The sequence below is a fragment of the Cavia porcellus genome, unplaced genomic scaffold (genome assembly GCF_034190915.1).
Source record: "Cavia porcellus strain 051 isolate PalLab524CR breed Dunkin Hartley unplaced genomic scaffold, mCavPor4.1 scaffold_30, whole genome shotgun sequence".
Classification (NCBI taxonomy): domain Eukaryota; kingdom Metazoa; phylum Chordata; class Mammalia; order Rodentia; family Caviidae; genus Cavia; species Cavia porcellus.
The window spans coordinates 48436589-48580767 of record NW_026947513.1 but is presented as its reverse complement, the minus strand read 5'-3'; the positions used below and the strand labels follow the sequence as shown (position 1 = coordinate 48580767).

General features: G+C 36.9%; 1 protein-coding gene across 2 annotated transcripts; it reads left to right on the top strand.

The window, feature by feature from the left end:
- Positions 1-45999: 45999 nt before the first annotated feature.
- Positions 46000-111599, top strand: Rassf6 (Ras association domain family member 6). 2 transcript variants are annotated; one of them, XM_063240321.1, is made up of 11 exons: positions 46000-46435; positions 57393-57485; positions 90024-90102; positions 92048-92190; positions 100088-100182; positions 102246-102430; positions 107206-107307; positions 107604-107655; positions 108814-108932; positions 109044-109141; positions 109226-111599. In XM_063240321.1, exons 2-11 carry the CDS (start codon positions 57424-57426, stop codon positions 109299-109301), a joined length of 1011 nt encoding a protein of 336 aa, XP_063096391.1. In that variant the 5' UTR covers positions 46000-46435; positions 57393-57423; the 3' UTR covers positions 109302-111599. The 2 variants fall into 2 exon arrangements, with proteins under 2 accessions (XP_063096391.1, XP_063096390.1); XM_063240320.1 differs by lacking the exon at positions 46000-46435 and adding an exon at positions 51347-51476.
- Positions 111600-144179: the final 32580 nt, after the last annotated feature.

Below are 144179 nucleotides of genomic sequence, written 5' to 3'. Positions count from 1 at the left end.
TCCCTGTATAGGCCTTTCACTTCTTTCATAAGAGTAATTCCTAAATATTTCATTTTTTGCTTGTTAGTATGAAGCGTGTGTCTTCTCTTATTTCTCTTTCTGTGATTTTGTTGTTAGTGTATAAGAATGCTATTGATTTCTGAGTATTGATTTTGTATCCAGCTATATTACTGAATTTATTTATTGTATCTAAGAGTCTTTCAATGGAATTTTGGGGGTCTTCTATGTAGAGTATCATGTCATCTACAAACAATGACAATTTAACTTCTTCTTTTCCTATCTTTACCTCTTTTATTTTTCTCTCTTGTCTAATTGCTCTGGCTAGTACTTCCAGTACTATATTAAATAGGAGAGGTGATAAAGGACATCCTTGTCTTGTGCCTGATTTTAAAGTAAAGGCTTTCAAGTTTTGGCCATTTAGTATGATACTGGCTGTTGGTTTGTAATAGACGGCCTTTATTATATTGAGGTAAAGACCATCTATTCCACTTTTCTGTAAAGTTCTTATCATGAATGAATGTTGGACCTTATCGAAGGCTTTTTCTGCATCTATGGAAATGATCATGTGATTCTTACTTTTGGCTTTATTGATATGGTGGATTACATTTATTGATTTACGTATGTTGAACCATCCCTGCATGCCTGGGATGAATCCCACTTGGTCACGGTGTATAATCTTCTTGATGATTTGCTGGATCCTATTTGCCAATATTTTATTGAGGATTTTTGCATCTGTGCTCATTAGGGAGATTGGTCTGTAGTTCTCTTTTTCAGTTTGGTCTTTCTCAGGTTTTGGTACTAGAGTAATATTTGCTTCCAGGAATGACTTAGGAAGGATTGCTTCCCTTTTAATTTCATTGAAGGGTTTGAGGAATGTTGGTATTAAGTCTTCTTTGTATTTCTTGTAGAATTCTGCAGTGAATCCGTCTGGGCCTGGGCTCTTCTTTGCAGGTAAGGAATTAATTACATGTTCAATTTCATTGATAGAGACTGGGTTATTTAGCAGTTTTACATCCTCTTGATCTAGCTTTGGTACTTCATCTGTTTCTAAGAATCTGTCTCTTTCTTCTGTGTTGTCAAACCTTTGAAGTAGAGTTTTCGAAATAGGTGTTGATGATCTTCTGTATTTCTATTGAGTCTGTAGTGACTTCACCTTTTTTGTTTCTTATTACATGGATTTGAGCTCTTTCTTGCCTTCGTTTAATAAGGTTGTCTAGGGTCTTATCAATTTTATTTATTCTTCCAAAGAACCAACTTTTTGATTCGTTGATTCTTTGGATTGTTTTCTTAGTCTCTATTGCATTGATTTCTGCTCTGATTTTTATAATTTCCTCTCTTCTTTTGGTTTGGGCTTGACTTGCTCTTCTTTTTCTAGCTGTTTGGTGTGTAGCATCATGTTGTTTATTTGTATTCATTCTGTTTTCCTGATGTGGGAACTCAGTGCAATAAATTTTCCTCTGAGGACGGCTTTCATTGCATCCCATAGATTCCGGTAAGTTGTATCTGTATTTTCATTTGTTTGTAGGTATTGCTTAATTTCTTTTTTAATTTCCTCTGTTACCCACTGATTATTGAAGAGTGTGTTATTCAGTTTTCATGTGTTTGTGGGATTTTTGCAGTATCTTTTATCGTTAATTACTAATTTCATAGTGCTATGGTCCAATAGCATGCAAGGGATAATTTCAACTCTTTTGCATTTATTTAAAAATGTTCTGTGAGTTAATATATGGTCTATTTTAGAGAATGACCCATGTACTGCTGAGAAGAATGTGTATTCTGTTGTTGTTGGGTGGAATGCTCTGTATATGTCTATTAAGTCCATTTGTTCACAGGTGCAATTTAGTTCTTTTATTTCTTTGTTGATTTTCTGTTTGGTTGATCTGTCCATTGGTGTCAAGGGTGTGTTAAGATCTCCTGTCAGAATTGTGTTACTGCTGATTTGGTTTTTCATTTCTGTTAGTACTTGTTTTATGTAACTGGGTGCTCTGGAGTTTGGTGCATATATATTTAAGATAGTTATTTCTTCCTCTTGCAGTTTTCCCCTAACCAGTATGTAGTGACCTTCTCTATCCTTTCTGATCATTATTGGCTTGAAGTTGACTTTGTCTGCAAACAGAATAGCTACTCCCGCTCTTTGGGGGGGTTCCTGTTGCATGAAGTATTGTTTTCCATCCTTTGACTTTCAGTCTGTGAGTATCCTTTTGAGTTAGGTGGATTTCTTGTAGACAGCATATGGTTGGATTTTGTTTCTTGATCCATTCTGCCAGTCTGTTTCTTTTTATTGGTCTATTGAGACCATTTACATTAATAGTTAGAACTGTTATATGTTGGTTTATCATTGACATATTATCTTTCTGCTGTTGCATGTTTATCTTTCTGCTCTGTTTAATTGTCTGCTTTGTTTAGTGGTTTTTCCCTAAATGTATCTAGGCTGTCTTTCAGTATTCTTTGCAGGATTGACTTGGTGATCATGGAGTTTTTCATCTGATCTTTGTCATGGAAGTATCTTATTTCTCCGTCAAATTTGAAGGACAGTTTTGCAAGGTACATCAGCCTAGGTTGGAAATCATTTTCCTTTAGGATCTGAAATACATCACTCCATGCTCTTCTTGACTTTATTGTTTGTGCTGAGAAGTCTGCTGTAATTCTGATAGGTTTTCCTTTATAGCTAATCTGTCTTTTCTCTCTGACAGCGTTTAATATTCTATTCTTTTGTTCAATTTCTGGGATGGTCATTATTATATGTCTGGGTGTTGATTTATTTTGGTTGTGATTATTTGGAGTTATATATGCTACATTGATCTTGATATCAGTTTCCAATCTCGTGTTTGGGAAATTTTCAGCTATTACTTCTCTAAATATCCTCTTGACATCCTTTATGTTGTCCCCATCTTTTTCATTTATTCCTATCAACCTTATGTTGTTTCTCTTTGCATCATCCTGTAGGTGTTGAATTGTTATTTCCTGATTTCTTGTTATTTGTAAAAGATCTTTTCTTTTCTATTCACTGGCTGTAATCTTGTCTTTGAGGTCTGAGATTCTATCTTCACATTCATTGAGGCAGTTTTTACACCTTTCAATGGAGTTTTTTATTTCCTGTATATCTCTTTGCATCTGTTTTATGTATTCTGTTTGTTTCTTATATTGTTCATCCAGGGATTCTATCCTTTTGTTTAGTTCCTCCAATTTTTTAACTGCATCTTCTTTAGCTATGTTTTGCATCTGCTTCATTATCTCTTATCAATTCTTCTTTCATCTGAGAGATTGTTTCTAGTTTTAATTCCTTTAAGGCTTCCCATACTTGTTTCTTTATTTCAGTTACCATTATTTCAGGTATTTCAGTTATGTGGCATGTGTTTTCTTCTCTGCACATGGCTCCTTGGCTTTCTTGGGATGGGGCTGGATGTTTGAGATTGCATTTTGGTCTTTCATTTTGTCATCTTCCTGTATTTTGGAGCTTCAAGTGTTGTTCCAGGTTTGGGAGAGAGGTCCGCCAGCCTGGGATGGGGTTCCCTGTGATGGCCCCACTCACTGGACCTGGCAGGGAACCACAGCCTGGTCCTCAGGCCAGGAAGAGTGTCTCCTCAGGCTGGGCAGGATTCCCAGCCACCACTGCTACAGTCACTGATCTGGCCTGGTCCCCAGTCTGGTGGGGAACTGGCCTGGTCCCCAGGTCAGGGAGAATGTTCCCGCAGGCTGGGCAGAACTCCCAGCCGCTGCTGCTACAGTCTCTGATCTGGCCTGGTCCCTGGTCCAGTGGGGAGATATGGTATTTTTGTACACTGCAAGCTATTCAGCTATAAAGAATGATAATTCCAAAGTTTTGGTAAGTAAATGGATGCAAATGAGTGAAATGCACATGGGTGAAACAGTTTGAACTCACATGAATGAACATTGTGTTATCTTGCTAGTATAAAAACTGAAGGTGTTAGTGGAATCCAAAATCCAATATTGTGAAAGTGAAAGGGAAGCAAATGTCTAAAAATGGAGGGTAGTAGCCATTGTTAATTTCCTATTTTCTTGTTTTGAAATCCTGTACCATTTTTATTGTTTTGTGTGGTTTGGTTTTATTCTGTTTTGCCTTGTTAGATTCTATTTTGCCTGACAATATGGGAAGCTATTTTGAAGATAACAAGAGAGCACTATGGTGGCAATCATTTATTTCTTATTATCTTGTTTTGAAGTCCTGTATTATTCTCAGTGTTTTGTTTTGATTGTCTTTATTCTATTTCATTTTGTTTGGCTCTATTCTCTTCAAAATAAAAAAAGAGATGTACTGTATACATGCCCCAATACTCCAAGCTGCATGTAACCATTATGTACTGCAAGCATGTACTGATAACTGTTTTTTTTTTTTTTAAGTCTACAATTCGTTCAATTCTACTCCTTTAGCTGGAAGAGTTTTTTCTATCATAGCTTCCTTGTTGAGACTTTTGCTTACAGGAACATATTCAGAAATTGGGACCTCATTCTGCAGGATAGAAAAATGAAAGTTAGAGGAATGGAATGTGGCATTTCAAGATTCATCTAGGGGGGAAGATGTAGAATACTATGTTTCTTTAAATCCTTCTCTCCTTTTCAATTGTGCCTTTTGATTATGCCTTTTTTCTTTTCCCCAGGCTTCTGTGGAATCCAAGAACAGATAAAGTGTAAAATAAAAAACAAATTAAAAAACCGTTTCCCACTATACAGGTCTATAAGGAGTTGCAAGGACTAAGATGTCTTTTTCTGTCTTACAGGATGAGAGCACATAAAACATTGAGCATAAGGGAGAACTAACATTATGCACTTCAAGGAACTGTCTTTACCTCTTCGACAATGACATAATGAAAATATGTAGTGACCATGTAATATATAGTGTAGTCACCACAGTTAGGAAACATCATGTACTGTTGTTAATACATAATATAATTCTGTGCACTACTGTCCCATTTACACCCTGGAAAACTGAGGTTTCAGCATTTTCCTATCTCTCTTCATTCAAGCTTCACATAATTTGAGTCTTTCAATTTCCCCTATTCCTCCCTACCTCAAATCTTTTGCACATGATCTTTCTTCTGACTATAGAACTTCTTCCTTTATTTTCATTAATTTATAATTCAATTGGTGAGTTCCAGCATACCAGCGTAGGCCCAGGGACAGTTTAAGATCATTGCTCCCAGTGGTTAAGTGCTCACCCAGCTTCCAGCCACACTAGACTAGGCTCAGCAGATCTCCTGGGGCTAACTGGGCCCTGCACAGTGAGCTCTTCTCCATCCAGGGAGCTGAGGCCACACGAGGTGAGTTTCAGCACACCAGCATGAGCTCAGGGAGAGTTTAAGATCATTGCTTCAGTGATAAAGTGCCTGCCTAGCTTCCAGCCACACTGGACTAGGCTAGGCAGGTTTTGTGGGCCTAACTGAGCCACACCCAGCAACCTTGTTCCAATCCTGGGAGTTGAGGCTGCACAAGTCGAGTTCAAGCACACAGGTTTGGGACTGGTAAGAGTTTAAGACCATCACTCCCAGTGGTTAACTGCCTGCTCTGTTTCTAGCCACATTAGACTAAGCTCAGCAGGTCTTGTGGGGCTAAGTGGACCACCGCCAATGATCTCCATTCAGTCAGGGAGCTGAGGAACATGAAGAGAGTTCCAGTGTATCAGTGCTAGCCCGGGGAGAGATTTGGACCATCATCCACAGTGGTTAGAAGCTCACTAACATTCCTAGAACACCAGAGGTGGCATGGAAGGTCCTGTGGGTCAGACTGAACCACGCATTTAGTCCCAGGAGCCGACAGTAAACAAGGCCATTTCCAACATGCAGAGGGGAAGCTTTGGAACATCTCTGGAAACACAGAAATATAGGAAAATGACAACACAAAAAACCAAACTGCAATCTCAAACCTCCAGCACATTCCAAGAAAGTCGAGGAGCCAGGTACATAGAAGAAAATATAAGCCATAAACCTAAAATAGTAGCAACTGTATTAAGGAAGCAACTCTGGGAAGCTGTAAAGGAATGCAAATGAGAAATAATCTTCCAGGTAAAAGAAAAAATGATAAAAGTAATGAAAGAAATGCTGAACACATCTAAAGAAGACACAAGTAAAAAAATTAGAGGAACAATGCAAAGAGATAGAATCCCTGGGTGAACAACATAAGAAACAAACAGAATACATGAAGTAGATTCAAAGAGATATAAAGGAAATCAAAAATTCCATTGAAAGTTGTCAAAACTGCCTCAATGAAAGTGAAGATAGAATTTCAGACCTCCAAGACAAGATTGTAGTTAGTGAACAGGAAAGGAAATATCTTTTAAAAATGACAAGGAGTCAGGAAATAACAATTCAACAACTGCAAGATGATATAAAGAAAAACAAGATAAGATTGATAGGGATAAATGAAAAAGAATGGGGGAACACAAAGGATATCAAGAGGATATTTACACAAGTAATAGCTGAAAATTTCACAAACATGAGAATGGAAACTGACATTAGGATTAGTGAAGCATATAGAACTCCAAATAGCCATAACCAAAATAAAACTACATCCAGACTTAGGGCTCCAGGAGGGTCAAAACCCTTTAATTAAGCTCAAGACTTTGAGGGTAAAGATGAAGGATTCTCTGGGTCAGTGCACTTATATTAGGACCAAGAACCAAGGGTAGAGAAACTGAGGAAAGAGCAGGAAATGAGCAGGACCTTGGGAGTCACTTCAAAGATGTCTCCAAGTAATGAATCAAGCCAATTAGTAGAATTGTCTTATCAAGAAGACATGGTAGAAGTAAAACTGTAGGAGTAATCTTTGCAGCTGCAGTCTCTACCTTGTTAATTGGGGTTGGAGCCAAGTGTCTGCAGCTGTGGCCTTATCTTGCCCTTTGAGGTATCTCTGGTCTCACAGACCACTACAGGCCTCAGCCAGGACCAGTGATTCATAGAGCTTCACTTACTATGAATCAGCTCCCATCGCCAGGCAAGGGGCCTAAGCCTAGGACAGACTCACAGATAAACATAGAAAGACAGTTATTAAAATTTAAATCCCACTCAGAGCCACTTCATAGTGGTCTGCAACAAAGGCCCACTTGAAGATTGTTGCCAACAGCATAAAAGGAGAACTAGAGGGGAAGATGATATGCTTTTGATTGTCTTGGATAAACTTGTCATGCTGGTTTTCCTGATATGAACCCAAATGTTCCCATTATCAGAGAAGCTGAGATCTGCACTGTCACTGCAGAGGGCTTTGGTTGTCTTTGAGGGAGCGCTGATCCTTGCCTTGAGCATTGCTTCCTTTCTCCAATGCAGATTCCCTAGGACTCCTGGCACAGAGAAGCAGACTTTGTGGCTTCCACCACTGATCTTTGGACCTTCCCAGTGCAGATCCTAATACAGACATGCATGAAACATGATTGTGGGCTCTAGGCCTCCAGTTGGACTCATGGAGGACATTGCCATGGGCTCTAGATCTTCACCTGGACTTGGGCAGCACATTATGATGATATCCAGGCCCTTACCTGGTTTAGTGGGTCCCTATTGCATGGACAGGTCTCACACTCCTCTACATTTGACTCTTTGGGTGAACATTATAAAATAATCCTATAAATTATGGGTCCTGTATTAAATCTGTTCCTTGTAAACTCTGACTACAACACATGATGCTTTAATTTGTCAAAATTGTCAAAGCTTGGGCTAAAATCAGTTCTTTCTAGTTCTAAAATTCATTCTCTTTATGGTGTGCCATGGTGCTTCCAACATATTCATGGTATTTTAGGACAAACTTAACTTTAAATCAAAAAGCTGTAAAGCAATGACAGGAGAATGGAGCCTGGCAGATGACAGTACCACCATAACTACAAAACACAGGCAGTAAGCTGAGTGACACTGCAGAGTCTTTCAATTTTTGAACTTCTGGAATATTTAGCCCCATTTGTCTGCCTTCTGTTATAGCTATCTTCCCATGTGTATCTGTAAAATTTTGTTACTGGCTTTCATCACTATTCCTATTTATTTCTCCTCCCACACTTAATTTTTATGCTCTCCACCACTTCACAGTTAGAAAAAGAGAATTGTATGTGCCTTTGGAAAGGAATGGAAGAGCAAAAACTGCAAACTATTTTTTTCTAAACTAGTTTTCTTTTCATTGTTCATAGTCTACTTTCATTTCTCTTTCTCACACCTCAGTTAACTCTTAGCTTCAGTTCTGAAAGCATGCATCATGGATCAATGAGTTTCATACATTTACCTTTGTCTACTTTCTCTCAGACCTCAGTAAATAGTAACAGTTGCTATTTACTGAGCACCTCTTATGTGAAAGGCACATAGTGCTTCATTTATATCTCCTTGTGTTTCTCTCATTATCTTCATTTTACAGGCGAGGAAACTAGGCTTACAAGACGTTAAGTAACTATAATTGCATGTGTCATATGGGCCATAACCAGAATTTACGTCATGTCTAAAATCATCTTTTTGGTGTTCTTTCTACCATACCATAAAAATAGCTAGAATATCTAAACTTAATATAAAAGCCCCATATTAATGTATTTGGAAATATAATAAAATCTTCACACATTAATGCCAAAAACTATATTTTCTAAAATAAAAAAGCACTTGAGTCTACTGTTTTAGTCTACAAATCTCCTTAATAACTAGTTTAATAAAAATCATCAGAATATTTATGTTTCAGCAATATAATTTGTTATTATAGAGAGAACAGGTCTCATGTATAAATATCCTCTTTTCAAAAAAGGGATAAAGGAAATTCTGTTGAGAAAGATAGATTTTGCTGAACAAATGGACCAGCTGTATAGTCACATACAAAAACAAACTATACATATCTCCCATTATGGATAATGATTACTTTACAATTGAATACAATTCTAGATATAATTTCTAAAACTATAAAACTTCTAGAAGAAAATATTTTTTCTTTGGATTAGGCAAAAATTTCTTAGATACAAAATAGTAAGAAAAACCATTATGTATATGTTATGGATTAAAAACTAGTGGTCAAATTAACACCAGCAAATTAAATCAGCATGGTGCTGATTGCAGATATTCCATATGAGGAAAGTTGCCAGCATAAATAGAGACGTGAAGAAGGAGAAGCTGAGGTGTTGTGGGTTTTTCTAAGTATTGCTGTTTTGAGCCATTGGTTCTCCTGGGGGAGCTCCTCATGACTAGCTTCCCCAGTGTGAGTTTTACCATTGTCATTGGAGGTTGGGACCTTGTTGGTGAGACTGGCTGCGGTTCCCTTTGCGGGAGCTCTGGTCCTTACATCAAGCATCGCTGCCTGGCTCTTGGAGGGAGAGACATGTGCCACTTAATCTCCAGGACAAACTCATCATGTTGGCATTCTGGCATGTACTCAACTGTTCTTACCATTGGAGGAGCTTGGGACCTCCGTTTTCAGGGCAGCCCTGGTTCTTATTTTAAGTGTGACTTCTTGGCTCCTACCAGCACAGCTCCTTCACCCTGCTGGTATACACTTTCTAGCTTCTACCACTGACCTTTGGACCTTCCCAGCACAGATCCATAAAGCAGACTGGTATGAGTCCTTCTCGTGGGCTCTGGACCTCCAGTTGGACTCATAGGAGGTGTTGTCATGGGCTCTAGGTTTTCATCTGGACTCATGTGAAGCATTGCTGTGGGATCCAGGCCCTTGGCTGAATATTCTGGGTTTATAGTGTTGTGAACAGATTTCCTGCACTTTCTTGTGTTAAACTCTGGGTGAAACTCTGGGGGACCATCATTAAACAATATTACATATTCTATGTTCTGATTCTAATTATTCTCCTCACAACCCTTGACTGCAACACCTTTTAAATACAAAATCCTAAAAGAAATGAGACAGTCTGTGGTATCTGGCAGGAAGAGAGTCTGAGATCAGCTTCCCCTCCCTCCATCGACAGGATTCAGAGCCTGAGACTGGCAGGAATGCCAGTGAGGAGTAGGATCCCAGGAAGAATTCACATCATGAATAAGAAGGACTAGTATCATGAAGCAATAGTAACAATACAAGTAAGCAGGTGGTAAATTAGATGAACCAGCTTTGTTCTTGGGGACAAAGACATGCCATGTGGAATATAAATTGGTGGCTAAAACTGTTCCCTTCTTTTTTCTTTTCTTCTCTTTCCTCTCTCCTTTCTCCCCTCTTCTCTTTTTTCTCTCACCACCCCCATTAAATGGTTGAAGAGGTCACCAGCTTCAGACAATTAATCCTATCCCCCAACCCAGTGTTACAGTTGATACACTGTGTCAACTTGAGAGGTTTCTGACTCAGCAGGGAACCAAGATTTGCATATATTCTCATCCTGTGCAAGAGGAGGGGACAAAGATTTTATGAGTGCTACACGAACCTGGGAGAGGGGGGCTGGCCTGTATACAACGTAAGGAAGGAAAGAGGCTTGCTTTTTTTTTTTAATTTAAGAGGAAAAAGAAAAAACACAAAACAAAACAAAGCAGTGTAAGGTTACACATAATACAGAACTCCAAAAAAAAAAAAACATAACAGTAAGAAATCACCTGTTAATAGATTACATATTATCATCTTGGAAATAGTTGCTCAAATCACAGTATCAAAGAATACAAAGTAGACATTCAAACAGAGAGACTGCAAACAGCTGTGTTCAATGATCCAAAAACATTAATATAGTCAGCTATTTAACAGCCCTATACACACTTGCTGTTATATCCGTTAGAGCTCTTTTTTTTCCCTTCCTCTCTTTTTTACAACAAAATTTACACATTTTGGATTTTATTACTCCTTGGTTCTTATTACTTTTGGGGGGGGAGAATAAAGTGAAATATGGCAAAACAAAGCTGTCAGTCAAAACCAAGGATAGACATAGCACATGATGTAGAACAGAGTACAAGGTTATCAACAATGGTTATCAACGTTGTCTCTTGTTTCCTTAAAAAGATTTGTCTATCTCATTAGATATTATAAAGTTGGACAAAACAGTAGAGAACAAGACCAATAAAACTTAGGCATTGTAAACATTACAGGACTTCCAAAGGAGACAATAGTCAAACCAGAATGGGCATCTTTGTGAATCTTATTGCCTTCGAAGTAGTTGCCTATACCCTCAGACTTGATACTATCGCACAGAATGGAACAGAGTCTAATCAGTCAAAACAAGATCGTGGGAGTATTACAGGACTTCAAAACAAGTTAATAGGAAATCGAAAAGAGTTACTATTATATATCCTAATTTTTAAAATTTTTCCCTTAATTAAAATAAACATAAGAAATAACTAAATAATTTTTTTAAAGAATAGTAGTTACCATAGTGTCTGTCTTTTTCCTTGAAATATTTGGATAAAACTTCATATACTATAGCTTCAAATATTTCCATATCAAGAAGCCCAGAATAAAGCCTTTCTAAATAATAAGTGAAAATTTTATAAGGCTTCAAGGCCACATAATGGGGAATCATGATTACCACATATTTTTATATATTTGAATCATTACTTACATTAGGGAAACTATTCGGTATTCATACATGCGAGATTGATTTATTTCACTAATGAGTATGGTCTCAAGCTGCGCCCATTTATTGATAATTATCTCAATGTGATCCTTCTTTATAGCTGAATAATACTCCATTGTATAGAAATACCACAACTTTTTTATCCATTCCTCAGTTGATGGACACTTGGGTTGTTTCCAAGATCTGGCGATTACAAATTGTGCTGCTATAAACATAGGTGCACATATATCACTGTGGTATGATGCTTTCAGTTCTTCTGGGAATATGCCTAGAAGTGGGATAGCTGGAACAAATGGGATTTCCAATCCCAACTTTTTGAGAAACCTCCAGACAGACCTCCACAAAGGCTGTACCAGTCTACACTCCCACCAACAGTGCAGGAGAGTTCCTTTTTCCCCACAGCCTCTCCAGCATTTGTTGTTGTTGGTTTTCTTGATCCTGGCCATTCTTTCAGGAGTGAGATGGTATCTCAGTGTGGTTTTAATTTGCATTTCTCTAATGACCAATGATGATGAGCATTTTTTCATGTATTTATTTGCCATTTGCATTTCTTCATCTGAGAATTGTGTATTCATCTCAGATGCCCATTTTTGGATTGGATCTTTGAATTTTGGAGGTCTGAGTTTTTTTAATTCTTTATATGTTTTAGACAAGAGTCCCTTGTCTGAGAGAGAGTTCACTAAAATCTTTTCCCAGTTTGTGGGTTTTCTTTTCACTATGCTGGAGATTTCTTTTGACGTGCAGAAACTTTTTAATAAGAAGTGGTCCCAGTTATTGATTCTGGGAAGTATTTCCCGTGCGGTTTGAGTCCTGTTCATGAATTCTCTACCTACTCCTATGTCTCCAAGGTTTCTACCCAATTTGTCTTCCAATAGATTTAGTGTTTCTGTTTTAATATTCAGATCTTTGACCCATTTAGATTTTAATTTAGTACATGGTGATAGATATGGGTCTAGCTTTAGTTTTCGGCAAATGGAGAGCCAGTTTTTCCAGCACCATTTATTAAAGAGACTGTCGTTCTTCCAGTGAACCTGCTTGGCTCCTTTATCAAAGATAAGGTGGTTGAGTGTGTTTGTATTTGTGGTTGTATCTTCTAATCTATTCCATTGATCTTCGCCTCTGTTTTGATTCCAATACCATGTTGATTTTACTACTGTTGCTTTGTAGTATAATTTCAAGTCAGGGATTGTGATGCCTCCTGCTTTGCCTTTGCTGCTTAGAATTGCCTTTGCGATTCTAGATCTCTTCTGGTTCCAGATGAAATTTAGGAGTGATTTCTCTAGATCTATAAGGTATGTTGATGGTATTTCTATTGGGATTGCATTGAATCTGTATACGAGTTTTGGGAGAATGGCCATCTTCACAATGTTTGTTCTTCCTATCCATGAGCAAGGGATGTCTTTCCATTTTCTGAGATCATCTTCAATTTCCTTTTTCAGTGTATTATAGTTTTCACTGTATAAGTCTTTCACTTCTTTCATAAGAGTAATTCCTACATATTTCATTTTTTTGCTTGCTAATGTGAATAGTCCAGTTTCTCTTATTTCCCTCTCTGTGATTTTGTTGTTCATGTATAGGAATGCTATTGATTTCTGAGTATTGATTTTGTATCCAGCCACATTACTGAATTTATTTATTGTATCTAAGAGTCTTTCAATGGAGTTTAGGGGGTCTTCTATGTAGACTACCATGTCATCTGCAAACAATGATAATTTAACTTCTTCTTTTCCTATCTTTACCCCTTTTATTTCTCTTTCTTGCCTAATTGCTCTGGCTAGTACTTCCAGTACTATATTAAATAGGAGTGGTGATAAAGGACATCCTTGTCTTGTGCCTGATTTTAAAGTAAAGGCTTTCAATTTTTGGCCATTTAGTATGATGCTGGCTGTTGCTTTGTCATAAATGGCCTTTATTATATTGAGGAAAGGACCATCTATTCCAATTTTCTGTAGAGTTTTTATCATGAATAAATGTTGGACTTTATCAAAGGCTTTTTCTGCATCTATAGAAATGATCATGTGATTCTTATTTTTGGCTTTATTGATATGGTGGATTATATTTATTGATTTGCGTATGTTGTAGCCATTCTGTTTGCAGACAACGTGAACTTTAAACCAACAATGACCACAAAGGACAAAGAAGGTCACTACATACTCGTAAGGGGAAAACTCCAAGAGGAAGAGATAACTATCTTAAATATATACGCACCAAACTCCAGAGCACCCAGTTATATAAAACAATTATTAACAGAAATGAAAACTCAAATTATCAGTAACACAATTGTAACAGGAGACCTTAATACACCACTGACACCAAGGGACAGATCAACCAGACAGAAAATGAGCAAAGAAATAACAGAACTGAATCACACCTGTGAACAAATGGGTTTGATAGACATATACAGAATGTTCCACCTAACAACATCAGAATACACATTCTTCTCAGCAGTACATGGATCATTTTCTAAAATAGACCATATATTAGCTCACAGAACATATTTAAACAAGTGCAAAAGAGCTGAAATCATCCCTTGCATGTTATCGGATCATAGCGCTCTGAAATTAGAAATTAATGATAAAAGATACAGCAAAAATCCCACAAACACATGGAAACTGAATAACACACTCTTGAGTAATCAGTGGGTCACAGAAGAAATTAAAGAAGAAATCAAACAATACCTAAAAGAAAATGAAAATACAGATATAACTTACCGGAATCTGTGGGATGCAATGAAAGCCGTCCTCAGAGGAAAATTTATTGCACTGAGTTCCCACATCAGGAAAACAGAACGAATACAAATAAATAACTTGATGCTACACCTCAAACAGCTAGAAAAAGAAGAGCAAGTCAAGCCCAAAGCCAAAAGAAGAGAGGAAATTATAAAAATCAGAGCAGAAATCAATGCAATAGAGACTAAGAAAACAATCAAAAGAATCAACAAATCAAAGAGTTGGTTCTTTGAAAGAATAAATAAAATCGATAAGCCCCTAGCCAACCTTATTTTAAAAAGGGAAGAAAAAGCTCAAATTCATGCAATAAGAAATGAAAAAGGAGAAATCACTACAGACCCAATAGAAATACAGAAGATCATCAACACCTATTTCGAAAACCTCTACTCTCAAAAGTTTGATAACACAGAAGAAATAGACAGATTCTTAGAAGCATATGAAGTGCCAAAGCTAGATCAAGAGGATGTAAAACTGTTGAATAACCCAATCTCTGTTACTGAAATTGAAAATGTAATTAAGTCCTTACCCACCAAGAAGAGCCCAGGCCCAGATGGATTCACTGCAGAATTCTACAAGAAATACAAAGAAGACCTAATGCCAACACTCCTCAAACTATTCAATGAAATTCAAAGGGAAGCAATCCTTCCTAAGTCATTCCTGGAAGCAAATATTACTCTAGTACCAAAACCTGAGAAAGACCCAACTAAAAAAGAGAACTATAGACCGATCTCCCTAATGAACACAGATGCAAAAATCCTCAATAAAACATTGGCAAATAGGATCCAGCAAATCATCAAGAAGATTATACACCATGACCAAGTGGGATTCATCCCAGGAATGCAAGGACGGTTCAACATATGAAAGAAGAGGCTTGCTTTTCCCCCACCCTTTTCCTCTGATTGCTGCCCTGAAGTATTGCCCTGGTGCAATGCCACCCTGCCTTGCAGCCAGCTCATTATGGACTGAAACATCCAAAAACTGTAAGCTAAGTATACCTTTCCTTCCTTCATTTTGGGTGTTGGGTATTTTATCCTAGCAATGAGAGAAAAATAAACATAACCAAGACATCCAGAGACAAAGATCAGACTCAGACCCAGGGTAGACAGACAAATTTCACTGTGTTTACTTTTCTCCATCTGATGAGTTTTCCACTTAGTAATTGACTGGGTGAGGGGGCTTTTTTTCTTTTCTCTTTTTCTCTCTGTTCTGTTTTGTCCTCTTTGTTTTTCTTTCTGTATGCTTGTTGTTGGGGTTTTTTTCCCTAGAGTGTGTGGTTACTTTTCTTTATTGTTTTTTTTTCTTTTTTCCTCGTTGCTTTTATTCTCTTTTTCTTTTCTTCCTTTCTCTCTCATTCATCATTTAGATATCTAAATTTTCTTTTTGTTTTATTCTATTCATCATCTTCTTCTCTTTCAACAACTGTCTCACTTGACTTTATGATACTTCTGTGTGAGTAAACAGTTCTCTCTTTGGTTCATTTCAAAACTCCTAGGCTTTATCTTCCAATCCTTCCCTCTTGCGTCCAACAATTACCCAAAACATGCGTGATCATTCTATTCCCTCCAACCTTGCTCCTATATACCTTCATTCATATGTTCATTCTACTTCTGTTCCTCTTAAATCCCCACACAACCTGAAAAATCACTCTACTAAGTGAGAAAACATTGCATACAAGTTCCTGGTATAAATTGGGATATATTATATAACTGTAGAACTTGCTCTTATGGTCAAAGATATCAGGTTGAGGGTTACCACAGTTTGTCAGTAGCCATGCTGTAATTGAGTCTATTGTTATTGCTAACTGCAGTGCATTAACAAAGATGTTATACCTGTAATAATCAGTTTTTATTCCCTGTATGACAATACTATGATTGCAAGGGATCATAAACATCAACATAGTTCAGGGCCAAAGGAATAGGCCTTGAGTCAATAGCAACTTCACATTCTTACTCACATTCTTAATATATTGGGAAGGTGAGTTCTTTGGGTATATGACCATAAAGACCAGCAAACCCCTACATCTAGAAGGAGCAGATATCCTGAGGAACAGACATCCACTAGGAAAGCCTCAACACCAGAAATAAAGATATCTAACATAAGAAATCTACAAGCATCAATATAGAAAATAAAATAAATAGAAAGTAGGAAATGATGAGAAGAAATAAATACAGTCCCAAATACTCAGCCCACCCAGGACAAGTATAGAGTACAAAAAGTTTTTAAAAGGCAGAGGAAATCATAAGCTAGCCATTGGAAAGCTCTAAAATGATAGCAGCAGAAGTGAAAAAAAAGTCAAAATGGCCATACAAAATAATCTATAAGTTGCAAAAAGAAATGACTATCACAATAAAAGACACTAAAAACAGAAACAGAAAAACAAATAGAGGAGCTCAGGGAAATGATGGAAACTATGAATGCCCAACATAAGGAAGAAATAGAATCAAGGAAACAGATCCAAACAAATCCAGGAGGTGAAAAACTCCATTGAAATGGTATGCAACAGATTGAATGAAGGTGAGGTAGAATATCAGATATAGAAAACAGGAATATAACTGGCAACCAGGAAAAGAAAGATATCCTTAAAATAGCAAGTGGTCATGAAAAATCAATTCAACAGCTATAGGATGAAGCAATGAAGAACCACAGAAGGTTGATTGGAATCAGTGGGAATGCCAGAGACAACACAAAAACCATTTAAAAAAAAAAAAAAAAAAAAAAACCTCTTCACAGAAATAATGGCAGAAAACTTCCCAAACATGGATGAAGGATTTAACATGTAAATAAATACAGTATATAGAACTCCAGATACCCATGACCAAAATAAATCTACATGAAGGCATATAATAATCAAGAATCCAGAAATTCAGCACAAGAACAAAATTTTAAAAGCAACTAGAGAAAAGAAACTCATCACCTACAAAGGAAAGCCCATCAGAATCACAGCAGACATCTCAAAACAAACCCTGAAATCAAAAAGAACCTGGAGTAAAGTATTTCAAAACCCAAAGGAAAACAGTCTTCAACCCAGATTGATGTACCCCACAGAACTATTTTTCAAAATTGGAGAAATAAGATAATTCCATGACAAAGAACAACTGAAGAAATTTATGACCACAAAATCAGCTCTACAGAATGCTCTAAAGGATGTATTAAAGATAATGAAAACCACAAACACATGGATGCCAATAGAAGCTGCCAGGCAGGGCAAGCAATCAAATAGAACAGAAAGACAGGGGAAAAACAGTAGGAAAATAATTTGAAAAATATAAGGCAATACATCAGTTATAACCATAAATATAAATGGCCTAAACTCACCAATCAAAAGAAACAGATTGACAGAATGGATCAAGAAGCAAGATCTAACAATATGCTGTATTCTAGAAACATATTTAATGCAAAAAGAAATTTATAGACTAAAAGTCAAAGGATAAAAAATAATTCTCCATGTCACAGTAATCCAGAAAAAATCAGGAGTGGCTATTCTCTTTGCAGACAATGTAAACTTTAAACCAAAACTGATCAAAAGAGACAAAGAAGGTCACTACATACACTGAGGGAAAACTTCAAGAAGAGATAACATCATGAATATGTATGCACCAAACACTGATGCACACAAATACATAAAACAATGTTAAAAGACATGAAAAAAACAGTAACACAATTTCAGTGGAAGACCTTAATACCCCACTCACTTAAATAGGAGATCAAATACAAAAAATCCAACAAAGAAATATCAGAATTAAGCCAAGCCTGTGAACAAATGGACTTCATAGATGTCTACAGTATCAAATCCCAAAACACAAAAATACACTTTATTCTCTGCTGCACATGGGATGTTCTCCAAAATAAACCACATTTTAGCCCATAAAATATTTTTAAGTAACTGTAGAGGAATTGAAATCATTCCATGCACACTGTCAGACCCTAGAGCATGAAAGTGGAAATCAATGACAAAAGAAATCACAAAAACCACATAACTAGTGGAAATTAAGCAGCACCCTTTGAATACCCAATGGGTCATAAACAAAATTAAATGGTAGATACAATTAAAAAATAATGCCAATAAAGCATACCTAAACTTATGGGGTACAATGAAAGCAATACTAAGAGGGAAATTTATAGCCTTTCACATCTGAAAAACAGAACAAGCTCAAATAAACAACCTAATGTTGAAATTCAAAGTTCTAGAAAATGAAGCAAAAAATCAAACCAAAAGCTCATATTAAGGAGGAAATTTGTAAAGGTAAGAGAAAAAATTAATACAATTAAGGCTAAGAAAATAATATGAAGAATTAATGAATCAAAAGTTTGGTTACTTGAATGAAATAATGAAACTGATAAATCATTAGTAAACTTCATCAAAGAGATAAAAGAAAAAATACAAAATAAAGCAATTAGAAATGAAAAGAAGGAAATCACAACACTATACAGAAACCCAGAAGATTATAATACCTATTATGACTACCTATATTCTAACAAGCAGGAAAACACAGAAGAAATAGCCAGATCCCTAGATACAGTTGAGCTACCAAAGCTAAATCAAGAAGATATAAAAATTCTGAGAATTTGATATCAGGCAATGAAATTGAAATTGTAATTAAAGATTTATCAACAAAGAAAACCCAAGCCCTGACAGAAATTTAGAGAAAGCTAATGCCACTAATGCTGAAACTCTTTAAGAAAATTGAAAGGGAAGCAATATTTTCAAAATCATTTCTGGGAGCAAGTATTACCCTGAGTCAAAAACCAGAGAACCTACCCAAAAAATAAAACCATAAACCAGTCTTCCTAAGGAATGTAGATGCAAAAGTCCTCAATAAGACACTGGAAAACAGAATGTAGTAAATCATCAAGATTATACAGCATGACAAAGTAGGATTCATACCCGGGATGCAGGGATTATTCAACATATGCAAATCAATAAATGTAATACATCATATTAAAAGAAACTGAGAGAAATCTCATGATCATCTTAATGAATGCAGAAAATGCATTTGACAAAGTCAAGTACCCATTCACGATAAAACCCTACATAAAATTGGAATAAACAGTCTTTAGTTCAGTCTTATAAAAGCCATAAATGATAAACCAGTGGCTAATGTTATATCAAATGGTTAAAAACTGAAAGCTTTCACTCTAAAATCAGGAACAAGACAAGGTTGTCCAATATCACCACTCCTATTCAATGTAGTTCTGGAAACAGTATCCAGAGAAATGACAAGAAAAAAGAGATAAAAGGAATAAAGTTAGGAAGGGAAAAAGTTAAATTATTATTATTTGCAGATGACATGATACTCTACGTAGAAGACCCCAAAATATCCACCAAGAAAGACTTACAGATTTAATTACTAAATTCAGTAGTGGAGCTAGATACAAATTCAGCACTCCAAAAATCAATAGCATTCCTTTACATGAGCAACAAACTCACAGAGAAAGAAATTAGAGAAAGCACACCCTTCACAAAAAAATTCAAAAAAACCCGAAATACTTAGGAATCAAGGTAACAAAGGAAGTAAAAGATCTGAACAAGAAAAATTACAACACTCTGAAAATGAGATTGAATAGGATATCAAAAAATGGAAAGATATCACTTGCTCATGAATAGAACCAACATACTGAAAGTGACCATACTCCCAAAATTGTCATACAGATTTAATGCAACCCTTATCAAAATACAATTAGCATATTTCACAGATCTAGAGAAAACATTCCTAAAATTCATTTGGAAACAGAAGAGACCTAGAATAGCAAAAGAAATTCTGGACAACAAAGGCAAGTCAAAGGGCATAACAATCCCAGGTGTGAAATTATAATACAAAACTATTGTGATAAAAATCAACACAGAATTGACAAAAGCACAGACCTGAGGATTAGTGGAACACAATAGACGATGCAGGTGCAACTCAACACACACTCACTCAACCACCTTATTTTTGGCAAAGTGACCAAACATGTTCCCTGATATAAGACAACCTCTTTAATAAGGGGTGCTGGAAAAACTAGCTTTCCACATGCCAAAGAGTCTATCATCAGGCACTAAACTAAAGTCAAAATGGATCAAAAGTCTAAATATTAAAACAGAAACACTAAATTTACTTCAAGAGAAAATAGACAGAAATCTTGAAGACATAGGTGTGGACAGAGACTTCATGAAGAAAATCCATATTACATGGGAAATACAAAGAATCACCAAGAGAGATCTACCTTATTAAAAATCTTATACAGAGCAAAAAAAAAATCACCATCAGAGTGAAAAGACAACCTACAGAGTGGAAAAAATTATAGCCAATAGTCCCTCAGAAAAAAAGGACTTCCATGTAGAACATACAAAGAATTGAGAAAAAGCAAACTCCCCAAATTCAAAGACCCAATCCAAAAATGAGCATCTCAGATGAAGAACTACAAATGGTAAAAACAACTAGATGAAAAAATGTTCAGCTTCATTAGTCATTCAATTGACTAACACTGAGAGTTCATCTCTCTCCACAAAAGAATGGCTATCATCATGAAATCAGCCAATAACAAATGCTGCTGGGGCTGTGGGGAAAAAGGAACCCCTTCTCCACTGTTGGTGGGAGTGTAGAATGTTGCAACCACTGTGGAAATCAGTGTCAAGATTCCTCAAAAATCTAGAATTAGAGGTCCTATGCAATCCAGCTATTCCCTTTCTGGGTATCTTCCCAGAAGAACTAAGAACATCATGCCACAGTGATATATGTGCACCCAAATTCATAGTAGCACAGTTTGTAAACACTAAATCTTGAAAACAACCCAAATGTTCAACAGAGGAATGGGTAAAACATGTATGCTTTTTTACATATTGGAGTATACTCAGCCATAAAAAGGATAAACTTTAGATTTTATAGGTAAATGGATGCAACTCATGCCATACTCATAAGTGAAATAAATCAGACTCACATGTGTAAACCTCATATTGCCTTACTAGTGTAAGAAACTGAATAAGCAAAAAAGATCCAAAATGGAAAATAGGTATTGTAATGCAGAATAAACAGTTCAAAAGAAATTACAAACTGCAATGTAGTAAAGCGGAAAGTAAGAGAAAAAGAAAATATATACATCTATCATAGACACATGTATATACAACTATTATATATAGATATATGATAGTTTCTCTTAGTTCGTTGAAAAGGTTTATGTTATATTATAGTATGAATAGCTAGTATGAAGATATTGATATATAATGTAATGTATTGATTATTTGTACTTTCCTACTAGCCTGTTCTGAAACTGTTTTGTTGATATTTTTATTTTTTCTCTTTAAAATAAAAAAAGAAAATTTGTACTTTGCCAAAATTAATTTCTTTCACTTACCAAAAGATTCTTTTGCAAAAATGAAAATTGAAGTCTCAAGTCTTATGGTTGTGTCTAAATGTTCCCCCAAAGCCTCAGTGGCCACAGAGATTTTGGGAAGGTGGCTGAATCTAGACTGTGTGATTGATTCACAATGCAACGCTGGGATTCAGGGTGAGGTACTGCTGGATCACTCCACTGGTTGGACTGGCACCACCCTAATGCCGGCAGGCTGGATACAAGATAAGGGACAAAAAGAGGCTTATCTTTCTGTCTTGCCACTTTTGCCACCATGAATGCCACCCTGCCTTGGAGTCAGTTATGGACTGAAACCTCTGCAGACCATGAGCTAAGTAAACCTTTTCCCCTCCAACTTTGGGTGTCAGGTATTTTGTCTCCATAATGAGAAAAGTAACTAACCCAACAAGTGAGAAAATATTCAAAATCATCAGAACTCCTACTTGATACAATGCTTGTCTCCAGAATATATAAGAAGTCTCAAGTGTAGGGCTGGTGATATACCTCAGTGGCAGAGTACCTGCCTGTCAAGAGTGAGGTCGTGAGTTTGATCCTCGGTACCAAAAGAAAAAAAAAATCTTGAGCATGTACAATGGTGGGTGTCCTCTAGCAGTTGGGAGGTTGCAAGGCCCGTCTAGCAATGTAAAAAAATCTTGTTTCAAAAACAAACAAAAAGAGTTCTCAGGACTTACTAATATAAAAAATGAATAGCACAACATTTAAAGTGTATTTCAATAGATGCATCACAAAGTAAAGATACATATGATAGCAAATAATCACATAAGACATATTCAACTTCAAACAAAAATCACAGATAGCACTATATATCTGGAAGAATGATAAACATTAAGAAAATTTTCCATACCAAGTGTTAGTGAAGTTGTGAAGCAAGTAGGATTCTAAGATACTGGCTGGAGAGCATTGGGGAAGGGTAGGATTACAAAGCAATATGAGGGTACCTCTGCATATGATGAATGCATTCATTATCTCTATTGAAATAATGATTTTATAAAATCTTATTAAATCATAATGTTATGTACATGAAGTTTACTGTATGTCAATTATACTCAATAAAACTCAGTACTAAATCTTTTTAAATTTTTATTTAAAGAAAAAAATCAAAACAAAATAGTAAAAGGGTGCAAGTAATACAAAATTTCAAAAACAAATAAACAGTAAGAAATCACTAGTTAATACATTACATATTGTCATCTTAGAAATAGTTGTTCAAGTTACAAAATTAAAGCACACAAAGTGGACATTCAAACAGTAAAACTGCAAACAGCTGTGTTCAATAATCCAACAAAAATTTGGTGATATGGTTATCTATCTTACACACAGAAACACACTTGCAGTTGTGTCCTTTAGACCACTTTCTTTTCCCCTCTTTTTTACAATAACATTTGCACATTTTGGGTTTTATTACTCCCACAGTTTTTAGTACTTTTTTTGGAAGAGAATAAAACCAAATGTGACAAAACAAAGCAGTCAGTCAAAACAAAGGATGGAGGTAATCAACAATGGTTACCATATGCCTCTTGCTACCTTAAAAAGATTTGCCTATATCATCAGGTATAATAAAATTGAACAAAACAGTACAGAACAAAACCAATAAAACCTAAACTTTCGAGACATTATAGGACTTCAAAAGAAGATAATAGTCAAACCAGAATGGTCATCATAGTGAATCTTATTGCCTTCAAAGTGGTTGCCTATACCCCCAAACTTGATACTATCAAACAGAACAGAATAGAGTAAAATCAGTCAAAACAAGATGGTGAGAGCAATACAGGGCTTCAAATTGAGTTAATAAGAAATCAAAAAAGTTACTATAATATATCCTGCTAACTTTTTTATTTTACTCTTAATTAAAAAATAATTATAAAAAATAAATTTTTAAAAAGGAGATAGAGATAAAAGAGGACATAACAACATAACAATACAGGTCAGAACAAAACAATTTAAGCAGCATACTGTTTCAACAAAAGATAATCCAACTTAATAGTAGTTAACATAGTGTTTTTTTCCTTAAAATATTTGGGTATAACTTCATATATACTATAGCATCAAACATATCAAGAGAGTGTAAAATCATTAAAGAGGATGAAAGTATTACAGGATATTTAGAACCAGCTGACAGAAAATGAAAAAGGGTCTCTTTGCCTATAAAAAATTTTGTTTATACTATCACATATAATAAAATCCAATAATATAAAACATGATAAAAGCAATGGAGAAAGAACAATAGTTTGATGGGACTTCAAAACAAGATGATATTAAATCAGCACTAGCTATTATGATGCCATGTTTTCTTCAAAATAGGTGTTCATATCATCAAAGAAAATAATGTCAAACAGCCCAGAATAAAAAAAAATTCCAATAAATGAGTGAAAACTTTATAAGGCTTCAAAACCATATAATGAGGAACGATGATTGCCACATACTTTTATGTATTTGTATCATTTCTTACACTAGGGAAACTATTCGATATTCATGCATGTGAATTTGATTTATTTCACGTATGAGTATGGTCTCAAGCTGTGCCCATTTATTTATAAATATCTCAATGTGATCATTCGTTATAGCGATTGATACTCCATTGTATAAAAATGCCACAATTTTTTATCCATTCCTCAGTTGATGGACACTTAGGTTGTTCACAAGATCTGGCTATTATAAATTTTGCTACTTATGACATGGGTGCACATATATCACTGTGGTATGATGCTTTCAGTTCTTCTGGGAATATGCCTAGAAGTGGAATAGCTGGAACAAATGGGACTTCTAATCCCAGCTTTTTCAGAAATCTCCAGACTGACCTCCACAAAGGTTGTAGAAGTATACACTCCCACTAACAGTGCAGGATAGTTCCTTTTCCCCCACAGCCTCTCCAGCATTCATTATTCATGGTTTTCTTGATCCTGGTCATTCTTTCAGTAGTGAGATGGAATCTCAGTGCAGTTTTAATTTGCATTTCTCTAATGAGTAATGATGATGAACTTTTTTTTCATGTATTTATTTGCCATTTGTATTTCTTCATCTGAGAAGTGTGTATTCATCTCAGATACCCATTTTTGGGTTGGATCTTTGAATTTTGGGGGTCTGATTTCTTTTAATTCTTTATATGTTTAAGACAGAAGTCCTTTGTCTGAGGGACAGTTCACTAAGATTTTTTCCCAGTTTTTTGGTTTTCTTTTCACTATGCTGGAGATTTATTTCGACATGCAGAAACATTTTAATAAGAGGTGATCCCAGTTATTGATTCTGGGAAGTATTTCCCGTGTGGTTTGATTCCTGTTCATGAATTCTTCAAGGTTTTTACCCAATTTATCTTCCAATAGATTTAGTGTTTCCATTTTAATATTCAGATCTTTGATCGATTTATATTTTAATTCAGTACATGGTGACAGGCATGGGTCTAGTTTTATTTTTTGGCAGATGGAGAGCCAGGTTTTCCAACACCATTAATAAAGAGACTGTCGTTCTTCCAGTGGACATGTTTGGCCCTTTATCAAAGATAAGATTGTTGAGTGTGTTTGTAGTTGTGGTTGTATCTTGTAATCTATTCCATTGATCCTCAGCTCTAGTTTTATTCCAGTACCGTGTTGATTTTACTATGGGTGCTTTGTAGTATAATTTCCACTCAGGGATTGTGATGCCTCCTGCCTTGCCTTTGGTGCTTAGAACCATTTTGCTGTTCTATGTCTCTTCTTGCTCCACATGAATTTTAGGAGTGATTTCTCTAGATCTATAAGGTATGTTGATGGTATTTTTTATTGAGATTGCATTGAAGCTGTATAACAGTTTTGGGAGAATGGCCATTTTTACAATATTTAATCTTCCTATACATGAGCAAGGGATGTCTTTCCATTCTCTGAGATTGTCTTCAGTTTCTTTTTTCAGTGTATTATAATTTTCCCTGTATAGGTCTTTCACTTCTTTTGTGAGAGTAATTCCTAAATATTTCTTTTTTAGTTGCTAGTTTGAAGGGTGTGGCTTCTCTTATTTCTCTGTCAGTGATTTTGTTGTTAGTGTATAGGAATGCTATTGATTTTTGATTATTGATTTTGTATCCATCTACATTACTGAATTTATTTATTATATCTAAGAGTCTTTCAATTGAATTTTGGGTACCTTCTGTTTAGAGTATCATGTCATCCACAAACAATGATAATTTAACTTCTTCTTTTCCTATCTTTACCCCTTTTATTTCTCTCTCTTGTCTAATTACTCTGGCTTGTATTTCCAGTACTACCTTAAATAGGAGCAGTGATAAGGGACACCCTTGTCTTTTGCCTGATTTTAAAGTAAAGGCCTTCAATTTTTGACCATTTAATATGATACTGGCTGTTGCTTTGTTGTAGGTGGCCTTTATTATATTGAGGTAAAGACCATCTATTCCAAAAGTTCTTATCTTAAATAAATGTTGGACCTTATCAAAGGCTTTTTCTGCATCTATTGAAATGATCATGAGATTCTTACTTTTGGCTTTACTGATGTGGTGGATTCTATTTATTGATTTACATATGTACAACCATTCCTGCATGCCTGATATTAATCCCACTTGGTCATGGTGTATAATCTTCTTGATTTGCTGCATCCTATTTGCCAATATTTTATTGAGGATTTTTGCATCTGTATCCATTAGCGAGTTTGGTCTATAGTTCTCTGTTTTAGTTGGCTCTTTGTCAGGTTTTGGTACTAGAGTAATATTTGCTTCCAAGAATGACTTAGCAAAGACTGCTTCACTTTCAATTTCATTAAAGAGTTTGAGCAATGTCGACATTAAGTCTTCTTTGTATTTCTTATAGAATTCTGCAGTGAATCCATCTGGGCCTGTGCTCTTCTTTGCAGGTAAGGACTTAATTATATTTTCAATTTCATTAGTAGAAATTGGGCTATTCAGCAGTTTTACAACTTCTTGACCTAGCTTTGGTACTTCATATGTTTCTAGGAATCTGTCTACTTCGTCTGTGTTATCAAACCTTTGAGAGTATAGGTTTTCAAAATAGGTGTTGATGATCTTCTGTATTTCTATAACATCTATAATGATTTTACCTTTTTCATTTTTGATTGCATGAATTTGAGTTTTTCTTTCCTTTTTTAAATAAGGTTGGCTCAGGGCTTATCAATTTTATTTAAACTTTTAAAGAACCAACTCTTTGATTCATTGATTCTTTGGATTGTTTTCTTAGTCTCTATTGCATTGATTTCTGCTCTGATTTTTATAATGTCCTTCCGTATTTTGGCTTTGGGCTTGACTTGCTCTTCTTTTTCTCGATGTTTAAAGTATAACATCAGGTTATTTATTTGTATTCGTTCTGTTTTCCTGATGTGGGAACTCAGTGCAATAAATTTTCCTCTCAGGACGGCTTTCATTGCATCCCACAGATTCCGGTAAGTTTTATTTGTGTTTTAATTTGTTTGTAGGTATTGCTTAATTTCTTCTTTCATTTCCCTTGTAACCCAGTGATACCTCAAGAGTGTGTCATTCAGTTTCAATGTGTTTGTGGGATTTTTGCAGTATCTTTTATCATTAATTTTTAATTTCATAGTGCTACTATCCAATTACATGCATGGGATAATTTTAAATCTTTTGCATTTATTTAAATATTTTCTTTGAGCTAATATATGGTCTATTTTAGAGAATGACCCATGTACTGCTGAGAAGAATGTGTATTCTGGTGTTGTTGGGTAGAACACTCTGTATATGTCTATCAACTCCATTTGTTCACAGATGTGATTCAGTTATTTTATTTCTTTGCTGATTTTCTGTCTGGTTGATCTGTCCCTTGGTGTTAATGTGTGTTAAGGTCTCCTGGTATAAATGTGTTACTGATAATTTGGTTTTTCATTTCTGTTAATACTTGTTTTATGTAACTGAGTGCTCTGGAATTTGGTGCATATATATTTAAGATAATTATCTCCTCCTCTTGAAGTTTTCCCCTAACCAGTATGTAGTGACCTTGTTTATCTCTTCTGGTCATTATTGGTTTGAAGTTCACATTGTCTGAAATCAGAATGGCTACTCCTGCTTTTTTGTGGGGTAAGGAGGTTCCTGTTGCATGAAGTATTGTTTCCCATCCTTTGACTTTCACTCTGAGAGTATCCTTTTGGGTTACATGGGTTTCTTGTAGACAGCATATGGTTGGATTTTGTTTCTTGATCCATTGTGCCAGTCTGTTTCTTTTTATTGGTCCATTGAGACCATTTACATTAATGGTTATGACTATTATATGTTGGTTTATTTCTGACATGTTATCTTTCTGCTGTTGCATCTTTATCTTTCTGTTCTGTTTAATTGTCTGCTTTGTTTAATGGTTTTTCCTAGTGTATAAAAAATGTCTTTCAACATTCTTTGCAGGGTTGGCTTGATGATCATGAAGTGCTTCAACTGTTCTTTGTCATGGAAGTATCTTATTTCTCCATTGATTTTTTTTATTTAAGGAGAAAAAGAAAAAACAGAGAAAGGGTACAAGTAATACAAAATTTAAAAAATAAACAGTAAGAAACCACTAGTTAATAGATTACATATTCTCATCTTAGAAATAGTTGTTCAAGTTACAAAATTAAAACAAATAAAGTGGACTTTCAAACAGTGAGAGTGCAAACAGTAAAAAAAAACTCAGTAATATGGTTATCCATCTTATACACTCAAACATATATGCAGTTATAACCTTTAGAGCAGCTTCTTTTCTTTTCTTTTGTACAATGACAATTACACATTTTGAGTTTTATTACTCCCACAGTTCTTATCACTTTTTTTGAAGAGTAAAACCAAATGCAACATACCAGAACAGAGTAAGTCAAATCAAAAGAATGGACATAATAGATAATGTAAAAACAAAATACAAGGTGATCAACAATGGTTACCATACTGCCTCTTGCTATCTTAAGAAGAATTGCCTATATCATCAGTTATAATAAAATTGAACAAAACAGTAGAAAATACAACCAAAACATTGGAGACTTTACAGGACATTAAAAGAAGATAATGGGCTGGGGATTTAGCTCAGCAGCATAAGCGCCTACCTTGCAAGCAGGCAGTTGTGAGTTCGATCCCTGGTACCAATAAAAATGAAAAAGACAAAAAAAAAAAGAAGATAATAGTCAACCAGAATGGGCATCATAATGAATCTTATTATCTTCACAGTTGTTGCCTATACTTTCGAACTTCGTACTATCTAGCAAAGCAGAATAGGGGAAAATCAGTCAAAGTAAGATGGTGAGGGCAATACAGGGTTTCAAATCAAGTTAATAGGAAATCAAAGTAGGTTACTATAATGTATCCTGCTATTTTTATTTATTTTTCCCTTAATTAAAAATATAAAAATAAAGAAGTAAATAATTAAAAAGAAAGAAAGAAAGAAAGAAAGGGGATTGAGATAAAAGAGGGCATAACAAAAGAACAGCATAAGTCAAAACATAACCATTTAAGCAAAATAGTGTTTCATCTCAAGGTATCCTGACATAAAAGTAGCTACCATAGTGACTCTTTCCTTGAAATCTTTGAATATAACTTCATATATTGTAGCACCAAACATATCAAGACACTGTAAAATCATTCAAGAGAATGACATTATTACAGGGTATTTAGAACCAGCTAACAGAAAATCAACCATGGTTTCTGTATCATCTCCTTGTCTATAGAAGTTTTTGCTTATATTATCACATATAATAAAATCCAATATGATACAACCTGTTAAGACTGATGGAGACAGAAGAATACAAGCTTGATGGGACTTCAAAACAAGATGATACTAAATCAGCACTAGCTATTATGATGTCTTGTTTTCTCCAAAATAGCAATTCCTACCATTTGATCTTTCTGCCTCATTTCTGTTGAGATTTTTTTCTGTCATTTGTTGTCAGTTTGTCTTCTTTATTTTGCTTTCTGCTTCATTCATTGTGGCCTCTCTGCCATTATTTCTGGTATCTTGGTATTTTCCTTTTTTAGAATATCCTGCAGTATTCTCTGTAGAGTTGAATTGGTGGTTGCAAATTCCCCTAGTTCCTCTTTATCCTGGAAGCACCTTGTTTTTCCATCAATTTCGAGGGACAGTTGTGCAGGACATATCAATCTTGGCTGGATATATCAATTTTGGCTTATCTTTCAAAGATTGAATTATTTTCCCCCACATTCTTCGTGATTTGATGGTTTGTGCCAAGAAGTCTGCTGTAATTCTGATGGTGTTCCCTTGTAAGTGATCTGTTTCTTGTCTCTGATGGCTTTTAATATTCTGTTCTTATATTGGATTTCTGGAATTTTGATTATTATATGCCTGGGTGTAGCTCTGTTTGGGTTATAGGTGGCTGGGGTCCTGTATGCCTCATACGTCAGAGTATCTTTACCTTTTGCTAAATTAGGGAAATTCTCTTGGATTATTTCTGTGAATAGCTTTTGTAGTCCATTCTTTTGTGCCCCTACTTCTTCTTTTATGTTCTTAATTTTTAAGTTATAGATCCTCTTATCATCTTCTAGCCTTTGTATTATTTCTGGATTTTTTGTCATTTTTAAGAAGTTTTTCATTTCATGCTCCCATATTATGAATCTGCCCTCCAGTACAGATAATCTATCCTTAGTTTCTTTCAAGCTGTTATGCCAGCTTTTGATAGAGTTTTTAGTTTCCTGGTAATCTCTCTGAACCTGCTTCACGTATTCTATGTTTTGTCTATTTTCTCCATCAAACAATTCTCCTCTTATTTTCTGTTCTTCCATTCCACCATCTGTTTTTTCTTGGGCGGTGCTTAGCATTTCTCTAACTATCCTACTTATATCTTGCTTGAGGTCATTAATAACTTCATTCCTAAACTCATCTATGAGGCTCTGGAGATATCGCTTTATTTCTATTGGTGCTGTGTCTGCTATTGCATGTTTCTCAGGATTGGGGGCCGAGGACCCTTTCTTGTTGCTCCCTCTTCCCATATTTTTTGTTACTGCTATACAAGCGTATATAGGAGGCCCAGTTTCTTTCTTTGTCAGTTACAGTTTATTTGAATTGCACCAGTGAGGTGTTCCTGCCCACTGCAGTGTACCAGGGAGACACAGACCTGGGCAGCCTCTGTTGGTCCCCGCCCCTCCAGGTCAACCTACCAAAGGCTTCACTGCTAAGGTGCACCTCCAGGTGCTGGGACCTGGTTTGGACCTACTGGGTCTTAGTCTGTGGCGTCACCCAGGCCAGGCACTCCCCACCAATCCTGCTTTAGAGGGGAATATATGTCTAAGGACACTGCAGCCTCTTGTTCCAGCTAATCTGCCTGGTCCCAGTATGTTCTTAGCTGAAGCCTCCTACTCTGTGGAAGGGTTTCCAATCCACTCACTCACCACAGGTCAATGAAGGGCTCCTGGCCAGTCCTGCTCTCAACTCCATTCACCGCTTCCCACACTCAGAGCTTTCGTGCCTCTCTCCTTGCCATGCCAATTGGGACGCAGCAGCGGCTGCAGGAAATTCAAATCATGGCTGCCAGTGGCACGGGCTCCAGCTTCCTTGCTAAGACTTTATTGATTCCTGTTATATCATCAGGATTGCATTTCCAGTTGGCTTCTCTTAGTTTAGTCTGTTCCTGGGTCAGCAGGGTGTTTCTCCCCTTGCTTAGGACTTCTCGCCCAGCACCATTCCTGGATTTTAAGTGTGGTTTCTCAGAGAGTCTCCGAAGCTGCTGCTATCTATCCGCCATGTTCTCCTGGAAGTCCACAAAGAGCCTTTTATAAGCAGTAATTACAGAGATGAGGATGTCACTAATAAAAGTACTATTAAATGTACTGGGGTCAGCGAGCGTGGTGGTGCACTCCTATAATCCCAGCACTTTGGAAGATGAGGCAAGCAGATTGTGGCAAGTTTGAGAGCAGCCTGGGCTACAAAGTGAGCCCATGGTCAGCCTGAACTGCATAGCAAGGCCCTGTGCATTCTTCCCTCAACTGCTTGGCAATGTTTTTTTCCTGAAGCTTCATCACCCAGGTGATGGAGGTAGTGGTTTGTGCAGAAAATCAAAAGATGCCACTTCCTACTTCTTCTTCAGCCCTAATTGCAACTCCTCTCCATTGATTTTGAAGGACAGTTTTTCGGGGTACATCAGTCTAGGTTGGAAATCATTTTCCTTTAGGATCTGGAATACTTCACTCCATGCTCTTCTTGACTTTATTGTTTGTGCTGCGATGTCTGCTGTGATTCTGATAGGTTTTCCTGTATAAGTGATCTGTCTTTTCTTTCTGACAACTTTTAATATTCTATTCTTATGTTGGATTTCTGGGATGGTGATTATTATATGTCTGGGTGTAGTTTTATTTTGCTTATGATTATTTGGAGTTCTATATGCTTCCCTGATCCTGATGTTGGTTTCCAATCTCATGTTTGGGAAATTTTCAGCTATTACTTCTCTAAATATCCTCTTGATATCCTTTATGTTGTCCCCTTCTTTTTCATTCATCCCTGTCAGTCTTACATTGTTTTTCTTTGCATCACCTTGCAGTTGTTGAATTAGTTCTTGATTCCTTGTTATGTTTAAAATATCTTTCCTTTCCTATTCAGTAGCTGCAATCTTGTCTTTGAGGTCTAAAATTCTATCTTCACTTTCATTGAAGCGGTTTTTACAGATTTCAATGGAATTTTTGATTTCCTATATATCTCTGTGCATCTGCTTTATGTACTCTGTTTCTTATACTGCTCAACCAGGGATTCTATCTTTTTGTTTAGTTCCTCCAATTTTTAAACTGTGTCTTCTTTAGATATGTTCTGCATCTCCTTCATGTCTTTTATCAATTCTTCTTTTACCTGGGATATTATTTCTCTTTTGAATTCTTTTAAAGCTTCCTGGAGTTGCTTCTTTATTTCAGTTGTTATTATGTCTGATATTTCAGGTTTATGGCACATATTTTCTTCTATGTACATCACTCTAAAGATTTCTTTGCATTTGCTGGATGTTTGAGATTGTTATTTCTTCTTTCGTTTTGTCATTTTCCTATATTTCTGTTTAAAGTGTTTCATATGTTATTCCAAGGCTTCCCCAGTGTCTGTTGGAGATCCTTTTCTATGGCCTCAGCTTCTGGGACTTTGACCACCCAGCTCCCTGGATTGAGAGAGGGTCACTTGGGGTGGGGTAGGCCAGCCCAAGCCCAGCCTTCAGAACTGATGGCACACACTCATCCAGAACTCCAAAGTCCTCCAAGCACACCTGGGAGCCTGGAGACCACTGCAGGCCTGACCAGGACCCGCCATACTGGTCCAGGCACCAGGAAGCCACAAAGTTCCCTCTCCAGAGCTGAGCAAGGGTCCCAAACTAGTTGGACTTGGGGGGGAAGTGTGCAGGGCACTTACACCAAGTGCCCAGCCTCTAGAACCAATGGTGCCCATTTGCTTGCTTAGAACTCCAGAGTCTGCCAAGCATGGCTGGGAGCAGGGAGCCCACCACAAGCCTGCCCAGGACCTGCCGCGCTGGTCCAGTGCACCGGGAAGCCCAGTACTACATTTTAAACATACATTTGTTCAAAGAAGAAATTCTTAAAATATTCAAAATATTCCTTTCCCTTAACTTCTTTATTCCATATTTACAGGTTTTATACCTGCAATATAGCTATGAAATTCTCTCCATTTTCAATGAAATTGCTTGCAAAGAACAAGAGATCAACTAGAGGATTGGTTGGAAATGTCAGGTACAATTGTAGATGTTTAGTAAGCATTTGTTAAAAAAGGAGAAACTGTCATCCTTTCCAAGTTAATGGGCAAGCTAAGTAAGAACACCACTAACTATAAAAATGCAATTCAACACAAGCAAAATTGTCTGTAACAGAAAGAAACAAGCTGTGTGACTCCAATCCCAGCACTCAGAGGCAGAGACAAAAGGATTGCAAATTCTAACCCAGGCTGAGCAATTTAGCAAGACATAGTCTCAAAACTTAAAAAAAAAGGCCTAGGGATGTAACTCAGTACAAAGATCCTGGACTTAGTCCTCAGTACTATACACACACACACACACACACACACACACACACACACATAGACACAAAGAATAGATTACCAGTTGCCTGTGGCTTGGGGTGAAAGAGACATAAAGAAAAATTGAGGTAAAACAATCTATCTAGATTTCAGTGCTGTGTACATTCATCAAAATAAAAACTGTACACTTAAAGTGCATTTTACTTTATATATAATTTTTACTTCAATAAAATTTGAACAGAAAACTGGATTGCAATGTATAGGAATTTTTGAGACTATTCTACCAGTTTCCTGAGATTGTTGGAATAACAAGAAACAAAAACAGCAAAACTAGAATATTAGATACCAAAATCAGAGGCTAACTATGACAATTATTTTTTAAAAATACATACCCTAAGTGAAAGTATTCAGATAGACTAACATTTAAAAATCCTAATAAATAGACTCTACCAAAAAATACGTAAATACTTTGCTTCTTTGTTTGACCTAGTTCTGCAAATGTGCTGTGATCTACATGAGATCTCAAGAAATTAGTGGAAATATATGCATGTGTGGCTGTACCAATAGGAGCTTGGTTATATTTAGTTTTCCATAACTATGCAAATATATAGATTTAGAATACGACCCATATACAACTAGAGTTATTGAGGGTAGGACAAACAGCAACTGTGGATCCTCACAAGAAAAGCAATAGACATAGTTTATAACACTGTAAATCTTCCATTATGCATGAGTACTTTTAAGTGAAAAGCCACAAAAAATTATTTTCACACACTTTGTTAACATTGAAGAATGACTACTGAAACAAGTGTTTAAACTAATTGTGTAAACAAGATGGTTTAAATAAATGTAGCATGATGGCAGCTATTAATACTGTGCCTCTTATGACCAGCGTAAGAATAAAAGAACAAGCACAGAATACATCTTACCCAATATTCACTAAGGAGAATATGTCACTGATTAACATTAATCTATGGATTATTTCCAAAGAAAATTCTACTATCATGTATTTTTGTTTGGAAATATGTCAGTATAACAATTGTGTCTAAATCAATGTTCAGGTAACAATTTAACTTTGAGTATTATTCAACTGCTGACCTTGAGGTAGCATATATTAACCTTAATTGCTTATAAGCTATTGGCATTTGAAATTAAAGTTTTCCTACAAATATATTGTTATGGCTAATTACTTCATTCTTTCCCAAAATTTTAATGAGATATCTTGTATGACATTAAGGTGTGTGTGTGTGTGTGTGTGTGTGTGTGTGTGTGTGCTCATGCATGAGTGCACATGCACGCATGTACTTATGAGAAGGAATGGAGAAACAGAATAGAATACAAATCAAAGTTGGCTGGAGAAAGATGCTACTTAGAAGCTCCATGTGCCTATTGCCAAAGACAACAAAACCCATGCCTGTATTTTGAGGCAAATGTAAGTGCCAGAGTACATTAACAGCCACAAACAATGAGAAGGAAATGCCTTCCTTCCACCGTTGTCTAATGGGAAATAGCTCATAATCAGGAATAACTTCCTCTGTAAGCCTAAGGTAAACAAGACATACCCACCAATGTCATTGGCAGTTCTCACCACTGACAGCCACTGCAGTCTTCATGGGTACTAAGCCTGTAGAGGGAGCTGCCTAGGGTCAGCATAGCCATGCTCTCCAACCCTGTAGCCCATGATACTACTGCACTGTGTCATCTTGGAACCAGAATGCCCTGGGATGTGTCTCATTCTGGGAGTGAGGGGACACTGTGCCCTTTCATGTCTGAAGCTTTGTCTGTTTCTACTTGGTAAACTAACGATTCATAGCCAGATTGTGGCTACACCTTAACCTATGGAAGCAAACTGGTATACCCTACCCCTCCCAGTCATGGCTGCATGCTATCCTTAAAATCCTTGGCATTTGAAATTAAAGTTTTCCTACAAATATATTATTATGGCTAATTACTTCATTCATTCTTTCCCAAAATTTTAATGAGATATCTTGTATGACATTAAGGTGTGTGTGTGTGTGTGTGTGTGTGTGTGTGTGTGAGTGTGTGTGTGTGCTTATGCATGAGTGCACATGCACGCATGTACTTATGAGAAGGAATGGAGAAACAGATCCTGAACTGATTTAGTATCTCCTTTCTGAGCATTGATGACTTGGCTACCCAGAGCAGCCACACCAGGTCCACAGCCAGTGTCTCAGCCCTTTTCACAGCATAGTCAATACAGCACTTCGCATGTCAAAGAAAGAGCATTTGACTGAACTTGTGCATCCCGTTCACTGGGCTGGAAGACTTCAGCCAGATACGATGAGGTACCACATCTCCTTAGGAAATAAAGTTAGTGCTGCACTGTTGACTTTTCTCAAGGACTCTAGCCAGCCACATTTTTGCTTCATCACTCAGGGATCTTCACTGTCACTACGTCTCATCTCACAAAGCCAGTGTCCCACTGTCCCAGAATCCGAGTCATCACTACATGATACTTCACCTCTCAGAGCCTAATCTGCTACTGTGTTTCATTAGCTATGCGAGGCTATGTCCAAAATGAAGGTGAAGACTGGTGCTCCTCCAAAGGAACAGAAGTGAGTCTCCCTTCTTCATTCGCCGTTTATTCCATCCAGATGGCAAGTGGCAAGCTTGTATTTTTTTAAATCACACTTCATGCATACACTCACAAAAAACTTCCAGAACAGCTTAAGAAAGTGCTAAGAATGATGGGGATAAGTGTGTATGAAGTGAGGGAGGAAAAATGATGCCTCGTTTCATGAATACTTTTGTTTGCAGGCAATTTGATTCACAAATAGATGCATTTGGCAATTTTTTTTTTGTTTGTAAACCCCGCATCAGGTGACAAACATGAACGACTGAGACCATCTTTTCCACGCAAATTTGACCATCTTTTCCAGAATTATAGAAAAAATTAAGCTCATGAAATGAGGTACCACTGTATTTTGAGAGGGATGAAGGATGAAATATCTTTTAATAAAATAAACTTTAGAAAACTTAAATGTTTACACTTTTGATCACCTCTTTTAAACTAATCTCTCCAATCAAAAAATATATTCTATGCAATAAGTAACCAAAAAAGAACAGGGATAGCAATACTTACTTCAGATAAAATAGAGCTGTAAACTGTTATAAAAACTGCTAAAAATAACTCATGAAAGAAAACAAAGATGATAATGGGGTCATATCTAGCAGGTTCAACAGAACAGAATAACTCAAAATACATGTGCATCTAACACCTAACTACATAAAGCAATTGTTTATGGAGAAGTAAAAAGAAATAAATGGCAATACAATAACTAGTGATTTTAGTACTCCCACTTTCCAATAGATGGATCAGATAGATAAGATAGAAAATACTATAACTGAAATGCACTTAAATCAAATGAATCTAACAGACATATATAGAACTTTCCATCCAACAGTAGTACAGTATGCATTCTTCATTTCGGTATATACACCATTCTCCAGAATGAACCATATGTTAAAGTACAAAACAAGGGCCAGTGTTACAGCTCAGTGACACAGAACTTGCTTGGCAGGTGCAAAATCCTGATTCCTGTAACCAAAAAAAAAAAAAAAAAAAAAAAAAAAAAAAGAAGAAGAAGAAGAAGAAGAAGAATAAATACAAATTGAATATCATGTTTAGTATTATTTCTGACCTCAGCTACATGAAATTAGAAATCAGTAGCAAACAATCCTGGAAAATATCAAATATGTTGAAATTAAACATGCTCCTGAAAAAGCCAATGAGCCACAGAAGAATTTGAAAGAGGTGTTTACAAATGCCTTGAGACAAATGACAAACCAGTGGTATGCAGTAAAACCAGTCCTAAGAGTCAAACATTCAAATAAGTAGCATTATGCTTCTTTGATTTATAAAAAGAATAAAATAAATCCAAAAATAACAGACAAATGAAACAGTAAAATCCAGAGCAGAAATTATTTGCATAGGAAAAAAATCAATAAAATCCAAATTAGTTCTTTGAAAATATGAACAAAATTAATAAATCCTAACCTAGACTACCTGAAGGAGAAAAAGAGTGACAAAGATGAATCAGAAATGAAAGTACAGATAGATGCCTCAAAAAATATGATCGTGAGACTATTATGAACAATTATATAATCAATAAATTTAAAAACTTGCACAAAATGGATAGGTTTCTAGAAAACCATAACCTACCAATATATAAATGAATAGAAATCCTGGATGGACCAATAAGAAAGAGATGGTAGAAATCATTAAAACCCTTCCAACTGGGCTGGGGATTTAGCTCAGCGGCATAAGCGCCTGCCTTGCAAGCGTAAGGCCATGAGTTCAATCCCCGGTACTGCCAAAAAAAAAAAAAAAAAAAAAAAGAATTCCTAGAACCAAATTGCTTTACTGCTGTGTCCCAGCCTGCAGGTAAGTCCACAGAGACGCTAGAGGGGGAGTGGGGATGATAGGGGACAAGAGACACAAGGAATGGAGACAAGACAGAAATCTGATCAAGTCTCATTTATTAAAGGAAAAAGTAACAAATATATAGGGTATTGGGGAAGGGGCTGGGCTTTGACACGTCAGCAGGTAACTTAGCAACAGTGGGAAATTCTAATGAGGCCTGGGGCTGTAGGGTAATTTGAAGCTCCTACTCCAGGGCCCATAAATCAGGCTAATTAGCATGTTTGCTGTATGGGCTGAACCACAGGGAGATGTGACAGGCTAGGTGAGGAAAGGCAGAAACTTAACTACTGAATAGAAACTTAACATTAAGATGCCTGTTGTCTTTTTAACATAAGATGATGGCCAATTGCAGGTTTTCCTACACTGCTGAATTACAGCAAGCGTTCAAAGAATAATTATTATTATCAGTACTTCTTAAACTCCTTAAGAAAACAGAAGGAACTGCACCTATCATATTTTGCAAGGCTAGCATTAACTAATATAATATCTAAGCCAGATGAAAATACCACAAAAAGTTACAAGTTGGTATTTCAAACTCCTCAATAAGATATTAACAAATCAAATTTTACAACACATCAAAATATACATTATGACACAGAAAGATTTTTCCCTGGTAAGGCTAGTTTAACATAAATCAATCAATGTGCTATATCTTTAATAGACTGAGAGAAAAGAAACCACTTGCTCACTTCCATTGATATAGAATAAGCATATGGTAAAAATTCAATGCTTTTTTATTTTTAAAGAGAATAAAGCCAAGCAAAATAAAACAGAATAAAGCAAATCAATATAAAATAGTGCAAATGATACAGAATGTCATGGTTTATGTCTGTGGCCCCTAGGCCTCTGAGTTTGGATTGTACATTTGTGATGGTTCATTGTCTAGTGCTTGGATTGATGGTGTTAGTGCTACACCCACCTAGGGGTGGAGCCAGGATGTGACGTAATGGCAGGAAAAAGGTGTGTCTTGCTCTTTGCTGGTTCCAGCTTGCTGTTTGCAGCCACCATGAACTGTGGCCCAGCCATGCCTGCCTGCCTTGGAGCCAACTGAGTGTGGACTGAAACCTCCAAGAACTGTAAGAAATAAACTTTTCCTTTCCCAACTTTGGGCTTCAGGTATTTTGTCTCAGCAATAAGTAAAAAGTAACTAAGACACAGAACTTCAAAACAAGATAATAGGAAATCAACAATGGCTACCATGATGCCTCTTGTCATCTTCAAAGTAGCCACTGCTACCATCGGACATGATAAAATCCACCAAGACAGGTACTCATGTCTGAAGTAGCTTCACTTTCTGGAACTTCCCTACACTTTGCTCATATTTTCTTGCTTTTGTTTGTTGCCTGCTTGTGTGGGTAGCATTGCGAGACTCTAGATCCAAGAAAACTGCTAGTCCACAAACCATTACTGATGCACAGTCATGCACAAGGGTGAAATCTACGTGGCTAGGGGAGTAGTTCAGTGGTTAAAAACATGTGGTTGGCCCAGGTTCAATCCCCAGCAGGTCTCTCCCCCTTTCTTTTTAATGAAATAAAGGAATTTAAATCTAGAGGCACTTTTTAAGCCAATGCCAGGGTTTATTATTGTAGTGAACTTTTCCTAATAGTGAAAACAGTGTACATTTGGATGCAGGAACCTGTTCTCTTCGGGGCCAGGTAGTTAACAGTTTCTGACCATACCAGTCCGTGGACCACACTCTGAGGAGCACTGCTCTGGGGGACAGACTCTCGGTGCATGCTCACTCGCTGTTGTTCTGTTGTTAGGTGAGCTAGACTTTGGTGGGGCTTCCTGTTTCTTTTGCTTTCAAGCTATGTTATATTTCATGGGGATTTAGACCACCAATCTAGATGCTAAGAGCAAATTTTAATTATTTTTGTTTTTAAAGCCTTAAGAAATCATGCCATATTTGTCTGTGTTTGTATAAATCCTGTTTTCATTTCTATGATTGTAAGGTAAGAGAGTCTGTAGTAGAAACATTGTGACAAGTAGTCCTAAGCATAAGAAAATGTGGTCTCTTGGATACTTCTCTATCCATTGCCATTGACTACGCTTTCATCTTGGCAGCTTTCTGGAAATAATTTTATTTGTTATTTGTCTTCTGCAACGTACATTGTGTATATGTACCTACTAAGTGCTATGTAATTTTTTTAAAAAATGGATTTCTGTAGAATGCTTCTAAAAATTCAGTAAAGGTGTTAAATTTGAAAAAAAAATCAACCAAAACAGAATAGAATAAAACTGATCAAAGCAAAACAATGAAATACAGGTCTTCAAAACAAAATAATAGGAAATCAATAGTGGCTACTATAATATATCCTGTTATCTTTGAAATAGCTGCCTGTGCCATCAGATATAATAAAATCAAACAAAACAAAGCAGAATAAAACCAATAAAAACAAAACAATGAAAATGATACAGGAGGTTAAAACAAGAAAATAGGGAATTAGCAATGGCTACCACCTTCAGAGGGAAATCCCCAATAGTTGCTGTACTACATATTGTTATCCTTTAAATAGATGCTCAAACTACTGGCTTTAGGCCTTCAAAGTCAGTCGCACACTAATCAGTGCAAGCATTCAGCTGTTTTTATTTCTTTCTTTCTTTTTTTTTTTTTTTTTTACTTCAGTAGCTACCATCTCAGCCTATATGTCTCCCGATCAGTCAGTTGCTTGGAGAGGCGGGGCCTTGGCTCTTCTTGCCTCCCAGACTCTTGATAAAAACTCAGGAGGGTTTAGGTACAGAAGGAAAGTTCTTCAACATGATAAGGCCATTTATGAAAAACTTGCATCATAACTAACAGAGAAAATTTGTGAACTTTTTCAACAATATTGATTTACTACTATTATAGACAGCTAAGCTAGGCAAAAATATTGTAGGCAGTCAAACAGGGATAGATCCTCAAAAGAACCAGTGTAAAGGTGAAACACAACTCAACTGTGGCCAGAGATACATCTGTTAGAGACTAGGCCTACAGATAAAGATGAAATGACCAGGCATGTATACTTCCTCAAAGAATAAACACCAGGCCTAATGAAGCCTACAGAGATATCAGTCATCCTGGTGGATGACCAAGATCTTCCATCATTTTCTAGCAAAGGCCTTTGTTCTTTCCATACACCCTTCTTACATGACTTGTTTCCCCAATGAATCACTATTACCTGAGCAGTTCTACTTTTATTTTTATTCATTAATCATAGCTGTAACTCAAGTTGTACCCACATGGGTACTGCCCTATAAAATTTCCCTGTAAACTGGGGTCCCAGGTAACCCATTCAGGCCTCATCCTGTTCATCTGACAGGAGCTTTCTACCTCTCAATAAATATTGCATACTCTTAAATTCACTTGTTCCTAGAATTCATTCTTCAATTGTTAGAGACCATGAGCTCAGTATATCAGATATCTAACAGGTTGGAATATTTCCGTTACCTCTTTGGAGGTGCTGATATCATCCATGTAACAAATACTAGACAGGAATACTCACTCTCATCACTCTGTTCAACATATTACTAGAAGTTCTTGCAAGAGTAGTCAAATAATAAAAATAAACAAAAAGAATTCAAATCAGAAAGGAAGAGGTAAAAATATTTCTATTTGTAGGTATCATAAGCCTATATGTAGAAAACTCAAAGATTTTAAACACACATACACACACAGAGTGATAATTAATAAATGAATTCACTAAAGTTTCAAGTTATGAAATCAACATACAAAAATTTATTTATACAATCTACAGTCAAAAGAAATCAAAACTGGCTCTCCATATGCTGAATACTAAAACTAGACCCATGTCTATCACCATGTACTAAATTAAAATCTAAATGGATCAAAGATCTGAATATTAAAACATAAACACTATATCTATTGGAAGACAAATTGGATAGAAACCTTGAAGACATGGGGTAGGTAGAGAATTCATGAACAGGACTCAAACCACATGGGAAATACTTCCCAGAATCAATAATTGGGATCATGTCTTATTAAAAAGTTTTTGCAGGTGAAAACAAATCTCCAGAATAGTGAAAAGAAAACCCACAAACTGGAAAAAAATGTTAGGGGACTGTCCATCAGTCCATAAGACAAAGGACTTCTGTCTAAAATGTATAAAGAACTAAAAAAAAAATCAGACCCCAAAATTCAAAGATCCAATCCAAAAATGGGAATCTGAGATGACTACACACTTCTCAGATGAAAAAATACAAATGGCAAATAAATACATGAACAAAAGTCCAGTATCATTAGTCCTTAGAAAAATGCAAATTAAAACCACACTGAGATTCCATCTCACTCCTGAAAGAATGGCCAGGGTCAAGAAAACCACCAACAACAAATGTTGGAGAGGCTGTGGGGAAAAAGAAACTCTCTTGCACTGTTGGTGTGAGTGTAGACTGGTGCAACCATTGTGGAGGTCAGTCTGGAGATTTCTCAAAAAGCTGGGATTGGAAGTCCCATTTGTTCCAGCTATTCCACTTCTAGGCATATTCCCAGAAGAACTGAAAACATCATACCACAGTGATATATGTGCATCCATGTTTAAAGAAGCAAAATTTGTAATAGCCAAATCTTGGAAACAACCTAAGTGTCCATCAACTGAGGAATGGATAAAAAATTTTGTGGTTTATACAATGGAGTACTACTTAGCTATAAAGAAGGATCACATTGAGATATTTATAAATAAATGGTCACAGCTTGAGACCATACGCATAAGTAAAATAAATGAAACTCACATGTATGAATACCGAGTAGTTTCCCTTGTGTAAGAAATTATACAAATACATAAAAGTATGTGGTAATCGTAATTCCCCATTATACGGCTTTGAATCCTTATAAAGTTTCACTCATTAATTGGAATGTTTTTATTCTGGGCTGTTTGATATTATTGTCTGTGATGATATTAACAGCTATTTTGAAGAAAACAAGACATCATAACAGCTAGTGCTGATTTAATATCATCTTGTTTTGAAGTCCCATCAAACTGTTGTTCTTCTGTCTCCATTGGTTTCATCATGTTGTACCTTACTGGTTTTTATTATATGTAATAGTATAGACAAATTTTTATAGGCAAAAAGATAATATAGAAACCATTGTTCATTTTCTGTTAGCTGGTTGTAAATACCCTTAATACTTTCATTCTCTTTAATGATTTCACACTGTCTTGATATGTTTGATGCTATAGTATACGAAGTTATATTCAAATATTTCAAGAAAAGAGACACTATGGTAACTACTATTAAGTTAGGTTATCTTGTGGTGAAACACTATGTTGCTTAAATTGTTCTGTTCTGACCTGTATTGTTATGTTGTTATGCCCTCTTTTATCTCAATCTCCCCCTTTTTAAAATTTATTTTTTTAATTAAGGGAAAAAATTTTTAAAAATTAGCAGGATATATTATAGTAATTTTGATTTCCTATTAACTTGATTTGAAGCCCTGTATTGCTCTCACCATCTTGTTTTGACTGGTTTTACTCTATTCTGTTCTGTTTGATAATATCAAGTTTGAGGGTATAGGCAATGACTTTGAAGGCAAGAAGATTCACTATGATGCCCATTATGGTTTGACTATCATCTTCTTTTGAAGTTCAGTAATGTCTCCAGTGTTTAGGTTTCATTGGTTTTCTTCTGTACTGTTTTGTTCAATTTTATTATACCTGATGATATAGGCAATACTTTTTAAGGTAGCGAGAGGCATAATGGTAACCATTGTTGATCACCTGGTATTCTGTTTTTACATCATGTACTATGTCCATCCCTTATTTTGACTGACTGCTTTGTTTTGTCACATTTAGTTTTATTCTCTTCCAATAAAAAAGTACTGAGAACTGTGGGAGTAATAAAACCCAAAATACGTTAATGCTATTGTAAAAAAGAGAGGAAAAGTAAGTGCTGTAAAGGATACAACTGCAAGTGTGTTTCGGTGTGTAAGATAGATGACCATATTATTAAGATTTTGTTGGATCATTGAACACAACTGTTTGCAGTCTCAATGTTTGAATGTCCACTTTGTATGCTCTAATTTTGTAACTTGAACAACTATTTCTAAGATGACAATATGTAATCTATTAACTAGTGATTTCTTACCTTTTTTTTGAAATTCTGTTTACTTGTACCCTTTTACTGTTTTTTCTCTTTAAATAAAATTTTAAAAATTACCACAAATAGTAATTATTAAGGATAGAAAATTTTTATAAAGCTGAAATATAAATGATAAAGAAAATAGTTTACCTTATTTCAGTGTTGCAACTTTTATTGTCAAAAACACCATAAATAAGACTAAAAGGTAAATTAATAACCTGGAAAATAAAATTACAGCATATATAAGAAAAACTGATATGATTAATACATAAGTTTATATATCAAAAAGAAAAAGATAAGTAAAAAGTATAAGAAACAAAAATGCAAAACTACAAAGTTATATTACTCAATAATGTATTTATTTAAAAGAGATTTGGGGCTGGGTATTTAGCTCAGTGGCATAAGCGCTTGGCAGGAGCAAGTTCATGTATTTGATCCCGGTACAAAAAAAAAAAAAGAGGATTTGAATTTTTAAAACTTTCAAATTGGTAAATGTTTAAAAGAAGTATAGGGCCCAGGGATTTAGCTCAGTGGCACAAGCCCTTGCCTGCCAATGAGAAGCTCATGATTTTGATCCCCAGTACCAAAAAAAAAGTATGACTCAGGTTTGTTGACTAAGAGTATAAAAGTAACCAGACATTTTTTAGGAAAGAAATTGTTAAAACTTTGTATTCTCTTTCATATGGTAACTTTACTTTTTAAATATTTAAAAGTCATAATCTTGGTTTTGGGCACTTATATACATAAACATTACTGCAGTGTTATTTAGCAACATAACTTTTCCATAATGAGGAAGTGATGAAATAACAGTATACACATACTGTGAAATGCCCTGCAGTTGTTAAACTCCTACTGATGAGAAAAGCAAAACTAACTTCACACCTGCTAAATTGTTCACAATATTTTTTATGTGATAAAAAGCAAGTTGTAAAGCTACAAACAATGTAATAGCATTTTGGTTTAACTATAGAGAAGCTAAGTAAATAAAGTCAGCAATGTTTTCATAATTTTGTTTGACGGATGAAATTGTAGGTAAATTTTGCCTCAGCATTTTTGCATCTTTTAAATTTGCCATGTCGCACATGCACAATTACATGCTTTTTATCTTACAGAGTAAAAGTACAAGTTTACAAATTTTATTCACGGGTAAAGTACTCAGGGTCTGTCTTAGACAAAATACCTGAAGCCCAAATTTGGGAAAGGAAAGGTTTATTTCCTACAGTTTTTGTGGGGCTTTCAGTCCATACTCAGTTGGCTCCAAGGCAGGGTGGCATGGCGGGATAGCAGTTCAAGGGGGCTGCAAATAGCAAAACAAAAACTGGCACAAGAGCAAGACACACCTTCCTGCCATGACATCACATCCTGGCTCCACCCCAAGGCCAGTGTGGCACTCACACCCCCAATCCAAGCTCTAGACAATGAACCAATCACAAATGCACAATGCAAATGCTTGCGGCCTGGGGGCCACCAACATAAACCTTGACAGGAGCCAAGAAGTCCAGGAGCAGCCTGAAGTGAACTGGAGGGCCCTAAAGACTGAGTATCCAGGGAAGCCTGCAGATTCAGCACACCTGTAGGAGACAGTGTCAGTGGAAATAAACCAGACACTGAGATATCCTGGGGTTTCTCTCATGCAAGAATCCCAAAGTACAAATGAAGCGTGAAATAAATGATAGTAGGTAGGAACTGGGAAGAGAGATGGGAGGGGGTATCAGAAAGGAGGCGTGTTAGGCCCCAACTACCACAAACGCTGAGAAAGAAAAGTTGTTACTTCTGATATGTGAAGAAAAATGTTCCAAACAGTGCTGCTCTGAATCCGATGACAAAGTGCAGTCAGTGGGAGTGGGAGGCAGGTTCTGTAAACCTGGGAAGCCAGGTGAGGTGGACATTGTGGGTTCTACTGCTCACGGGGCAAAGGTCAACCCGCCAGCTTGGAGGCCTCAGCAGGACACTGAGGGCTCCCCCTAGGAGCCAGGGAAGGGCCCACAGCATGCGTGTGCGCACTCGTGTGTGTATGTGTGTGTGTGTGTGTGTGTGTGTGTGTGTGTGTGTGTGTGTGTGCGCGCGCGCGCGCGCGTGTGTGTGTGTGTGTGTGTGTAAATAAAAGCACTCTGTAATTCGATAGCATTTATCATCTGACAATCTGAATGTTTCCGGCGTCTTTGGAGACTGGAGGCACGGAGGCAAAGCTGCACTGCCCCTGGTCCCCTCGCGGTCCTCGGCCCCACCGCAGCTCAAGCGGTCGTGCCGGCGACGGCGCGCGTGCGCAGAAAGGAGGCGCGGGTTCCGCGGGACGGGGAGACTGAGAAGGCTCCGAGCTCAGCCGTAGTGGGGTTCCCTCCTTGTACCCCACTGACCTATAGTCCAGATCCACACGGGCCGGAAATGAGATTAGAACCCGGCGCTGCCTCCAGGGCCTTCCGGCCCGCGGTTCGGAGGTCACGGCGCAGCCCGCCACGCCCTGCAGGTGAGCGGGAGCGCCTCCTCCCGGGCAGTCGGGGTGAAGGCCGGGCTTGCGGCCGCCGAGGTCTAGCGGCAGCCGCGGTAAGCGAGCGCGAGCGGACCCTACGCGCTCCAGTCCTAGCGATTTTCTCGGAACTCCCTTTCCGACGCAGGTAAGCCTGCCGGGGGCGGGAGACACGGAGGCCGCGGTGTGAGGGCTGCTGAGGGATCCGCCCCGGAGCCCTGCAGAAGGGCTGAGCTCCAGAGACTCCGTCTTTGAGTATTTTGTGCTTGCAGTATTGTGTCAGAAGAGTCTTTTGGAAGGCTCAGCTAGATTCCACAGAGCAGCAAAGAGATTACTCCCAAGTGGTTGGAAAGAATTTTGGATATAATTTGAGACCTTACCAAACAGTGAAATAATCATAAATAAATAATGTCCATGTGTTAAGAAAAACTAATTTCAAAGCAGAAGACTCGTGGGGTTCAACTCTTGTCCCCGTCACTTACTGTACTCTTGCCACTTTGGAAGTTGACTTATGTAAGACTCAAAGTCTGTGATCTATAAACCACACATTCTAATATGATTTGCCAAGCGGGCTTTGGTGGGGCTACACATAAACGCTGCATCTTACACATTAGCATTAAGAAGTGAGCCTCTGCCAGGACTGAATAAACCGAGTGAGCAGAACCGGGGAGACAGACAGCACAGAATTAACGCTGAAATCCAACTGCTTTACAGAAATAGAGTCCAGAACACACAACAGGTGGCAGGTGAGAAGCCATAAAAATCACCAGGCTTTTTGCCACTTTTCAAATATTAGAGTATCTATGTAGAATTGTTTGTTTTCGAATGGTATTAACTTTTGTGTTTATGTACAACAATAGTAAAAGAATGGTACCCCGTAGTCCAGTGGTCTTTGCCTTTAAACTTAAATTATGGGAAAGGGGCGTTATTTTGTGATTTTTTTAAAAACGGCAACTTTGTGAATGTTACTTAGTCGTACTAATGTTGCTAGCTCTGAATAGAGGACAACTTAGAATTTATGACTAGTAACTTCCATTGATAGCATTTCATGTTTTCATTGTATTAATGTATTTAAATGTTTCATAATTTATCTCAATTTGACCTCGCTATTTGAATTGATTCTTTTTTATAAATTAGAGTTAAGGTTCTGAAATATACTTCTTAGTAGATATTGCCTTGGAAATTATGGACTAAAGTCCTGACGCCAAATAAGTGTGTACAGTGTTATTGTAACCTGAGGTGGAACTAATTAATTAGATAAAACTTATACAATAGTCCCAAATGAAATGTATCTACTTAACCATATTTAATATTGAGATTAAATCTAGTGAACCACAAAGCTGTATGTCTTCCTAATTACGGAATATACGCTTTACAACAAACCTCTAAACCTTTGGATCAAAGAGAAATAACTGTGTCTTGGTTACTTTTCTTTTGTTGTTGGGACAAAACACCGGACACTCAAAATGAAGGAAGGAAAAGTTTATTTCTTATGGTTTTTGGAAATTTCAATCCATGATCAGCTGGCTCACAGGCAGGGTGGCATGGCACTGGGGCAACACTTCAAGGCAGCAGCCAGAGCAAAAGGAGAAAACAAAACACTTCTGGCCAATATTGTACGTGGGCCACCACCACTCCTCTAGTGTGGGTGTAGCACTCATAAACCTCTTTAGGCTCCTTTGCACAGGTGAGGAGGATATTTACAAAGTAAGAACGCTGGCTCCCTGCTGAGTCTCTGTAATGGTGATGCATTGTGTCAACTTGAGAAGTCTACAAGTTTAAACAACTCAGCGGGGGGCCAGAGTCCTCACTTGGTAAACATCCTCATCCTATGAGAGAGGAGGGCACCCAGATAGTGTGAGTGCTATACTCAGCATAGAGAGGGGTAGACTGCATACAATATAAAAGAGGAAAAGAGGCTTGCTCTCCTCCACCTTTTGCTCTGCTTTTGCTGTCTTCTGCTGCCTTAAACTGTTTCCCCTGTGCCAGGCCACCCTGCTTTTGAGCCAGCTGATTATGGATTGAAGCCTACACAAACTGTAAGCTAAATAAACCTTTCCTTTCTTAATTTTTGGTGTCAGATATTTTGCCCTACCAACAAGAGAAAAGTAACCAAGAAAATAATCAGCAATGACTAAGAAAAAATGGAACTTTTCCAATTATATTCGGAATGTACATGTGTTACATGTCTTTTTAACATGAAATTACAAGTTTTATGCCTGACCTTGGTTTTAAATTCCTAAAATAAGAATCATCTTTTAATTGAAAAAGAAACAGTGTTAACATTCATTTATTTTATACAGATTCATTGATTACATTGTAGGTCCAGAATTTAGGGTTGCTATAGAAGAGTTCATATAAAAATTGAGATTTTAAGAAAATATTGAAGTATAGATAATCAAAACACAGCCTCTGAGAAAGTACTTCTCAACATTCTCTCTTTGCACTAAAGTCTAGGTTTAGAGAACTATGCTGTTTGCAAAAGTTAACATACAATTATCAATCATAGTAATTCCATCATTCCCTAATATAATTCTAAATAGCAGACTAGCTAATACTGATTGTAGAATACAAAGATGACTCCTCTTTAAATTGTGAGGCTATTATCTTAGAAGTTTAGAGGCTTAAAGGAAAACTTCCTGCACCCTCTCTCAGAGCATACTAAATACAACACAAAAGAAAAAATGTAATTCTTTTAAAACCAATGTAGGCACAGGAAGGATAAATTATGTGAAGTCTCAGAATGTCTTCTTGAAAACGGCTGAAATGGAGAATCCTTGATTTCCACCACAGTAACAATTGGAGATGTCCTTGACAGTTTAGCAGCTCCCTCCCAGACTAAAGGGTTGAGAAATACTTTAAACCCTCAAGTAGCTTGATCCCAAATTACTCCTCCATTTGGTTCTGCTTTCCTCATCTCTCTTGGGGCACTCGAGGTCAAATAAAGTATATTGCATTAGTGCCTGTAAAGGTGCAGTCAAGTGATAAAGACTTGACATTTCAAATGAAATTCTGCTCATGTGTTCAGGTACATTGTGTTCAGGTACAAGTTTAGTTGTTTGACCCATATTTGATTTAATTCTGTCTTAAATTCAAGAATTAAAATACATTTTTATTTGTAACAAAAATTCATAATGCAACCAATGTAACTTAATAAAAGGGTAATTTTTATACCTCAACACTCAACTTACACCATCTCAGAAAATATGGTATGTTGTTTGGGGAAAAAAAGGTAGGGCCCAAGGTTTCCCATAAGAAATTCTTCCATTAACTCTTTTTTCCTTTCTTTTAAAAATCTAAGTAGTGGGTGACATTTTTGACTGTGTATAACTTTGTCTCATTCCCCCAAGTGTTGTAAGTGAATACAGGTCTACTCCCCACACTCTCAGATTCCAACTCATAGCTTTGAAAAAACAGCTTTGTTTTAGGAATGAATGCATATCTGTAACTTTCCATTGTTTCTTCAGACTGTAGCAATATTTTCTTAAAAAGAAACTCCATGCCTACAACCCTTGATATAATCTTACCTTGTAATACTGACCTGCATTTTTAATGTGATATTTCTGTTTTAATTTCATTCACTGAGGGTACATGTCTCAGGTATTTGTTCCTCCCGTGTGATTTACAGTAATGCCTTTGAAATCAATCAAAATCACTCATGCTTTTAGCACAATTTATAATAGCTGAATCTTGGAAAAACCCAAATGCCCATCAACCGAGGAATGGATAAAAAAGATGTGGTGTTTTTAATATAATGGAATACTACTCAGCTACAAAGAAAGATAAACTCAAAGCTTTTATAGGTAATTGGGTACAGCTGGAGTCTATACTCATAATGAAATAAATCAAATGTGCATTTGTAAGCACTGCCTTGTCTTCATAGTGTAAGAGACTAAAACAGAACGTAAGATAGAAAATCTGCAATAGATACTGAGAAAGGGAAAGAAACTGCTCACAAGGGAAGAAGAACTGGGATGAAAGAAAGAAATGAAGGAAGGGAAAAGAAAATATATATACAAGATAGTTAACATCATTATACTATTAATTTCTTTTAGTTCATTAAAGGAATCTGTTGGTCATTATGTTGACTGATTAATTTCACATCCCGTATCTTGTAATCTGAGCAACTACTTTGAAGACAATATGCAATATGTTAACCATTATTAATTTATTTTGTTTTGAAACTGTATTGTTTTTCTTTTGTTTACTTTTCACTCTTTAAAATAAAATCACTTATGCTTTTATAGCTCTTAATTTTGTTTGTTTGAATCCCACTTTGTTTCACTTTTGTATCTTGAACAACTATTTGTAAGAGGACAATATGTAATCATCAACTAGTGATTTCTTACTGTTTATTTTTTCTTTGAAAGTATGTATTATTTCTACCCATTTTCTGTTTTGTGTAGTCTTTCTTGGAATAAAATTTTTTAAAAAGACAGAAAAAAAGTATTGTTAATATTTTAATGTTTCCTTTACAACAAATATTAAATATTTTATAAATGCTTAATATATTTGCATATATTCACTTACTCTAAAAGACACAAAAATGATATGCCACTAATCTTTTTCTAAAAGATCTAGTAGTCAATTCAAGTGAAGTAAAATATGGTTAGAGAAAGAAAGCAGTAATACCTTCATTCACAAGTCAAACAATTAGATTTATAAATAAAAGCGTTTAACAAAATTTTGCTTCCGTTCCTGAAATCTGATGAGGTGACGAACTTAGACTGTGGCATCTTCCCCACTCCGACACACAGTGTGGCTTCCTCTAGTTTACATCATGATCACAGATCTCTGATCACTTTCTGTGAAGCTTCATTATGTACTTTTTTTGTCTTTTTCCTTTTTATAGGTACTGGGGATCGAACTCAGGACTACCAGCTTGCAAGGCAGGCGCTTATGCCTGCTGAGCTAAATCCCCAGCCCCCATTGTGTACTTTTTAACACAGAGAGTACTCTACAGCATTATTTAATCCACATGGCGCTAAAGAAAGTGCAGAGCAGTGAGGAAGGTGACCAGAATGTGTGGAGGAGTAACAAGGTAACAGAAAAAGTGCAGAGCAAGAATGCTAAGAATGTTTTGAAGAAAATAACCACCGAATCCAAGAAACAAAATTGTAGAAAAGCATGAGTGTAGCAGCTGTATGGCTGGTCGACAGGGTAGTAACGATGTTAACCAAGCAGAGGACACAAGAGCTGGGACAGCTGGGAAACTCTTGTCAGTGCAGCTGGATGAAAAACAGCTGGCAGGGATGACATTAGTAAAGCTACCATCTGTGTAAAAGCCAGGAAACTACAGAGTGATTCAGTGCAAGAAAACTCCTCTACACATGCAGCAATTAGTGAATTTAAAGCCAGTGAAGGGTGGTTTGATGAATTCTACAAGAGAAGTGGCAACCACAGTATGATAGGACATGGTGTGAAACACTGAAAGGGTAAATAAGGCTCAAAAGGTGTAATAAATACTAGGAAACAGGAAAAAAAGGTACAAATTGGAAGGGGAACAAGGGGGTGGAAGAAAGGAAGGAAGAGAAAAAATTAAAAATGGGAACAAAGGCTGTGTAAATAAAGGTGGGGTTGGAGGAAAATCAAGATATATATGTACAGATACAAATTCCCTATGATGACTATGACCATTATGAATGTCTAAAGTGTACCAATAAAATTACTTTTTAAAGAAGACGTGGCGAGGCTTCCGGTTCTGACAAAGCTGCCACAGATGCCTATAAGAAAGAATTCACAGATTTCATGAAGGTAGAAGGTACATCACTCAACACATGGTTTAACTGTTATGAAACGGCTTTTCTGGGAGAAGATAACTGAAGAGAAACTATGCTGCAGGAGGAGAAGGTGCTGTTACGCCCAAGCCAGTGAAGGATGGGTTGGACATTCTGCTGTACCAATGCAAGTGCTAGTCTGAAGATTGAGCCACTCCCCATGCACCATTCCCAGACTCCTCAGCATTCAAGACATGGAATGTGAACAAGGCCAGGCCACGTGGCATGTGGAGGGCCAGTGCAGAAGCTTGGGTCACAAGGCAGTTCATGGAATGGCTATGTGAGGTGTTTGTACATACAATGAAGAAGTACTTTCTACCAACTGCCTGAAGGTGCCTTCTGATGGACAGTGCCCCAGCACACATTCCAGCCTTTGTGGAATGATGGGGATGCTGAGTGTGACATCACAAAGGTCAAATTCCTCCCTGAAACACAGACGTCATTTGCAGTATATGGGCCAGCATTGCAGTATATGGACCATTTGATCTGCAACTTCCAGAAGCGCTACCCAGAAGTGCTCTTCATCAGGTATTTTAATGTCACTGAAAAGATGCCCTTGACCCTGAGAAAGTTCTGAAGAAACATTCAGTATCCTCCACTGTATCAGCCTCATTATCAAAGCCTAGGAAGATGTTACATACCAGACCTTCAACTCAGCCTGGAGGAGACTGTAGCCAGAATGTCTCTGAACTTGGGTCTGAAGGACAAGTAATGGAAGAGACTGTGTCCATAAACAGGACAGTGGGTTGGATGGTGCAAACTTAGAGGAGCAGGCGCAGGACCATGAGGAGGAGCTGACTGTGGAAGAACTTGCCGAACTCCAGTGTGAGCAACAAGGTGCTTGTTGAGGAACATTCACTGAGGAAGAGGAAGATGAGGAGGAGGCTACCAGTGATGTGATAAAGTCCATTTAGAAAAATGAGTCCTCAAAGCACCACCCCAGTGTAATTGTAGTGAACAAAGTGTCGAGTCTGATGAACAACAACTGTCTCTCATTTCTGGGAGTTGTGAAGCACAGGAAAAAACAAATGACATTGCACAGATTTTCATCAAAAGTGACCCAGCTCCTAAAAGACAAGAGAAAAAACCCCTGAAGGAGATGTCCTTATAAAGTGGACTCTCCCTCCAAACAGTAAGCTCCTCCCCACCCACCTTCCTGTCCTCCTCACAGCCAGTGCAAGCAGTGTTCTGTCTTCATACTGTATTGTTCTTAGTTTCGTATTTTTGTGGTTAAAAAAGTACATACGATTCAGGACAGAGAAACCTTATTTATATTTAACCTTATGGGGAAATTTGATTTTGTTGTCAACCAAAATCAATTTACAACCACGTTCATAGTGATCAAAATGAATTAATCTTATTTACATTGAATTTTACGGAATTTGACGAAACTCACGAAATACTTTTTGGATACTCAAAGGGGTGATCCAGATTTTCCACTTTTAAATAACGTCTAGTTGGGCACCAGATGGTATTTTAAGTCACTGGCCCACGAGAGTTGATTTGGGTTTCAGTTCACCTCCTCCCATCATCCGGCCTCATTCTCATCACAATAGCTAACAAATGTGGGCAAGCCCGTGTGCAGGTGGGAACACAGCACTAGGGAAGATGAACTAGTGCTGCTTCCTTCTTGCCTGAGTTGCCTGTGCCCTGGCAGTGTCTGTTCTGCTTCCTCAGGCACCAGATCTCATCTGCCTGCTCAAAACCATTTTGCCTTCTGTCTGAGACCTACATAGGATATCCAGCGCTGTTTATTTCTCCAGGACTTCATTGTCAACCTGAGAAATTCTTTGACTCTGGAGTTACATTCAAGGAAAAATGAAAAAGTAAATAACCAAACTTATTAAATGGTCTTTATACACAACCTATGGTAATAAACTCTGGCCCCAAGGCGTAGCCAGGACTGTGAGTCACCGTCTAAGCAAAGTACACATGTTTATAGCAACCATCTTTATTCTTCAATCCTGGCTGCTTACGTTCTTTCCAAAGAACCAAACATCCAAAGAAAAATCATGAAGCTTCTATAATTGTGATTTCTCCTCTTCATAAGTCTGCTTCATCTCCGCTATTCAAGACCTTTCTATTACCTTTCTCTAGTCTTTGAGAAAACTAAATGACACTGTTAAGTCTATCAAGTCTCAATAACTTAGATTTTCAAAATAATCCTAGTAGGTTTTAGTTTTCTATAAATTATGGTAATAGGGCTGGAGAAATAGGGAGAGCAATCTATTTGAATTCATAGATGTATGCCTCACTCAGTAATTCATAACACCAATCAGAATACACCAAATCCTTTACTTAGATTTTAGGTATTTGAAAACAGTCTGAATGATTTTAAGCCAATTTTTAGATCAGACATGGTCAATATTATTTCTTAGTTAAATGTTATATTTTACCTAAGGACAAAATTGTTAGCTGTTTTCATTTTCTCCCATTAAATTTCATTCAAGTGTCTTTCTTCCTAAGGTCAGAGAAGAATATAAAGACTTTTGGAAGCCTTTTCTTCTGCAGTCTTTTGAAGCTGGCTGTGATTTCTTTAGCATAGATTATTACTTTGAAAAATAACTACACATCAGTTTTTTTATCCTTTCAAGATTTGTGCCTTTTTTTAAATCAAAGAAAAAGGAGAGGGAACTTACTGAAAAGAAGCTGCAGTGATTTTTCAGTCGTCACTGCTAGTTTGCACTTCATAGTGATAACAAGCTTCATTGAGGTTGAGGGCCTGCTGTCTGGTTCAAAAGTGGTGTCTCCTAGCTGTGGCCTCACGTGGTGAAAGGGGCAAGGCAAGGCGACACTCTAAGGTCTCCATTACAGTGGACATAACCCTATTCATTATGGCTCTACCCTCATCACTTAATCACTTCCTAAAGTTCCTATCTATTAATATCTTGGGATTTAGGTTTTAGTGTATGAATTTTTGAACATGCAGACGCTTAAACTGTAGTACATGGAAATCAGTTTAATCAATTTAAAGTATAGTACAGGGAAGCTGACAACAGTAACCCAAAGAGTATGATGGTGGCTTGGCATAGGGCAGTACCAGTGGGAACGCTGATGAATTCAGGTTATATATTAAGATACTCTCATAGGGCATGTATTTGGAATAGAATTACTTACGATGAAGGATGAAACTGAGTCTTAATTTTGGAGCATGATTAGACAAAAAAAAGCATGATTATGTAGATGGGGAAAATTTTAGAAGACTGAATTCTGGAGCAGAAGAGAAAGTGGTTCTATTCCAGCGGTATTGATTTTAATATACCTGTTAGAAATCTAAAAAGAGGTAAGTAGCGGGTGATGCGAGTCTGGAATTCACAGAAGGCAATCTACAGATCCAGTAGCTCACCTGGGAGAAAGTAGGACAGAATGAACTCTTAAACCAACCAGCATTTAGTGTTTATAGAGAGGAAAAGAGAAGACTAAAATACTGCGACTTGTGAAATGGTAAGAAAATACAGCAGGGTTTTTGTGACTATTTTGCCTCAAAACCTCAAGAAGAAAATTTTTGAAAGAAAAGAAAAATCAGTCTTATCAAAGTCACTACAAAACTGAGAAAGTGAACTATTTGGCAAGATAGAAGTCATTGACATATGGGAGGAATTGAGCAAGGAAGGGTAAATTAAAGGAATAAAAGGGAATCTAGGTCTGGGAAGAAGAATACAGTGGCTGGGACCTGGGGTCACCAATGGAGACCTTGCTGTTGACATAACTCTTTTCTTCGGGTTATTTAGAATGACAAAACTTAGGGACAAAATTCATGTTTTAAGAAGCTAGCACAAGTATTGTGTAATCAGACATCCCAAACCAAATCTTGTGAAGTGGGATTTGCTGGGCTAATGCAACGTGCCAAGTTTCTGTCCCAGGACAGCCTAAAACTCCCATGTGCCTTCTGACTTGGAGAGTTACTCGGGCTGAGTTACTTGAGCTACCCTAGCAGATCTCTCACCAATAGTGTGTTATGAAGGAGGAGAACTGTGATTTAGGCGAGTGAATAGCAAATAAGGCATAAATCAGGAATGATAGTAGTGGGAATCAGAAAGTCAAAGCACAGCATTGCAGATAAAAAGGCTGCAGGAAGACAAAGAGGTTTCACTAACTGGAATCTGGAAGGAAGCAGAGAGCTGGACTTGCAGTAAAAATAACCATCTTGTCAAATGGAATTGACAAAACTCAATGATACGACATTTCATTAGACTACGGGCCTGAAGTTAAGTAATGCTTCAATATGAGTTTGGATAGGTAGGTTTGGTGGAATTGCTTGAAGCCTAAATATAAGTTTAAGGGATGTCAATAAAGTATAAAGCTTAGAGACTAATACAGGGTATCTGGTGTGATTAACAAAGTATTATAAGCAAAACTAGGCATTAGGGGTTTTGTGGAAATGACAGAATGATTATTCTTTTTTCATCTTTCCCCCCAGAAATCCTAGATAATTAGAAGGTAAAGTGTCTTCAATGTAAAGTGTCATATTTCCCAAAAAGGACACAAATTTCTTTTCCTTTTCTTTCTTTCTTTTCTTCTTTCTTTTCTCTCTCTCTCTCTCTCTCTCTCTCTCTCTCTCTCTCTCTCTCTCTCTCTCTCTGTCTCTCTCTCTCTCTTTCTCTCTCTTTCCTGAAAACTGCCTTTATTCTTTGTATTTTGTGTACATACCTTATGATTGTATGGCTTGGAACAATAGTAAATATTTAATCTCTGTGATATACAATAACAAGAAAGTATTATGCTTAAAAATTTTATTGCACTCTAATGCCATTTATATTTCCAGAGTCTGCAAGAGACTTAAATGGTATTACATCAACCTTAATTAATGTTCAGTTGTGTGAAAACTTGTTCATGCTCGGAGGACTAGGCCAGGGTGCCACAGCTTTGAGTTAAGTTGCTGCAATAGCAGGAATACAATCCCTTGCAAAGATTCATAGGGGAGAGAACTCTTCCTAGAAATGCATCAGAAGCAGACTTAGCAAATGGTTCAATCCTTTTCTTACTGTGATCCATTATATCTGTAGCTTTTCAGTTTACACAATATATTTTTCTTTTCTGCTCATACATGAAGTATCATTTGGTATTCACCCCAAGACATTCTTATACACTAGAGAAATAATCAGATATTCAATTTAAATAAGAATGTAGTTTGTGAATGCATCCCAGAAAAAAATCACTAATGTTACTCTAATGTTTAGGGTATCTTCACATCATCTCGAAAAGAGAATTATGATGATGACTCAGCAGTGCTCTTCTTGGATCTTCATTGATGACAGGACATACATAACCAGGTAATGGCTGTTATCCTACTCCCCAGTCATTTGTAGAATATACTATGCAGATTTTTCTAAGCATGATACATGATCAAGATCAGTAATATGAATCACCACTTGAGACATTGGATAATAGGTTTATGAGTTCCTAAATAGTACTAACTCATATTCATTGAACTGTCACTCATATTTTGTTAATGGTGGTTTGATTTCCTTAAGAGCTACATTTCCATTTTAACTGTTGCAACAGTTCTAAAAAGCAGGACTAAGTGAGGGATCTATGACTCCTCAGATGCAATACAGCCAGAGAATTAGTTCAGAGGCCAATGACTGTGTTGTGTTCTGACTGCTCCTTTCCTTGTTCTTCATGACCTACTCTATTTCAGTTTCCCTTTTGACATTAAGTTATGCGATCTATGGCCAAGATTCACCACTCTTTTCTTTATACATGATAAATGGCATCTTATGTTTCTTTAGAAATAACACAACTATGAAAATGAAAACTGAATGTGGCCAGACGCTGGGAAAAGGAAAGATAAACTAGTAAAACATCCAGTGATCTAAAATAGGGCCTAAGTCACACACGTGTTGGGGAAAAAATAAAGCTGAATGACAGAGAAGAAGGTATGAATGGGGTTAGGCAGTAGAAGAGCAGAGAGGATAAGTATCAAAGATCATCAGGCACAGCTGGAGGTTGAGGATAAAATATAAGGACGAGAAAATGTTAAGTGAAAGATAGAAGATTCTTTTATTCAGTCTTCAAATATAAATACTTAATGACTGCTGACAGTGGACTGGTACTATTTTGAACCCCAGGCACTCAATAATGAACCAAACAAAATCCTTCCTTTCATCAGTGTTGTAGTTTAGATCTAAAATATCCCTCAAAATCTCACATTTTTAGGGTTATTGGATCAGGGATTCATCCATTGATGAGTTCAGGAATTGGATGTGCTGTTACAAAGTAGATCTTGACTCAGGTGGGTGATTGCAGGATGTAATCTAGAAAAGTGTGTTCCTACCTCTGGCTTCTCTCATCTCTCCCTGCTTCCTGACTGTTAAATACGTTTCCTCCCACTATGCCTTTTTACCATCCTCTTGCTGTTTTGGAGCCACCTGAGCATGGACTGAAACCATGAGCCAAGATGAACTTCCTCCTTTATCCTGTGTCAAGCAGCAGAGGTATTATCTTATCCCAGATGCTAAGATGGGATTAAAACCAATGGGGAGAGCACTGTCAGTAAGAAAGATAAATGATCAATGATGTGAAAAATAAAAATAAAGGAGGAATTAGAGTAAAAAGTTCTACAGGTAGAGAATCAGATAATTCCAGTTTAATATGGGTTTCCTGTAAAGTGTCCAGGGAAGTTTTGGTTAGCAGATAGCCCTGGAGGAAAAACCTGCAGGTGCATGCCTGTGGGCATTCTAGCAAAGGGGACAGTAAATCCGCAGGTATATCTGTGAGTGTTAAGGAGTCTACTGTAGAGAAATTGAAATATCAACACAAGAGGACAAGGTGAGATCAGAGACAGATACAGCCAGAAAATGTAGAGAAGAAATTAATTACATGGGTGAAAACATCAGATCAGATGCTTTTTTAGAAACATATTTAAGAGAGGAGAAGATAACCACAATGGAGCTGGTAGTTTAGAGCAGTGATGATAGTGGCTTGGCCAAGGCAGCAGTAGCAGAGATAGGAAAAAATGTATGTTCGGATTTTAGCTAGCCCTTAGTATTTGTGAGTTCCTTATAACCAGCCTTGGCTTTGAAATATTATGAGAAACTTTGTGTTTTTGCTGACTGTGTATAGATGTTTTCTTGTCTAATTCCCTAAACAACATACTGTTAACTATGCATATGGCCTGCATACTGTGGTAGACATTGTAAGTAATCTAGAGATGGTTTAAGTCAACAAGAGGATATGGTAGGTTATGTGCAAGTCTTCTACCACTTCAGGTGAGGGACCTGGACAGCTGCAGATTTTGCTAACTTTAGGCAGGAGGAACAAGTTCCCTGTAGATATACAGACTATCATTTAAAGGAAGGAATGTAGGGTTTCTTGAAGGATTCAATGTGAGGTATAGGAGAGAGTAACTAAGGTTAATTCTTATACTTTTGTTCTAAAATAGCAGGGTTAGTGTTCTCTTTTTAAAAATATTATCAGTATATTTGTGATACATAATAGTTACATTAGTTAGGGAATTAATACATATGTACATATCATATCTTGATCATTTTCCATCCATATTCCCCCTTTTCTTCTCCTCATCTTCTTCCCTATTGTTTTTTAAAATTTTTATTTAAAGAAAGACTAAGCAAAACAGAAAATGGGTAAAAGTAATACATACTTTCAAAGAAAAAAGTAAATAGTAAGAAATCACTAGTTGATGATTAAATATTGTCCTCTTACAAATAGTTGTTCAAGATACAAAAGTGAAATACACAAAGTGGGGATTCAAACAACAAGACTGCATACAGTTCTGTTCAACTATCCAATAAAAGCTTAATGATATGGTTATCAATTCTATACACTTAAACATACATGCAGTATCCATATCTTCATTTATGTTTAGATTAAACAAACCATAACAGGCTAAAATCACTCTGAACAAAGAATAATAGTATTGCTGGATTTCACATCCTGACGCTCCAGGATCAGCACTGGGTACTTTAGTGTCTCTTTTTCTTCAAAGTATTTGTTTGTTTCATGTGTTATAAGATCAGTTCTCATAAACTATAAAGGTTTTATGCAAGCATGAGTCTTAGCATGTATTTCTATCCTTTCTATATTAGAGGGAGAAACAAAACAAAGCAAGACAAAATAAAACATATTCCTGTAAACACATGAAACAAAAAAGACATAAAATCACTGTACAAGAAGTTTTACCATGGTTACTGTGTGATTTCTTGTTATTTTCAATAGAATTGTCTGTATCATCAGACATAGTATAATTGAATATAGCAGTACATAACAATATTAATAAAAACAAAACTTTGTAGATAGTGTAAAACTTCAAAAACAGGTAATAAACCAGAATGGATATTGTAATGAATCTTGTCATCTTCAGTGTAGTTGCCTAAACCCTCAGACTTGATACTATCACTTATAACAGTTTTGAATAAAATCTGTCAACATCAAACAGCAATCAAACAAATCAGATTTAACTAATATCAGTCATGATAAAACAGTATAAATTATACAGGGCTCGAGATTAAATTAATAGGAAATTAAAGATGATTACTGTACTATATCCTATTATTTTTTGGATAGCTGTCTGTGCCCTCAAATCTAGTGCAAATAGACAGACTGGGACAGAATAAAATCTAAGCAGAGCAATGCAAGTAATGTGGTTTTAAATCCTGTTACACTATTAACAATATCCTCTGCTATCTTTTTTTAAGACTATTCCTCTCCTTCCCCCCCGCCCAGGGTACACTGTGCATTATTGGGTCTCACCAACACCCTCAGTTTTTAGATTAGGGGCGCAACCTGCTATTTACCCAAGTGGTTCTGAACCTTCTCTCTCTTGGACTTGATCTCTAATTGTATTCCTTTACCTATTAAAGCCTGTCTTTCCAACCTATCCACAAATACTGGTCAAGTTGCCCGTATTTATTCTCTGGTTCCCTGTCACATAGAGCATTGTTTTCTCATATTTGATTTTCGGTCCATAAACTCTTTTTCAGGTTAGTTATATTTCCTATAAAGAACATCTCAGTGGACCCTACCTCCTGATCTACTTTGTCTGTGTTTGTCTTTTTTTTTCTTTCTCTTTTTTTTCTTTTTTTCTTTTTAGTATATCAAGGCCATCTATATTAGAGATTATAGTCAACCACCTCTGCCTCGTTTCTGTTGTGCTCTTTTTCTGCCATTAGTTGTCTACTTTTCTTCTTCATTCCACTTTCTGCTCCATTCATTGAGGCCTCCCTGCCACTGTTCCTGGAATGCTGGTACTTCTCTCTCTCTAGAACGACCTTCAGTATTGTCTGTAGAGTTGGAATGGTGGTCTTGAATTTCCCCAGTTCCTCTTTGTCTTGGAAGCGTCTTGTTTCTCCATTAATTTCTAGAGACAGTTTTGCAGGGTATATCAATCTGGGTTGGAGGTTATTTTCTTTCAGGGTTTGGAATATTTCGCTCCAAGCTCTTCTTGATTTGATGGTCTGTGTCGAGAAGTCTGCTGTGATTTTGATTGGTTTTCCTTTATAGGTGGTCTGCTTCTTTTCTCTGATGGCATTTAATATTCTGTTCTTATATTGAAATTCTGGGATCTTGATTATTATATGCCTGGTTGTGGCTCTGTTTTGGTTGTAGATGGCTGGAGTTCTGTATGCCTCATACATCTGAATATCATTTCCTTTTCCTATGTTTGGGAAGTTTTCCTTAATTATTTCTGTGAATAGCCTTTGTAGTTCCTTTGTTTGTGCCCCTGCTTCTTCATTCACATTCTTTATTCTTAAGTTACAGATCCTCATGGTGTCTTCTATCCTTTGTATTGTTAGTACCTGTTTCTTTGTTATTTTTAAAAAATTTTTCCTTTCATGATTACACATTGCAAACCTGTCTTCCAATTTGGATAATCTGTTCTCAGGGTTGAGGGCTGGGGACTTTTTCTTGTTGCTTCTTCTCATGTTTTTGGTTTATTCCATACAGGCGTATAGAGGCGGTCCCAGTTCCTTTCCTTGTTGGTTATGGTTCTTCTAAAGCATGCTGACTAGGTAGTCCTGCCCACTCCAGTGTGTTACTGAGGTGCAAACAGGGGTGGCGTATGCTGACTCCTCCCCTCCAGGTCAGTCAACCTGCTGAGGCCTTCACTCCCTTAGTGCCTGCTGCCCATAGGGAACTGGTTTGGGACAGCTTCCTGGGTCTTAGCCAGGGGTGTGACCCAGTCCAAGCATACCCCACCAATCTCATGTGGAAAGGGAACAACTGACTGAAGTCATTGTTCTTGTTCAGTCCTGCCCGATTCCAAAATGTCATCCCGTTGGTGCCCCTTTCCCATGGAAAGGTTTTATTCCTGGCACTCACTGCAGGTCAATGCAGGTCCCTTGCCGGCTCCGTTCTCCGTTGGGCTCGCCGACCTCCGACTTCAGTGTGACTGCGGTTCCAGCGAGTCAATGAGGCGGGAATTTGGGCGCGTGAGAGCACAAAATCTTAGCTGCCTCAGTAGTAGCCCTAGGACTGCATGTTTGACTGGTTCTTTTCACTTTAGTTTCTTCCTGGGTCGAAAGGATCCATCTCCTTCTGTCCGGAACTCTCCACGATGTGTTATTTTAGCATCTGAGTTGTCTGTCTCAGGGAGCCTCTGTACTCTGTTCTTGTCTATCCACTATCTTTACTGGGAGCCTCATCTTCTTCCCTATTGTTAAGAACTGCTACAAATCTCTCTTATTTTACTGTTTATTTATTTGGGGGGGTTCATATGAGAAAAACTATGAAATATTTGATTTTCTGTGTCTGACTTATTTTGCTTAAATTTATAGGCTCAGTATCCATCCATTTTCCTGCAAATGAAATGAATTCATTCTTCTTTATGGCTGAATAAAACTTCATTGTGTGTATAAATTACATTTCCTTTATCCATGGTCTGTTGATGGGTACCTAGGCTGTTTCCAGAGCTTAGCTATCCTGAGTTGTGCTGCTTTAAACATGCCTCTATCACTCCATCCCAATTCCCACAGTGTTTGTACAAGTATAGATTCTTTTGGTTATGGGATAACAACTGTCTATCATATGGGTTCTCTAGTCAGCAAGGCTTTTTCTTACCTACTTCTTTTTTTTTTTTTTTTTTTTTTTCTTCTTGTCTTTTTCGTTTTTATCGGTACCGGGGACCGAACTCACGACTGCCTGCTTGCAAGGCAGGTGCTTATGCCGCTGAGCTAAATCCCCAGCCCCCCTTACCTACTTCTTTATACCTTTGCATAATCAGACTGAAATCCCCTCTGAACAGACACGGGTATGCCTCTGGCAATCTGTAATGTTCTGGCTACACTCATTGGCTCTGCATAAACCAGACTTCTCTCCCCTGACAAAACCCCCAGGACAAATGTAGTGGAGAAGCACCTATAGCCTTCTTAATTTGTCAGCACTTGAGCATCTTGTTTCTCTTGCTAATCCAGCCACTGTACTGTGTATTTTTATTTGTTCTTTAGGTCTTTCCTTGTCTTTGAATCTATTTTTTGAAGAACAAGTTCATCTTTGACTTGGATAGAGCCACTGGTCCTGTTCTGTATGGATTTGGATCAGTCTCATTTGTAGCCATGACTAGCCTGTGGTAACTTCTTTACTCAAAGTGAGTGATACACTTTGAACTGGGTCTTTCTTTTCAGCAAAGTAAGCGACTGTCCATACACTGGTAGTCACCAAGTCATTTTACTGTTTCCCAGTTTTGGTCCTCATTTTTCCTATGAAATCCTCCCTGAACCTCAATAAGATTTCAGTTAGCCTTTTTAGTTACTTGTTATTTGAAAACACTTATTTCTTAAATATAAAAGTGAAATTACTTTATAACATTTTATACATTTTTATAATTTAAAAAGCTGAAAAATTTTAACATGCAGATCGAGAGAATGAAAATATCTATGTCAAGTACTCAGGAAGAAACGTGCTGCTTAGTTTTTGCATATTCCTCACTTTGCAAAGATTCTGTTTTACAAAACTGAGACCACACTGTATGTTTTTTTGCACGCTGGGCCTTATGTTCCCAACATTTTCCCAGACCACTAAAAATCTACCTAATATGGTTTTAATGAAACTGCAGCATTCACTGATTTAGAAAATGCCATAATGTAAATCAGTCCCTCATTTTTGGTGTACCTTTTGTTTTGTTTTGCTTTATTTTAACACAGAGAGCTAATTCACAGATCTGCCCCAGAACCCAATTATACAAATAAGTGTAATACAATGTTATTGCAACAAATTGGCTTTACAAAAACTTTGATGAGTTTATTCTCCCAGCAGCATCTGAAGGCCTCCAGCCCTTTTGCTTTAATTTCTCAGTACATGGATGTTTGGTTTTTCCCAGTGGTTCATAAACTCTTACAGGCTAAATCCTGAGCACCTTACAGTCCTGTTTCCCAAAGTGGGTCAACAAGGTGACTAAACGATGAGAGGACTTCAAATGAGGCAACTTTAAGACACAGATGATTATTTTCATTTGAACATTTATGGGCAGTATTCAGAAAATGTAACTAATTTTGATTTCAAAAATATTATTGCTCAGGACAAATAAAAACATAAGTAGTTAGAAAATTAATAGATAAAATTTTCAATTGACTTAAATTTAAAAAACAGTAAATAAATTAGTTGAACAGTATTGCCATAGCTCTCAACCAGAATGTATTCACTATCTATAGAAATTAGCCTTATAACCTAATATAAAACTAATTTTATAACCCTGAAAATACTTTTATATGTATTTTCAAAGAAAACTAACAAATTTTGAGAATGTATATATATATCCCCATTTTATTTTTGATCTGTAGGAAAAATATGTCACAATAAAATAGCATTTTTGGAGATTATTTCTAAAGAAGGCTCTGAAATTCCAGTGATGTCTACTTTATGTCATATTTTGAACTGGCAGAATAAACGGCTTCATTTGTCCTCTATAATGGAGAACCTCTTTTTAGGCCCCAAGGATCCACATGGTGAAGTAGAATATTGCAGCAGCATAATTCTGTGAACATTAGATGCGAGGACAGCAATTCCTGAAATGTGGCCCATGAATGCCTGCTTCGGAATTAGATGCAGTTTATGGTACAGAGCCTGGGTTCCTGCCCAGGCCAGTTGGGCAATTTGATGTTTAATGAAATCTAAGAGCTTCATAGAGAAGAAGGGATTGAAGTTCTGAAAACTACTGATGTCCTGGCTTAAACAGTAAACAAACTTCCTGGAGCCCAGAGAACTGTCTACAAACTGTCACTAGAACTTCTACCAATATCACTGGCCAGCTGGGATAGACAAACCACTCCACACACTCGGTTATTTTCTTTTATTTTTATTTATTTATTTAAAGAGAAAAAAAAGCAGTAAAAGGGTACAAGTAATACAGAATTTCAAGAAAAAAATACATAGTAAGAAATCACTAGTTAATAGATAACATATTGTCGTCTTAGAAACAGTTGTCCAAATTACAAAATTAAAGCATGCAAAGTGGACATTTGTACAGTGAGACTACAAACAGTTCTGTTCAGTGATCCAACAAAAACTCAGTAATATGATTTTCTATCCTACACACTTAAATATACATGCAGTTATATCCTTTAGATCACTTTCTTTTCCTCTCTTTTTTACCATAACAATTATACTTTTTGGGTTTTATTACTCCCACAGTTCTTATAACTATTTTTTTTGAAGAGGAAAAAAAAAACAAATGTGACAAAGCAAAACAGAGTCAGAACAGAAAGATGGACTTAGTACATGAAGCAAAAACAGAATACCAGGTGATCAACAATGGTTACCATTATGCCTCTTGCTATCTTAAAAAGATTTGCCTATATCATCAGGTATAATAAAATTGAACAAAACAGTACAGAGCAAGACCAATAAAACCTACATTGGAGACCTTACAGGACTTCAAAAGAAGATAATAGTCAAACCATAATGGGCATCATAGTAAATCTTACTGTCTTCAAAGTGGTTGCCTATACCCTCAAATTTGATACTATCAAACAAAACAGAATAGAGTAAAATCAGTCAGAACAAGATGGGGAGAGCAATACAGGAGTTCAAGTCAGGTTAATAGGAAAACAAAAAAGTTACTATAATATATCCCGCTATTTTTTAATTTAGTTTTCCCTTAATTAAACAAAAATAAGAAAAAGTAAATTAATTTAAAAAAAAAAAATGAAAAAAAGGGGGAGATTGAGATAAAAGAGGACTTGTAACCGAACAACGCAGGTCAGAACCGAACAATTTTAACCATCATTGTGTTTCACCCCCAGATAACCAGACATAACAGTAGTTACCATAGTGTCTCTTTCCTTGAAATATTTGTCACTCAGTTATTTTCTTTTCACTCCCTGTCTGCGCTAGGCATTTTGGTAAACTAAATGGAAATCATTAACTTATTAAGACAGGTTTATGATTCCAGCACAGAAACACATGAAAATAGCAGACATAGTGGTAAATAGTAGTAGTAAAATAGAATTTACAGAATTAAAATTTTGATCCTAGAAAGTTTCTTGAGAATTACACAAGAACTACAATTTTAACAGTGCCATATGAGACAAAAGATTTATATCTCACTGCTGAGTGAGTGTTCCTTAAGCTTGGAAACTTCCTGGATAGGCTGGCTTCCTGCTCAAGGTTCCAGTTGCTGTTTTTACAGTTTCCCTGCCCACAAGGTAAATATTCTAAACTTTTTTTTTTTTTTTAACCAAGGATCTGATTATTCTAAACTTAAAAATGGTTTCTTGTGGTTGGTTTCAAAGTACTTTTACTTCAGGATGTAGGCTGAAATTTAGGCACTTAAAAGGTGAGAAAATACCAGCCTAGAATTGAAAAAACAAAACAAAAAGAAGAAAGGAGTTTGAATCTAGTTCCTCAGGCAGATCGAATTTCTCTCTCAGAATTTGCTAGACTTTTTCTGATACTTATCTGGCCTAGGAGGCTGTGACTCTTACAACAGCAGTCCAAAAGTCATGTGTGCACTCCTGTCCTTGGTAAATGAGTTTCATTAGCATGATATAATAAATTTTAGCAAAAGCACTTTATTCCAAAGTTTCTTTTTCCAAGCGTGTGAGCAGAACTCTGTTGAACAAGGGCACCAGCCACCTGCATCTTTGAACATACATTAAACACAAAGAACAGCGTTCAGGGGGCTGCTCCTGCCTGTTATACGGTAGTTCCTTTAGAAATAGCTGACCAAAAGTATTTCAGGTTTTTCTGGCCTCAAACAAAGAATTGTATGAGACAAACCAGTCATTCATTTGATTGCATATGAGAAAAACCAGCTCTACAGAGCAAACTTGGATGAAACAAAGAGAAAAAGGGTAAAAGCAAAAATGAAAGTATATACCACATTCAGACATAGCACAGGCTACTGTGCAAACTCATGCACTATAGTGGCTTCCTGTGATAATGGGTGGTCCTTGTTATGCTGTCCACATCTCTTGGAAGCTCCTGAGAAGCGCTATACATGGGGCTCCTCACGTGGCCCTGGGATCTTGTAATTGACAGGTCCTGCTCATTTTCCTAGCCAACTTTGCTATGACCTATCTCCTTTAACAAACCTGCCCCATAGAGCCAGAGGGCACTTTTTGCTTTAGATTCCGTGTGCAGGGTCTTCTGCTGATCAAAGGAGCAAAAGCAAATGCCTTATGCCTCAGCAAGCCATGAAGGTAGGGTTGTAGAGACAGGGCATTGTTCTCCTGAAGGCCATTGAGTTTCTGTCTTTATCAAAGGATAGAGAAGACCTCTCTGAAAAAAAAAAAAAAAATATATATATATATATATGCTACTTCCAATATTTAGCCATTATAAACTGTGCTGCTATAAACATGGGTATGCGTTCATCACTGTGTTATGATGTTTTTAACTCCTGAAAAGCTACCTGAAAGGGAGAACTAGGTCAAGTGGGATTCTTAGTTTCATTTGTTAGAGGGCTTTCCATAGTGGATATACTAGTTTACATTCATATCGACAATGTGGAAGGGTTTCTTTTACCACTGGCAGCTCTTGTCAGTATTTGTTATTAGAGGGTTTTTTTTTATTCTTTTTTTAAATTTGTATTTTAAAGAGAATAAAAGCAAGCAAAATAAAACATTAAAGCCAATCAAAACAAACCATCGTAAATGATATAGGACTTCAAAACAATAGGAGATACACGATCTACGTTGATTACCATAATGCCTCATGTTGTCTTCAAAATAGCTACCCATACCTTCAGTCGTAGTAAAAATCAAACAAAACAAACAGAACAGAGCCAATAAAAACAAAACAATGAATGTAATAAAGAACTTCAAAATGAGATCATAGTAAATCCAAATAGCTGCCTATGCTATTAGATACAATAAATCAAAGAGAACAGAATAAAACCAACCCAACAAAACAATGAAAATGATACAGGACTTCAAAACAAGATAATAGAGAATTAACAATGGCCACCATCTTCAGATGCTACATTGCATGTTATTATCCTTTGAATAGATGATCAGACTCCCGGCTTTAGACCTGCAAAGTCAGTGAAACACTAAACACTATAAGCATTAAATTGTATTTTACCTCATTCGCTATCACAGCCTGTTTTTCGGTGGGTGGATCAGCCAGTCACTTATGGCGAGCAGGGGTGGAAGGGGGTTGGCTCCTCTTGTTCCCCAGCCTGCACACCAGAAGGAACTGGCATCTCCCCTCAGCAGGCTGCGCATGGTGCCAATTCTCAGGGAGGCCTTACTTCTTGTTGACTTTTTGTTCTCTTCCTCTGCAGTCCCAGAGTGGTACTGACCCATGGGAGAAGGCTGGAGTCTAGCTGTCCACTCAGCAACCTACACTCGGCACTAATCCACAAGGAAGGCTTACTTCTTTGTTGACTTCTTGTTCTCTTCCCCTACACTCTGCAAATGGTGCTGACTCACAGGAAAAAGCTGGTGTCTGGCTGTTTCCTCAGCAACTGGAGCATGGCACTGATTTGCATGCAGGGTTTGCTTCTTATTCTTTTCCCTTACAGTCTGAGAAGTGTACTGACTCGTGGGCTGGAGTTCTTGATGATAACCCCTCTGGAATAAGATGAAATTTCACATTATGGTCTGCCTTGAGATCAGAATGTTAACTGAAATAAGCGTTTAGAACTACAATCTTAAATATTATATAGTTTCACATATGAAAAACTCAAAATACAATATAAATAAAATACAAATTAAAAGATAAAAAAATAGGGAGATAAATCTCAAATAGGAAGGGGATTAAGATGTGGAGGGTGGATAGAGGCAAAGGAGAGGAAAGGGATGAAAACAAATGAAGATATGCTGTTTACACGTACTGGCTACCTGGGAGATATGGAAACATCATGCACTGTAAACGTGTGCTAATAAATAAACAAATGTACTCAAACATATAAATAAGTAGTCAAGAGTTGAAAGCCAGAGGCAAAGAATATTAAAATGTGTTTGGAATCATCTTCTTTAAAAATCAGAATTTTACTTTTCTATTTTGGGATTATTTTTTAAAAATTGCCATTATATCTGATAATGTGGTTATAATAAAAGAAATAATTATAAGAAACTAGATAATACACTTGCTATTATGTTACAAAAAGGCCTGTAGTATTACCTATGGATACATATAAAGGGTTTTTATTACACTTCTCTTGTACAACATCTGACATGTTTCAATAATCGTATATTGTTAGGAATAATTAATATCAATTATTGAATAATCTGTTACTCCCAGTAAAACTTACCTACTGAATAATTTATCTATTTTATTGCTTTATCACCTGAATGACAGGTCCTGGGAAATTCTAAGTTCTTGCTGTCAGAATAAAGAACTGAACAAGACAAAAAGAAAAGGTAGCAGGATGAAATCTACTGAAGTACACCTTGTAAAGTAGGCACAGGCTAGTAAGTAGACTCACTCATAAGGCCCTAAAGATTAGGTAAGAAGGTATCAGAATTCGGGGATTAGCTTTCTCCCTAAGCAAATAATGCACTGGGGTCATTGTCCTATCAAAAACTCCTTTGGCCTGCTGCTAAATTTAAACTGACCTATCGAAGATTCAAAGACTCACTAGGTTTCATGTGAGATGTAAATGTAGAGCTAAAAAGAGCACTCTTCTGGTTTGACTCATGTACAGTGCTCAGGAGCTTCAGTGTCATCCTGTATCCATCTTCTATGCACGTGCCCTGGGTCTCCATGACTTCATCTAGTTTTTGTACTGGTTTTGACTCATCCCTAATTTCCTACCTCAGCTTCATTTTTAAAGGAGTAAGATCAATAAGGCATGAATATAAAAATGTTTTCACAACAAGTCTCTCATGAAGTCCAAATTGAAAGACTCTAGAAATATATTATATGAAGGAAATTTACTTTAATATCTAGATATGTTAATTTTACTGACGAAAGGTTTCTATTTCTAAGAGTAGCTTTTTAGAGTACATGTTTGCAGTATATAATGATCACCTGCATCATGGGCAGTAGATAATACATTTAATTCTTTCAATAGCCACCTTCCCTCCCTCTTCCCCCACTTCTCTTGCTCTCTTTGCAATTCAGCTTTATATGTTTTATTTCTAAATCAAATGATGCTTTGAGAGTAGACCATGAGGCAGAAAGTTTCCCAGAGTAAAGCTGGGGCATCTAACTCTGATAAAAAAGAAAGAGTTCGATTCTGAAGTCCTGGCAAGACCACCTGGGGGCTTGTTACCACCTGGGGGCTTGTTAAAGTGGGCTAAGCAGGATCCCAGCTCAAGCTCTGAGGCAGCAGGTCAGAGGCCACGAGTCTTTGCACATCTAAATCCCTGTTTGGTGCCAGTGCTGTTTCTCTGGGGACCATGCTCTGAGGATAATTGTTGTAAAGCCTTAAAATAAGTAAAGTAATATTCTGAAGGAACAGAACCTGGTTCTGTCACCAGACAGGGTCTGACGAGTGGAGATGGGAACCTTGATAAACCCCACCAATTGGGGCAGTTGCCAGTTCACTATCTTCCATTACATAAAAATGTACTTTTCATTAAGAAGCATAAAAGGATGTATTAATTAGAATTTCTTTTTTAATTTTAAAAAGAATAAAACAGAACAAAGCAAAACAACAAAACAGGTCAAAGTAAACAATGCAAATAACACAACTTCAAGACAAGGCAACAGGAAATCAACAGTGACTACCATAGTGACTCTTGTTTTCTTCGAAGTAGTTGTCCATACCTTCACACACAATAAGTTAATACAAAACAAAATAGTATGAAAGCAATCAAAACACAAGAATGACAGCCTTACAGGTCTTCAAAAAATCAGTAATGGCTACCATATGTTCTCTTGTTTTCTTCAAAATAGCTGTCCATACCTTCATACAAATTGAAATCAAATAATTTCAAAACCAATAATAAAGCCAATCAAAACCAATAATAAAAACAATATTAGACTTCAAAACAAAATGATACGAAATCAGTAATGGTAACCAGGATATTTTCTTCAATGTAGCTATTCATACTATCACACATACTAAAATCAATTCTTGTGAACTCTTTAGGTGAAGTTCTTGGCATATATAAACCTTTACATGTACATCTGTCCTCTCTGTATTAGAAGAAAAAACAACAAAGCACAATAAAATATAAGCAAAATAAGAAGCAAGAGTTAAAGGAATAACTATAACAAAAAGCCCAAAGCAGAAACAATGTAAGCTTTCAAAACAAGGTGATAGGAACATAACTAATTTTGTTGTTTTGCTTATTTTCAAAAGTCTTACTCCATTTACCAGATACAGTCATGCAATACTGATCTAGTCCTGTGGATGTTAACTGTTTTGTTCCAAGAACTAATAGATTTCGTATAATCATCTTAGTAATCTTAAGTGTATAATACAAATTTATAACTTTGTTCTTTTCCTTCTTTTCTCCTTTTCCCTCTTTTAGCAGTTTCTTGCCCTTTCACACTATTTATTGAAGATTTTGTATATTTACTCTTTCAGTTTCTTACACTAGGGAGATGATACAGCATTTATACATGTGAGTTTGATTTACTGATGAGTATGGTCTCAAGTTGCATCCATTCACCTATAAAAGCCTCAGTGTGGTCCTTCTTTAGAATTGAGTAGTATTCCATTGTCTAAAAATACTACGTATTTTTTATCTTCTCCTCAGTTGATGGGCAGTTAGGCTGTTTCCAAGATCTGGCTCTTTCAAACTGTGCTGCTATAAACATGGGTGCACATATTTCACCGTGGTATGATGTTTTCAGTTCTGGGAATATGCCCGAAGTGAAATAGCTGAGTCAAATGGGACCTTCAATCCCAGCTTTTTGAGAAACCTCCATACTGATTTCCACCAATCTACACTCTCACCAACAGTGGAGAAGAGTTCCTTTTCCCCCATAGCCTCTCCAGCATTTGTTATTGGTTTTCTTGATTGTGGCTATTCTTTTTAGAGTGAGTTGGAATCTCAGTGTTCTTTTAATTTGCATTTCTTGAATGACCAATGATGTTTAACATTTTTTCATGTATTTGCTATTTGTATTTCTTCATCTGAGAAGTATGTATTCATCTGAGATGCCCATTTTTGGATTGGGTTTTTGAATTTCAGGGCCTGATTTTTTTTAATTCTTTGTATGTTTTAGATATAAGTTCATGGTCTGAGGGACAGTTGACTAAGATTTTTTCCCCAATTTGTCTGTTTTGTTTGCAGTATGTTGGAGATTTCTTTTGACATGCAAAAACATTTTAATAAGATGAGATCCCAGTTGTTGATTCTGGGACGTATTTCACATGCAGTTTGATTTTTGTTCATGAATTCCATGCCAACTCCTGTCTTCAAGATTGCTACCTACTTTATCTTCCAGCAGATTTAGTGTTTCTGTTTTAATATTTAGATCTCTGATCCATTCTGAATTTTATTGCATATTGATAGGAATGGGTCTAGTGTTACTTTTTGGCATACGGAAAGCCAGTTTTTCCAGCATCACTCATTAAAGAGACTATCTTTCTTCCAGTGAACATGTTTGGCCCCTTTTCAAAGATAAAGAGGCTGAGTGTGTTTGTAGTTGTGGTTGTATCTTCTAATCTATTCCATTGATCTTCAGGTCTGTTTTTATTCCAGTACCATGCTGATTTTATCACAGTAGCTTTGTAGTATAACTTCATGTCAGGGATTGTGATGTCTCCTGCCTTGCCTTTGCTACTTAGAATTGCCTTTGCTATTCTAGGTCTCTTCTGGTTCCATATGAATTTTAGGAATGATTTCTCTAGATCTGTGAGGTATGCTAGTAGTATTTTTATTGGAATTGCATTAAATCTATATAATAATTTTTGGAGAATGGCCATTTTCACAATGTTTATTCTTCTTATCCACGAACAAAGAATGTCTTTCCATTTTCTGAGATTTTCAATTTCTTTTTTCAGAATACTGTGATTTTCACTGAATAGATCTTTTACTTCCTTTGTTATATTGATTCCTAAGTATTTCATTTTTTTTTTGGATACTACTGTGAAGGGTGTGGCCTCTCATTTTTCTTTCAGTGAGTTGTTTGTGTAGGGGAATGCTGTTGATTTTTGAGTGTTGACTTTGTATCCAACTACATTACTGAATTTGGTGATTACATTTAGAAGTTTTTAAGTGGAATTTTGAGGGTCTTCTATGTAGAATATCATGTCGTCTGCAAATAATGACGTTAGCCTCTTCCATTCCTAGCTTTATTCCTTTTATTTCTCTCTCGTCTAATTGCTATGGGTAATATTTCCAGCACTATATTGAATAGGAGTGGTGAGAGTGGACAGTCTTGTCACGTTCCTGATTTTAGAGTGGTCAAAAAGACCACTTAATATAAAGCTGGCTATTGGCTTGTCATAGATGGCTTTTGTCAGATTGAGGTAGAGACCATCTATTCTAATTTTCATAGGATTCTTATCATGAATGAGTGTTGGACCTTATCAAAAGCTTTTTCTGCATCTATTGAGATGATCATGTGATTCTTATCTTTAACACTAAGGGTATGATGTATTGAGCTTATTGATTTGCTTATGTGAAATCATCCCTGCATTCCTGGGATGAATTCCGCTTGGTTGTAAGGTGTAATCTTTTTGATGATTTGCTACATTCTGTTTGCCAGTATTTTACTGAGGACTTTTGCATCTATGTTCATTAGAGAGATTGGCTGTAGTTTTTTTGTTTGTTTGTTTTTTGTTTTGGTTGGGTGTTTCTCTGATTTTAGTATTAGGGTAACACTTGCTTCTAAGAATGAGTTAGGAACAATTGAATTTCCCTTTCAATTTCACTAAAAAGTTTGAAGAGTGTTGGAATTAAGTTTTCCTTGAATTTCTTGTAGAGTTTAGCTGTGAATCCCTCAGGACCTGGGCTTTTCTTTGTTTGTAAGGTTCTCATTACATTTTCAATCAAAGTAACTGAAATTGGATTATTCAGCAGTTTTACATCTTGCTTATTCAGCCTTGGTAATTCATATGTTTCTAGGAATCTGTCCATTTCTTCTGTGCTATCAAACCTAAGAGACTAAATGTTTTCGAGTAGGTAATGATGATCTTCTGTATTTCTACAGGGTCTGTAGTCATTTCACCCTTTTCATTCCTTATGCAGGAATTTGAGTTTTTTCTCTCCTTTTTAAAAATAAGATTGGCTAGGGCCTTATCAGTTCTTTTTATTCTTTCAAAGAACCAACTCTTTGTTAATTCTTTGTAGAGTCTTCTTAGTTTCTATTGCATTGATTTCTGCTCTCATCTTTATAATTTCTTCCCTTCTTTTGGCTTTGGGCATGACTTGTTCTTCTTTTTCTAGATGTTGAGGTGTAGCATCAGGGTGTTTGTGTTCATTCTGCTTTCTTGATGTGGAATTCTCCACAATAAATTTCCCTCTGAGGACTGCTTTCATTGCATCCCTCAGGTTCTGGTAAGTTGTATTTGCATTTTTATTTGCTTGTAGATACTGTATAATTTCTTCTTTAACTTCTTCTGTGACCTATTGATTGTTCAGGAGTGTATTGTTTAGTTTACATGTATTTATGGAGTTTTGAAGTTTCTTGTTATTAATTTCTAGTTTTATAGCACTATGATCTGATAACATGCATGGGATAATTTCAGTTCCTTTGGATTTTCTTAAGTATGTTCTGTGGGCTAGTAGATGGTGTATTTTAGAGAATGTCCTGTGTGAAGCTGAAAAGAATGTATATTCTGTTGTTGGTTGGGACACTCTGTACACATCTATTCAGTCCATTTGTTCACAAGTTTGATTCAGTTCCTTTATTTCTTTGCTGGTTTTCTGCCTCTTTGATCTGTCATTTGTGTCAGTGGATGTTAAGGTCTCTCATTATAATTGTGTTATTGCTTATTTGATTTTTCATTTCTATTAATATTTGTTTTACATAGCTGGATGTTCCCATATTTGATGCATATGTATTTGAGATTGTTATCTCTTCCCCTTAAAGTTTTCCCCTTCCCAGTATGTAGTGATTTTCTTTATTTCTTTTGATCGTACGTGGTTTGAAGTTCACAGTATCTGCAAACAGAATACCTATCCTTGCTTTATTTTGGGTTCCTATTGCATGAAGTATTGTTTTCCATCCTTTGACTTTCAGTCTGTGAATTTTCTTTTGGAGTAGATGGATTTCTTGTTTACAGTATATGGTTGGATGTTGTTTCTTGATCCATGATGCCAATCTATTTCTTTTAATTGGTTAGTTGAGTCCACTTACATTAATAGTTATAACTGATACATATCGGCTTATTTTTGTCATGTTATCTTTCTGCTGTTGGTTCCTTACTTTTCCCCACTGTTTAATTTTTTGTGCTGCTTGTAGGTTTCTTTCTGTTGGCATTCTTAAAGTCATAGTTACTTTTATGTCTATCTATAATATCTTTCAGTATTCTTTGCAGGATTGCTTTAGTGATCATGAAGTTCTTCAACTGTTCTTTATCATGGAAGTATCTTATTTCTCCATCAATTTTGAAGAATACTTTTGCAGAATACATCAGTCTGGGTTGGAAGTTGTTTTCCGTTAGGATTTGAAGTACTTCACTCCATGATTTTCTTCATTTCATTGTTTGTATTGAGAAGTCTATTATGATTCTGATGGGCTTTGATTTATTGTTTCTTTTCTGTAATAGCTTTTAATGTTCTGTTCTTATGTTGCATTTCTGGGATGTTGAGTATTATATGTGTGGACGTAGATTTATTTTGATTATGGCTAATTGGAGTTTGATATGCTTCACTTATCTGTATGTCAGTTTCCTTTCTCACGTTAAGAAAATTTTCAGCTATTAGTTCTATAAATAGTCTTTTGATGTCATTTGCTTTGTCCCCTTTTCATTTACACATATTAACCTTATTTTGTTTTTCTTTGTGTCATCTTGCAACACTGAATTGTTATTTCTTGATTCCTTATTGTTTTTAAAGATCTCTCCTTTCCTGTTCACTAGCTGCAGTCTTGTCTTCTAGGTCTGAAAGTCCATCTTCACATTCATTGATGCAGTTTTGCCAGCTTTTGATGGAATTTTTGATTTCCTGGATATCTCTTTGAGTCTGTTTCATGCATTGTAGTTCTCTCTTATGTTGTTCATTCAAGTTTTCAATCACTTTGCCTTGTTCTGTTTTTAACTATGTCTTCTTTAGATGTGTTCAGCATTTCTTTCATTACATTTATCATTTCTTTTTTTACCTGGGAGATTATTTCTTATCTAAGTTGCTTTACAGCTTCATGGAGTTGTTTCTTTGCTTCAGTTGCCATCATTTTAGAAGCTTCAGGTGTATGACTTACATTTTCTTCTTTGTGCATGTCTCTTAGGCTTGTTTGGGATGGGCTAGAAATTTGTGATTCCATTTTGCTCTTTGACTTTGTCATTTCCTGTATTCCCCTGGGGCAGTTGAATGCAAAGTCTCAGTTCTTATTTGGATTGAGACTGGCTGTCTATACTGCAATGAGTTTCCTTAGTTGAGTGGAGGGATATTAGGCAGTCCTTACCAGGTCCCTAATGGTACTCAAAATCTTCCCAAATGGGGGTTGGTAAACTGGGTAGACCTTGAGCACATCCCACATGGTTCCCTGAAGCTCCCCAGCTGCTTGATGTCACTGGGCTGGCCCTACCAGGTTCTGAGTGGCATCCTGAGGTTGAATGGTATGTGGAGTACAGTGGACCGGCCATCAGCTCATGCCCCGCAGCGCATCAAAGCTCCCCACCTTCTTGTGGTCACTGGGCAGGGCCCAAGTAGATTCAGAGCAAGGTGCCTGGGCTGTACAGCTGGGTAGACTTTGCTGTGGAAGGGTTTCAGGTCATGCTGCTGTGGAAGGTTTTCAGGTCATGCTGCTTAACACGTGGCAGCTCCCAACTATTTGGAGGTCAGTGAGCAGGGCCCAACCAGGACCTAAGTGATGACCCAAAGGTTCTGGATTGTTTAGGGATGCTGGGCGGGGCCCTCCAGATTACAAGCAAAGTTCTGCAGCTGTACAGCCAGGTAGGGATTGCTGTGGAGGCCCTCAGGTCACACAGTGCAACATGCAGAAGCTCTAGGCTACCTGAGGTTCACTTGGCAGGCTTAGTTAGAATCTTAAAAATATATACTAAGATACAGCATGTGGGCCTTCAAGAAGGAGAGATCACTGTGTACCCCAGAGTTGGAATGTTTATGGGGATTTGAGGGTGTCCCTAGAATGGCTTACTAAGATGTGTACACCAAAGTCTTCTAGTTTTGCCAACATTGTAGGCTGTGTTTAAATGCAGACCACTGTTTGCAGCTGAGGTCTGCTGTCCCCATAATAGTGTGCTTCCTGAGGATATGGTTGGTGGGAAGGAGCACAATTTACCTGTAGAAGGCAGTGACCCAGAAACCCCTTCTCAGGCCTATTGTCTTTAGACCCTTAGGAATTTTTCCTGAAGGGGAAAAACTTGAAAAACTTTTTTTGTCCTGAAGCTTCAGTTTTGCTTAAAAAGTACAATAAAATGTGATATTTACACAGAAAGGAATACTACTCTTCTATAAAGAAAGGTAAGTCATTTGTAGGAAAATGGATGCACCTTGAAAGTATAGTGTAAAGTGAAATAAATCAGACACCCAAGCTCAAATATCACATTGTTTTTCTGATATGAGAAATGCAAAATAATAGATAGATAGTAGAAAGTAGGGAGTTGTAGCTTTTACAAATAGCAAGGGGTTTAAGAGATAGAGGAGGCAGAGAGGAGAAAAAGGAGTGGAAGAGATGAGAAGAGGAATTGAAATGTGCTCTGCACATTACCAACTCCATGTAAATATTTTATACTAAAAACATGTACTAATAAAGGTAGATTTTTTAAAGTTCAATTTTAGTATTACAGTTTTCCTGGCCTCCTGTTAGCCTATCTTTTCTTACATCCTGTGTCAGTTCTTGGTAAGAATAAGGACCTAGCACAGTGTTAGCGAATCTATGGCATGAGTGCCCCAGTGGACATGCAGAGTCCTTCCTTCAGCACAAGAGCCCAGTCATGGCCTCACAGCTGAGCATTGGGTAACAGTGCACATAAGGGCAGTATTGGCACTTGGCAACAAATAAGTGAGTTTTGGGTTGCAATTTGGACACTGTCTATAGGGTTCACCACTGCTGACCTAGCATTAACAGGTGATTCTGGGAAGGTGTCTCTCTAGGTTCTGGGCATGTACCTGGATCTGAAGGGAGAAGGAATTACCTAGGTCTGGCGGAGCTGGTGGGAGAGCACTCCTGACACAGTAAGTCTGCCAAGAGCCCTTATGGCCGGGTAGCTCAGAGTTTCAGCAGAAGGTACCTAGCGCAACTGAGGGACAAGATACAGGGAAAGTCTTCTGAAAAAATGATAAAGAGGAAGGCAGGAGAGGGACCACACACCATGGTAAGATTTGGTGGGTTTATCCCAAGAACAATGAAAAATATTTAAGAACGTTAAACAATCAATGCAGATGATATGACTAGGTATGTTTCATATTCTCTGAATGTAATGTGGACAGAGGATGGTGGGCTCCATATATATTTTTTTCCATAAAGCAGCAGTTGCTGAACATAAGGCTGTGTATCAGGAAGCTCCTATCTCCAGCTGTACCCACATAATGACCTTAAGAATAATCATCCACTTGTATTTCATATGCTCTACTGACAATCCCAAAGGTACTGAATATAGAATTATATCAGTAAAGTAAGTGAAAGACTTTAGTAAGTAGGACAGATAGATCACATCCCCATCCTTGGGAACAAGGGGCACCAGACTGAAGCCAAAGCAATCATCTTCAACAAGCACAAAAGCCTCCAGCAATCCATACAAACAAAGGTGTTGTTTTACAGTTAACTTGCAATGACTGGTGATATGTGTCATGCTTATGTTTATTTTTCAGCTGGCTTTTAATAAAAAAAATCTTTTTTGTATTTAAAAACAAACATGAAATGTAAGAGTAAGCCTTGAATATGAGGCAAGTTGTAAATAGGAACCAGGCCCCAGCCTGATGGCTCCAGTCACTCCTCATCTCTGTACCCAGGCTCACAGCAAGTTCAATCAATCCCACTCTGAGATCCAAGTCAGCACCCAGTCAGTTGTCCTTATCACTTGCCTGGACAGGTGCCACGGCCTCTGGTTGGCCTAGCTGCTTCCATTTCCTGGCCGTGAGTCCATTTCCCTCCAGCACCACAATGCCTCTCTAGGATGGAAACCTTTGAAAGATTTTCTGTTGCACTTCAGATAAGATGCAGCCTTCTTAACAAAGCCATTAAGGTCTAGAAGACTTTTAGAACCTCATTTTTGGGTCACTGTTTTCCTCTGTCCTTAAGCTTATTGCATGGCCTGCCTGGAGACTCAGCTGGTCTCTTATGAAGGCAGATTTCCCCTTCTTTGTGAGGTTTGACAATTTCAGACCAACCTCTGTCAGGCCTAAAATATCTTTATCTTCAGCACTACATCTATAATTATGTTATTATTGTAATAAAATTTGTATCTACATTAAAATAGAATGACTGTATAGCCACTGGGCAGCCAGTATGTATAATAGTGCTTGTTTCTATTATAATGTAAATGCAAATTTCTAGATGAATTTTTAAAGTAATCATTTTAGTTATGATTAAAACAACCACATATTTCAAATTGCAATTTGCCAGTAGAAAGGCTTTCCCTCTTTTAAAAGAATAATCATACTGCACTCTAAAAGAATGAATATCAATATGTGGCCCCCAGACTAGTACCTGTGACCTGTGTCCTCATTGAAGCACAGATTCTCAAGACCCATCTCAAAGCTACTTTGCACCTTGAGATGTACTTTAGTAATCAGTGCTTCAGGAAGTTGTTTTTTTTAATTCAGTTTTGATGACCCCTTATCTCACATAAGCATATGGACTGCTGGGTTTCATGTCCACACAATGTTTTTTTGAAACAGAGTTTTTTTTTTAAGCCACTGAAGGTTTCTTAGTCTGTGTGATCGATTAAAAATGGGTGGTCAATTTAAACACCAGCTGAACTGAATCAGTATGGTGCTGAGTGTAGACCACCTGAAGTGGCCACCTAAAGACTGTTGCCAGAATAAAAAGGAGATCTGGAGAGGAAGAGTAGCATTGTGGGTTCTCCTAAGTGGTGTTGTTTGAAGCTTCTGGTTCTTTTGGAGCTGTTGGTTCTCCTGGAGGAGCTTATCTTGCTGACTCCCATGATATGAACTTGGCTATTGTCATCACAGGAGCCCAGGACCTTGTCGCTGAAAATAGCTGCGGTTTACTTTGGGGGAACTCTGGTCCTGAATTTGAGCATTGCTTTCTGGCTCCAGAGGGGAAAATGTGTGCTGTTTAATGTCTAAGAGAAGCTTGTCACACAGGCTTCCTGATATGGACTCAGAAGTTCTCGTCGGAGGAGCCCAGGACGTCATCACTGAGAATAGCTATGGTTTACCTTGGAGAGCTCTGGTCCTTACTATGAGCACTGCTTCCTAGCTCCAGTGCAGAACCCTCAACCTACTGGCACAGATCCTTTATCCTGCTGACACAGACTTTCTTGCTGCCACCACTAACTTTTGGGCCTTCCCAGCACAGATCCATGAAATCTACTTGCATGAGTCATTGTTGGTGGGCTCCAGGCCTCCAGTTGGACTGGTGGGAGGCACTGTCATGGGCTCTAGATTTTCAGCAGAACTTATTCGGTTTATTGTCATGGGATCCAGAACCTTAGCTGGATTCTCTAAGTCTTTAGTGTGTGGACAGATTTCCTGCACTTTTGGTATTTGACTCTCGGTGACTAGCATAAAATACTACTATAAATTAGGTGTCCAGTATTGTTCTTCTTGCAACTCCTGACTACAACAGTCTGTTTCCTCAAATAATCTGCTACAAGATACAGGCTCATGTGTATCTAAAGTGTTAAGTTCCTGCTTTGGGTGCTGATATGCAAACAGGTGAACCAGACTCTACTTCTGTGTGTCTTGGTCCAGGGAAAGAGATAGTTTACATTACGCTTTGATGGATGTTAAATTATAGGAAAATTGGGCCTGAGATTTAGCTCAGTGGCATAAGCACTTACCTGGCAAGCACTAAGTCGTGAGTTTGATCCCTGGTACCAAAAAAAAAACTATAGAAAAATATCATGATATATTATATACTTATTATATATAACTATCAGGCATACAATAAAAATCACAAACTTAATCCCAGCAAATAACTTGTTACCTTCACATATTTAACTCAGCTATTTTATAAAAGTGTACAGAATGTTTCAAATCCAACGTTTTGGATTTAACATGTGATCTGGTTAAATAATCTTATTACTAAAATTTAGCATTAGGAACAAACCAGTAGTAGAAGACTAAACATGCAAATAAATAACTATTGTGATTGGGATCCAGAGTGTTCTCACAAGACTTGCTGTGCTGAAAGGCTGGTTGCTGATGGGCTTTTGAGAAGGGATTGAAAGAAGTCTAATTTCCAATCCCTTGGTGAATTCATGATGAATCTTTATTTGGTGGCCTTTTTGGGAGGTGATAGAGGAAATGGGAACCTAGCTGAAATAAGTACATCTATTTTTTTTTTTTGTCTTTTTCCTTTTTATCAGTACCAGGGATCGAACTCACGACTGCCTGCTTACAAGGCAGACGCTTATGCTGCTGAGCTTAATCTCCAGCCCCTAAGACATCATTGGGAAGTGGTCTTGGGGAATACATTTTAGTCCCACCCCCTTCCTCTCTGGCTCTTTCCTATTCCTGCTTCCCCACCTGTCTCCTCTGCTCCCCAGTCGTCCTCCCCATCCGGTCCAGTTTCAGCTGAGCTGCTTTGCTTTACTACATTGTTTGCCATAATACCTGGCCTTGTCACAAGACCAGACGCAAAAGAGGCAAATGTCCTAGAATTTGTGAGCTAAAATAAATCTTTCCTCCTTTGATCTCAGGTATTTCACAACAGAAACTGACTAGCATAATGAATGAGGAGTTTTAAATCCTGCCTTGGAGATTGTCAGAAGTTTTAGGGTTCAGCTCTTAAGCGTAGCAACACGCAAACTCAGGAAGTACAGCCGGGCACTGTGGAGGGCTGGTTATACCCTCTGCAGCTATGACTGAGCTGTATTTGCCCTGAGGTTGGTTTATGTCACACGCTGTCTCTGAGGTTAGTGTAAGGTAGAGAGTGTGATACTACATGTGCTTTGCACATGTTCATATTGTAAAAGTAAAGAACAGGACAGCGTCCTTTGGTTTCCAGGGAAAGAATAGGGTTTCCACTGGTGGCTGATCATTACAAAAACAAGAGGAAAGGGCTGGGGATTTAGCTCAGCGGCATAAGCAACTGCCTTGCAAATATGCGGTTGTGAGTTCAATCCCTGGTACTGATAAAAATGCAAAAGACACACACACACACACACACACACACACACACACACAAAGAGGAAATCTCTTTTTGAAGCTAATATTGAGATGAATTAATTTCCACTCATCATGTCATCCCATGTCTGTACGTATTATGGTTTAAAAAAATAAAAATAATTTCTTTACTCAGCTAAATAGCTGGTAAGATTAAGGAACTCACTTTTTGCTAAATTCATTATTCATGGAAAATGCCAGAGTGTGAGAAACTCCCATTGCTGAACAGCTACAGTTCAGGACACAAAGTAAAAGCACTTGACAGTTAATGCTAGGGTCACTATTACTCATTAAAATCAATGGAGTCTTGAACATGAGATTGTGGGATCTCCATATCACTATCCTATACTCACACACACAGGAACCTCTCCAGATTGGCTTTCTGCACACCAGAGGTTCTGAGCAGGAATTCTGGGAATCCCACAGAGTCTACCAGGATCCTTTCCTTGTTCTGCATATTCATTTACCTAGCAAGTTCAGTTTATATGGAAGTTTAGCATCCCTCAGTTTAATAAAAATAGCATCCCCATAATCTGATATATCACTTTTTCAATTTTTTTTAAATCAGGACATGTTTACAGTACATAATTGATTACATTCTACATGAGAAGCTGGAATGCATGCATAACACATTTTAATCCCTTTTCATCACCTTTCCCTCCACATCCTCTGCTCTCCATTTTTGCAAAAGATCCGTCTCCTTATTTTCTATTACTTGCCTTTTGTTTTCCTCTTTATTTATATTTTTGGTTTCTGATATAAACCATGAAATGTTAAGCTTCTTTGTATGCTTTGTTTTGGTAAGATTATGGCCTTAAGATGCACCCATTCATATACCCTTCTTTATGACAGAATTGTATTGCATTGTTTATATACATACCACATTTTCTGTATTCACTCATCTTTTTATAGATGCAGGCCACTTTCAAGATTTCATTATTATGAACTGTGCTGCTATAAATATGAGTATGCATGTATCACTGTAATATGATGTCTTTAACTCTTTTGGGGAGATACCTAGAAGGGAACTAGCTTGAAGAAATGGAATTTTTATATTTATTTTTCCAAGGAATCTCCCTAATGTTCTCCATAAGGATTGTACTAGCTTACATTTCCACCGACAGTGTAGAAGGCTTCCTTTTTCCTCTTAATCTCACCAACAATTGCTACTATTTGATTTCTTGATGATGATAACAGACTATTTTTCTGGAGTAGGATAGAATCTCACTGTTGTTTTAATTTGCACTTCTCTAATAGCCACTGCATATTTTTGCATGTGTTTATTGGCCATTTGTACTTCTTCTAAGAAGTGCTTATTGATTTCAGTTGCCCATTTTTAACTGGGTCTTTTATTTTTGAGAAGTCCAATTTTTTGAGCTCTCTAGACTAGTCCTTTGTTCAGTGAATAACTGAAAATGTTTTCTCATGTAGGTTGTATCTTCGCTCAATTGGTTGTTGCTGTCCAGAAACTTTTTATTTGGGTATGATCCCATTTGTTGCTATTTCTTGTGCAGTTGGATTCTATTCAGAAAGTCCTTACCAACACCTATATTTTCAAAAGTTCTACCAATTTTATTTTACAGAATATTATTTTTATTTTAACATTTGGATCTCTGATCCATTCTGATTTTAGTACAAAATGAGATATACGTGTGTAGATTCAATCTTCTACGTGTGGATAGGCAGTTTTTGAAGAACAATTTATTAAATAAACCACCTTTTATCCAGTGTGTGTTTTGGGCTCCTTTGTCAAAGATCAGATAGTTGAATATTACTGGGTTGTTTCTGCTTTCTTGATTCTATTCCATTGATCCATGAGTCTGTTTGTGTCTGTACCATGCTGTTTTTGTTCCTATAGCTTTTGTAATGTAACTTCAAGTCAGGTATGTTTATGCCTTCTGCTTTATTCTTGTTGCCCAGGATTACATTTGCTGTTCTGGTCTTTTCTGATTCCATATAAATTTTTATATTTTTATTGGGGTTGCATTAAGTCTGCATATTAATTTTGTAAGTATGGCTATTTTGACTATTAGTTCAGCCTATCCAATGGGGTATCTTTCCATTTTATGATACTCTCTCCTTTTTCAAAATACTATGGTTTTCATTATAGAAATCGTGTATTTTCTTGTTTAGGTTAATTCTCAAGTATTTAATTCTAGTTTCTATTGTAAATGGCGTTTTTTTTCCTAATTTCTTTCTCAGTTCATTATTGGTATATAGGAACCCTGTTGGTTTTTACATGTTGATTGTGTATCCTGATATACTACTGAATTTGGTTATTAATTTTCTGAGTCTTTTGATAGAATTCTTGGATCTTCTATGTAAACGAACATAGCAACTGGAAATAATAATTTAACTTTTTGCCTTTCCTACACATAAATTTTATTCTTTTTTCTTACCTGATCATTTAGCTAACATTTCCTCTACTGTGTTGAACAAAAGTAGTGACAGCAGACATTCTGATCTTGTTTCTGATTTTGGAGTGTAAGCTTTTAGCCTTTCCCCATTTAATATATTGACAGTAGGATTGTCATAAATGACTTTTAACATTGAGATAAGGTCCTTGTGTACCTATCTAAGGTATTTATGAATGAATGTTGGATTTTTTCAAATATTTTTGTGTATCTGTTGAGATGATCACGTGATTTTTGGCCTTGCTTCTGCTTATTTGATGTATTACATTTATTGATTTACATATGTTGAACCATCTTGGCATCCTGGGATGAATCCTACTTGGTCATAATGTGCAGTATTTTTTATATTTGTTGCATTCTGTTTGCCAGTATCTTACTGAGGATTTTTGTGTCTATGTTCATTAAAGAGATTGGGCTATAGTTCCTTTTTTGAATTGGCTTCATGTCTGGATTTGGAGCCAGGGTAATGCAAACTTCCAGGTATGACTTTGGAAGTACTCTGTCCCCTTCAATTTTCTTAGAGTTTGAGTCAGATTCACAACAGACCTTCCCTGAAGTTCTTATGGAATCGAGTTCTGGACTTTACTTATTTGGTAGTTTCTTTTGTTTAACATAGTATACTTAAAGCTTGTATTTGTTTTGGGGCCTCTCTGTGGCTTTGAGGCATCTCAAGTTTATAAACTGAGGACACAGAATATAGAACCTATTTCTTAGCAACAAATTTAAAGTCTTACTAGGGCAGTTGAACAGCATATGCCAAGCAGTTAGTCTGTAGTGGGTGGGAAACTCTTGGCGCTAAGGGAAGATGCACAGATTTTTTTTTTTTCCTTTTTAGAAAAGCATTCATTCAAATGGACTCTGAAAATTCTGTTAAAATTGCTACTGATAGGTTATGCTATCCCTTTTTCTGACATGGAAATACCTTCATAAGACTTTGAGTCTCTTAAGCCAGAAATCCCCATACTGTAGCTATTTGAGGTACTTTCTAGGTCTTTCCATATATGTGGGGCATTCTGTTGCCTTTCTATGGAACATGAGCCTCATTCTTGTACCTCTAGCCTAGAGAGTTCAATAGTCTCACCTTCCTGCCTCTCTCGTCTCATGCTAAAATCTACCTGGTAGGCCTTAGTGCTTGCTTAGAACCTTCACGAGCTGCCCACTGTCCAAAAAGTGAATTCTAAGTTTCCTAAGATGGTATATGTGGTGTTCACCATTCTCTGTTTCACACGCTATACCCTTAGAAACTCAACTTGGCATTTTCTCCACAAACCTGACATCCTTGTGAATACTGTTTCCCTTACTTAGCAAGCTCTTCACATCCTGATTGCTTAGTTTTTGCCCACGAAGTTCTCTCCAGGTAGCACTGATTTCTTAAAGACCTTTCCCACCTTCTTTATATTACTGAGACTTATTGGCTTGCTTGCATCGTAACGTTGGCCACTACCATGTATTATTGCTAGTTCAGGCTTTGTCATCAGATACAGATGACCAATGTGACAGTAACTGCAGTTTTCTAGGCCCCTATTTACCAGCAAGTAAAGTTAGATCATGCACCATCATTAGGTACATAAAATAAATGTCTTCAAAAGTTTCTCTGTATCATGACACACACAATTAAAAGGCCTTTTTTGAAAACTAAAAATGGGAATCCCATTTGTCCCAGTTATTCCACTACTAGGTATCCTCTCAAAAGAGAGTTAAAGTCATCATAATACAATGATACATGCATACGTGCTATAAAGCAGCACAATTTATTGTAACTAAATCTTGGAAATGACCTATGTGTCTGCCAACAAATGAATAAAGAAAATGTGGTGCTAATACACAGTGAAGTATCACTCTGCCATAAGGAAGGATAAACTTGAGGCATTTACACAAAATGAATGCACCTTAAGATTGTAATGTCAAGAGAAATAAATCAGACACGTGAGCTTAAATATCATGGTTTGTCTTATATGAGAAACTCAAAATATAAATAAAGAGCAAAATAAAAGACAGATAGTAGGAAGTAGGGAGATCTTTCTCAAATAAGGGGATTAAGAGATGGAGGGAAGGAGAAGAAAAGACGATGGAAAAAAGAACTGAAAAAGATGGAAATAATGCTTTTGTAAATGGATATAGAACCAAGAGTCGGGAGGAGCAGGGAAGAGTGGGAGGAGTAGGGGACCAAAAGGGAGGATTAAGACGTGTTAGGTACACGTACCAACTTCACATGATAACTGTAATCGTTAAGTACCACAAACATGTACTAATAAAAATAAATAAAGGTATAAATCTAATTGATATAAGGGGAAGAAACTCCCAATCTGATATCCAATATGAATTCTTGTTCTCTAAAATCAAGGAACGAATTCTAGGAACAGCAGAGGTTAAAAACAGAATATATTTACTAGTGAAACAAAACTATCTTGAGAGAGAGACAGAAGGGGTCCCAAGTGAGTTGCCCAGGCCTTTGCCTTTTTTAGGGAATTTTATAAGGTAAAACTACAAGGTGAAGCAGGTCCAAGGTAAAGAAAAATTGGAAATCACAAGGTAGGCATGAGGTGGGACAAAGCTATGGCCCAACAGTAACATTATAATTGTCCAGGTAATACTGATTAAATCAGGGTCAAATAAGGAAACAAGTTACATTGACAAGTGGGCATGAATACAGAGCAGGCTTTTCCTGGAGGGGGTGAGGTAGTGGCTCTTCCTGGCTTTCCCAAGATAATGGAGACCTATTTAGAATATCAGTCACTGTTGTCTATCCTTAGAAGTATGTTGGCTGCGTTCCTTTAATCATTTGTCTTGAGGTCTAGCCCTCAGCAGACATATCTGTGTCTGCCCCACAGTTGCAATGCATTACATCTTCTGCATTGACATATAATATTTCTACCTAACTTAGCTGTCTATAATGTAATTAGGAACTTTTTTAAAAAGGCATTTTTGGAATGCATTCACCATTTCTATAATTGTTCACACAGCTCTGAATTTTCTTTTTTAATTTCTCACTTTATATTATATCATTAATTTACCTAATTTTATTTTAATATTTTGAGTTACTGAGCTCCAGTTTTCCAAACTCCCAAATCCTTGAAAAGTGATATTAATACTCAGCTAGAAAGATCCTGCTCATGATGAAAAAGATATGGGACTTAGATATCTATGTTACACAATGCATTGACAGTTTTCTCTGTATAGAGCCATATTATATTTTAGGCTTTGTGAACCATATGGCTGGTGTCAAAGCCACTCAACTCTGCAGTTACAGCATTTAAAATAGCCATAATTAATAAGCAAACACTTGAGAATTGACAAGATCTCAATAAAACATCCCCTGCACAAATGACCAGTTCAGGGCCACAGTTTGCCTGGAGACTTATTTCAGTGGTAGGAGACTTTTAGATTCTGTTTCAGGTACAGAAACATTTTTCAGCTAGGGAAATGGTTCTCTGGTACATAGTTTGAAGACCACTTAACCACACTATGCGATGCAATTTGTCATACACTGAAAGAATGGGATTATATAAAGCTCCATTTGCTTTCTTTACAATACTCAAAGCCCAGCATATTACAAGTTACCTCCCAAGTAAACCTGAAATTTCTGTATGGTGCTCTGACACTAAATGAGAGCTATAAAAGTATTTTCAGGCTCTATATCAGTGACACAACTCTTAGGAAATATCCCACAGTAAGACCCCCAGAAAATGAAATCAGCATGTTTAGTGCTATTTAGGATAGCAACATTCATTAACATTAAAAATTTACAGCAATTCAGTTGAGAAATAGAACAGTAACATGAAGGATTTCATTTTAGGTGGTAATTGTGTAAAGTATATTGATTCACGGAAATGTGCACATTGAAAATTCCAAGTGAAAAAAGTCCTGTACAAAAGTTACATCTACTTGATCTTAAATGTGGAAAAATCAGCATATATGAATCCCAGAGTGGCCAGGCACACCAACGAGCCACTGACTGAGTGTAGTGAGTGCAGGAAAGAGTACCAAGAACTTAACAGAAGACTGACCACATTTGAACTTTCAGGTCATTGTAAGGAATTGTATTTCATTGTGAATAATGGGAATGTATTGGATAATTCTGAGCCTTGGAAAGATGGTCAGGTTTGCATTAAAATAATTCCTGCTGTTATGAATACACAGCAGATGCAGGGAGGATTTTAGGAGGCAATGACAATAAGCCAGGTAAGAGACAAGGAGCATCTTACTCCCGCTGAGAGGACAATGGGAAGGCCAGACGTGGGAGGAGCCAGGGTCCCTATGTCAGAAGCTACCCACCTCCAAGGAGGGGGAACTCGCTCCCGGGCCATTGCTTCATCCCTGGGAGATGGTGTCAAGAGCCCAATAGGTGCCTGATTTAGGTTAGTTAAATGTTAGAAAACATGACAATGAATGTGAAACCAAATCTGTCTCCTGGCCCCCCCTGCTACAATACGCTCTCACCACTACTCTTGCTGTCATTTTCCATTCTCTGATTTTTATTTAAGAATTAGCATTCCATCATCTGTTAACATATTAAGAGTTCTTCGGTTTTCACTGACCTACAATAAGTTTAGAGTGATAGAAATGAGTCTGTTCACCATTTTTTATCTCAACCTTTATGTACTAAAAGTACTATCATTGCCTTTTACTATTAAAAAACTTAAGATTGTAACCAAATGTAATTTTCTTTTAGGGAACAACTTAATTCTTTATTGAATACCTATAACATTTTTTATGAGAACCAGAAAAATCTGCATATTTTATGTGAACAGGTAAGCTCACCAAAGAAATTCAAGATGCTCTGAGTCACAGGGGAGAAAAATTCAATATTTCTCCTCTACGGAAGAGTCAGGATGAGTTAGAATCCATATAGCACAAGGATCAGGGATAAGTAGGTGAAGATTCAGCTGGATTCTGGGTTTCATTTTTAGATGGTATCACAAAATATCAGTCTTGGAACATCTGTGGCTTTCTAAACATTGTTGAGATCAGAAGGCCTTTTAAAATAATTTTACTGACATATTTTCTTTCCACTTTAAAAGGAAAATTTAAACATGTTTTGAAGAGCAATTTCAGCAGAAACCTGTCCAAATAAATTCCTACAAAGGAAACAGGATGTGTAGGGAAGGATGTTCATTGTGGTATCATTTGTAATGGAGAAAATGTGAAGATATTTTAAGCCTCTATTTATTAATAGGGATTTTTAAATAAATCATGATGTGTCTGTAGCATAAATGAGTTATATTGCAATTAATATTTTTGTATCATAATAAGAACAAATTTTAAATTGTTTAAAAATAGTTCTGGAAGTTTCTGAAGCTAGAAAGTGTTTTTATGGGATCAGCTGCCGTTACCCTTGGTTTTCCTGCCTTCCATTCTCTTTTCCTTCATTTTTTATTTTAATTTTAAAGCTTTGTTCTCCACAGATACCTTCACTCAGTCTTGTATGACAAGTGTGACTCACTTCATATATTTACAGTATCTTTCTGGTTCCAGTAAGCATTAGAATTTTATACTCCTGATTTAAATCTTCAAGTTTGATGGCACAGTATGGAATTTAGACTACCATGAATTGGCTTCAGGCTGCGAATTGGAAGTGAGGATATTTACAAAGCACTGTAGCTTTTACTACTGAATTTGAATCATTTAGTATACTAAATAAAATAGTCTCTTTATAAAGAAATGTACCTAATTTTATATCATCCTAGACTTGCCAGCCAAAGAAATAACAACAGTATTTATTGAATGCTTACTGAATGCCAGGTGCTACAAATCAGGGGTTATTATGATGTCCATTTTGTAAATTAGGAAGCCCAGGTTAGGTGGTCACAGCTAGGAAGTAACACAGCCAGAGTTCAAATAAAGGTCTGACTCGAGTCTGGATTTTCACTATGCTTTCTAATGAGAATAGAGTCATTTATGTTACCTGAAAATTGACTTTTCATAGGAAGAATGGGTACCAGATGATTGACATATGACTTTTCTTAGTTTCTAAAATGTGTATAAGAATAAACATTAATAACATTTTATGTATAAAAGAGATAACTGGATTAAACTATATGTTCTCTATCTATATAGAACTAAATATATCTCCAGTAAAAATATATATTCCTGTTTGACTTTTTTCCCTGTATTTTTCCTTCTGTTGTTATACTATTTCTAATTTAGAAATAATTATTCAGATGCTTTTGATTTTTCATAAGTATCATCATTTCTATAATATTTTGCATTTTAGTGTTTGTTCACATAATTTTCCTTGTTCCACATTAACTTTGAGCTAAACTCTTCCTACTTGCTCATTTAAAAATGAGTAAATAGCTGCCAAGTTTCTCAATAGCTGTTTATTCTGATTTTAATTAGGTACAGTTTTAAGCCTGCTGTAATTTTCAATGAAACAGAATTAAAGCATCAAAATTTCACTTAATTGAGAATCACGGAGGTCAGAAAGCATTTTTATATAGTATGCCCTTTTTTGGAAATGACATTACAATATGACTTGCTCTTTTTGCCAAGTGTAGGTATTTCTGACAATAAAAGAATGTTTCAAAAATATATCTATTTTACAGGTAAATTAAGAAGCCAGACAATTTCCCCTGAAAATTTTCTAACATACTATCATTTCTTATGGACCTACTTTCTACATCTTCAGCTAAAACATGTATCTCCTCTAAGGATTGATTACAAGAACATCATGAAGACTGTTGGTTTCTTCCTTAGACTAAAGATGGGAAACTAATCCTTGAAGGAATGCTGGACATTTTTTGGGGAGTAAAACGTCCTATACAGCTGAAGATACAAGATGAAAAGCAGACCTCTTCTTCTACCACACTGAAGTTACCAGATGCTTTTTCCACCAAAGGGTGAGTTATTTTCATGCTTTTATTCTTCCGATGGTCTTCCTATTTCCTCTAATTGCATGTGCTCTTACAGAAGGGGAGCAGTGTTTGCATATAAATGCTTACACATACACACAGGCTCATATAGTCTTCCAGCAACCCCATGAATTAGGTGTCTGAAACCCCTGGCTCTTTGAGGCCAGGTAGTTTGTGCCAGGTACCATGCAGCAGAATCACATTGAACCTCCATTTTCTAGGATCCACAGCCAGTGCTCTCCCCTCTTCTGCTGCACAACTTCTCTCCTGAAAGTCTGCACTGTTTCCCTGATAGACAAACTGTAAAGGTAAAACTGGATTAGCTGTGACCTGTCCTCCCAAAAAATGGGTGAATTTAAATTTCCACCTCTCCTTGGAACCAAGGACTATCCCTGCTTCTGGAAGAGAGACATTATGCTCCACCTATTCAAGAGGGCAAAGCAAAGTACATATGAATTGAAGTGTGCAGGATAGCTTTCTTATAGATTGTGCAGCTAGCTGTTCATGATATCCAGGTTGAGCTTCTAAATTACCCCTTGCCAATTTTCTGAAAAATCAGTAAAAATTCCTAGCAAGAGTCATATTTATAAAACTTCTGTTTCTCTTTTTCTTTTCTCACTTTTGAACCCTAGCTTTTCAGTTCACCTCCCTGTGTCCGTGCTTTGAGGTGCTCAGCCTCCTCTTCTTACCTTCTGCCTTCCATCTGTAACTGCATGAGTGCAGGTTGTCGGAGCGTGGATGGACACAGAGCAGTCCAGTCAGATCTTGCGCCACAACTAAAGAAACCCAGGTATTACTTTGATGGAAGTCCATTTTCCTTTGGAGAAGGAAACCCCACTGTGGTTTTGACCTTGCTAGTATTGCTTAAACATTATGTTCCAGCAACACTGAATGTTTTGAAATTCTCTAGCACATCCTACAGTTTCTTACTTATGTGACTGCTTGGAAATCTGTCTGCTTCTCCATAACCATTACCTGACTTAACTAATCCTTTAAGACTCAGGTCAGGTAACAAATTCTTCCAAATGCTTTTTATGGACCCGCAGTCCGTACTAACTACACTGACAACCCGGAGTATGCAGTGCATCCTACTTTCACCCACCTTTCCACCCCTTTGCAGAGTGGCCCTCTAGATGGCAAGAAACACAACTTGAATAATCGTTGCATCCCAGTGCAAGAGGGGCTAAAAGTATAGTATCAAGTGAGGTCCCAGACACCTGAGATGAAGGTACTTCTGCTTTTGGGAGCAGTTGTCTTTCTATCTGTCACTCTGACTAGGCTTCTCTCCAGTGTAAGGATGTTTGATGGACATAGGCTCCAATACTTAAAATAGTACAGAAGGGAGCAGTAGTCCTGGGCAGCCTGATAAAGCCCTGCCTGCACCTCTTTCAGATGCTAGGTGACTAATACAGATAATGCCTTGAATTGTGAGGACTGTAATGTCAAGGGAGCAATTGCATGCACCTTGCTTTTTAAAAACTGTATAGGACATGAATTCACAAATTTAGTTATCATACTTCAAATTATCCAAGAACTCATGGCAAAATTCTACGAACAGCCAGCTCCTTTTGATTTATCTTAACTTACTGATATATAAAAATTTAATAAATATTCAGAATTAAAGGGAGATGTCAAAGAGATGGAAAGAAGAAACTTACAATATCATATTAAACCATAATTATTCTCTATGGATTTCCTCACTTTTTAAATTTCTCAGTCAGTTTGTTCCCACTAATCCTGAATTTTGGGGTGAATTTCAAGAGACCAGGTACGAGGGCTGGGGATTTATCTCAGTGGCATAAGCGCCTGCCTTGTAAGCACGCAGTCGTGAGTTTGATCCCCGGTACAAAAAAAAAAAAAGAGAGAGAGAGAAAGAGACTAGGTGGGCAAAGTAATATTAATGCCTCTCCATATACTGTCACAGATAATAAAATATTATCCTCATAATGTACCTTCTATATAGCCTATTTATGTGTTTCATTGTTTATCAGAAATTTCTGGAAAATAAACAGGGGTTATCTCTTGTTTAAAGTTATGAAAGTATTACCCAGAAAACTGTCAGCCTGCCCTTTATCATAGTAACAAGACATATTAAGAAAATATTTGAGCTGTACTTGTGCAGCATATCAGATCTTTCTACAGGGCAAGAATTTGAAGAAAAACTCTTCTTATACATACACACATGCACACAAAGAGACAGATATGCAACACACACACACACACACACACACACACACACACATACACACAAGCATGATTCAATTTAGTTGTAAAAATTACTCAACAATACTTGGTGAAAGCCAGCTGAACATTCAAGCTGGAAGGCATGACATAATTTGGGATGGCTTTTCCCTGACCTCTGATTCTCTAATGGAATGCACAGCCATCTAAGTTACTATTTCTATCAATCCAATCTTAGACATCCTTATTCTAGTTACTACCTTAAAGTAACTTTTCACTTAAATTCTGGGTCTCTACTAAATTGTATAAAGAAATTGACTCTATCTTTATGCTAACTCTCTCTCATGCTCCTTTCTCCATACTTTTGCTACCTGTGGGAAGAACTGAACACCTGTGTTGTTGCTCCAGAGGAAACTACGTTGTCAGAGATGGAGGCATTGTGTACTCCATGGCAGGAGGGCTGAGCCACGTATCTTTCAGACCACCCTTTGAGAGACTCATCAGTCTTGTGTTAGTTTATTTAAGTATGTTAGAAATGAGTCACACTGAAGAGGTATCAGCTGAATGTGAGTTATAGAGGCTTAAAAATATATCAGTTCACTTGAGCTAAAACCACTTGCAATTCTTTGTTCAGATGACTATATGGATACTATTTTGACCTCTGATATTGGGACCTTTTTTCATTAAAAAAGAGGAAAATCCTAGCTACAATGGGACTGTTTTTGCTTGCACTATTTTTCATTTCTATGTCTAATATATTCTCAAAGTTAGCATTGTCATTCTTTGGACAAATGTTGTTTTAGATCTAAGTTGTCCCGCACAGTCTCATGTGGAAGGAAACTGGGTCATGAAGGCATCATAGGTGATTGCTGTAAAGGGGTGGGGTCTGGTCAGAAGCAGCAGGGCACTGTGGGCCCAACACAGAAGGATGTTTCTCTCTTCCTGGCTCCTCCCTTGTTTGTCTGCTTCACTGCTGCCATCAGGTGAGCAGCTAACCCTCTGCCATGCTGCCCTGCCTCGGAGCCAGCTGACTGTGACTGAAACCTCGGCAAACTGTGAGCCAAAATAAGCCTTTCCTCTTGTAAGTTATTGGTGCTGGGTGTTTTATTCCAGTGGACAAAGTGATTAAAACAAGTCATGGTGGAATGAGATAGAGAGCAGTAACAGCTGAGAATTTCAGAACTATCTTTTCTTATGGTATGGGTGAGGGAAGTGGCTGTGTTCTATTTGTCTGTCAAATTTCTACCTGTATTTTGTTTTGCAAATCATCAGACTCCTTCATAGGGTTTAAATATGCAAATGGTATACATGCTGAACAATACTGTATTCAATTTTAAAGTTCCAACCAGTTCTGTCTTGAAAACTCGGACAACTGCCAAAGAGCCGAGTAATGTTCAGAGCAGTATGGAACAGCACTCACATCACACCATCCAGAGCTCAAAAGTAGTCTTTTCAGCTACAGATAGTATAAGGGACCAAATCCTGAATGATCTGGCCTTGTTAGATCACTTATGTTTGTACAGTGCCATTAAACTATCAGATAGCGAGGAAGACATCTGTCTAGTTTCCCAGAGTCACTAAGAATTTGTCCCATGCATCAGTGCTCCCACACTCATGGCAGCCCTCACATTGCTGATATAAAATAGCATTAGGGGGCTCTTTGATTTCTGTTATTGGTGTTATGTCTTTTCTGTCATTGCTAACACCTTATCATCATTACATCTGACCCTTTTTGATTGTTAGTCAGCTATGGATTATGGTAATATTCATATATACCATAAGAATAATTTGGGTCTGAGGAGTTCTTTGAGTTAAGCCATTACATATAGTTATATTTATTTTAGTTGGATAGTAAAGCTTGCTGGAAAATTTCTTAACAAATATATTAGGATCCATTTCCTATGGCTATTGTGAGGAGCAAATGATATAACAGCTATAAAAGAGTTGAAAAGAATTCAAAGGTCAAGGGGAAAGTATACTTTTTTTTCAAATTCACCACTTACTAGTATTAATAAACATTTTTTAATACTAATGACATTCAAGTAGAGTTAACACCAAAAATTCCTATGGATGACTTTTTTGGTCATTAAGCAGTTCTAAGGAAGAGACCTAGTGGGACTGACTGCTCCAGTAAATACTAGCACCCATTTGTTGAGAGAGATCCAGTAATGAGTGGGATCCCACTTGGGAGTGAGCCCTTCATGAAACGTATACAGATAATGGTGATTATTGTCAAGAAAATGAAGACAAGAATATCATAATAATTTTTAAAATACATACTTGTTCAGATCTCTGTTTGAAGATTTTTACACAAACTAACTCATTTAATCTTTACAACCACCTTACCCTATCTCATCATCATTCCTGTCTTACATATGCGGACATTGAAGCCAAGAGAGGATTCGTAACTCATTTCAGGCTAGATAAACAAAAGAAATATGAGTATTATCCTGCTGTAAAAATAAGCAGTTGTCTGGTTTCATTTATTCTTCACACTAGAATGTGTTGAAAATTGCTAGACTTCTTTATGAAATCACAAGTTTCTAGTGTAGACATTTCTCTTATTTTTTCCTATTTTATAAATTGCATTCATTGAGGGCTTTTAAATAGCCACAACAGGCCTGGGGATTTAGCTCAGGGGCTGGGGATTTTGCTCAGTGGCGTAAGTGTCTGTTCAGCAAGTGTAAAGTCATGAGTTTGATCCCTGGTACCAAAAAAAAAAAAAAAGCTGCAGCATCTATTTTAGAGCTTCAAATTTAATAACACTTCCTATAATATATTAGTGGACACTTATGACTAAATTGTCCTCAGGGTCTTGTGCAACGTTTTTAAAACAATGGATCATATTGGCTCCTACCAATTGATTCACATATACGTTTTATAGAACCTATATAACTTTGTTTCAAGTTGGACATGAATTATTATACTGTCAAGATATATTCCCCAAAAGCATGGAAGTATCTAAATCACATTACTGATTCTTGCAGTATAAATATAATTTTAATAATATCACAAAATTTTTAAAAAGACAAATAATATCACAAAATTGTGTAACTTTGGATAATATGTCTACCAAAATTTACATCTACTATACTAATACTGTAAATCTGGAAATTGAAATTGGAATATATGGTCTTTACCTCAATATGATAAAGGCCATCTATGACAAACCAACAGCCAGTATCATACTAAAGGCCAAAAACTGAAGGCCTTTTACCTTAAAATCAGGCACAAGACAAGGATGTCTCTTATCACCGCTCCTATTTAATATAGTACTGGAAATACTAGCCAGAGAAATTAGACAAGAGAGAGAAATAAAAGGGGTGGAGATAGGAAAAGAAGAAGTTAAATTATCATTATTTGCAGATGAAATGATACTCTCCATAGAAGAACCCCAAAACTCCATTGAAAGATTCCTACATAAAATAAATAAATTCAGCAATGTAGCTGGATACAAAAATCAATAAAATATTCAAAAATCAATAGCGTTCCTATACACTAACAACAAAATCACTGGCAGAGAAATAAGAGGAGCCATACCCTTCACACTAGCAACCAAAAAAATGAAATATTTAGAAATTATTCTCACGAAAGAAGTGAAAGATCTATACAGGGAAAATTATAATACACTGAAAAAAGAAATTAAAGAGGCTCTCAGAAAATGGAAAGACATCCCTTGCTCATGAATAGGAAGAATAAATATTGTGATGGCCATTCTCCCAAACTGCAGTACAGATTCAGAAATAACATCAATATACCTCATTTATCCCAAGAAATCACTCCTAAAGTTCACCTGGAACCAAAAGAGACCTAGAATAGCAAAGGCAGTTCTAAGCAGCAAAGGCAAGGCAGGAGGCATCACAATCCCTGACTAGAAGTTATACTACAAAGCAACTGTAGTAAAATCAACATGGTACTGGAATCAAAACAGAGCCAAAGATCAATGGAATAGATTAGAAGGTACAACCACAACTACAAACACACTCAACGACCTTATCTTTGATAAAGGGGCCAAACATGTTCATTGGAAGAACGACAGTCTCTTTTAATAAATGGTATTGGAAAAACTGGCTGTCCATCTGCCGAAAACTAAAAATAGACCCATGCCTGTCACCATGTACTAAATTAAAATCTAAATGGATCAAAGATCTGAATATTAAAATGGAAACAGTCTATTGGAAGACAAATTGGGTAAAAACCTTGAAGACATAGGGGTAGGTAAAAAATTCATGAACAGAAATCAAACTGCATGGGAAATACTTCCCAGAATGAATAATTGGGATCACATCTTATTAAAAAGTTTCTGCATGTCAAAAGAAATCTCCAACATAATGAAAAGAAAACCCACAAACTGGGAAAAAAAACCTTAGTGAACTGTCCCTCAGACAGAGGACTTCTGTCTAAAATGTATAAAGAACTAAAAAAAAATCAGACCCCCAAAATGCAAAGATCCACCCAAAAATGGGCATCTGAGATGAATACACATTTCTCAGATGAAGAAATACAAATGGCAAATAAAGTACATGAAAAAATGTTCATCATCATTACTCATTAGAGAAATGTGAATTAAAACAACACTGAGATTCCATCTCACTCCTGAAATAAAGACCAGGATCAAGAAAAATACCAACAAATGCTGGAGAGGCTGTGGGGAAAAAGGAACTCTCCTGCACTGTTGGTGGGAGTGTAGACTGGTGCAGCCATTGTGGAGGTCAGTCTGCAGATTTCTCAAAAAGCTGGGATTGGAAGTCCCATTTGTTCCTGCTATTCCACTTCTAGGCATATTCCTAGAAGAACTGAAAACTTCATACCACAGTGATATATGTGTACCCATGTTTATAGCAGCACGAATTGTAATAGCCAGATCTTGGAAACAACCTAACTGTCCATCAACTGAGAAATGGATAAAAAAAAAGTTGGGATATTTTTATATAATGGAGTAGTACTCAGCTATAAAGAATGATCACGTTGAGATATTTATAAATAAGTGGACGCAGTTTGAGACCATACTCATAAGCGAAATAAATCAAACTCATGTGTATAAATACCAAATCTTTCCCTAGTGTAAGAAATGGTAAGAATACATAAAAGTATGTGGTAATCATGATTCCCCATTATATTCCTTTGAAGCCTTATAATGTTTTCATTCATTAGTTGGAATGGTTTTATTCTGGGTTGTTTAATTTTATTGTCTGTGACAGTATGAACAGCTATTTTGAAGAAAAGAAGACATTATAATAGCGAGTGCTGGATTTAATATCTTGTTTTGAGGTCCCACCAAGCTTTCTGTCTCCATCAGTTTTATCATGTTGTATCTTATTGGATTTATTATATGTGATAGTATAAACAAAATTTTTATAGACAAGGAGATAATATAGTAACCATTGTTTGTTTTCTGTTAGTTGGTTCTGAATACCCTGTAACACTTTCACTTTTTAATGGTTTTACACTGTCTTGTTATGTTTGATACTATAGTATATGAAAGTATACTCTAATATTTCAAGGAAAGAGACACTATGGTAACTACTGTTATATCAGATTGTCTTGTGGTGAAACCCTATGTTACTTAAATTGTTCTGTTCTGACCTGTGTTGTTATGTCCTCTTTTATCTGAGTCTTTTTTTAAAATAAAACAATCTGAAATTTGCCATATGCTTTAATACAAATGGAATTGATGTTACTACCAAGATGTGTTACTTTTCAGAATGACACGCTGGGGAGAATTTGATGATCTTTATCATATAACTGACCTGGACAAAACCCTGATTGCAATGTCTGATACAAGGAATTCTCAGCATGGTTAGTATCAAAATCTTGTTAATGGGAAGACTTATTTTTTTAACCAGTATAAATCATAATTCCTAAATATCTGCCTTTTACACAGTACTACTTAATAAACTTTTGTTTTATATGCATACATCTTTTAAATCTCTTAGGAATACAGTCACTTAACTCATTATAGTGTCCATATGATGTTTAAGAACCTTATTTGGCTATATACAAATATATTAATTTTTTAAAAATTACATCATCACTTAGCTTTATTAGATTAGCTAGAATTAATGGTTTGAATATACTTTATATCCATAAAATTATTCAATATCTTTACAAGAATTGGTATACTTTATTATGCTCTTTAGTTTCATATGTTGGACCTACCTCTCTGACCTAATCCTGCCTCTTTTACAGAAGCTGAACGTTTTATGTAATATTTAAATATCACTGCTGCTCAGAAAGAAGCAGATACACTGATACCACTTTTATATTTGATAATTATTTCAATTTTCTTTAAAAGAGAAGTCTACTTAAATATAAAATTGTCTTAAGCTCTGCAGCATGTTACAATAGTTGTACTAGCAATGATGATGATAATAAGACTAATATGATTGGTAGCTGTAATTGACTAAAACACCACTCAGTGTTAAGAATGGTACTTTGTATTCTACATGAGTTTTTCCTATAATTCTTCTACATATCTATCAAAGGAGAAGCTGGTAGCTAAACTGTGGGTGGCACAGCGGGGTTCATGTACTAAACTGGGACTGTGATATTATCAAGAGAGATTCAGGCTTAATCAGGTATATTCTGCTGGCATTAGCTCATAAGTTCTTCTAATGTTTAATTCTGTTTTTGTTTCAAACAGTTCTCAATTATGCCTCTGTGCTGTCTCCATGAGCACTCAGACCCCACAACAAACATGATATTCCTCCAGAGTTCCTTCATCTTTGTCTTATGGGATCTTGACATCTTGTTATATACTGTGTAGGCTTTTTCATTTATCCCTGAAGATACCCATTATACCCAGAGGAATAACAAATCTTGGCACCAAAGATAAAAACTGATTTGTATTTAATTACCAGTGCTAGAGAAAGATGAAATATGATACTATTCTAGTTACAACAGAATAATATTTAAAATCCCAAAGTAAAATAGAACACAGATGCCACAAGATGGCCCTATTCTTACAGAAGAAAATACTTAATTGAAGAAATCAGAAAACGTACAGAAGGCAATTTTGAAACACATGGTAGCTCACCCATTTTCATTAAACACTCTGTGCCCACCTGAAGATAGCAGGTCAGGTCAATGCTGTACTATGATTGTAATATTCTAAAACCTGTTACAGAAATTGGGATGACACGGTAATCGAGTTTTGACTAGGAGTTTATGGATCATTGTTGAACACATATGCCCCAGTGGAAAAAATAGGATAGTGGTCAAGTAATGGGGAAAAATCATCACATCCCTGGAGTGTGTGAGAGAGAACAGTATGTATACTAGCAGACACTCGTACAAAGCATACTGCCACTCACAAAGTTGGGAACAAAATCACTTAAGGCTCTGCATACCACATAAATGATTTTGGCCCAATATTCAATTCTCAGAAAAGGTCCAATAACCTTGAAGCCAAAGTAAAACGAAGATCCTGATCTGATCCTATTACTTATAAACACTGTGTTTGTAAACAAGCTACATCAAATACTGTACTTAGCCTTGCCTGTGTGAGATCAGACTGATAGAATATCAGGTTTTTGCTAGCTGTAAGATTCTAAAAGTCTATACAACTTATCTCTCACCCCCAAGAAACTCAGATTGAAAGAATACTCAAACCCTAAACATAAGCTCATTGTGATCATTTCCTGAGACATAGTTCATTGGCAGAATTTGCTTTCCAGTAAATCTCAGACAAAGTTATATATAATATATATGAATATGGATATGTATTATCAAGTAGTAGACTGTAATGTTCTTAAACATCGTGACAATGGCAATAGTTCCAAAATTAATGAAAGTATACCTACCCAGGATGCAAGGAGATAAGCAGCCAAGTGATACTGGCTTTTAACTTTTATTCTTCCTAGACTATTTATCTTATCACAGCAGTACTCTAAAGCCATATGCAGATGAAGAGCCAGAATCCCCACTGCTCTATAGAACTATGAGTGAAGCTGCCCTGGTGAGAAAAAGAACAAAGCCTCCAGTGATGGACAGGAAAGATGAACAGATCCACAGAGCCTCCATTAATGGACACTTCTATAACCGTAAAGTGAGTCCCAATTCCACGAATGTGATCTAAATCATGTTTTTTGTACTAATGATACTGTATCACTCAGTTTAGTTTATAATTTAAAAGAGTAGTAACAGTGGTAGAATTTGTAGCACAAGCATTTTAGCTATCCTGTGTGTTTATATAATTTTAGATATTTTTTTCTTTCCCCTTCATTTTCCTTTTCCTCATTTTCCCTGAGATACTGTTTTTCCCCTTTGAGCAGATTCTTCTCTTTTCACTGTATTTATTGAGTTTTTTGTATCTTATGTAATCTTACTATTTCTTACACTAGGGAGACTATTTGGTATTTGCACATTGAGTTTATTTTTATTTATTTATTTTATTGAGTATGATCTTGCACCCATTTACTTCAATGTGATCATTCTTTATAGCAGAGTAATACTCCATTATATGAAAATACCGCATCCTTTTTATCCATTCCTCAGTTGATGGACACTTAGGTTGTTTCCAAGATCTGGCTATTACAAATTGTGCTGCTATAAACATGGGTGCACATATATCGCTGTGGTATAATATTTTTAGTTCTTCTGGGAATATTCCAAGAAATGGAATAGCTGGGTCAAATGGGACTTCCAATCCCAGCTTTTTGAGAAATCTGCAGACTGATGTCCACAATGGTTGCACCACTCTACACTCCCACCTACAGTGCAGAAGAGTTCCTTCTTCCCCACAGCCTCTCCAGCATTTGTTGTTGTTGGTTTTCTTGATCCTGGCCATTCTTTCAGGAGTGAGATGGAATCTCAATGTTGTTTTAAGTTGCATTTCTCTAATGACCAATGATGTTGAACCTGTTTTCCTGTATTTATTTACCATTCGTATTTCTTCATCTGAGAACTGTGTATTCATCTCAGATGCCCATTTTTGGAATGAGTCTTTGAATTTTGGGGATCTGATTTTTTTTAATTCTTTATATGTTTTGGACAGAAGTTCTTTGTCTGTAGGACAGTTCACCAAGATTTCTTCCCAATTTGTGGGTTTTCTTTTCACTGTGCTGGAAATTTCTTTCAACATGCAAAAACTCCTTAATAGGACATGATACCAATTGTTGATTCTGTGAAGTATTTCACATGGTCATGAATTCTCTACCTACTTCAAGATTTATATCTAGTTTGTCTTCCAACAAATTTAGTGTTTGTGTTTTAATATTTAGATCTTTGATCCATTTAGACTTTAGTTTAGTACATGGTGTTAGGCATGGATGTAATTTTAGTTTTCAGCATATGGAGAGTCAGTTTTTCCAGCACCGTTTATTGAAGAGACTTATCTTTCTTCCAGTGGACGTGTTTGGCCCCTTTTTCAAAGATAACATGGCTGAGTGTGTTTGCAGTTGTTGTATCTTCTATTCCATTGATCTTCAGGTTTGTTTGTATTCCAGTACCATGCTGATTTTATTACAGTAGCTTTGTAGTATAACTTCATGTCAGGGATTGTGATGCCTCCTGCCTTGCCTTTGTTGCTTAGAATTGCCTTTGCTATTCTAGGTCTCTTCTCATTCCAGAAGAATTTTAGGAGTGATTTCTCTAGATCTGTGAGGTTATGCTAGTGGCATTTTGATTGGGAGTGCATTAAATCTCTATAACAATTTTGGGAGAATGGCCATTTTCACAATATTTGTTCTTCCTATCCGTGAACAAGGGATGTTTTTTCATTTCCTGAGGTGCTCTTTTATTTTGTTTTTAGGGTATTATGATTTTCCGTGAGTAGATCTTTCACTTCTTTTGTGAGATTAATTCCCAGATATTTCATTTTGTTGGAGGCTATTGTGAAGGGTGTGGCTTCTCTTAGTTCTCTCTCAGTGGTTTTGTTGTTAGTGTATAGGAATGCTATTGATTTTTGAGTGTTGACTTTAGACGCAAAAATTCTCAATAAATTTTTGGCAAACAGGATGCAGCAAATCATGAAGAAGATTATACACCATGACCAAGTGGGATTCATCCCAGGAATGCAGGAATGGTTCAACATATGCACATCAATAAATGTAATCCACCACATCAGTAGAGCCAAAAATAACCCACATTTTCATTTCTATAGATGCAGAAAAAGCTTTTAATAAAGTCCAACACTTATTCATAATAAAAACCTTACAGAAAATTGGTATATATGTTCTTACCTCAATATGATAAAAGTCATCTATGACAAACCAACAACCAGCATCATATTAAATGGCCAAAAACTAAAAGCCTTTACTCTAAAATCAGGAACAAGACAAGGATGTCCATTATCACCATAGCTATTCAGTATAGTGCTGGAAATACCAGGCAGAGCAATTAGATAAGAGAGAGAAATAAAAGGAGTAAGAATAGGAAAAGAAGTTAAATTATCATTATTTGCAGATGATATGATACTCTACATAGAAGACCCCCAAAACCCCATTGAAAGACTCCTAGGTATAATAAACTCAGTAATGTAGCTGGATACAAAGTCAACACTTAAATGTGTTTCTTGTATACAGTATATCGATCCACTCTCCTTGTGTTTCTTTTTTTATTGATGAGTTGAGGCCACCTACATTAATGGTTACAACCAGCTTGCATTGGTTTGGCTCTGCCATGCTATCTTTCTGCTGTTGGCCCTCCACTTTTCCCTTTCATTCAGTTGCCTGTCCTGTTTGGTGATCCTCCTCTGCTGCTGTTCCTGGAACCGTGGTCATCTTTATGTCTTCCTAGAATATCCTTTAGCACTCTATGTAGGATTAGTTTGGTAGTCATGAATTCTTTCAGTTGTTCTTTGTCATGGAAGTATGTCGATGTCGCTTCTGGCCGGCAGGAAGGACACACGACAAAGTCTGGTAGTGGACAACCTTTTCTTTTTATTTTCCTTCTCCGTACAGCCTGCCCTGGGACCGCTCCCAACTGAAGCCTCCTTTGGTCCGCTCCCCGCGGCTCCTTTTGGGCTTCACTCCGAAGCCTCTATCGGTCCGCTCTCCGCGGCTCCTTTTGGGCTTCCACTTCCGGGCTTCTACCTGGCTTCTACTTCCGCCCAGGGGTGGCACCGGTATATATACGGGTACAGTGTCCAATCATGTTAAAGTAAGCAAGGCAAGCTGATTGGCTAACATCATCAGTTGCCAGGCAGACTGTATTGTTGAGCGGGTTGTTTACGTGGTAAGCAGGAAACTAACATATTCGATGGGAGGGGTAATCTACCTCAGGCTTTGCTCTTTACCACAGGCCGCACGTCCGCCAAGTAAGGCGAACTATCACAGACGCGGCTCCCAACAGAAGTATCTTATTTTGCCATCAATTTTGAAAGATAGTTTTTTAGTGTACATCACTCTGGGTTGGAATTTTTCTTTCAGAATTTGAAACACTTGACTCCAAAGTCATCTTGATTGGATGGTTTGTGTTGACAAGTCTACCATGATTCTGATTGATGTTCATTGTTAGGTGATCTGTCTCTTTTCTCTAACAGCTTTTAATATTCTATTCTTGTGCTCAATTTCTGGGGTCTTGATTATTACATGTCTGGGTGTAGATTTACTTTGGTTTTGGCTAGTTGGAGTTGTATATGCCTCACTTCTATGTATGCCAGATCCTTTTCCCATGTTTGGGAAATTTTCTGCTATTCCTTTTGTATATAGCCTTTTAATTTCACTTGTGTTGACCCCTGCCTCTTCGCTGATACCTATCAGTGTTATATTATGCTGCTTTGCATCATCTTGCAGGTGTTGAATTGTTATTTCCAGCTACCTTGTTATTTTTAAGAGATCTTTCCTTTTGGGATAGCTAGATGCAATACTATATTCAAGCTTTAAAAGTTGGTCTTCAGTCTCTTTCAAGTGGTTTTGCAGCTCTCAATGACTTTTAATTTCCTGGATCTCTCTTTGAATCTGTTTCATGCATTGTAATTCCTTTCTATATTGTTCATTCAATATTGCCATAATTTTCCTGTGCTGGCCCACGGGGATATGTTTGTCTGATCCTCCCAGTAGGTGGTGGGAGGCCTTCAGTGGTAGCCCTACATGGGGCTTACCTGGCTGCATGTCCCTGCTCCTGCTGGCTGCCCACAGGAAGGAGCCTTCTGCTGGTGGCATGCAGCAGCTGCTGGCTCTCTCTGCCTGTGCTGGCTGCCCTCAGGAAGGACCATTCTAGTGGCAGTTCCAGATTGTTTTCTTACACCAATGGCATATACATACCGTAAATCTGTATCTGTATCTACATCTATCTTTATTTATAGTGATCTCCAGCTCAAGGCTCATTAATCTAACACTGCAATGAACCACCCCAAAACTCAACATCTGTACATCTGTATCTACCCCCTTTATGCTGAGTTTTGAAACACTTGGAGATTTCTCATATAAGTGAAACATGGAAAAAAAATCTTTATTTCATATAATTTCTTCTTTGTAAATGCACATCTCATTACATTCTTTTTTAGTTCTATTTAATGAGTAAAAGTTTTCCTTTTTTATGCTGTGCCACACATAGTTGTGTTTCTCCCCAGATGAGTGTCATGAGGTATACACATACTATCAGCTACTTACCTGTGTTATTCACATTGTTTTTGTTACTTTGAACATATGATGGTTGTATCATAGAACTTAAAATTAATTCTATTTATCACTGTTATGAGAATTAATAGTTTAGAATATCTTTGGTATATAGTTAGGTTTATATTAAATCAATAATTGCTTGAGAGTTGTATGAAATCCTTTGCAACATTTCTATAATTCTATATTTTGCTTACTTTACATTCACGATACTATATTAGTTTGATAGAACTTTAAGAACTTACAAGAATTTTTTCCCTAGACATCAATTTTCACCCCAGCCTTTGGATCAGAAACTAAAGTCAGGATAAACAGTAACATGAGAACTGAAGAAGTAATCAAGCAACTTCTCAAAAAATTTAAGGTAATTGGACATAATTTAACTACAGGCAAATAATTTCACTCTTCTGAAAAGACCAGTAAACATGTGAATATAAATTGGGTGTCTGTTCTGAAACATTCTTCCCTGTATATTGCATGTTACTAAATATGCCTTGAGAAATCACATTATTGCCAGCAGGGCAGAGAAAGTCTCACATCTGCAGGTGAAAAATGAAGTGAGCAAACATAGATGCATAATATCAGTATCCTGTCTTTGAAAACATCAGATGAAAACAAAAACAAGAAAAACATGTTTGTTCATTTTTTTCCCATTGACAGATTGAGAACAGCCCTCAGGATTTTGCTCTTTACATTATTTTTGCGACAGGAGGTAAGGAAGTTTTATCACTCTTTGTGCCTGGCTCTTTGTGTGGTGGCCTGTGGGGTTGAAAGAAGAGCAAATCACCTCATTTTGTAGGAGGAAAGGAATGAAGGATCAGAGAAAGGGGAAAGAGTTTTTCACTGTTTAGGGCTGCTGAGGTAGAACCTAGGAACTCACATATCACACACATACTCTACCAATGAAATGGTTTTACAATGCTAATCATATTCCTCAATTTCAGAGAGATAGCCTAAAAATAAGGTACCCTCGAAGACAATTTGTATTTTTGTAATGCACTCTACCACTAAGCTATATCTATTGCTTGGAATACGTGTTTTTAATCATCGTGCCAGATGATGGTGCAGCGGGTTTATAAAGTGAGAGATTGTGCTTTGTAATATCAAGGCTGAAACAAACTAAGGCTACTAAACCAAGTTAACATTAGACCTAGAGGACAAAAGAGGAATCTAGGGCATAATAAGAGGAGTAAACTGTCAGGGTTCTTTATTGCTTTGTAAATGGTAGGAGAATTAAAGCAATGAACTCTGACTTCATAGAAACAACAGTTTGTAATATCAGTCTAACTGCAACGCTGTTGAGTTCCAGACCCTCACTTCGCTTTTTTCCTTGGATAAGTCCATCCAGGGTCTGAGAACAGTATTGATGAGGGAAGAAGTAAGGAGTGGAGAAGAGAGCATGAGGGAAGAAGATAAATAACAGGGCACTGTTTTGTAATACTTCATTTTGGTATAATGCAGTCCTAGATGTGAGACCACTTTGACAGAATACCAGTACTTCTGTAATGGGAGTATTTATATGAAAACTTTAGGGAATTTGAGTTCTGGGAATATGCTAAATTTTCTTTTTCTATCTCATTTTTATAGCTGAATGGATAAGGTGCACAGATGAATGAAATATGAGATATTAAAAATACTGAAAACAGTGTTATGTAATTTCAGGCATCTGACATCCATTCGGTCTTGGAACATTACCCTAGATAAAGGAGGAAAGATGAATGACCATCTTTTCTTTGAGAAGTAGTTTTAATTGTTTTTGTTTTATATCTTGTGTTTCAAATAAGCTAAAAATAATATAAATCATAAAACATTTTTTTCTTTTCTTTTCTACAATGATCTCTTGACTGTGGTTTATTCTTTTTATCTGCAGAGCAGAGACAGCTAAAGAAAACAGACGTTCCACTATTGCAGAGGCTCCTACAAGGACCATCCAGAAGCAATGCTCGCATTTTCCTTATGGATAAAGACACAGAAGAAATTAGTAGTGATGTATGGACCTCGTTGCCCCAAATCTTTCTTTTCCTCTGCTTCCTCACTCAGCACCTTTCATAAATGTTCTGCTTGATTTTTTTTTTTTACTTTTGTTTTTGTCTTTTTCAGGTGGCTCAGTACATTAACTTCCATTTTTCTTTCTTGGAATCCATTCTTGAAAGACTAAATGAGGAAGAGAAAAGAGAGATTCAAAGAACAATAACAAAGTAAGTCAAGACTGTACATCTGGGCATAGGTTCAATGCACAAAATTTGTTCAATTTTTAATACTCTTCCTCTCCTCATTTTCAGATTCAATACAGAAAAAGTCATTCTACTAAAGTGTCTTCAAAATAAACATCCAGTAAAAACAGAGACGACAGTTTAGCAGTACAAGCCTCTATTGCTAAATCACTTTAAAAATATTAGAAAGATTTTACCCTTTGGTGAATTCATAAAGCCTACAGTTGCATTCACATATATATGAACTTAAATCTATAGAAAACAGAATGCCAAAAGAGCTGATTTCTCTTTTAAGGGATAGGTTAAGTAGAGTTCATAACTGAACTAAAATGAGATTAATTTAGTTTCAGTAACTGAAAATATCTTTGTTATTGTGTATACCAAGTATCTTCTTAAAAATTTTTTATTTAAAGAGAAAAAAAGCAAAACAGAAAAGAGGGTAAAAATAATAACAGAATTTTAAAAAAATAAACAGTAAGAAATCATTAGATGATAAATTACATATCATCCTCTTAGAAATTGTTGTCCAGGTTACAAAATTAAAGCATATAAAGTGGACATTGAAACAGTGAGACTGCAAACAGTTCTGTTCAATGATCCAACAAAAACTTAGTAATATGATTATCAATCCTATACAGTCATATCCTTTACAGCACTTTCTTTTCCTCTCTCTTTTATAATAGCAATTATACATTTTGGGTTTTATTACTTCTACATTTCTTATTTTCACCAAGTATCTTTTATAATAAAAAACGTGCAATTAATCTGAATTCAGGTGGCATCTTCAGATATCATACAGTTTCAACCTCTTTTAGCTTGAACTTAAAAAGAACTGAAACATCATCGGCCAACTTGGAAGTGACCAGAAGCTAATGCTTCCAGATCTTCAAATAAACAAGAAGTACATTTCTTATACCATCAACTCTCTACTGGCAACATGTCACAGCTCTAGCATTTTCATAAAATCTGTGATTATGTATGGGTCGATGGCTTTGAATGTAATACTAGAGATATCTTTACCTTGGAAAAGAAAAGATGATGGGTTCAGTTAAGAAATGCAAATTGTAATTTTCTCAACCTTGATCCTTTTCTTTCATTTTTCTCTGTTCTGATGATCACTTTCAACATTATGATTAAGCCCTTTAAAATCAGTTTAATTCCTTTTATTTATCCAAATGAATATACCAGAGAGACTTAATACATTGCATCTGCTACAATAATGTGGCCACAGATAACTTTTCTTTTAATTTAAAGAAAAAAATTATTGAAGACCTGAAAAAAAATTCCTGAAAGATTGACTTTGCAGAAAACTGTGTCACGCAATGCATTGCATTAATCATGTTAAAATGTACATTAGAAACACATACAAAACCATGAAACGATTCACCATTCTTCAGCAACCTGAAGTGACCCCTCCTGAGTACCATCAGGAAGCAGTGGGAAGCATTCTCGCCAGATCAACAAGAGTCAACAAGGGTTTGTTCCTCGTCTTTCTCTTGTACAAATGATGTATTTTGGAGCAATTAGCGTGTGAGTTGATGTTTGTTTTGTTTGATTTTAAACAGATACCTTTTTGTTGATGTGTGAACACAGGGGATAAAGCAGAATTGTGCAGCTGTGCCTGGCAGGGCATTTGGAGTTCTGTCCTTCCAGCACCTTGATTTTCTACAGACATTTCTCAAGCACTTGAGTTCTGTTAAATTCACTTTTATTGTTGTTTTTGGGTTTTTTTTTTTTTTTTTTTTTTTTTTTTAGTCTTTTTCCTTTTTATCGGTACCAGGGGTCGAACTTATGACTGCCGGCTTGCAAGGCAGGCAAGTGCCGCTGAGCTAAATCCCTAGCCCCATTTCTTTTCTTGTTTGTTTGTTTGTTTGTTTTAAATTCACTTTTAAAAAGCACTGAAAGAACAAAGTTATGCTACACCTGTCATCTATGATTCTACTTATAAATCTATATGAAAATAAAATTTTATGCAATGTTCTTCTATTCTCTAAGCTATTTCCATTAGCATTTCTTCTAGGCATAGTATTACTTTGCTTGATCAAATTACAAGTACTGAAAAATAAGGTTGTATATACTAAATCCAGTTGAAAGATTAACTTATTGTTATTTCTGAGAAGGCATAATTTTTTATTTTAATTTTAAAGAGGATAAAACTAAAAGCAAAATAATAAGAACAATGTTGGACCTCAAACACAAGACAGTAGGAAATTAACAATAGTCACTATATTTGACATCGTTATCCTCCAAATAGTTGTTCAGATTACCAGACACAGGCATGCAAAGTTAATCAAACAATATAAGCATTAAGTTGTTCTTTACCTCAGTTGGTATCATTCCAAAAACTTCAGGTGTGTGGCTTCTAATCTATTCTATGTCTGTATTTTCCTGGACTTGTTCAGGATGAGATATAGCATTAAAAAAATCAAATATAAGCTCTAAATTGTCTGTTTCCTTCATTGCTATCATTGAGAAAGTTCAAGTGTGTGACCTCCAACTTCCCATGTTGACGTCTCCTGGATTCCTTCCGGGAGAGCTGCGGCTTTGTCACCACACCTCCTGTGTTCCTCCCCACCAGCTGGTTGTTGAGTCCTGGGTACTGGCTTTATGCACTGGCTACCCTCCCTGTGGCACGGGGGACTGGGCAAAGCTGAGGTTCCCAGGGTGGCTGAGAGGGGCAGGGAAGCAGCCCACTCATGTTCCTCAATGAGATAAGGCCTTGCCAGGGTTGTGACTTCTTCCCTGGCCCAACGCCTACACAATTATTATTAATATGTGAAATATTCTTAAGACAACACCATTACTTTTCAATGTTATCAAAATCTAAACTAGATAAAAGTAATATATAAAATGGCTTTTCCTATCCTAGAAAAATTTAGTAAAAGATGCTTGTCTTTTTTATCTTTCATCAATTGATTAATAAGGAAATCATTTCACATCACTAAAATAAGCAGATGGAATAGTTAAAATTCAGTTCATTTATAAAGAGTTTAAGATAGTGCCAGTTACCATCCATAAACGTGACAGAAGATTATTCTTTAATATACTGAAAGTCTACAAAATACATAATAAAAAGCCTTGCATGGGAATGGAGGAACATAAATAGTATGAAAAGAACAATTGTGGAAGAAGTGCAAATGGCTATGAAGTATATAAATAGTTGTATCTTCACATGATCAAATGTATTAGTCTGTGTCCAACCAATAGACACAAACTATGCACTAATTTTAACACATAACACATTATTCTAGTTGTCTTAGTTACTTTTTACTCATCGCTGACACAAAATACCTGGAGCCCAAAGTTAGGAAAGGAAAGGTTTATTTCTTACAGTTTTTTGGAGGTTTCAGTCCATACTCGGCTCCAAGACAGGGAGGCATGGCGGGGCCGCAGTTCATGGTGGCTGCAAACAGCAAAGCAGAAACCAGCAAAAGAGAGAGACATGCCTCCTTCCAGCCATTACACTGTATGCTGGCTCCACCCCTTTGTGGGTGTAGCCCTGACACCATCAATCCAAGCACTAGACAATGGACCAATCACAAATGCACAATGCAAACTCATGAGACCTGGAGGCCACAGACATAAACCATGACACTGGTATAAAATATAATTATGAAACTCAGGCATGGTGGCACACATCTATAGTCTTAGCTACTTGGAAAGCTATGGCAGGAGAACTGGAAATTGGAAGCTAGCCTGGGCAATATGGTGGGACCTTGGCTCAAAATAAAATTTTACAAGGGCTGGGGATATTGGTTCAGTGGTTACTCTTGTTTTGTATGTGCAAGATCCTGGGTTCAACCCTCAGTACTGCAAACGGAAAAAAAATTATTAGTTTATAGGGTTGAACTCATCTTTAAGGAGGCAAACCTGAAAAAGGATGAAACATTTTCAAATTCACTAGAGAGGGTGAGGTTGCAGCCCACTGGATAGAAATTTGCTCATTGTTCAGGTCAGAACTGCAACTTGCCAGTGTGCAGGAACAACCCTCAGGGGTATGGACTGCTGAGCGTGCAGGGGGACTTGGAACTTTGTTAACAATGGGCACAAAGGTCAGGGGCACTTCTCTGGGTGCTGCTGGACTAGGAGCCAGAAGGGCCTCTTGCAGGAATCTCGTGTAACCGTGCATGAGTTGAGCTCAGGCATCTTCGATGCTGCACTGGACAAATGTCAGGAAGATACAAGATGGCCCGGCACAAAGGCCCCTCTGTGAGCCTGCACCTTGCTGAGATGTTTGCAGACTGAAGCCACTGAAGCTAAGCAACAGTCCTGCACTGAGACTCCAGGTTGTACCAAAAAGTTGAAGAAGCAGACTGGGGAACAATTGCTAAAGAAAGATGCAGGCTACTGACACCTAGTACTGGAGAAACCACTCTGGGCAGAGTAATGGAGGAGACCATCCTGTCTGCAGGAGCTTGGCCCAGCTTCTCTGAGAATCCACTTTGCCTTTCCACAGTGTGATTCCTGTGCCCTCTGCTGACATTGTATCTGCATGACATTGTATCAGCTGCAAAGGAAACACTTAAAGGGCTATGTTCATTCTCAGACCCAGCGACAAACTGAATTTGGGGCTGAGAGACAACATAATTAGCATGTCAACAAACATGCTAGTCTTTTATTACCTACTCAACAAATAACAAGATAGATAGTCCAATAACTGGAAGAAGTATAAATACAAGTTGATACTTTTTTCTTATAGACTATAGTAAGTTTATAATTCCATTTGTAGATTCTTATCATAAGGAGATAATCATAGATGTAAAGGCATTTGGCAATTATATGTACCATACTGTTATTTATTGTGATAAAATGAAGTAAAATACCTTCATATTCAAAAAATAGGAAAAGGGGGTAAAGGAGGAAACTCAGAACATTATTAGAATTTTATCTCCTGAAGTTTTACGGTACTAAATTCTTATATATCTAAATAATATGTACATACATATCACAAAGTATATACTATCCTTAAAGATTTATATGTGTGTTTATATGTATGTACACATGAATTTTTAATGCGTGCACACATAAAACATGTTAAAAGTTGTTAGGTCTAGCTTGTAGAATTACGGTTGATTCATTTGTTTCCAATTTTACTATATCAACTGTTCTTTAATGAATGTGTTAGTTTTTTAAACTGGGAAGTAGACTGTGATTTAAAAGTTGTGAACAAAAGGAAAGGATAAGGAATCAAAAAATAATGGAATTTGGATGTGCTTTATACATGTACCCGCTCCACAGGAGGAATGTAAACATTATGTGCTACAGACATCTACAGAAAAAGTAAGGAGACCCAAGAGAGGGAGGAGGAGGGAGTGAAGGGAAAGGGTGAAAAACAGGATTGGGCCAAGTTATATACATGAACCAGCTTCCTACAGGGAAGATAAATACATACACCACACTCATGTATTAATGAACTTTTGTATGCAAGTACAGAATTCTACTATAGGTTAAAGAAAGTTCAAATGAATTACTCAAATGACACATTAATGTCACTTGTGGTAATTAAAAATATACCCATAAAATCTTTGATAGTCACCCTTTCAAATGATAGAGCCCACTCTTCATTGCCAGTTATATTCATGAGGTTCAATGTGATGTTATATGGATATAGTGTGAGATATGGAAAGGTACTTAATATATCATCACTTCATGTCCTCTTTTAATAGCTAGGGACTACTAACATACAGAGGAAAAGAAAGAGACTGAAGTTTTGCAGACTGGATCTCAAAGTCACTGGTTTCTTCCTTACTGCTTGTTCTTGGATCACTTGCTTTGGGGAAAACCAACTGCCAGGGGCTGAGCAGCCCTGAGAAATGTCCCATTGATGAGGCCTGAGATGCTCTACCAAAAGAACATGGATCTGGGACCATCCATCAGCAGCTCAAGGAGAGGCTGCCTTGGTAGTGCATCTTCTACCCTCTGTCAAGCTTTCAGGTGACTGCACTCCTGGCTAATCAACTTGATGCAACTTCATGAGAGACTCTGAGCCAGAAACCACAGGGCAACCACTCCTGGATCCCTCATCTTCGCAAACTATGTAAGAGAAATGTTTTTTGTAATGTGCTGCTAAATTTTAAGATAACTGCTTACACAGAGCTGATAACTAATACAATTTTTGAGGTAAAAATCTATTTCAGAGTAATCTTTATATAATACAAGCCAAGTTTTGTCATAAAACATTTTCCTTATTTTAGTTGGTACAAATATCAACAGTTAGATATGCAAATTAATATATTATGCTTATTAATGATAGAAAACCTATAATATTCATTGCACACTGGCTGTACTTTGTATTGTCTTATGTATAGTATGTGCTCAATAAAAATCAAATAAATTAATTAGTAAATGAATGATCTGAAATATTTTTTTACAAAATTCCCTTTACAAATACACCTTTTCACAAATGTGATCCAGTAGGCAAATATATTTTTTTAAAAATATGCTACATAGTTTTCCCTTAATATGGGAATGTATTTTATTATTCATGGCTCTATGAAAAATATTCACTTGGACAGTGTTGTAAATGCAGTCTGATTTCAGTGTACTCACATTGGTTTTATAACTGAAGGAAAAGGAATTCATTTGCAAGGCAGTTGATAAAATGGAAAAGTAGCAGGTGTAACTATTAGATTGAGATATATACATGAGAAAGAAAGGTGAGATAGAATCCAATTAGGGGAGGTTGGAACCCTTCAATGACATCCACTTGACCTCTAAGTAAATAATAACTCTTACTTGATTAAGCTTCTTGAAATTGTCAATATTTGACCATAAAGGCAGAAATTTTACTTCTAATACCACTTGGCATTTGCTAGACACTATTTTAAGTTCTTGTATGTAATGACTTAATACTCAATATAATCTCATAAAAGTTTCTTTTAAATCCATTTTATAGGAAAATGAGCCAAGAAACATTAAGAGATTTGTTTGAACTTCATAAAAGAAATGGAAATTGAGCCTATGGAACCAGAATCCAAACTCTTAATATCCATGATCTATACCCTTTCCCCATACTAGTTTCTTTCTATCTGGCATTATTTTACATGTTGTCTTAGTTACTTTTTGCTCGTCACTGAGACAAAATACCTGATGCCCAAAGTTAAGAAAGAAAAGGTTTATTTCTTACATTTTTTGGAAGTTTCAGTCCGTACTCAGTTGGCTCCAAGGCAGGGTGGTGTGGTGGAGCCACAGTTCAGGTGGCTGCAAACAGCAAGGCAGAAACCAGCAAGAGAGAGACACACACCTTCTTCTTGCCATTACAATACATCCTGGCTCCACCCCTGGGCCAGTGCAGCACTCACACCCAATCCAAGTGCTAGACAATGGACCAATCACAAATGCATAATGCAAAGGCCTGAGGCTTGAGGGCCACTGACATAAACTATGACACATGTCCTAACATGTGAAATGGAAATGATAGTATAATCATCACTTAGCATCTAACAGGTTGAGTTTTAGGTCCCTCCTCAGGTACTGAGATAGAAGGATGCTCAAATCACTCAAGTAAAAAGGCATAGTATTTAAACATAGTCTACCACATCCTCCTGTATACTTTATCTCCAAATTATTTATAATATCTAAGTAATACAATGAAAATACCATGAAAAGAGTAGTTACATTGTATTGTTGAGAGAATAAAGACAAAAAGTCTGTATACATTCAGTACAATGTTTTCTAATGTTTTCCTTCCACAGTTCATTGAATCCACAGGAGCAGAGCATATATTTCCTTGGTTATTTGAATACTATATGTAGAAGCAAGTTCTCTGCATGTAAAAGGTATGATAAGTAGTCGCTATGTCATAAACCAGGTAGCACATGACCCACTGCTCCTTGTCATGTTTGTCTTCCACAAAGTCTTAGGACACACAGCTACTTCATTCTCGTCTTAAAATCAACCAGAGGGGTCACTCACATTCCTGGAAGCATGTTGACACATCTCTGTCTGTTGAAGCCATTCTCACTCTTTAGCCCTGGGCCGTGGTCCCCTCTTGCATGACATTTCCTGGTTTCTATGGCAATGTATTACCTCAAAGCCCTGTGTAGAGCCATCCCAGTCATGCTCTTGTGGGACCAGTAATTTGATATTTCCTTCTTATTATAAATTTTCATATGATCAAATCGTAGACTGATCAGTGATTTTGGTCTTAGTGTATTCATATTTGTGTTATTCCCTACAATAGCTAACACAATATATTAGATGCATTAGGTAGACAACAAATGAGTCTTCAATTTGATTTGTTAATCTATATGAAAATGTTGAAATTACTGGAACGAGGAAAACAATTATTCCATATTGAGTAAACAGAATTATAATGAGAATTAAAATTTCTTTTTCTCCAATCAAAATAATTCATTGATTTAGCAAACATTAAAATAGTACTGTTGATTTTGTTACACAAAAGAATCTGGCACAGCAGCTGGTTTCAACCTGGTGTGAGTCTGCTCCTTGCCTGCTCCTGGACTTAGGGGTCACCAAGGGTTGCCAAGTCTTCTTCATCAATCAGGAGGCCACGAGGACCACCTGTCATTGGTGGCAGAGCACCAATTTGCCTACTAGCTGGCAAGAAGTGTATACCTTTGAAGATGCAAGATACTATATGGAGTGCTACTGCTTTAACCTTCTGGGTGATGTCATGAGACAGTTTCTTGAGTGGCAGTAACAAATCAGCCTATCCATGATTTGAAATACAGCCCTAGCAAATAACAACTTGGGGTAAAAACAGGACAGATGTGGATACCTAGGACTCAGGAAGGATCTGATAGGAAAATTGGAGCCTACAGAGAAGTTGAAAAGACAGAGCTCAATGCAGAAAAAGAAAGGGCAGTCCGCACTTTCTCCCTGGCTCATAGCTTGTGGTGTGAGAAACGAATCTGCAGAGACACAGTGAAAGTGATTGACTTCAGAGGCCTCCAGGGAGAAACACACCCATGGGGCAAGGCAGTGGATGACCCATAGAAGGCGTGAATGACGCCAGCCCAGGTGACTACCATGTCCCTAGAGAGAGTCCCTGATCAGACCCCACTTTTGGGAGTGGCCCATAGCCCGGAACTCTGAATAGCCTCAGGTTGGCTTCATTTCAGGACTCTCAATGTTAAACTCTCATTGATACTGGGTGAAGCTTGCTGGAATTATCAAGCATGGATCTGGCCTCCTGACTGCCTCCTTTTCTACCAGCAAGAGCAGAGTCATGCCTTGAACTGGACACTGCCACGAAACGGTAGACCCCACAAGGTAACCACTGGTTTGAAATCACAGATAATGTTTTTCTTTGCTTTCAGTTACTTTTAAAATTTTTATCTGTTTTTTATGAGTATTTTTGTTTCATAAGAGTACATGTTATAATTTTTTGTTTTGTTTTATCCTATATATTTTCATTCTTTCCTTCTGTCTTCTTCACCAGAATACTGAAGCAATGTTTATCCTTCAGCTTTTAATTTCTTTTTCTTCTTTTGTCTATTTTTCCCTCTTCTCTGGGGTAAAATCTCTCTATTTAGTGGATATTTACTGCATATAATTTCTGATTACTTAGATTTTATTATATAAGTCTTGTGGTTAAAGGTAGCAAATTATTAGTTATCAAAGTTTGTCATTTTTCAGTCTGTTTGATGCTATTATTATTGCTGATTGTATACTTTAGCAAAGGTAATATAGCTGCTATGATCAACTGATATGATCTAGATTGTTGGGGGACATAAACAATACTATAGTCCAGTGCCAAAGAACTAGGTGCTAAGCCAAACAGGCTGCAACTTTTCATTCTTAATAAACAGAAGAGGCAGGATCTTGGGATAGAGTCAAAAGCCAAAAGCCAGGAGCAGAACAAATACCAGAGAGCAGAAAGTTATGAAAAGTTCTTAGGAGGGATGAAGAAATATATGAGTTCAAAGAGGACATGAACCAAATATTTTCAGCAATAACACTCAATATACCCATGGTGAATTTTAGGGAAACAGGTAAAAAATTAGATGAGCTAACATAGCTAGTTCAATATATATATATATATATATATATATATATATATACACACACACACAACTTTTAAAAGGACCTAGAGAAAACAAAAAATTACATATAGAGATAAACCAACAAGAATCACAGTAGGCTTCTCAGCACGAACCCAGAAGGCCAGAAGACCTAGGAGTGAAGTATTTCAAACACTAAGGCAAATAATTCTCAACCCAGATTAATTTACCAGCAAAGCTATCCTTCAAAATAGATGGAGAAATAAGGTATTTCCATGAAAAAGACCAACTCAGAGGATATATGAGTACTAAACCATATATAGAGAAAATAATCAAGAATATTCTCAATAGAAACATAGAGTTGGACACACACAAAAAGAGGAAACTAATGAGGTCAGTGGGTAAACAACAACAAAAAAGGCACATAAAACAAATGCTATGTCAACAGGTAAGACAATGATAGTAAATAACCAACACATCTCAGTGATGATCAATGTAAACCGCATCAACTCTCCAAAAGAAATATAATCTAACAATCTGTTGCATCCAAGAAATCCAATGAATTCAAAAAGATACAGACTAAAAACTAAAGGATGGAAAACATTTCATGCACCAGGACCTCAAAAACAAGCAAGGGTGGCAATTCTGTCAGGGATGATAAATGTTAAGTTAAAACTGATTAGAAGACACAAAGAAGGTCACTACACACTAGTTGGGAGAACAATTTAAGAAGAGATAACATTGATAAACATGCATTAAATATTGGAGAACATATCTTCATTAAAAAACAGGTGAAATTAAATGATCAAATAAACACTAATGCAGTCATAGTAGAAGACTTAAAACCCTACTCTCCCAAAAAGACACATCAATTCAACCAAAAGCTAATGAAGAAATTTCAGAGCTGAGCCACATCCTTGAACATATGGACTTAATGGATATATACAGAATATTCCACCCTTCTACAACACAGTACACATTCTTTTCAGCAGTACATGTAACTCTTTCCAAAACAGATCACACATTAGGCCACAAATCTTGTTTAAGCAAATATAAAAAAATTAAAATTACCCCATGCATACTATCTAACCACTGAGCAATAAAAATAGAAATCAACAACATACAAAAATTTGGAAAAGGCAAAACCTCCTGGAAAATTAACAGCATGCTCCTGAACAAACAATTGGTCACAAAACAAATCAGAAAAGAAATTAAAAACTTTCTGGAAGTTAATGACAATGACTATACAATTCAACAAAATCTCTGGAACATTTTTAAAGCAATTCTAAAAGAAAAATTCACTGCAGTTCATGCTTACATTGGAAAAACATAGCAATCTCCAATAAATAACCTTATGAAAAATCTTAAGATACTTGCGAAACAACAGCAGCCCAAGACCAAAACTAAGGAGAGAAATTGTAAAGATGAGAATGGAAATTAATGAAACCAAGACTAAAATAAAACCATAAAACAAATCAATGAAGCAAATAGCGGGTTCTTTGAAAGAATGAATAAAACACACAACCCTTAACGAGACAATAAATTAGCAAATTTCGAAGAAATGGACAAATGCCTAGATACATATCAACTACTAAAACTAAGCCAAGAAGACATAACTATGACAACCTAACCACAAGCAATGAAATTGACTCAGTAATTAAGAATCTACCAACTAAAATAAAAGCCCAGGTTCACTAGTAGGTTCACTGCTGAATTCTACAAAACCTTTAAGGACACTATGTTGTAAATATTCCTCAAGCAGTTCAAAAAACTGAATTGCATAGAGCACATCCAAATTCATTTATATAATCCAGTATCACTCTGATCCCAAAGCTAGCTAAAGAGAATTACAGGCCAATCTCCTTAATGAACATAGATGCAAAAATTCTCAGTAAAATATTAACAAATAAAATGTAGCATATTTTCAAAAGGCTGACACATCATGATCAAGTAGAGTTCATTCAAAGATGCAAGATGGTTCAACATACTTTAGTCTATAAATATAATACCTCACACAAACAGGAGCAAGGTTAAAGAACACATGTTTACACCAATAGTTGCAGAAAAGTCTTTTGACAAATTCTAGCACCCCTTCATGATAAAACACTGAAGAAAACAGGTATAGAAGGACTATACCTGAATATGATAGAAGCCATCTACAAAAAACCAATAGCCGGTATATGCAAATAGGAAAAAAATGAAAGCATTTCCCCCAAAATCAGCAACAAGATAAGGATATCCAGTATCACCTCTGCTATTCAACATACTACTTGAAATATTAGAGAAAAGGCTGAGGATTTAGCTCCGTGGCATAAGCACCTACCTGGCAAGCGTGAGGTTGTGAATTCGATCCCCAGTTCCAAAAACTAAATAAATAAATAAATCACTAGAGACAGTGAGGGAAAAAGAGTAAAAAATTAAAATTGAAAAAAAAAAAAACATTGTAAAACCAAGCAACCAGCCCCCCTCCCTGGTAAGCAGCCATGAGCCTACTGGCACGTGGGCTGAGAACCAAGCATTCTATCCTCCATCCTCCCTACCCTTAGCAAATGGGAGCCAGAGGTCTGAACATCTTTGGGGAGGTTGACCATGTGCAATATAGCAAATAGGGAGTGTTTCCTTCTACCAACTCTTTGAAGGCAAATATGGTTATTACTGTTTTGCTTTGCTCTGATTAATTATATTGCTCTATTCAATATTCTATTTTGTTAAGTTCTAAAATGTTCTGTATTTGGTTTGATTTGGCTATAGCTGTTTGAAAGAACAACTATTGTGAGGATGACAAGGTATACTATGGCACCTGTTACTGTTATCCTGGTAACCTGTTGTGACATTATGTACCAATTTCACTGTACTGTCTCAATTGGCTCTGTTCTGTCATCTGTTGTATTTCACTACCTTCAAAATAAAAATAAAATTAGATCCGGGAGAACGTGGCAGACAGATAGCAGATACTATGGAGGCTCTCTGAAAGGCTTGGTTCAGAAGTCAGGAATGGTGCGGACTAAGGAGACATAAGCCAGTAGAGATATGCTCTGCTGACTCAGGAACGAACTGGGCTGAGAGAAACCAACTTGGAATGCAGTCCTGGTGCTAAAACAGGAACAGAAAAGCCTCAGTGTGGAGGCTAGCCCCCGCGCCATTGGAAGCCGCGATTTGGGTTTCCTGCCGCATCGCGGCTGGCTGCCTCTACATCGGCTCAGCAAGGAGAGAGACGCGCAGAAGCTCTGAGAACGGGAGTCTGCGAACGGAGTCGAAAACAGGACGGACAGGGAGGCGTACACTGACTTGTGGTGAGGTGAGTGAGAGAAACTGACACTCTACCACAGTTTGACTCCAGCGGAGGACTTTCTGGGCTCCGGCAGTCCTGCGGGAGCAGGGTGCGGTGGCGACTCCAGCCACACATTCCCCTCTCGGACGGGATTGGTGAAAAGTGCATGGCCTGCGTGACACTGCTGGCAGACTCGGTAGGCTAACCCAACCCAGATCCCAGAGCCTGACAGTGGCCCGGCGGGATGACTCCCGCGTAGGCTGCCTAGTCCGTAACTCCCTGGTGCGCTGCGGTGGGCGGGACACCTAGCCAGTGCAATTCGATCAGGCTGTGGCTGACAGGGAGGGAAGCTGGGCCTCCTATGTAAGCTTGCATTATAAGGAACAGAGAATATGGGAAAAGGCAGCAACAAGAAAGGCTCCTCGGCCCCCAATTCTGAGAAACAGGCAATAGCGGACACCGCACCAATAGACATAAAGCGCCATATAGAGAGCCTCATAGACCAATTCAGGAATGAAGTTATCAACGACCTGAAGCTAGAAGTATGCAGAATAGTTAGAGAAATGTTAAGCACCACCCAGGAAAAAACAGATGGTGGAATGGAAGAACAGAAAAAGAGGGGAGAATTGTTTGATGGAGAAAACAGAGGAGTACGTGAAGCAGGTTCAAAGGGACTATCAAGAAACTAAGAAGTCTATCCAAGACTGGCATAACAGCTTGAAAGAAACTAAGGACAGACTATCTGAACTGGAGGGCAGACTTGTAATATGGGAGAATGAAATGAAAAACTTCTTAAAAACAACAAAGAAACAAACAGCAATAATACAAAGACAAGAAGATGATAAGAGGAGCCATAACTTAAGGATTAAGAACATAAAAGAAGAAGTAGGGACACAAACAAGTGAACTACAAAAGCTACTCACAGAAATAATCCAGGAGAATTTTCCTAATTTAGCAAAAGGTAAAGATACTCAGATGTATGAGGCATACAGGACCCCAGCTACCTACAACCCAAACAGGGCAACACCCAGGCATATAATAATAAAAATTCCAGAAATTCAATACAAGAACAGAATATTAAAAGCTGTCAGACACAAGAAACAGACCACTTACAAGGGAACACCCATCAGAATTACAGCAGATTTCTCTACACAAACCATCAAATCACGAAGAGCACAGGGGGAAATAATTCAAGCTTTGAAAGATAATAATCTCCAGCCAAGATTGAGATATCCTGCACAACTGTCCCTGGAAATTGATGGAAAAACAAGGTGCTTCCAGGATAAAGAGGAACTGGGGGAATTTGCAACCACCAATTTAACTCTACAGAAAGTATTGCAGGATATTCTAAAAAAAGAAAAATACAAAGAACCCAGAAATAGTGGCGGGGAGGCCACAACGAATGGAGCAGAGAACAAAATGAAGAAGACAAACTGACAGCTACTGACAGAAAAAGAGCTCAACAGAAATGAGACAGAGAAGATTGGATGATAGGAACAGCTATTTTGGAGAAAATGATGTCTTAATAGGTAATACTGATTAGTATCATCTTGTTTTGAAGTCTCATCTAGCTTTTGTTCTTCTGTCTCCAATGGTCTAAATAGGTTGTATCTTATTGGATTTTATTATGTACGATAGTATAAGCAAAAACCTTTTAAAGACAAGGAGATTATACAGAAACCATTGTTCATTTTCTGTTAGTCGATTCTAAATACTCTGCAATGCTGTCATTCTCTTAAATGGTTTTACATTGTTTTGATATACTTAATGCTACAGTATATGAAGTTGTACTCAAGGACTTCAAGGAAAGAGTCAATATGGTAACTACTTTTGGGTCGGAATTATCTGGTGGTGAGACAATATTCTGCTTAAATGGTTATGTTTTGATCTGCGCTGTTTCGCTGTTATGCCCTCTTTTATCCCAATCTCCACTCCATTATTTACTTTTTTATTTTTATCCGTTTAATTAAAGGGAAAAAAATAGCAGGATATATTATAGTAACAAACTTTGACTTTCTATTATCTCGATTTGAAGCCCTGTATTACTCTCACCATCTTGTTTTTGACTGATGTTCCCCTTTTCTGTTTTGCTGGATAGTATCAGGTTTGAAAGTTTAGGCATCAGCTGTGAAGATAATGAGATTCATTATAATGCCCATTCTCGTTGACTTTTATCTACTTTTGAAGACCTACAATGTCTCCAATGGTTTGGTTTTGTCGGTTTTGTTCTCTACTGTTTTGCTCAATTGTATTACAACTAACGATATAGGCAATTCTATTAGAGATAGCAGGAGGCATTATGGTAACCACTGTTGATCACCTTGTATTTTGTTTTTACATTATCTATTATGTCCACCCTTTGACTTGACTGATTCTGTTCTGTTATGTCACATTTGGTTTTACTCTCTTCCAAAAAAGCAATAAGAACCGTGGGAGCAATGAAACCCAAAATGTGTAATAGTCATTGTACTAAAGAGAAGAAAAGAAAGTACTCTAAACTATATAACTGCATGTATATTTAAGTGTATAAGATAGAAAATGACATCACAGAGTTTTATTGGATCATTGAACAGAACTGTTTGCAGTATCATTGTTGGAATGTCCACTCTACAAGCTTTAATTTTGTGACTTGAACAATTATTTCTAAGATGGCAATATGTAATCCATTAACTAGTGATTTCCTACTGTTCATTTTTTTTCTGTAAATCTGTATAACTTGTACCCTTTCACTGTTTTTTTTTCTTTTCTCCTTAAATAAAATTTTAAAAAATAAATAAATAAATAATAAAATAAAATTAGAGAGTGCAACAAGTAATTAGGAAAGAGAAAGATTTAACAGGGATACACACAGAATAAAAGAACTAAAATTATCATTATTTGCAGATGACATGGTACTCTACGTAAAAGACCCAAAAAACTCTACCATGAACCTCTTAAGATTAACAACCAATTTCAGTGAAGTAACAGAATACAAGACCAACACATGGAAATCACTAGCACTTGTGTATCCCAACAATGAATGGGATGAGAAGGAAATTATGAAAACAAGATCATGCACAGTCACTTCAAGAAAAATAAAATACTTAGCAATTAACCTAACCCTAAAAAGAAAACTTCAATACTCTGAAGAAGGAAATTGAAAGGATGTCAGAAAATTGAAAGACGTTCCCTGTTCCTACACAGGCGGAAATAATATTGTCAGAATGGTCATACTTTCAAAACTGTTATGCAGATTGAATGCAGTCCCAATCAAAATACCAACAGCATTATTCACAGACCTAGAGAAAACAATCCAAAAATTCCTATGGAACCAGAAGAGACCCCAAATAGCAAATGCAAGTTTGTGCAATAAGAGTGCAGCAAGGGGCTTAGCAATACCAGACTCCAAGCCACACGACAAGGCAATAGTGAAAAGACTGTGTAGTACTGACACAAAAGACACAGGGATCAGTGGGACCGAACTGACGATACAGCAGCCTCCCCAGACGTAGTCAAGTATCCAACCTTTGACAAAGGAGGAAAGAGAGCCTACTCAACAAGCAATACTGAGCAAAATGCTGATCTCTTTGCAGAAGAGTGAAACTGGATCCTTATGTCTCACCATATACTAAATTAAAATGAATCAAAGATCTATACATTAACAGAGAAACATTAAACCTTTTAGAAGACAAAGTAGGTAAAATACTTGAAGATATTAGGAGTAGGAAAGGGTTTTCTAAATAGCAAATAGAAGCAAGAATCAACAAATGGGATAATATCAGACTAAAAAAGTTCTGTACAGCAAAAGGTTCATCAGTAGAGTGAAAAGATTATCTAGAGAATGGCAAAAATTTTGCCAGCTACTCCTCAAACAGAGCACTAATATCTAGAATATACAAAGAACTCAAAAAATTAAACAATTGTATTGATCTTCTACTTTCCTTGTTAGATTGATTCCTAAGTATGTCATATTTTTGGATGCCATTGTAAAGGATGCAAACATCATACTGTTTCCTTGGCGTGTGAAACTGAAGGAGTAAGTAAGTTTCAAACTGTACAATGAATGCTGTGCAATGGAAACTATTCATAAGGGAAGGAGAACTAGGGTGAGGGAAATGGATAAAAACAGAAAAGGGAGAAGTTAAGTCATCATTTTTGCTAATAACATGATACTCTGCATAGAATTACCAAAACTCTTGGGATTAATAACCAAATTTGGTAATGTAGCAGCATACAAAGTCAAACTCAAAAATCCACAGCAGCTCTATACATGAATAGTAAACTCATGGAGACAGAATTTAGAAAAAGTATGTCTTTCAAAATAGCATTAAGAAACATGAAATACTGAAGAATAAATCTAATGCGTTAGAAACCTTTACATTCAAAACTACAGTAGTCTGAAAAAGAAGACTGAATAGGATATCAGAAAATGACACCCTAAAGAAAGGTATTCCCTGTTCTTAGACAGGCAAAATCAAAATAGTCAAAATGTCCATACTTCTAAAACTGTCATACAGATGTAATGCAATCCCAATCAAAATACCAACAGCAAAACTAACGGAACTAGAGAAAACAATTCTAAAATATATAAGGAACCAGAAGAGATCAAGGAGAATATCAGAAGTATTCTGGGCAACAAGAGCAAGGCAGGGGGGCATAACAACTCCTGGTATGAAATTATACTAGAAAGTTTCAGTGATAAAAACAGCATGTTACTGGCAAAAACACGCCCAATGATTAATGAAAGATGCAAAAAGAACTGCAAACTCACTCTTCTACCTTGTATTTGAGAAAGGAGTCAAATACCTTCACTTGGAAGAATGGTGGCCTCTTTAATAAATGATGCTGGGAAAACTGGTTTTCCACATGCTGAAGACTGAATCTAGATTCATATCTCTCACCAGGCTCTAAACTAAAATTGAAGTGATTCAATGATGTAATATAATAACAGATACACAATCTGCTGGAAGATAGAACAAGTAAAACCCTTAAAGACACGATGTTGACACAGATTTTATTTTTTTTTTGTCTTTTTCATTTTTATCGGTACCGGGAATCAAACTCACGATCACCTGTTTGCAAGGCAGGTGCTTATGCCGCTGAGCTAAATCCCCAGCCCTGACACAGACTTTAAAAAGATGTGGTTTTTTAATGTAATGGAGTACCACTCTGCCAAAAACAAGTTTAACTTGCTTTTATTGATGATACCTGGGTGTACTTGTGACCAGAATTTTAAGTGAAATAAATAAGACATGCAAATATTGCATTGCTTCTCTTCCCTAAGGGTAAGAAGCAAAATAGAGGCTAGATATTGAGAAATAGGAAGAAAATGCTCAAATGAGAAGGGGAACAAAGAAGAGGGGGAGGAAGGAAAGAAAAAGTGATTTTTAAAAGAGTAAAAATGGAAGGGGGAAAAGGAAACAAAGCTTCTGTAAATGAGGAGGAGAAGAAGGGCTAAAGGGAGTGAAGGGGAGTGAGGAAAAAAGAAAAATTAAGATACATCATGTACAGGTACAAATTCCCTATAATGAATGTGATACATGCCATAAAAAATGGCAAAAAAATTAAAAATATATCCAAGTTGTAAGTTCTTTATGTAACTCATTGTAGGAAAAGAGTAATCAACATATAAATCTCAATTAGGATAGACTGAGAGGCCTACCTGTCAATGTCAGCACTGGGTACGTGGGAAAAAGAGCAAAGGGCAGTTACAAAGGTAACTTTATTATGAAGCATATTCCACTGGGTTCATCTTTAGTCCTCCTCAGCAGTGATAGAGATCGGATTCCATGTGAACTTGGAGTCTTTTTCCCCACGGAAACCTAGCAGCGGGTTCCCAGCCACAGGGGGCAGACTATCTAGCTGACACTTTTGGAATCTCTTTACTTTCGCATTTCTGCTGAACCTTTTAGGGGGCAGGAGTGGTGTGAAACTGGGACATCTAAAGGTTTCTGTAAACCGCTTTCTTTGCTGCTTAGGTGACACTGAACAGCTGAAAAATTATTTCACTGGTTGTTATTTTTGGTGTTAGACATGTGCTTCATTATCCATATTAAATAAAACGCCGATCTCCTCAAAGATGACCATTTTCTGTACACTTTCTAGGATCCTTTAGTTTTCCAAAAGAGACTGGCATTTTCTCGGTCAACTTGGACCCCTGGGGCGGGGGGAGGGGGGCAAATAAGTGTAACTGTGAGAAACTTGAGGAAAAAAGCGAAAAGGAAAATTCCAAACAATTATAATCCTCAAATAAAAGCATTTTCACAATTTAGGTGTTGTATGCCTGAGATAGTCTCTACTGTTCCCCATTTTTTAAGGTTTAGACTTTCTTACAGGCCTAAGCCTAACGATTCAGTTCATTGCAATTTAACTTCCATGTTAAGGTCCCCAGATTTAGAATAAACAAAAATGTGCTTCCTGCTCAAAAACTGTTAGATTTTTTTCTGCAGGGTAAAAACAACATTAGTTTCATTTTCCTATAGAATGCCAACACTAGTCTCACCTGCCTGAGGTACAGTGAGTCCAGGGATTCAGAAGAGAACAGTCACTATGATGGAATCATGTACCCCTTTCCCGTACCTGGATACCGCCATAAAGCTCTATTCTAAGTCTAAGACCATAATGGTCTAAGACCATTTTCTCCAGTTTTTACTTGTATCATTTTATTCCAGTAAAAATCATTAATGGAAATTCAGACAAAGATAAAAATGAGGCATTTAGCTAAAATGTGAATGGGCTTTTAGAATGGCACTAAACAGACACACACACACACACACACACACACACACACACACACACACATCCCCAAGACCAGCATTGCTAAGAACCCCTGGAATTCTGTGGAAAGTGTTTAGGGGTCTTTTAATTTAGTTCTGCCTGCCACCCTCAAACAGTACCAAACTATATCATTCAAACACATTAAAATCTTTTTAGGCTTGTTTTAAAAAATGCCTCTGGGGCTGGAGACTTAGGTCAGTGGCGTAAGTGCCTCCCTGGCAAGTGCAAGGTTGCAAGTTTGAACCCTAGCACCAAAAAAATAAAAAATAAAAATAAATAATGTTTCTAGAGTTGAAGATATTCTTGATTTTTTAGTAATATTAATGAGTTTTCATGGGAAACTTTTCCCTAAACTTTACTAAGACCTTTTTGTAATCTTGTCTGTTTTCTCTAAATCTAACAATAGTGATAGAAGTCATCATTTCCCACATCAGTCTTTCCTGGACTTTCCATAATTGCTTGATAAATTTCTAATTTTTGTAATAACAAATATTGTTTTAAAAATGTTTCTGTAAGGCAGAACGAAGGCTTCTAAAAACAAAACATAACAGAAACAAAACAAAACAAAAAAAAACCCACTTTAATGAAGAAGGCCCTAAATGATTTCATTTAGAACAATGATGACAAATCCAAGCTAAGGCCCACGTGAGACTTTGTTATATGAAACCTGGACTCTAATGATGGAATCTGAAGGGTAGAAGAGTAAGAGTAAAGATCCTCCTTACACTGGGAGTTCCCACTCAATCTCCTGTGATGCTGGGTTTGTGGGGTAACTACTGAATGTCACCCACCTTAGGACTGGGGGTGCATATTACCAGTCTATCCTTCCAGAAACCTATGATGAGGGTTTCAGTACTCTTTCCATTCTGTGTATTCGCTGGAAATAATTGGTCAATATTCTTTTAAAATGTGTTTCTTGTGTCTTCTGAAACCACAACGTAGTACTAGTTAAAAATATACAAAAAGAAAATCAAACTATCAAAGAGAACCCCATCAGTTTAACATATATTGAATTTCTAGTGGAAAAAAAGAGAAAATAATGAGGAATGATTTTGGCCAGTATATCAAACTGGAGAAACAGAAAGCCACTGGTTTTTGACCTACTGTTTTATTCTGTTGTTTGGTTCATTTTTTCCAACTTCTCATAGATTCTTGAAACCACAAATATCCTTTCAATACATTCATTTTTACTTAAGATTATCCCAAATTTCATTCTAGTGCGTATAGTTAAAGAATTCCACCTCCACCGTAGGCTGACCAGAGACTACTCTGAACCTCTCCCCCAGTCCTCTATGCTATGCACACTCTCTGCTATACAACCACGAGGGTTCATAAGGCCCAGGACACATGGTTGCTCCCTGTAACTCCCCTCATTGTTCATCCCCGCTAATGATAGCAACCACTACACCTGTGCTTTCCCAAGCCCTGTCCTTGGCTAACCACTATTTCTTATGCTTTCTCACATCTTGCCCTTGGCAGGGAGGCATGACTCCCTTTCACTGAACTCTCCCTCTTCGTGACCCTGTAAAAGACTTCACAGCCTGTAAGACATTAACTGTACTGGCTTAAGTACAAGAGCAGCAGTCCCTCTCTGGTTTACTCTGAAATAAACCTACCTTGCTAAGCTCATACCTCTTTTTTCCCCTCCTTTTTCTCAACATTTTATTGATCTATATGGGGAGGAGACTGAGGAAACTACTCCAATATTGCTAACATTTCCTTTTTTGACTTTGCCTCTTGTCTGTCTGTCCATCTGTCTTTCCTGCATGAGCTCCAGGATGTCATTTGCTGTTTCCACCCAAGACCGGACATTTCATTATCTAAGATCAATCTCTGCTTTTCCCAGGTGCCAGTGACATGTGGGTCCTTCCCAGAGCGCTGTGGGCCCAAGTGCCAGTCTCTGCAGTGGACTCTGACAGCACTTGGAGCTGGGCTGCCTGCCCACTTTTCCAGATAAACCTCTGAAGCAGCCAGGGCATGTCCACAGGGAAGCTTCCTGAGTCCCTACTTCTATTTGAGAGGTGCCAAGGCCATGGACTTCTGGCCACATTTTTATCAGTTACTATGGAACCCCAAATTTCTCAAATTCCAAAAGACACCCCTTTGAGTTCCTTCTAAAAAAAACCTTTCACCCCTTGATTTAAAAAATAATATTTGGCCTAAATGTCTCATTTTAGTCTCTTGCGGCTTAGCCTAGATACAAGGTGGACAATAGCAGCCTGGCCTGAATTTGGCAGGTTAAATTTCCAAATTCTATGTGACCTTGATAAACAGGCAGGGTGGTTGAAATCAATGAATGAAAGTATCCTGGATTCTTTAAGTGATAATATTTTAAGTATTAAATAATAATCACAGAAGAACTAATGCATTAATTACATGGTTTTCAAAATTATATAATGTATCAAAAGAAACTGAACATAGTATCCCATAATGACTTCAATATAAATTTATATTATTACTTTGCTTAATCTGATCATTTTTTTTCCTTTAGAAATAAATTGTCAGATTATAATAGTTTTGATAAACACACATAAAATAAAGCTTGGGACCGGGTTCATTGTAAGTATACACTACTAACACAAACAGGTCTTTTTATATTACCTTAGTTCAGCCATACCCAGCAGCAAATCTACTCCTTTTCTTCTTGTTAAATTCTATGTGTTATTTTCAAGCTATCATTTCAACCTGCTAATTCATGTTAATTTTGTTCTATTTTCACATTCAATTAATTGATAGATACGAATCTAAGACTGGAATGACTGTTTTGTTTTGTTGCAATACTGGAGATTTAGGCCAGACATTCCTTTATTTGAGCTACATCGGCAGCCCTTTTAAAAATGTTCTATTTTGAAAGAAGTTCTCACTAAGCCATTAAGTTGCCCAGACTGGACTCAAACTTGAAATTTTTTGCCTTAGCCGCCAAAAAAGATTGGTGCCGTCACACCCAGCTAATTATCATCCTTCACAAAGATTTTCTGCAAACAGACTGGAAATTCTGTGACTTACATTTTCTCTCTCAGCCTGCTAATCATTGCAATCCACATTATTTCATGAAATGCACAGCACCTCTCCTTTGGGTGGTGCAAATTCGTCTGGTGAACTTACGGAGGATTGAACAGGTTCTGTGGTCCAGGCTACTGTATCCTGTGCAGGCAAAATATTCTGTTTCTTATTTTGGTCTTTATATGTCTGGTGTTGTTTTGCCAACGTTGTAACATTGTTCTTCTCAGAACTCTTCTTCATTGTGACCTTACTTCTTAAAATACATGTATCTTTTCTGAAAATGCTTTTTCCTCTCAACAGTCATGGTTAGAAAAGCAGATTTTAAGCCTACTCACTTTCTGTTTTAACCGATCACATGGGTTCACATAGTTGATTATTATCTCAGAAAAGAAAACAAAGGAAATGTTGTGTAGGCACCCAGACAGTCAATCTTCCAAATCCTGTTGTTCATAGACTACAGCTGGCTGAGATTCTTTATTTCTGGGACCATCATGGGGGCTCCCAGGAAACTCTTGGGAATTATTCCTTTTTACTATGGTTAATCCTAGACTCAATTTACAAACATGAAAACCAAAGGCCCAACTTTTAATAAGATTCTAAAATATTTTTTCATCGAATCCTACTTTTTGCAAAGCCTTTTTATGTAACATATGAATATTTTTTCAATATTCATCTTTTTATCCTTATTTTTAATATCTCTAGAGTTTTTGTTTTCCTTCATAACTGTTATTTTACAATTGTTTCACTAGTTCTGTTACCATAGTTTAAAATGTGGAAATATTGGCAGGGCAAGAATTTATGATTTTTTACCTTCACCTTAGAAAAGTGGTTCCTAAATTAGGGCCCTACAATCATTATCATCACCTGGGAAAATACTAAAAATGTAAATTTTGGGGTCCTCTTTCACCTGCTGGAACAGAAATTTTGTGAGTAGAACACACTTCTTTTAACAAGCCTTCCAGGTAATTCTGATACACCTCAAAATTTGAGAATTAGTGCCTTAGAATGATCACACAAAAGGTAACTTCACCAAACCTTAGAGATCATCCATAATTATATATAATAAGCATTTTATCTGAAAATTCTATCAAAAATTCATTAACATGCTATAGTCTACCTTGTATTTTTATCCTTTGATTTTGGGAAAAATCCTAAAAAAAATGAGCCAAGTGGAAGGAAGGGAACTGTATTTGCTTTTGTTAACCAGTATTTAAAAAATTGCTGCTATGAAAAAAAGTGTAAGAAAAAGCACATGAGAATAATTCCACAATACTATTAATGAAATAGTTTAAGCAAATAGTATTCAAACTCAAGAGCAAGGGTCTATAGAAACAATCCTCGTGGAAATCTGTAGGCACAGCCCACTTCCGCAGACATATGTGTCTGAGTGAGTTCGTATTATTACCCAGACAAGGACATGTTTCCTGAATGCTTTAAAAAAAATTTAAAAAGGCCTTAAAATAAATATGTGAATGCCGGCTGGTATAGGTGACAGACAATATTCTTTTTATACTATTCTGGAAATCAGATCATTTTCTGTGCGGAGCCAGACAGTGGCTGTTGGGTGGCTGCAGCTCCTTTATTCTCTGTCCCCACTATATGGTTCTGCTGTTGTTGCCAAAAAGCATCCACAAAAAGCAACCTGTCAAGAAAGGTTTAGTCAATTTTCTGTTAATATAACAAAATACCTGAGGCTAGGTAACATATAAAGAAAATAGACACATTTTGCTCACACTTTTGGTGGTTAAAAGTCCAAGATCAGACTGCCATCTTTTATGACCTAGTAGGGCCGCGTGACGCCAGGCGTCATAGGCTGGGTGTCCATGCAAAATGCTCCTGCGACACAGGAGGAAGCTAGAGGGCTCGGCCCTGGCCTGCTCCATTCACCAGACTTCCCCAAGCTCACCACGCACCGTGAGGACCTGCTTCTGAAAGGTTCCACCACATCAACACCACCACGTGAACCCGACTGGATAAACCAAACCCAATCATAACACTCTATTGCCAATTAAAACCTTATTTATATGAGCACAAAACAGAGCCAAGTTGGCCTACAGACTGTGGTTTACCTAGTCTTTTCTAGACTATGTTAATGGTCCCAGACTTAGGAAGATTTCACTTAGGATTTTTTTCATTGTTGTTGTTTTGTTTCTACTTTAAGATACTATGCAAGCCCATATGAGTTTAGCAGAAACCACTTTGAATTCTGAGTGCTGATTTACAGTACAATATCTGGAAACCCTGGGCAGTGGCAGTGAGCTGCACCTCCTGGTAAATGACTGTGCTACAGTGTTTAGCTTAATAACATTTTCAGTCTATGATGAGTTTCTCAAGACATAACCAACCTTTAAGTTCAGAGCATCTATAGGTCTATGACCTTTAATGTAAGCTCATGTAAAGGGGTCACTGCAGGAAACAATGGCAGAAACAGAGTATTGGCCTTCAAAAGTGCTGTTCATGGCCACTGGTAAATTTAACCACATCCTAAGCAACCCAAGCCTGTCTTACCAACACAATAAAGATGTTTCATTTCTCCTTTTAATTACAGGATCACATTTCTCCATTCAGACACAATCACCTGGGTACCTGACTTTCTGTTCGTGAAGTCTTGTGCCACATCCCAGCATGATTTTCTCAACAGTTTAAATCCTCCAACATTACTACCCTATGAAAAACCATGTGCTTGTTAATTATCAATTAGATTAATTACAGAATATAGTCTCCTGGTAATTAGTTAGCTCTGTGCACACAGATAGCTACTCTATTGTCGTCTTACCCTTTATTCTCTGATCTTCAAGCCCCTCTGCTCCTGAACCTCTCACTGAGAATATAAAACACTTTTTACCTGCTTCCCTCATAAAGCCCCAAACCACAGATGCTGATTATGCCCCAGAAATTTCTAGGACAAAACATTTTTCTGTTTTCCCACACATGACTTTTATACTGTTAATTATTTGAATTTTTCTTTTTACTTTTTAAGGGCGCTATTTTCTACAATTACCAAGTTACTACTTTTTATCCTTTTTCCCATCCTTACTCTTAAACCACGATGTTACATTCATCACTATTCATGACTAATTCTCCCAGGTTCCTCAAATACACATGAATACACATATACTAATCCCAGACATAGTTAGTCACTTTAATCCAGCTAGACTGATTTTCTTCTAATCTACTCATGAGTGAACTGGGGAAAGGGATTTTCTTGTGGCAGTGTTCCTTTTTTTTAAGTTTAATAAACTCTCACAGTGCTAAGAGATGACCAAGGAGACAGGCTGTGTTTTCTGAAAACACATTTCACTTTGCTCTTCACAGCAGTGCATCATCGCCAGGTACACAGAACCGCAGTAGCTGTCTAGAAGGCATCTCTGTTGCCTTAGTTTCTGCTTTAAAGGGTTGCAGAAGACATTAACTCAGAAGTGAGGGGAACAAATGCAAGCATTCCTGGGCTCTGCAAGGCAGCGTGGGGACCTGCCGTGGTCTGCCTAAGCTCCTCAGCTGTGCTCTACCTGTGCTCGCCTCAGCCCCACTCCAGGGGACCTGCACCAGTGCCCTCATGAGAGTCACAGTGTCTAAATCCACTTTCAATCACCTCCTGCAAACACATCTCTAAGATCAGAGTAAACATTTTTTTCTATTTTATTGCATATGAATGATATACAACAATGTAAAATTTTCCTGTTTCATTATGTAATCTAAATAATCAACTTTCAAGTCAAAATCACACATATGACATATCTGGTAAGCTACCTTGAAACTACAATGACTTAACCATCATCTTGGATTTCTCTTATAGAACAAGTTTGTCCCACAACTACAAACAACAGCATCTCAACCACACTGAACACTGCAACCTGGTTTCTGTCTTCCTACTTAATAGACACTCATATCATCCAATATGAATGTTATTTATGAATAAAGAACAAATTTTTTACTGCTTTTGGCCAAGAGAATTTTAGGTATAAGGAAAATGAGGCCTGAATTACAGGAAAGATGTGCATTAATCAATATTAACATTGCTTACTCTCAAACCTTAGCTTAGCCTTTACTTTCAAATTCACATTGATAATAACAAATGGTCTTAACTGTGCTTGATATATATAGTTCTATTTATAGTGTTTATACCAGTATATATAGTAATATGTACATCTGGTTATATATATAGTGTTTTATAGTGATATATATATAGCTATGATAGTCTAAACCAGGAGTCAACGAAGTTTTTCAGATAGTAAATATTTTAAATTTACTTTGCCAGACAATAGGCAAAATTAAAGCTACTATACAGTACTTATAAGACACAAATTGTCTATACCTCACCCTTTTTGCCTAGAATGGGCCCCATGTGGTGAACATGACTTATGGGAGTTGTCAAAAGCAGTGGCCTGGGGGACACACTGGGCTCAGTTTTTCTCTGTCCTGGAGATACTCACAGCCCAGTGCAGCTTCTCCTCTCCAAGCCATCTCAACATGGTCAGTCCCTGAGTCACCACTACCCTCTGCTGCCCAAGAAAAATCAAACACAGAGTCCCCAGTGTATACATGGCACAAGGGCAGTAAAGTGGTCACTTTCAGCAGAAGTAGGTGCTGGCAGTGAGGGGACAAAGGGACAAAGCAGATGCAGCTCTCTTGGGCTCCCAAGACCGGCCTGCTCAGTACCATCCTGAGGTCCCACAAACAGAGCTGCTCAGGATGACAGCTTGCAGATTTGGATTAAAACAGCAAAAGCTGACTTCCCACTGCTTTTAGGGGCTCAGTGGGCAGCCTCTTTGAACCTCCTGATTTAGCCCCTCTTACTACCCTCTTCTGACTCACCTCATCTCACTGGAGAACAACCCTAGTTGTAAGGAAATAAGAAAGGACAGACAAGGTCTCCTTTCCAGGAACTGCCATGAGGAGAACGCTGCCTGGAGCAGATGCCTGGAGCAGAATGGAACTGCTGCACACTCTGAGAACCAGCAAGACGGAGCCAAAAGGAGAGAAGTCATTTTAACTACATCTGTGTGCACCGAGTTCTAACTACTAAAACCAGGAAAAATCAGAAGAAATACAAACTCTTTAGGGTTAAACATTCTTTAATAATAGAAATTGAAGACAGTCTTCATGTTCAAGAATAGGAAATGCTTAAATTCATATGGTACAAAATTACAGAATGAAATATTTTCAACAACAGTGACCAAAATGCATGCATTGTAAAAGCTGTATTTAAAATAGTAGTAAAAGCTGACATCTTTTGAGCATATTAATATTTACTGTTTCAGGCAATGTGCTAACATTTTATATGTGTTATTTCACGTCACGCTGTCTGTCATCTTGTAAGAAGGGTCTATGTCATCTTCATTTGCTGTTATGATAGGGGTTTCAGACTCTTTGTGTTACTAACCACTTAAGACATACACTCAGTTTTGTCTTTCCCCACTGATCAAATCAAAGGAGGCCATGTATTTGTATAAAAAGGTAAAAGGACTTATTCTAAGCCAGCTCTGAGGAAATGGAGTCTATCTTCCTCAAACACCATCTAACTGTGAGGAGCACAGAGACACTGTAGATCTCTCTTACGAGTTTTCTAGTGCATAAAGGAGCAGAATATAAGAAAAAATAAAAACGGCCTTTTTATTTAAAGGATGCAGAGAGGAACCCACAACTAGCAAGGGTTTGGCTTTCTCCTCTGATCAGATATAAGGATGTGGGGTATATGTGACTTTGACCTGATATGCGGCAGAAACTGATGATGCATGAGAAGTTGATTATAACTTTCTCTGCAAGCATGGGAAAAGGTAAAAGAAAGTTATAATCAGGAAAAAGGAAGCAGTGGCCATCAGGGTAAGCACCCCCAATTTGGCCTTCTACCATGTCAAACTAAGGCCATAATATCCTGTAATTTATTCTAGGGCAAAATTCTTTCAGTCTCCACACTTGCTTTACCATTTCCTGCCTCCTTGGCTCACTCTCCCCTTCCTTTCTCATAGAAAAGAAACTGTGATCCAGGCCTGCTAGTGTCAGTATCTGCATATTCTGTTCATTCATCTGGGCTCAAGAGAGGTGGGGGAAACTGTTTATGCCCTAGACCTCAGGAAGTCACCTGTGTCTAAAGGAAAATAAAACAAAACAAAAAACTAAGTTTTAAAGATCCATTTTGCAGAGCTGTTTATGCTTGGGCACATAAAACCTGAAGGGTGAGCCTCTGTCCCAAGAGAAAGCCCAGGAATGTCTGTGAGAGCTCTCCTTGAGGTAGGAAGCCCAGCTCAAAGACTTCCATCCCACAAGTCAGGATAGGTCAGTGGCTTGTTGTGATTCATCACCTTCCCTCACCCTATTAGACTGATTTCTGAGTCAGGCAAGGATTAGGGCACGTAATACTTGAGGGAAGACACAAGAAATCACTTTCATTCCATTCCTGCAAGCCATTAAGGCAGCAGAAGATGCACAGGATGCCCTCACTTGGTGGCTTTGTGAATTCCTCAGCTGAACACAGAGCAGCCTGGCTATCTCAAGGGAGAAAATCTGCAGCTGTTCTGGGAGAAGAGGGCTTCCAGTGGCAGAGATCTCACACCCAGGCAACCTCTAAGGGAAGGAGACCCAGGGCCAAGTTTCTTAAGCTTCCTTAGGATCCTGGGAATAATTGCTGCATCTGAAATTCTAAACAGAAGCAAGAGCCTGCAAAACCTGAATTATTCATCATTTATAAACAAAGGCTAATAGAAAGTGCCAGCACAGATGTTGTCCTATTCCTGTATCATGCATCTGTTTATAGTGCAGATGGGCACTGTGGGAGGTAAGTAACTATGAGTGTCTTCTCTTTTCATTTCTGTATTTTATAATTTTTCTCAGCTATTATGTATTACTTCATTCATAAAGTAAATCAATATCTAAAAAGAACTAGATCTCTTCCAGGCGCAGCCTTACAGTGGCCTGCCTTCCTCCAGGGTGGAGGAGCTGAGAGGACCGACAACTGAAACACTGCCGGACTCCTGGTATTTGGCACCCAATGTGACCACAGTGCACAACATTCAAACCACAACAACCACTATCAAGGTGCTGACAATCCACTGGACCTTGCATGACCAAATTAAAGCTGCCATGAACTGTGGCCCTGCCATGCCACCCTGCCTTGAAGCCAACTGAGTATGGACTGAAACCTCCAAAACCTGTCTCTTCTGGTTCTGGATGAATTTTTGGAGTGATTTCTCTAGATCTATGAGACAAGAAAACCAAGATATTGAGAATTTAATCACCTATGATCCAAGAGAGATTAAACTTCATTATTAAAATCTAAATACAGTTATAAAAACTAAGGACAGTTGATTGAACCAGCTCAGCAGGGCTTGGGCCTGCACGCACCAACTTTGTGGTTTCCTGCCGTGCTCGATCAGCTGCGGGGGGGGGGGGGGGGATTGGGGCTGCCTGCTTGCTCCCTGAACTCTAGAGACTGGGTGGCCTGGGGTGAGTGTCACTGAACCATCTCGAGCTCCCAGAGGGAGTTTAAGATCATTGCACCCGCTGGCCAGGGAACTTTATGGCTTCCTGCCACATTGGACCAGCTCGGCAGGGCTTGGCCCTGCCTGCTTCACCCACAGTGACTCTCTCTCAATCCAGGGAACTGGGCGGCCAGAGTCCCAGAAGCTGAGAGCATAGAAGAGAATTTCCAACAGGGCCAGGGGAAGCCTTGGAATAACACTTGAAATACGGAAATATATGAAAATCACAAAATGAAAGACCAAAATACAATCTCAACCCTCCCAAGAAACTTTAGGAGCTATGAACATAGAAGAAAACATATGCCATACACCTGAAATACCTGAAATAAGAGCAACTGAAATAAGCAACTATGGGATGCTTTAAAGGAATTCAAAGTAGAAATAATCTCCCAGGTAAAAGAAGAAATGATAAAAGAAATGAAAGAGATGCTGAACATATCTAACAAAGAAACAGTTAAAAAACTGGAGAAACTAAAAAAAAAAAGATATAATCCCTGGATGAACAATATAAGAAACAAACAGACTACATGAAGCAGATTCAAAGAGACATACAGGAAATCAAAAATTCCATTGAAAGTTGTAAAAACCACCTCAATGAAAGTAAAGATAGAATTTCAGACCTCAAAGACAAGATTGCAGCCAGTGAACAGGAAAAGAAAGATCTTTTAAAAATAACAAGAAATCAGGAAATAACAACTCAACAACTGCAAGATGATACAAAGAAAAACAATATAAGATTGATATTGATAAATGAAAAAGAAGGGGACAACATAATGGATGTCAAGTGATATTTAGAGAAGTAATAGCAGAAAATTTCCCAAACATCACAATGGAAATTGACATTAGGATCAATGAAGCATACAGAGCTCCAAAAAGCCATAACCAAAATAAAACTACACCAGACATATAAAAATCATCAAATCATCATCACAGAAATTCAATATAAGGATAGAATATTAAAAGCTGTCAGAGAGAAAAGACAGATCACCTATCAGAATCACAACAGACTTCTCAGCACAAACAATAAAGGCAAGAAGAGCATGGAGTGAAGTATTTCAGACGCTAAAGGAAAATGATTTCCAATCTAGACTGATGTATCCTGCAAAACTGTCCTTCAAAATTGATAAAGAAATAAAATACTTCCATGACAAAGAACAGCTGAAGAACTTCATGATCACCAAGCCAACACTGCAAAGAATACTGAAAGACAGTTTAGATACACTTAGGAAAAACCACTAAGAAAAGCAAACAAACAGAATGAAAAGATAAAGATGCAATAGCAGAAAGATAACATTTCAATAATAAACCAATATATAACAGTTATAACCATTAATGTAAATGGTCTGAATGTACCAATTAAAAGAAACAGACTGGCAGAATGGATCAAGAAACAACATCCAACTATGTGCTATTTACAAGAAACCCATATAACCCAAAAGAATACTCACAGACTGAAAATCAAAGAATGGAAAACAATACTTCATAAAATAGGTACCCGAAAAAAGCAGGGGTAACTATTCTGTTTGCAGACAATGTGAACTTCAAACCAAGAATGATGAGAAGAGATAAAGAAGGTAACTAAATACCAATTAGGGGGAAACTTCAAGAGGAAGAGATAACAATCTTAAGTATATATGCACCAAATCCAGAGCACCCAGTTATACAAAGCAAGTATTAACAGAAATGAAAAACCAAATTAGCAATAACACAATTATAACAAGAGACCTTAACACACCATTGACACCAAGGGACAGATCAACTAGACAGAAAATCAGCAAAGAAATAAGAGAACTGAATCCATCTGTGAAAAAAATGGACTTAATAGACATATACGGAGTGTTCCATCCAACAAGATCAGAATACACATTCTTCTAAGTAGTACATGGGACTTCTCTAAATAGACCATATATAATACCCCACAGAACATATTTAAATAAATGCAAAAGAGTTGAAATTATCCCATGCATGTTATCAGATCACAGTGCCATGAAACTTTAATGATAAAAGATACTGCAAAATTCCCACAAACATATGGAAACTGAATAACACACTCTTGAATAATCAGTGGGTCACAGGGTAAATTAAAGAAGAAATTAAAAAATATCTACAAGCAAATGAAAATACAAGTACAACTTACCGGAATCTGTGGGACGCAATGAAAACTTCTCAGAGGAAAAAATTATTGCACTGAGTTCCCACATCAAGAAAACAGAATGAATACAAATAAATAACCTGATGCTACATTTCAAACATCTAGAAAAACAAGAACAAGTCAAGCACAAAGCCAAAAGCAGGGAGAAAATTATAAAAATAAGAGCAGAAATTAAGGCAATAGAGACTAATAAAACAATCCAAAGAATCAATGAATCAAAGTGTTGGTTCTTTGAAAGAATAAATAAAATTGGTAAGCCCTTAGCCAACCTTATTATAATAGGAAAGAAAAAGCTCAAATTCATGCAATAAGGAATCAAAAAGGTGCAATCACTACAGACTCTGTAGAAATACAGAAGATCATCAACACCTATTTTGAAAACCTCTACTCTCATAGGTTTGATAATACAGAAGAAAAGGACAGATTCCTAGAAACATGTGAAGTACCAAAGCTAGGTCAAGAAGATGTAAAACTGCTGAATCACCCAATTTCTATTAATGAAATTGAAAAGGTAATTAAGTCCTTACCTACAAAAAACAGCCCAGGCCCAGACCGATTCACTACGGAATTCTACAAGAAATGCAAAGAAGAACTAATGCCGACACTCCTCAAACTCTTCAATGAAATTGAAAGGGAAGCAATCCTTCCTAAGTCATTCCTGGAAGCAAATATTACTCTAGTACCAAAACCTGAGAAAGACCCAACTAAAAAAGATAACTATAGGCCAATTTCCCTAGAGAACACAGATGCAAAAATCCTCAATAAAATATTGGCAAATACGATGCAGCAAATCATCAAGAAGATTATACACCCTGACCAAGTGGGATTCATCCCAGGCATGCAGGGATGGTTCAACATACATAAATCAATAAATGTAATCCACCATATCAATAAAGCCAAAACTAAGAATCGCATTATCATTTTTATAGATGCCGAAAAGTTTTTTCATAAGGTCCAACATTCATTCATGATAAGAACCTTACAGAAAATTGAAATAGATTGTCTTTACCTCAATATGATAAAAGCCATCTATGACAAACCAACAGCCAGTATGATGCTAAATGGCCAAAAACTTAAACCTTAAACGTTAAAATCAGGCACAAGACAAGGATGTCCCTTGTCACTGCTCCTATTTAATATAGTACTGGAAATACTAGCCAGAAAAATTGGACAAGATAGAAAAATAAAAGGGGTAAAGATAGGAAAAGAAGTTAAATTATCATTATTTGCAGATGACATGACACTCTACATAGAAGACCCCCAAAACTCCATTAAATGTCTCCTAGATATAATAAATAAATTCAGCAATGTAGCTGGATACAAAATCAATACTCATAAATCAATAGCATTCTTATACACTAACAAGATCACAGGGAGAGAAATAGGGGCCACACCCTTCACAGTAGCAACCAAAAAAAAAAAAAAGAAATATTTAGGAGTTATTCTCATGAAAGAAGTGAAACATCTATACAAGGAAAATTATAATACACTGAAAAAAGAAATTGAACAGTATCTCAGAAAATGGAGACATCCCTTGCTCATGGATAGGAAGAATAAATATTGTGAAAATGGCCATTCTCTCAAAACTGTTATACAGATTCAATGCAATCCCAATAAAAATACCATCAACATAGCTCATGTATCTAGAGAAATCACTCCTACAATTCATCTGGAACCAGAAGAGACCTAGAATAGCAAAGACAATTCTAAGCAGCAAAGGCAAGGCAGGAGGCATCACAATCCCTAACTAGAAGTTATACTACAAAGCAACTGTAGTAAAATCAACATGGTACTGGAATCAAAACAGCCGAAGATCAGTGGAATAGATTAGAATATACAACCACTACTACAAACACACTCAACCACCTTATCTTTGATAAAGGGGCCAAACATGCTCACTGGAAGAACGACAGTCTCTTTAATAAATGGTTGGAAAAACAGGCTCTCCATATGCCGAAAACTAAAACTGGACCCATGCCTATCACCATATACTAACTTAAAATCTAAATGGATCAAAGATCTGAATACTAAAACAGAAACACTAAATATATTGCAAGACAAATTGGTTAAAAACCTTGAAGGCATAGGGGTAGGTAGCCTAGTATTCATGAACAGGAATCAAAACACAGGAGAAATACTTTACAGAATCAACACATGGGATCACCTCTTATTAAAAACTTTCTGCATGCCAAAAGAAATCTCCAGCATAGTGAAAAGAAAACTGACAAACTGGGAAACAATCTTAGTGAACTGTCCCTCAGACAAAGAATTTCTGTCTAGTACATATAAAGAATTTTTAAAAATCAGATTCCTGAAATTCAAAGACCCAATCCAATAATGGGCATCTAAGATCAATACACAGTTTTCAGATAAAGAAACAAATATGGCAAATAAATAT

Bases quoted from the DNA above. Each gene is read 5' to 3' on its own strand.
- Rassf6 (XM_063240320.1), top strand. From the start codon at position 51,457: ATGTGTGGAGGAGTAACAAG. The intron at 57,486-90,023 runs GTAATGGCTGTT...ATTTTCTTTTAG, and splicing joins GACAGGACATACATAACCAG to GGAACAACTTAATTCTTTAT. The intron at 107,308-107,603 runs GTAATTGGACAT...TCCCATTGACAG, and splicing joins AACTTCTCAAAAAATTTAAG to ATTGAGAACAGCCCTCAGGA.